The sequence below is a fragment of the Apis laboriosa genome, unplaced genomic scaffold, assembly GCF_014066325.1.
Source record: "Apis laboriosa isolate Shangri-la unplaced genomic scaffold, ASM1406632v1 scaffold42_cov153, whole genome shotgun sequence".
Taxonomy (NCBI): domain Eukaryota; kingdom Metazoa; phylum Arthropoda; class Insecta; order Hymenoptera; family Apidae; genus Apis; species Apis laboriosa.
The window spans coordinates 3,217,241-3,361,419 of record NW_025223257.1 but is presented as its reverse complement, the minus strand read 5'-3'; the positions used below and the strand labels follow the sequence as shown (position 1 = coordinate 3,361,419).

The 144,179-nt window shown below is 30.7% G+C and overlaps 12 protein-coding genes and 1 long non-coding RNA gene across 23 annotated transcripts in view; 7 read left to right on the top strand and 6 right to left on the bottom strand.

Moving 5' to 3' along the window:
* LOC122716059 (arf-GAP with coiled-coil, ANK repeat and PH domain-containing protein 2) overlaps positions 1–2,121 on the top strand; it is a 4,896-nt gene extending 2,775 nt beyond the window's left edge. The window contains exons 8-12 of the mRNA XM_043938765.1: positions 1–147; positions 229–1,117; positions 1,179–1,278; positions 1,360–1,480; positions 1,550–2,121. The exon at positions 1–147 is cut by the window's left edge and continues 37 nt beyond it. Of these exons, the coding sequence (XP_043794700.1) occupies positions 1–147; positions 229–1,117; positions 1,179–1,278; positions 1,360–1,480; positions 1,550–1,718 (1,426 nt within the window). The 3' untranslated portion in view covers positions 1,719–2,121. The remainder of the gene's footprint in view (positions 148–228; positions 1,118–1,178; positions 1,279–1,359; positions 1,481–1,549) is intronic.
* A 22,223-nt stretch (positions 2,122–24,344) lies between these two features.
* On the top strand, positions 24,345–30,226 carry LOC122716065. The gene is made up of 3 exons (XM_043938776.1): positions 24,345–24,863; positions 25,932–26,110; positions 27,559–30,226. The coding sequence occupies exons 1-3, from the start codon at positions 24,783–24,785 to the stop codon at positions 27,701–27,703; spliced, it is 405 nt and encodes a 134-aa protein (XP_043794711.1). The 5' UTR covers positions 24,345–24,782; the 3' UTR covers positions 27,704–30,226.
* Positions 30,227–32,361: 2,135 nt separating this feature from the next.
* Positions 32,362–49,013, bottom strand: LOC122716194 (paired amphipathic helix protein Sin3a). 7 transcript variants are annotated; one of them, XM_043939052.1, is made up of 19 exons: positions 47,974–49,013; positions 46,582–47,628; positions 44,372–44,664; positions 43,623–43,796; positions 43,180–43,332; positions 42,773–43,104; positions 42,446–42,683; positions 42,127–42,381; positions 41,636–42,037; positions 41,095–41,546; positions 40,530–41,004; positions 40,205–40,451; positions 39,737–40,108; positions 39,485–39,654; positions 39,191–39,385; positions 38,640–38,918; positions 33,179–33,330; positions 32,865–33,075; positions 32,362–32,770 (listed from the first exon to the last, which is right to left on the bottom strand). In XM_043939052.1, exons 3-19 carry the CDS (start codon positions 44,642–44,644, stop codon positions 32,519–32,521), a joined length of 4,632 nt encoding a protein of 1,543 aa, XP_043794987.1. In that variant the 5' UTR covers positions 44,645–44,664; positions 46,582–47,628; positions 47,974–49,013; the 3' UTR covers positions 32,362–32,518. The 7 variants fall into 7 exon arrangements, 4 of the variants coding, with proteins under 4 accessions (XP_043794987.1, XP_043794986.1, XP_043794988.1 ...); XM_043939051.1 differs by having other exon boundaries at positions 46,582–49,013; XM_043939053.1 differs by having other exon boundaries at positions 38,709–38,918; positions 46,582–49,013.
* Positions 49,014–49,018: 5 nt separating this feature from the next.
* Positions 49,019–51,491, top strand: LOC122716195 (mitochondrial tRNA-specific 2-thiouridylase 1). 2 transcript variants are annotated; one of them, XM_043939056.1, is made up of 8 exons: positions 49,019–49,146; positions 49,726–49,809; positions 49,895–50,060; positions 50,126–50,310; positions 50,399–50,625; positions 50,696–50,863; positions 50,947–51,174; positions 51,246–51,491. In XM_043939056.1, the coding sequence occupies exons 2-8, from the start codon at positions 49,734–49,736 to the stop codon at positions 51,384–51,386; spliced, it is 1,191 nt and encodes a 396-aa protein (XP_043794991.1). In that variant the 5' UTR covers positions 49,019–49,146; positions 49,726–49,733; the 3' UTR covers positions 51,387–51,491. The 2 variants fall into 2 exon arrangements, with proteins under 2 accessions (XP_043794991.1, XP_043794990.1); XM_043939055.1 differs by lacking the exon at positions 49,019–49,146 and having other exon boundaries at positions 49,496–49,809.
* A 172-nt stretch (positions 51,492–51,663) lies between these two features.
* On the top strand, positions 51,664–59,026 carry LOC122716199 (neprilysin-4-like). The gene is made up of 16 exons (XM_043939071.1): positions 51,664–51,974; positions 52,886–52,997; positions 53,099–53,295; positions 53,782–53,927; positions 54,848–54,999; positions 55,120–55,373; positions 55,455–55,712; positions 55,795–55,997; positions 56,188–56,367; positions 56,452–56,663; positions 56,752–56,974; positions 57,040–57,216; positions 57,332–57,494; positions 57,664–57,873; positions 57,947–58,053; positions 58,196–59,026. The coding sequence occupies exons 1-16, from the start codon at positions 51,869–51,871 to the stop codon at positions 58,469–58,471; spliced, it is 2,976 nt and encodes a 991-aa protein (XP_043795006.1). The 5' UTR covers positions 51,664–51,868; the 3' UTR covers positions 58,472–59,026.
* Positions 59,027–59,173: 147 nt separating this feature from the next.
* On the bottom strand, positions 59,174–68,870 carry LOC122716198 (segment polarity protein dishevelled homolog DVL-3). Of its 3 annotated transcripts, none has more exons than XM_043939069.1 (10): positions 68,242–68,869; positions 67,709–67,778; positions 67,116–67,368; positions 66,796–66,978; positions 66,508–66,718; positions 66,236–66,364; positions 65,940–66,154; positions 65,363–65,854; positions 65,044–65,292; positions 59,174–61,419 (listed from the first exon to the last, which is right to left on the bottom strand). In XM_043939069.1, the coding sequence occupies exons 1-10, from the start codon at positions 68,400–68,402 to the stop codon at positions 61,379–61,381; spliced, it is 2,004 nt and encodes a 667-aa protein (XP_043795004.1). In that variant the 5' UTR covers positions 68,403–68,869; the 3' UTR covers positions 59,174–61,378. The 3 variants fall into 3 exon arrangements, with proteins under 3 accessions (XP_043795004.1, XP_043795005.1, XP_043795003.1); XM_043939070.1 differs by lacking the exon at positions 59,174–61,419 and adding an exon at positions 63,339–63,743 and having other exon boundaries at positions 68,242–68,870; XM_043939068.1 differs by lacking the exon at positions 59,174–61,419 and having other exon boundaries at positions 64,833–65,292.
* A 1,402-nt stretch (positions 68,871–70,272) lies between these two features.
* LOC122716069 (adenosine deaminase 2-like) lies at positions 70,273–74,338 on the bottom strand. The gene is made up of 4 exons (XM_043938780.1): positions 73,742–74,338; positions 72,173–72,764; positions 71,177–71,500; positions 70,273–70,699 (listed from the first exon to the last, which is right to left on the bottom strand). Exons 1-4 carry the CDS (start codon positions 73,947–73,949, stop codon positions 70,300–70,302), a joined length of 1,524 nt encoding a protein of 507 aa, XP_043794715.1. The 5' UTR covers positions 73,950–74,338; the 3' UTR covers positions 70,273–70,299.
* A 2,327-nt stretch (positions 74,339–76,665) lies between these two features.
* Positions 76,666–85,161, bottom strand: LOC122716074 (abhydrolase domain-containing protein 2). Its single transcript, XM_043938786.1, has 7 exons — positions 84,617–85,161; positions 80,352–80,524; positions 79,314–79,481; positions 78,541–78,727; positions 78,234–78,432; positions 77,976–78,126; positions 76,666–77,893 (listed from the first exon to the last, which is right to left on the bottom strand). Exons 1-7 carry the CDS (start codon positions 84,769–84,771, stop codon positions 77,724–77,726), a joined length of 1,203 nt encoding a protein of 400 aa, XP_043794721.1. The 5' UTR covers positions 84,772–85,161; the 3' UTR covers positions 76,666–77,723.
* Positions 85,162–86,892: 1,731 nt separating this feature from the next.
* On the bottom strand, positions 86,893–91,344 carry LOC122716068 (structural maintenance of chromosomes protein 5). 2 transcript variants are annotated; one of them, XM_043938779.1, is made up of 14 exons: positions 91,092–91,344; positions 90,686–91,013; positions 90,282–90,620; positions 90,062–90,190; positions 89,770–89,977; positions 89,563–89,691; positions 88,958–89,482; positions 88,745–88,874; positions 88,433–88,679; positions 87,958–88,365; positions 87,644–87,871; positions 87,384–87,563; positions 87,231–87,326; positions 86,893–87,155 (listed from the first exon to the last, which is right to left on the bottom strand). In XM_043938779.1, the coding sequence occupies exons 1-14, from the start codon at positions 91,133–91,135 to the stop codon at positions 87,006–87,008; spliced, it is 3,141 nt and encodes a 1,046-aa protein (XP_043794714.1). In that variant the 5' UTR covers positions 91,136–91,344; the 3' UTR covers positions 86,893–87,005. The 2 variants fall into 2 exon arrangements, with proteins under 2 accessions (XP_043794714.1, XP_043794713.1); XM_043938778.1 differs by having other exon boundaries at positions 86,894–87,155; positions 89,563–89,694.
* A 674-nt stretch (positions 91,345–92,018) lies between these two features.
* On the top strand, positions 92,019–93,759 carry LOC122716193. The gene is given in 4 exon segments (XM_043939050.1): positions 92,019–93,422; positions 93,488–93,618; positions 93,620–93,652; positions 93,750–93,759. Coding segments are annotated over 4 exon segments (1,212 nt in total). The 5' UTR covers positions 92,019–92,384.
* Positions 93,760–94,207: 448 nt separating this feature from the next.
* LOC122716123 lies at positions 94,208–95,563 on the top strand. Its single transcript, XM_043938901.1, has 2 exons — positions 94,208–95,094; positions 95,263–95,563. Exons 1-2 carry the CDS (start codon positions 94,345–94,347, stop codon positions 95,356–95,358), a joined length of 846 nt encoding a protein of 281 aa, XP_043794836.1. The 5' UTR covers positions 94,208–94,344; the 3' UTR covers positions 95,359–95,563.
* Positions 95,564–110,230: 14,667 nt separating this feature from the next.
* On the top strand, positions 110,231–125,241 carry LOC122716208 (receptor-type guanylate cyclase gcy-4-like). Its single transcript, XM_043939084.1, is given in 12 exon segments — positions 110,231–110,505; positions 116,897–117,002; positions 117,124–117,349; positions 117,582–118,073; positions 118,716–119,625; positions 120,534–120,647; positions 121,150–121,545; positions 121,873–122,219; positions 122,359–122,874; positions 122,938–123,050; positions 123,133–123,340; positions 123,411–125,241. Coding segments are annotated over 12 exon segments (4,086 nt in total). The 5' UTR covers positions 110,231–110,418; the 3' UTR covers positions 123,982–125,241.
* LOC122716209 lies at positions 119,667–120,601 on the bottom strand. Its single transcript, XR_006346981.1, has 2 exons — positions 120,537–120,601; positions 119,667–119,775 (listed from the first exon to the last, which is right to left on the bottom strand). It is a non-coding gene; the product is annotated as an uncharacterized LOC122716209 (long non-coding RNA).
* Positions 125,242–144,179: the final 18,938 nt, after the last annotated feature.

The following is a 144,179-nucleotide window of genomic DNA, read 5'->3' as shown; positions in this document are numbered from 1 at the left end:
CAGTAAGGTTCGTTCATTGACGTTAGATGATTGGGAACCTGAAATACTGAAAGTAATGGCAGAGCTTGGAAACACTGTTGTGAACAATGTTTATGAAGCTTTGCCAATCCCTCCTAATATTATTAGAGCTACTCCAAAGTGTAACGGGTAAATAAAATTGATATAGAAGATAACATCTATTCTCCCTTCCCAAAAATAATAAATTTAATATTTTTCTTAAATTAACAGAAATATACGTGAAGCTTGGATAAGAGCAAAATATGTAGAACGCAAATTCGTAAAACCTTTGAGCAATATGATTTCATCCGGACAGCATGCAAGCCGCGATAAGATGCATTTTCGCAAATGGAGTGTCCGTAAATTGCGCCGTCGACCGCGGAGTTGTGACAAAATCGATAATACTAATCGTAACAAAACAACGATGTTATCATCTGTAAAAGAGGGTCATCATTCAACGAGCTCGGACGAGAGTAAACATACGTCAATTGAAAGTTTAAGTTCTGTCGATAAAGCGAAGAAAGTTGAAAGAAGTTCCTTAAGCTCTGACGATAGTACGAATATGGATTTAAAGAATGAATCTACACTTTACGGGAAAATCTTAGCACGTTCTCGTAGCGACGCAAATGAAAGTAATCTTAAGACTATCGATAATAATATGGAATTTAACATCGAAAATGAACATAAACTTTTAATTCCTGAAATCAAGGACAATACAATTGCCATGAATGATTCAGAAAATAATCTATCGATAAAAAATGAAGTGTCCTTAAACACAGAGATTTCTGATGTGAAAGATGCGTTTGAGAATAAAGATGCAGGAACGGAAAAACAATGTAAAATAGAATCCGATGTATTGATGTTCGGATGTGATTTACCAAAGCCAACGATCGATAATAGCTTAGAGTTAAGTTCCGATCAAGATTCGACTGCTGGCGAGGATGAAGAATTCACAGATGAAGAGGATATAGAAAATTTACACCCTGAAATGTTGCTTTATAAAGCTGCTGCTGCGCATAATCTTCCTGTAATGTGCGCAGCTTTAGCAGCTGGTGCTGATAAATCATGGACAAATGTTAATGACAGAGGAAGAAATGCTCTGCATCAAGCAATTATAAGTGTAAGTATAAAAATCATTGTCAAAATTCTTCGGTAATTAATTTTTATTTTTTAAAATACAGGGTTCTGTGATGTCTTGCGAATATCTAATATTAAATGGAGCTCGTATCAATTGCCAAGATGCTGATGGAAAAACACCATTATATTTGGCCACAGAATTAGGTGTGCATTTTTTATAAATTTTATTTTTTAATAAATTTATCATAATTATCAAAATTAATTATTTATTTGGAATACATATAGGTCACACTGCCCAAGTATGTTTGCTACTAAAACATCGCGCGGATCAGCATATCGAGGATGAAAGTGGTATAAAACCTTTATCCATAGCTGTAAAAGAAGCCAATGCGGACATCGTTACATTGTAAGTATAAAGTGGATTTGTTTCATTAAACAAACGATGTTTATCATATCACTTCGATATATATTTCAGATTAAGACTTGGTCTTTTAAACGAAGAAATGAAAGATTCTGAGATTGGAATTAGCGGTGATGAAACTTTCAACGATGTCGTTCGTGATTTTAGCCAACTAGCTTGTTCTCATCCAGAACGATTGCAACGGCGAAATGAAAGTAATAACGCGTCACAACCGCCTGAATGAGGTTTAAGAATGTGCAAAGTTTATTTGCAAAATTTAAAAAGCATGCTACAACGTAAAGAGAATAAGCAGTCTGGTACATCGAAAATGTCGTCTTTCAGTTCCTTGCAGGGTAATAAAATTGATTAACGAAGTAAGTATGAAGTTCGAAGTTTGGCGATATAGTAATTGAAACAAAACAAAGAACCATTATGGAACTTGTACACTTTTTACACTTTCTGATCTCTGTGCGAAAAAAGATTTATTAAAATTTATTAGCATTTTGTATTTCTAATTAAAGATAACACACAAAGCTAAAAAACTTTCACATGTTTTGCGAAAGGAAATAGAAAGAAGAAAGAAGAAAATATTATATTTTGCTTATACGCGAAATTTATGCTGTCTAATGATAAAATATTAAGATGCCGATCTTTTTGTATATTTTTCCTCCTCGTTTCCTCTGAAATTTACAGAAAATAAAGACACGGTAATAATTGTCGTGCATGATCCGTATATATTTTAAAGATGATCTTACAATTTAACGAACTTCACACAGACACTACATAGTTATAAATGCAATATGAAAAATAATTTTGCAAATATCTATGACAAAATATAAGTTATTATTATACATTATTATATAGATATTTGTATATCGTTTATGTGATATCCAGAAAAAAATATGAAAAAATAGTCATAAACTCTATAGTATGAAAATTTGATTAATAATCAACACATTTTCGATATATGATCTAATTCCGTGATGTCCATGGATTAATAATTTTATACATAGATATATCTGTTTTTATATACTTAATATTAACTAGTATTATGTATTGGTATTGAAAAACTCTTTTTTTTTCTTTTTTGTATTTTTTTTCCTTTTTTTTTTTTTTTTTTTTTTTCTTTTTTAGCTAAAAGTAGTAATCGAAATAGTGAATTGTGACATAGATACATAGAATATTACAATATAGTTGATAGAATAGTTACATTTATAAATAGCTGTATACTATATTAGATTACCAAAATAGACTAACAATGATTCTATATAGTTCCGTACAATATATACATATATTATATAGTATATCGAATTTGTTGCCAAAAATTGAATGTTTGTACATACAAACTTGTACATCTGACAACTATTTGACGTTAATTCTTAAAAAAAAATATTTTATTTAAGAGATTGTTTAAAATTAACGATCAAAAGATATACATAAAAATACGTTACAATTTTTTTTGTAATTCAATCTTTCTTTTTTGCTATGTTTTATGCATTTAACACACGTAAATTAGTTTCCTTTCGTGACTTGTACAACGAATAAGTTATACTTCCTTTTTTGTATATTTTACTATTATACTAACACTACGTTGAACAGTATTTATAAAAAATTTGTAGGATAATGCATGATTTTTAGTCTACTTATACGTAATAGAAAAATGAATTTAGATAAGAATTTGAGAGAGAAAAAAAAAAAAAAAAAAATATCAATCATTGTTATTAAATATTTTTCATTGTTTACGTAGAGAGGCTTTATTGATAGTTACGATTAAATGGTACAAAATCGAGATCATTAAGTCATCAGTATAAAATTTCTTTCCGTGAGATTTGTATGAAAAAATTATTTCCACGTGATTTTCAGATTTGATATATTTTTTTATTTGTCAATATTTTGTCATTCGAATCTGGTATTCGATGTTTGATGTAAGAATCTTGTTTAATTAAGCAATGTGATTATAAACGTGACGTAAGCATAATTCTACTAAAACGAGATACTCATTGTTGTATAAATAATTAGCAACAAACAAACTCAATTCCAATCTATTTTTTTAATCTACAACACAGTGGTATTTTATTACTTGCTGTTTTTACGACAAAGTAATTTTAAGATGAAGATCTTTTTTTGTTCATTGTGTGTTCTATTTTGTTACAAAATTTTTTTACGAATCATTTTATTATACGAACTTTTATATAAATAAATTTTATTCCAACGATAAAATTAATCTTGTGCTAGTACTTTTAATATGTACTTAGTCTTTTTTTTTTTTTTTTTTTTTTTTTTTTTACATTTTTTTTTGTACAAAAACAAACAATTGACAAAAAGAAACGTCAAATGAAAAATAATAAAAGACACACAAAGGAATTGTTTTTATATTTATTAACGATAATTGTCTTCCAAAGATGAAAATTCTCTCTTTAAAGGATTCCCGTTGTAATATTATCCTAAATTTATAATTTAATATTATAACGTTATCGGTTACTGTGAAATCGTCACCGGTTACTGCCTAATTGTGAAACGTTGTTAAAATATTCCATGTACGTCTATAGACAAGTTGAGCAAATAATATCGTTTTTCTGTTGCGCGCCATCGCAATAAAAAAGAAAAGAAAAAAGAAAATTGTAAACAGTCTAATTCATGTATCATGTTGTACACACAAACTTTACGTCATAAAGCAGTGATTATGCAAGTACATGTACGTGTTCTTTCAATAATTCTTACCCTTTTACTTTTATATATATATATTAACTCGAGCGAAAAAGACAGAAACAACTAGGGGAGGAGGGAGGGGGGAGAGAAATCCGTATTTTTTTACGTAAAATATTTTTACGAACGTTGCAATTTGAACTGTTATCTATCTTAATAAACGTATTCCGCTTTTTCGTAAAGATGCGGATGAAGAAGTTTGAGCATACGAGAGGAAATTTACGCAACAAATTATTTTGCTATTTGAACTTATTTGATTGAAATTACGGCGCAATTCGTGAAGTGTAGGGATTGATAAATTCCCCACTAATCGAAATAAACACTTATGCATCGCGTGTAATTTACGCGTTACTCTCTCGCTATAAGTTGCGTAAATTAAAGCAAACGGGTCAATACCCTATCGCTGTTATAATTATCTGTGTGTGAGTTCACACAGATGCGTGCACGGATGTCCAAACTAATTTATCAAGAATTTTTCTATCTTACATGTGAATGCTCCACTTTTCGTTACTAGCATTTATTTACGCGCTCTTTAAAGATAAAAGATACAAAATAAGGCGTCGCGCGAGGGGCTCTTTTAAATACCAAAATAAACACTGGACGTCGAAAACAAGCTTCCATTACGAAAAAAATAAAATTAACGAAACGCGAAATATAAAATGAAAAAAAAAAATAAAATAAAATACTTATTTATCTTTCTTCGAGAAATTTCTGTTTCTGATCAATTACTGAAAATTTGTTGTACGTTAAATTTTTTAATTTTGCGATAATAGAAAGCAGATTTAAAATTTGAACTGATGATTAAATTGATTGTATCTTCGAATTTATCGAGTTTTCAAGCACGAAATATCAAAGCAATCCCTTTTAGTTTCTAGATCACGTGAAAATCACGACAAAAATGGACTTATCAAGAACTTTTTTTCCATGGTTTTCGCATGAATACTACAAGGAATAAATATTTTCACAATTATTAATCATAAATATCGTAAATATCTTCTAAAAAGTGTTCCATTCAATTTATTTCAAATTTATACGAGAATTTACTTAAAATTAGAATTGGAAAGCACGGTCTGCCATCGCGGTTCCATAACAATTTTCTGCTTATTCATTGGCTTGAAAACATGAAAATACTCTGCCATTGACGATCGGAAACCGTGGATTGGTTCGAAGTAGATAACAGATAAGAACTAACGCTGCTCGATTGGTCGGGCATACCCTTCTCGTTGCTCGATAAAAGCATTGTTTGTCAAACTATCAATCGTACGCATTGGTACAAGCGTGGATTAATCTCCTGACGCCATTGATCCAACTGCGTGCATGCATTTCTCTTATTTCTCTCATATTTTGTTTACTAACGAACCGCTCGTCAACAACATGATTAATTTCTTTTTTTTCTTCCCTTTTTTTCTTCTTTTCTTTTTAATCGAGTTCTTGATATGATACGATAAGAAATTCCTATTCCTCGAGCGGAGAAAAACGAGAAGTGCACACGATGCAAAGAGATAAATCTTCTTTCAAGAATATTAACTCCCTATATTAACTCAGCTTTCATGTGACCGAGAAGTCACATATCTCATTCGCTTATATTTTTTTCAAATTTCCTTATCAATGCGTCATTAACACCAATCCATCCTATGACGGTAAAGATCGTAATAAAAATTGCGATCAATATCAACGCAACATTCATCTCTCGTAAACAAATCAAACTCTTTTTCCAATCTCTGCCTCGAACTCTAAACATCGTTCGATCGCGTTATTTTTCGACGAATTTCGAAGACAATAAAGTCTAAAATAGTGAAGTGAAATAAAGTCGATCAATGCTGGGAAATCGTTAATAAATTCGTTAATTCGCACGAAGAGATTAACTTAACATCGATAATAACGGATGAAAGACGAAAAGCGAAAACATTAAAAAACGTAAAGCTTGATCGAGCTTAATTGAATTGGCGGGCCGAGCCCACCGGTTCAAAGAGCTCGATAATAATACAAAGATCCCATCTATCCGCAACTATGGCGGCAGGCAGTCTACGACGACGCCTAGAACAGATTCCTATTTCGAACGATTACGGCCTCGAGGTTGCATGTGTCATTCCACGCGCAGCCGGTTCCACTAATTCAACTGACAGATACGAACAAGATCATTAATTCTAGCACGGCCACTTTCATGACCCGTTCTTTGAAGAAAACCACGTCGCCGGAATTACAAATTAGCCCTGAACAAGCGACCAATCCTGCCAAGAGCGCTCCGCGAGACGAGCCGCGAAATGACTTACTCCGATCGTGGACTTCCAAGAAGGGAGACCAACAAGAAATTGATTGCACGGTACAAATGAGCCCCCACTTTGAACGCGAGAATAACTTTGCGAGTTGCGGGCTTTGAACAATAGTTCTAAAATTGGTCAGAAAAATATCTCGTTTTTTTATTTTCTCTCAGCCCGTGGCAAATTGCGGCGTGAGGGGGTAAGTTGCACGACGGAAAGATTTGCATTGATAACCGTGGGGCCCCTTCTCTCCGCCCGTTAAAAGCGCGAGACGGTGATTGAACGAACGGTTGGGTCGGTGAACGTGAAACAAATCCAGTTACCATAACACACCATCGGTGCAATTTATTTTTTACGACACCGAAAGAATGTTTGAATTATAGCATTGATAAGGCCGCGGGGCCCTTTTCGGCTTGACGCCGCGTCGTAAATCAAGGGCTCCCGCAAAAAGTCCCCGCGCGCGACTACAATTGAGATTGGCCATGGGCCACGAACAAATTTCTTGCTTCCTTTTATTTTCCAGTCACGGTTTTGGCTTACTAGCCGGCCTCAAACGGCAATAAAAAACTGAAACGGAGATCCTGCTCGCGTGAAACAACCACTTGGCGAGGAGCAAGTGGTAAACGTTGAACAATCGTTAACGCGAAACTCTTTAATCGGTATGAATCATTTCATTTCGCTCGCTATCGCGTTTCGATTTCTCCGTTATTCCTTTCTTTCCAACAGAAAGATTGAAAGATTGAAAGAATTCCAGTCCAGAATAGAGAAAAATCATCCCCTCTATCGCGCGGGAAATCCTTCCCTTCAATCGAGACCGACACTTTCCCCTTTTTCTCAACCCCTTTTTTTAATCAAAAATCGCGTAAAACAAAATTGGCCGACAAACTTCTTACCTCTCGGCGAATTTTTCGTTCGAGCGAAAGAGAAGTGGGCGTCAAGATACACACGATGTATTTACGTATATACGCGTGTGGACAGTTGTTGCGTTCTCGATATAACGCCAAGTGCGTAGATTCGCCGTCGAATGGAATTGGCTGCGTAGAAGATTAGAATGAACCGTGAAGTCCGACGTCTGGTCGATCGACGAAATTAGTATCGCTTACTCACCCTACTAATCACACACTGTCTGGCTGGCTTACGAAATTCTAGGTTCCTCGTACTCGCCACGTCGGTCGCGAGCGGACAACGTTGTTTTCCTATTCGTCGTTCGTTTCCCTTGATTCGCGTCGCTGGTCCACACCGTTAAGTTCGAGAGGATCCCGAACGATCTTTTAAACTCGCGTGCAAAAACTCACTCATCCGAATACTTAATCGGAGAAATTTTCTTCTCTTTTACAATTTTCGTTTATCCCCAACTTCATTTCGAGTTCATTTGCTTCCCTCTTGCGTTTAATTTATAATTGGAAATGTTCAGATCAAATCGTTTAAGACAGAATCCTGAAATCTTGTCCTTTTTGATCCGTCTGAATTATTTGAAAAGAATAAAAAAGGTATATACTCGCTTAGGTATATAGGATCAATAATTACTAACTTTTTATTAATTTACGTTGTTGAATTTTGTTAACTAAATAAAATCGTTATTTCGAAAGAGAATTTATTAAATATTTTTTTCATCTTCCTTTCCAGATCTTAAAAATTGTACATCTAAGAAATTTTTATAGGAATTTTTTTTTCTTTTTTACCTTTATATCAAATTTTTATAAAACTACTATCAAAATTTAATTGTTAACTTCTAAATAATTACAATTGTATTATTCTAATATATTTTTTGCACCTCGACGAAACGATACGTAAAATCATTTCATTCATATTTCCTCGATAGTATCGCGTTCACCCAATTTTTACGGACATTATATACCCTGTGCTCGGTTCTTAATGAGTTAATGAAAGAGAACTATCGCGGTCCATTGGTGGTCCACGTATGGAACGAAACGCGTTAAGCGGGAAGATGAGGGATACGATAAAAAAAGAGGGAAGGCGGAACGATGGTAAAGGGAAACACGTTCGATGTTTCGCCACCTATAAATTCGATTCTCGTTAGAAGAAGCAACGAAAGAGAAAAGGAGGGAGAGGAGAAAGGGAAGAAGCGAACAGATTTATAACATCCAGAATCCCCAGACGCAACCGTCTTATGAAACTATTTTTAGGCGTTTTTAGGGCCTTTCGAATTTAGGCCAGGTTTCTTAGAAATCGGGGGAACGAACGTGCGACAGTGATAACGATATACACCCACACGCCTCACGATGACCGCGTTCGATCCACCTGTGATTTAATGGAAAATCGTCTCCTTTCAGGCCTTCCAAGTTTTCATCTTTCAGTCTTCATCTTTCTTTCAATATCGTTTATCATCGTTTCGATCCTTCGGAATTTATCTCGTTTCATTTTGATCGTCTCTAAACGATGTAGAATTTATATTTATTATATTTGTGTGCTCGTAAAATACTTTATTTTTTTGTTCAATTTAGAAATCAGTATGGATGGAACAGATACAACGATGACAAGTGTTGTTGATTTATATTTCCTGATAGAATCGATTGAACTGTGAGTTTCGATCTTTAGATACGACGTAATCATTTTCAAGAAAATTATTGATATCAATTCCCGACAAATGTCTAGGAAAACGGAGAGAAACTTATTAATAGGCAACAATTTCACAACATTTCCATGTTCAATTGATTTGAAAGCTAGATTGTCATACATGCTAATACTAAATCGATTTATAATACGTCTGACTGATAAAACCGACATTACTTTCCCATCAACGTTATTTCGGATAATGACTTCGAGAAACTGATAATGAGGAAACAAAATTCAATTCTCTTAATTTACTGATATAAAAGATTGATCGATTCTAATTTTTGCGCAATTCTTAATTTGTCAAATTAATACAATATTATCTATGTAATATTAGAGCAGGAATCGAAAATCACGGTTTACGATTACGATTCGTTACGAAACGTTAGATTCGATCTAACAATTTTAACGTCCTCTCCCAAGACGTTAACCCAACGACGATCGATTGATCCTTATTAAATTGATTCGCGGTTATCTCCGCATAGCGAGCATTCCACGTGTGAACATCTGTTTCCAATCTGTTCGACTGTTGGGTTCATGTACGTCACGCTTTAATGCGAAATCGTCGTCGATTTATTAGAAAGAAATTAGTTTATCGAACAATGGATATAATTCCACTGTACGAACATGATATTTATCTCGAACTTCCCCGATATTATTATCCTCGATGTTTCTCCATTCGTCGCACGTTATTCTTCTCTTCGTAATAAAAATTAAATCAATTTGCACGATGATGATCGAATCTCGAATAACACAATTTCTAAAATTCGCGAAAAAATTTTTTTTTCTATTTTTATTCTTCTCTTCGTAGGAATAAATGAATTTGCACGATCGATCGATCCAGATCTGAAATAACAAAATTTCTAAAATTCGTTCAAAAAAATTCCAACAACTTGCCATCCCATTATTGATTGCGACATTGATTAAACCAAGGTGATTCGAAGAGAAATCGCACGCCTCGCCCCGCGGATCGACTTCCTCCGCGTAGACCAATAAAACGCAGCAGGGATTCGACGTAGTAAATCGTCCCCTTTTTTTTAACGGTAAAATCCGTGCTCGATTCACGTATCGGTGGCTCGCGTCCGTGCACCTGTAGCTGGGAACAGGTTACGTCATTTTCCTCGGGATATGTATGAAAATCGATCCTGTTAGCATCAGATTGATGGATCATCTGCGCGCACCTGTACTGCGGTTTCGCTCCAATTTCCAACGATCAATCGATACGTAGCACATTGATTTATTGCGCGTTTACAACCGCAATTTGGTTGATCCGAGGCGACCAGCCGTGGGAAATCGCGGTGATGCTTTCTGGAACGTTTTATTGCGCGGTGTACGCGATAAACGCGATCCGTCGATAAAAACGTGATATTAAAGATCGGGAGGGGGGGAGAGAGAGAGAGAAAAAAGAATATATTCTTTTCGGAGGATATCGTCGATGAACCGAAAAATAAGATCGAAAGCCTCGTATAAATCGTGGTTCAGTGAACTTCTTCTACGGGGTGATAAAGAGATACGCGAAATCATCAATTATAATTCCATTAGCACGGGGCCATAGTGTGATAAAATGATTTACGCGTAAGCAAATAGGTCAATACTTGCGATGAACTGGTCGATTTCATGACCTAGACAATGCGTTAAGAATATTCTGCATTGCTGACGCAGAAATTAGATTACGTAGTTCCATAACGAAGTCAATAACAAACTGTGCATGACACAATTGTGCCCATTCATAATTGCGTACGCCCTGTGGCGTACGTATAATAGGCAACTGGCTGCAGTTGCGACGAATTCGTGGAAAAATTGATGAGAACGTGCCTTTTCGAACGTGGCTTCTCGGTTGGGAGAGAAAAATAAAACGATAATTCGATATTATTCCTGCCCTATACCAATTGGATGCAATTGATTCGATCATTGATGATGTTTTCGGCTTCTGATGCGCAGCTACGTATCGTCTATCATCATTGTGATAAACAAATTCCTAGCTCGTTCAACCGATTGACTTTTAATTCGATCCACGTAACGTGTCGAGCGTAATCGTTGCAAACAGGAGGAAAAATTGATTACGCTGGCTGCTGGAATACAATGCTTTATAAATAGAACAACGAATAGAAAACGAATGGGGGAAGAGGCGAACGAGCATGTATAAATAAGATTCAAAGTTTTCTTCTTTTTTTTTTTTTTTTTNTTTTTTTTTTTTTTTTTTTATCGATTATTAAAGAGAATAAAATTATTCTCAATGAATGAGCGGTAAGAAATTTCCTTCCTCGAAACATCGAATCGAAAGAAATAATACCGATAGAAAATTTTGTCGTGTCGAATGTTACCTCTTACGAAATTATTATCGCTACGCGATAAGGAAAAATGTAGGCAGTCTGCAGAAACGATCGGAGCATGGTGCACACTCTGGGCACAGGTTGCATCAGCCACGCGGCATGCATGGTATCCGTTCGCGCCACAGCCTATCCAATTCCATCGAAAGCCTGTCTGATTGCACGATTCCGAAAGAGCGAATACTGCGCCGTCTCGTCGTCGACTACCGTCAGTCAAACTCGTCGGTTTCGAAAATCGGATACCAGAGTTTCAGGAGGATCGGCCAACCGACCGGTTCATCGCTTCTCGTTTCACAGCCAATAATTTAACCGGTCTGTCGGCCAGATATACGAGCTTCCTCGATTTAGGAGAATTTCTATCGTCGAACGTATGTAATTCGTAGTAATTGCCCGTTCCATTCATCGTTTTATTATTCCTAGCGGACGATTTCATCGTTTTCTCGAATGATTGGAGTTATAAATATGATCGTCGGTTAAATGAATAATAGAGCGTTTCGACCGATAGAAGGATATTTATAAAAAAAATGTATTAAAAAGATATAATCGTAAATGCGCCGAATTTTTAACAAATTGTTCGTTAAGATTCATTATTTCGATTATTTTTAATAAAACGAAAATAAAAATATATGGAAAATATAACATAGGAGTGGATTGAAGTTCGATATGACGTTGGTATCGCGAACTTCCTGTTTGCTTTCTTACATATCGTATCAATAGATTATGAATTTCTTAATATTATTAATCCCTGACGCGTACAAATTTTTGCCTACATAAATTCCTCGAAAATCCGCGAATAAAAATCGCGGATATTTCAACAAACGTTATCACGTGATTTTTGATAATCTTCAGTGACCAAAAAATAGATCCTCCGCGACCTATCCAACTTGAAATATCTTGAGATTGTTTGTTCGATCATCGCGTTATGACGCATCCATTGATTTGTATTTTTTGTTACGACAATTTAATAAAACCTAACGAATAAATTCGATTCAAAGTATCTAAAATACATCTGTTACGTAACAAATAAACGATAAAAATTGTTCATTCACAGAAATCTGATTCCTTCTAGAAAATTTAATAATGATTAATTTTTAATAAAATCGACTTTCACGCTCGCGAACAAAATCCGTGAAGATAATCGCGAGAATTATAGATTTTCCTATGAAAAGTATGGATTGTGAAGAAAGATATTTACGAAAATGATGTAAAATGCATATGGCGAATTCTATTATTATCATAGATATAAAACTTGGACTTCGAATTACGTATAAATTACGAATCCACGGGGAAGAAAATAAGAATAATAGATCCGAAATTCCTTTCGGATGACTTTTTTCCTCGACACCATCGCGCGCGCAAGCATCTGGACGGTGCAAGCATTTTCAGCAGCGAAACTCGACGACGCTCGACGAGAACGAGCGACGAAATAGTCGTCGTTCCAGCCCGATCGTGCAAACATTCGTCACACCGAAGAAACAGCCGATTTGTTATTTAATTAGAGATTTCGAAAAATGTTGGTGGCGTCTGGCTGGCAGGCAATTTGCGCGTCCAGACGAGTCCCCGTGTTCCCGGGCCTGTCTCCTCACCCGTGTGCGTTGATTCAGCGTAACCGATTTAGCTTAACCCACGCGATGGACACACTTATACCGTCTTCTCGCCCGCCGATACCCATAAATTTCACGGACAGACGAAACATCCCCGAGACGAGATGAGAACTCACAACTCGCGTCGGCACACGGCAAAGGACGCGGATCGGAGAATCGGGGAACGATCTCCTCTTCCTTCACGATCGCGCCATTTGTCAAATTTTCACCCTCCCTCTTCGCTGTCAATCTCTCCACATCCTCGCTCCCCTCGGGCTGTCCCAGTGGATCGGATCGACTACATTTAAGTAAATGTCGAATTCATTTAAGCAAATGTCGAGCAGAATTTTGAAAAACGGAAAGATCGATGAATTTGTACGTGGAATTTGAGAGTATTGGAAAGAAAGGAAGGATCTCGTTTATCTTACGCGAACACCCGTTTCGAGTATCGTAATTATCGTAAAAATCGGTATGTAAATGAAATACGTCCACGTGGCCTTCAACTTGTTGACGATTCGCGGGAACACCGCGCGTGCAAGACACTTGCAGAGTCATCTAAAATGAAAACACAAGCGATTCGAATTTCGTTTCGAATAAAAAGTAAGGATCTACCTGTAGATCGATCTGCAACATCTAGATAGGAATGTTAATCGAAAGAGCAAAGGGAAAAAGGGGGAGGGGGGGGGGGGGGAATGAGAAAGGAGAGATAACGTTAAGATTAAAAATCGAGGGAAGGAAAGGAGCAACGAATAACGAAGGCATAACGAAGAAGTGGATCCTCGAAGGAAAAAGGAGGTGTGTTGGTTCGGATGAAACTGGCGCCACGACGCCCTCGCCCCGGCGATCCGCGGCGGGGGTTAAAGAAAAAAGTCCGCGGATACGAATCGTATTATTTCCAGCGGCGAGGAGGATCGTTTATAAAAAAAGGAGGAGCAACAAGCACGAAAAGAAGACGAGAGAATCTTATGGCGCCGCGACAACTCACGTCGACAGCTTTAAGATTGGCTGGTGGTGGGTCGGAAAGGTATATCTGTTGCCGATATCGTCGCACGGGGCGAGAGAGAGGGAGGCGTTGCGCGTCGTGGTGGTCGTGCACGTCGTCGGCGTCGTCCCTCCGTCTCATCTTTAACTTTGTTTTCACCGAGGCGCCGGCTAGGTAAATATGCGGTAAATTCGGTGGCGATTCAACGCACCGGATTCAACCATCATCAAACGTGTTTCGCCTTTTAATATGTCTCTCCCGCGTGCTTGTTATACACAAATATATAACCGTGGCGTGTACGAGGTACGATCGTAACATAGTCCTCGAACGTCACCTTACATTTTCACCCGTTTCTCCTTTTTCTTCTTCTTTTTCTCTTTTTTTTTTCTTTTTTTTTTTTTTTTTTTTTTTTTTGCATTTTCGAACGAAGCCTGGCGCCGCCTGTATAATAGCCGTTTTTCAGTATTTACTGAAGAGACGCGGAGCGTCGATCGTAGCGGGTTTAACGATAATTATTGCTTTGGCGCGAGAAACGAGAAAGAACAGAGAGGGGGCTGACTGGTTTCGAGTGGAGGATGCGAAAATAGCGTTGGCCCATACCTGGAAAACGAGATACTCTCTCTCTCTCTCTCTCTCTCTCTCTCTCTCTTTCCCTCGTCCGAGTTACACAGTGAACAGAGAGGATACGATAAAGTTCCTCCGAGTTCTAATCATCCTATCAATTTCCTCGTCGTCGTTGATGTTTTCCTACTATGAATCGAGAAGTGAAATAAGAAAGCACGCGTGAAAGAAGAAAATAGCGATATAAATTGATCGAAATGTCGCGTTGACCCTTGAAAATTCGAGTCTCTATCTCGTTCAGATGGACGGATTAATCTTGGAAAGATAGAATATAATTTTCCTCGTCTTATTTGTATTTAATACTTTGCGAAAATTGAATATAGGATTAGAATAAAATTGGCGAATACGAAAAATGGTTTACCTTCCATCTCCTTCCATAAATTTATATTGCAAAAGATGATATTACTCGTCAGTTTCACGAGCAATCATTTGGAAAAACAATTGGCGGATTAAGATCTACATAAGATTGTCGATGATCCCGAGACATATCAATATTTTAACACCCCATAAAAGAATAGTAAAACTGCATTCTCAGACGCGGCTCCTTTATTGGAATTTCAAACGATCCAATAAATAACAAAAGTAACAATAATAAACTTCCAAATGAATTAAATCACCTTTATCGTGGATCTTTATTAAAACGAACTCTTTTTTCATTATTATCACCAAACCCAATTTTAAAAAAAAAGAAATCCAATTTATACTTGTGCCGAAGCCAACCAAAAATCTAACTTTCAACGAGAAACAAGCCGAGAAAACCTTGATCCTAGAAGAAGCTAATACATCAACGAAAACGGATACAAAGCTGAAGTTTGCCATTTTAAAGAGGTTCCTGATTTCGACGTTTCGAGCCCACGATCCGTCTCCTCGTTGCACGACCGTTTAGACATACTTTCAGAGGAAAATCGACTCTACACCACCGCGTATAGACACGTCGACCGTGTTCGGGTGGGACGAATCGTGGCGAATAAGACGCTGTGTGGAGGAACCGTGGGACGCACCTGTGCGGCGACCCGACCGACGTCCCATCACACGGACGCAAATAAACGGCGTCGCGCCGTCTGCGGCTCGGCCGACACTTTGCTCGACCGAATGGCCAAAGGCGACCCCGATCATCGTCACATCATCCTCCTTTTCCAACGCTCGCTCCACCCTAACTCCCCTATCCCCGATCGGACATCGGATCTGCGGGAGAACATTTACTCCGTCCGTGACGATGATTACTCCAATTCGTTACGATTACGCAACACCTAGTCGTCCAAGCACTTCTTTTTCCGCGAACGATTACGCAGTCGAGACGATCTTTAAAACGTTTTTGCTCGATGACGATTTTTGACGATCGCGATGATCGAAGCGAAGAAGAAGAAGAAGAGTGGCGTAACGTCGTGACCAAAGTCACGTTTCTAAAATTTTTCTCTCCTACTCGATATCTCTGTTACTTTTATCGATATAGATTGACTTTTTTTTTTAGATTATAGCGAATGAGGAGTGAAAATAAATCTTTTAATTTTTGTTAATTAATAATATATGTGTAGGTATTGATATTTTGTAACGAAATTCGTGTTTTTATTAAAAGAAAATTCTGTGTATCGAAAGATGCAATAAAATGAAAAGGGAAAGTAGCTCAGGAAGGGAGAAATGATTACGCGTAGAGAATAAGTTCTTCTAAGGAGCGACAGAAAAATACATTCCTTTGTGCGATATAATGATAGCCAGATCTGCTCACGTTGCATTTATAAGTGCGTCCGCGTCACACGTTCGTCTGCGTTTCATGACCTGGATAACCAAGACTCTCGATGATCGTGACCACGGATAATAGAGATCCCATCACTTAAGATCACAATTTTGTCAAACGATGAAGAAGTTTGAGCAAAGTCCACTCTCTAGATAATCATCGAGCATCGTCGGTTTGACGCGATCGTAACGCAAGAATCGTTGATTGATCGTCGGAAAAGGAATTAACGCGTGTGACTATTCCTCGCGAGGAATTACGTCAATTTCTTTGTATCTAACCGAAACGAAGGAACTAGTGGAAGGGCAACGTCTGACACGACATGACTCGTTGGAATGATGAATGAAGAGCGTTCAATGGAGATATGCTAGGTCTGACTGCGACTTTTGAGGAATCGTTTTACGAATGAACAGCTGTTGCGAAATCGTTGTTAGCGGTGTCGTAATAAGAAGCTTTCAATGAATGAATTTATTATGAAAAAGATATCGTATGCCGCTTAAAAATTACATTGCCTTTATGCATTTGATACTTTTTTCTTTTTTTTTAAATTTATTTATCGCTGATTTATCGCTGTATGAGAAATCAGCAGCCTCGTCGTTTCGACGCCTTTCATTCCCGAAATTACGATTAATCACGATCGATCACGACTTTGATCTTTCGTGTCGCAAAGAATTAGAAAAAAAAAAAAAAAAAGAAAAAAGAAAAAGAAAAATGAACGAAGAATAACACCGAAGAAATTCAATCGCATCGTTACGAGGGAAAATGGATGAGTCATTAACCATTATCTCAGTGAAGAATTTCTGAATGTTGTGTTACGATGACCGATGAAAGAAGCGACTTGCGTCAGCCACCAGTTTTAAAGCTCGTCGTACGAGAAGGATAACCGAGGGATACCTACTTCGTTTATACGCGAAGCAACAGATCCATTGACACCGATCTTTGTCTCGAACGTGTGAGGAGCGGGGAGGAGCGTGTCAATCTTTTGACTCGTGTTACCCGCGTGCCCCTTTATCGCCAATTTATCGAGCCGAGCTTTTTTTTCTTTCTTTCTTTCTTTCTTTCTTTTTTTTTTTTTTTCTTTGCCACCGACATGGCACACGCACTGTTTCGACGTTTAATTAATGTCCGCGTGTCGAAATTAATCACTTGTTATCTAACAGATAACTGCTGCAGGCTATAGTGCGTAGTAATTCTCCATCGTATTCTTCTACCCCCGAGCCGAGTTTTTTCGTGGAAGTCGTGTGCGTCACAAAGTTGTACAAAGTGTACCGTGATCGAGAAAACTTTCAAACCTGGTATACATACATGCGTACTTTTCTCTTGTGTCCACTTGCGAGAGAGAGAGAGAGAGAGAGAGACGGAGAAGAAGGAAGTCGGACGATAGATATTTATTTAAGAGAAAGAGAGAGAGAGAGAAAAAAGACGTAAGATAACCTAAATGTTTCCCTAAGAAAGAGCTCGTAAATCGTTCCAATGCGTTCGCTTGCCGGAAATGATGAAAAAGAGAGGGGAAAAAAAGAGTCATTAAGCGGAGATTTTTCTCTTCTTTCATTCATCGAGACGCATTGTGTAATTTTCGTTCATTCATGAAAGTTTTGGTGAATATTTAAAAGAAATTCTTCTTCCCGAGTTAAGTTTGCTCGCGTGAAATATTATTTTTTCGAATTTGACAATTTTTTTTTTTTTTTTTTTTTTTTCCTTCTTCGAGTATGGGATGACTTTCAACTGTCGTACTATAAATAATTGCTTCCGAGAAAACCGAAAATATATTTCCTTCCCTCTGAGAAACCGTCTGACGATCAGGTTTTGTTGAAAAGCAAAGACAGCCACTGAAATAGGTTATGATTGACTTTCCCTAAATTTTCTACATTTTCTCAAGTTTTGCGGAGAAAGGTTCTTGCAAATTTTTGCATATTAAAATAACAGCTATGTTTTGCTAAAAATAATATCTTTCGAGTAAACTCATGATTAACACGTATCTTAGATTGTTGTGTGTGAAATTTCATAAATATCTAGAATCGGAATAATCAATATAATAAAAATTCAAATAGAATCTTCAAATAGAATTGAATTAATCAAACGTAAATATAAATGAATAGTCTCGTTAAAAATTCGGACATTTTCATTTCATGCATTCAACAAACTTAATACTTTTTCATCAAACATGTCGAATAAAATAAATTATATTCGAAAATTTCAAGCCTTAATTAATTGCCTTCGAGCAATTTAAAAATTACAAAGACATTATATCATCGGCGGTAATAATTTCGATGATGACGTTTCATCCCTGCATCTAGGTGGAAGCATCGAAAAGTTTCCTCTCCCTAATCACCTACGGACAGCCGGTGATTTTTTTTTTTTTTTTTCTTTTTCCAAGAATTTCTTTCCTCTTCGTGGATGATGCTGACGTCATTAAAGACCTACGATAAACCAGCCAAGTTCCCCGTAGCGAGAGGTCCACTACGTGATGACTGTCATGCAGCGAGTTTTGGTGAATGTGTCCTTTATGGCTCGACATGTGTTTCATATTTCTTCCATGCACTTTTAATGAGCGAACGGAACGCTAGGACAAGACGTTTAGTTCCCGATATAATATTTGGTCGTTTGCGTGGAATTAATTTGATCGTACGCGAATCGATTTTGAAAAAAAAATAAAATAGAATAAAAGCAATCTGATATCTCAGCGATGTATCCAATTTTAATTCAAACAACTTGTTTGTAGGGAACGGATGATTTCTGATACACGAGAGAAAATTCGCTTTTGCACTGGGACAATTAATCATATGATTCAGTGAAAATTGATTCTAATATAATTACTTAGAAATTCTTATGCAACAATGATCTTTTTTTACAAGGATATTGCGAGCAGAAGAATACAATATGTAATCGAGGAAAATACTGGATACTTCTAGATAACACAAGTTTAAATAAAACGTAGGGATCACATCGTATCGTTACATCTGTTGATACAATTATATTTAATTCAAGTGATAAAAATTCCGTGAGGAATCTCACGGCTCGATTACGTGACCAGTGGTACGAACTCGCCTGATTTACTTCTCGGAATACGCAACCTCTTAAACTGCAAAACTGAAACGTCACACACGTGCACCGGCGAAATTACAGCGTTAAATCAGCAAATGATCATTATCCCGCGAGATGGCCGGGGAAAAATAGCGGAGAAAATGGAAAATTAATTGAGAGGACGTTGTAATAGCGCGTGTAATAGTTGCAACGACGATAGAGAAACTTGAGATCGAGCCCGTCCGACATTAGGTTGTTGGAAAAAAACTGTATGCTTTATTTCTCGTAGAGTATAAATAGAGGAATACGACATTAGAGATACCAATATTCGCGAACACAGTGTGATTTATTAGGTTACATTATACATTTAGACGGCGGCAGGCAGCCAGCCAAAAGAATATTATACACGCTTATTTTCAATGGAAAATATCCTCGGTACGGGTTACCAACCTCCAAGATGTCATCTTTGACAAAAATATAAATTAAACTTCTGGCAGAATGAAGATCACAGGAGAAAAAAAGTTGACGAGTCACAATTTTTTCTTTTTTCTCTCTTTTTTTCTTTTTTTTTTTTTTTTTTTGAACCAGAGCCGTTCTAAATTTGAAGCTTACCTACTAAACGACAGGACAAAATTTAAAATACTTTTTTCCCAATATTTTTAATTGTTACACGAACATCGATCAAATTCTACAATGAAAATTTTCCTTTCCAAACAACTTTAAATACAACTTTTTAACACATCAATTTGAAATCGAAATCGCGCGAATTGAAAATTCTCGGATCATCGAACGTAAAAATTAAAAATCGTAGGGGCGACGAACAAAGCGTACGACATAATGAACACTAGAAAAAAAATGATGGGGATAAATCTCGAGATGGACTAATCTGTTCGAGTTATTTGTCGGTGAAAGGGTTAAGATGGATTCCTGGAAGGATATATGTATTAACATCCCGAGGACATTTGTCTTCCATCACGAAGAAGAAATATGCGCGAACCGTTCCACTAAATCATCCTAACTAATTGGTTGCAAGAAACGTCCTTTCGAGACTTAAGATTTCGGGCGGCAAGACGAGGGGTGCACAAGGGTGCGGAACGTGACGAAATGGCATTAATTAGCTTTGCACGCATGGAGCCGGAATGACGCAGCGTTATTCGAGTCGCAAAAGCATTTTGGCATTTGTCAGGGACCCTTCTCGTGTGTCTTGTTAAAGGTGTTCAGTTTTGCTGAGGACTGATACGGACATGTGACATCCCCACGCGTAACTCTATTCAGCCGAATCGCCAGCTGGAACACACGAGCGATTATATTACCCAAGGCCGATCAAATCGATTACGAATCAAGTATAAATCGTTAGCACGCGAGCACGCGGCCTTGTCCAACCCGGTTCAATGCCAAGCAACTCGATCGAGTTTTCGAGTCAGCGTCGTAACGATGTTTCGAAAATGACGAAAGAGGATGATCGTACGCCTAATGGGACTTTAATGAATTAACGTGAAAAATTTTTCCGGAAAAATTCGAACGGTTGAATGTGTGCCCGCTTTGCTCAACTCGTCTTCTCTCCTTAATGGAATTTTTCTTTTCAAACTCGATCTTTTACCAGGAAACGTGATATTGCAGGAAATTTGGACAGATAAATCTTGCTGCGTTAAGATTATCTATAAATTCAAACACATTGATTTATCGTTGACAACGATCGATTTCTTGAGTTTGAGAATAATAAGTGAAAAAATATCTTTAACAAATTAGTTTTTAAAATATACTTTTCACGCATTGATTCAATCCAAAATCATTCAAATTTCCAAATTTTCCAACCTCAGAATCGATCTTCAGTCGTGATCAGCTGTTTCCATTGAGTATTGGAATATTGCGAAGTTTAATCGAGATGTGTCCTTCCAAAGTCGCAACATTGAATTCCACATGTTTCTGAAAAACACGTAATCAGCCCTGCGATCACGAAATTCGATATCGAAACGCGGAGTTTCGAGTATTGTAAAAATATGCGCTCACCGAATTTCTTACGTCTTACGTTACGCGAATGATGCAACCCATCGTTGACATAGAGAGACCACCGAAAGAGGAACAGAACAGGCGCGTATTGCATCGTATATCAAGCCGTTTTATCACGAGTCTCGCGCCTTATACCGCGCAAGCTAGGATTTCCTATCTGCAAATGCCGCTTTTGCGATCTTTCTTATGGAAACGGGTGCTTTTCTTTTTCCTATCGTCGCTTTACAATTTTATTAACCGCATCTAAAAGCGATTAAACTGCAAATGCAAATCGATCGTGGAAGATTTTATTTTCGATTGTCACTTGTTTCTTTTTATCCGTCTTTTGATCCTTTTATTTCCTCTTTGGATAGGATAAAGGATAAAGGAATTTCGTTCATCGCGTTGTTCTTTCGATGAAAGTTATAAGTCATCTAAAATTTCTTTTTTTTTTTAGATTCTTTGAGTAGAGAGATGCCTATTCCACGAGCCCAAAATAAAAAGGCCCAAACTGAAGATTCCCTCGCACGATACAATCCATATAGATCCATCATAGATCTTTGATTATTAATATTAGCAATTTGTGATTTATGACTCGTCAAATTTCACTATCGATCAATTCTACGAAAGGATTTAGAATTTCAAATTAAATAGGCGAATCATATATTCATCGATTGTGTTCATCGATTATTTATGATTCTCATTATACGATTCGATTATACAATCGATCTGAACTATTCATCTGACCGATAGATCCGATCGAAAGATTTACCTGTGATTTTTAACAAATAAAATAATATTCTAATAAATCGAAACATCAAATCATTCGTAAATAATAATATTCACTAATTTTTACATCATTATTTTTAACATCAGGCTCGAAGTGGATTCAAATATAAGTTTAATTCATTTTTTAGATTACATAAAACGTTACTACTACTTACAAATATTTATATTATTGTGATGACATTTCGCTATTAAGTGTTCAAATAATCGAACGAATTTTGAAAATTTCGTTGTAAAAATTCCATTGCATTTAGAAAAATAATCGAAAAATCTTGAAATCAACCGAATACTGATAAATCACGACATTGAATTGATAAGATCTTAACAACTATACTCGGAAAATTAATTAAAAAATCGATAATAAATCGAGCGATAATTAAGGTAAGAATTATATATTTTCAAAAAATGAAAAATCGAAAAATCTTCCAACTATGAAAACGATGTTGAACAAGAAAAGAAATCGCAACTCTCCGTCTCATTGACACGAGAATCCCGTGTGAAAGAAACACGAGATTCGTTCGCTTCGATTCACGCTCGATGTCCAATGCGAAATCGACGGTGCGATCACGGAGCAAGTCAATGAGGCACGATAGATCGTGTCCTCCGCACATGATGCTACCAGGCGTCACGTTTAAGGCCGTGTGCCATTGGTCGAGATGCTGACAAGCCCCCGTCAAGCCTCTGCACTTCTGACTCACGTGCGTTTATCTGTCGTCCAACTAAAATGCCGGTGCCGAATAAACAACGCTATCATCGATCGATGTGCTTCGATCATCGTGGCAGAAGCCACGTCCGACATGCTGATCAATCGGACTACCGTATTCGAAGCCGATCGAAAGCGGTTCGAAGCGGTTTCATCGCGGGGATTTTCAATCGTGGAATTATTAAAAATGACCGTGACTCATATTCGAGAGATGGAATCGATGGAAAATAAGAGGAAACTTTTTAAATCGGAGCAACGAGATCAATGGTAGAAATTCGATTGTATAGGAAATTTATCTATGAGAATCGTAATTAAACAAAGGAATGGATGCTTAATCTTGGGATTTTTTTTTTTTCTCTTTTTTTTTTGGAAATTCGTAGTCGAAGAAAATATGATAAAACGTGATAAATTTGTTTCGATAATGGATTTAATTTTTTTTTTTTTCCGATCGATGGAAAAGATCAAGGTTACATAATCGAGATTAGCCTCGAATCGTACGACTTTTCGTTTCACTAAATCCAATCCGACAGCGCGATGCGTTTGATCTTTTCTTTATGAGTACACAAATGATCTATCGACGTCATCATTTTTCTGGCTTGCAATCAGTGTTTGACTAATGCTTTGCAGTTTAAATGATTAATAGAAACGTACATTGGAAAATATCTATATTGGAATGAACGAGATATAAATATATATAAGATAAATTCAATTTAACAAAATATTCAAATTTTTAAATTGAAAGTGTAAATAAAGTATAAATCTAATCTAAATGATATTTAAATCTGGAAAAAAAACGAAAATTTAAAATAACGGAATACCAAGATATATTTTATGATATAATTTTGTATAGTCAGTGAGTAATAAGTTGGTTCAGGTAACAATAAACTCTAAACGATAACCGAAAGCTAAGAACAAGCAAAATATTTTTGCAACGTGACATTCGAATACATGATCGAATCGTTACAACCATTCAGTGAATATGATCCAATAATTCCACAGACATAACAACAAAATGATTTATAATAAAAAATGGCACAACAAGTGTTGACGTAGAAAATTTGTTTACTCAATAGAAAAATGGAACGAGAAATGTCACAAAACAAATGAAATCGCAAAAACCAATCAGAAAAAATGTTTTATAAATCTCTTCCTAATTCTTCCAGATTTATTAAATCCATCCACTCGCAAGGATTTAAACTTTACTTAATCCAACTAAAAATAATTTCCAAAACGAAGAAAGTAACATCCCTTCGATTTTTTACCAAATTTTTTAAAATAAAAATCACAACGAATTTCTTTCCCAATCTCGCACATATGAAAATCTTCAGCTCTCCAACTTACCAACTTTATCAATCGGCATAATCATGAATATCCATCTTTCCACCATTGTCATATATGTAACGCATATTTTTTTTTTTTTTTCCTCGAAATTGATCAACTGGTAGCTCGAAATTAACCCCATGAAACGATCTTCGAATCGGCCGACGAAACAGAAGAAACGCGAACCCCCACTCCGCCAACTCAGCCTATATAAACCCGCGGCATCTCGCAAGTCTCTTCATTCTATACGAGGCGACAGTCTATGTATACGGTCAGTAGTATCGCGGATTTGGTACACAACCATCACTGAACGAAGAACGAGAGATAGCACGCGTGTATTTTATTACAATTACGAAAAATTGGCAAACTCTAGCAAACGCGAATAAAATCGCTTCACGAGAACGACCAGCGTTATATCGAGCAACCATAGCCGCGAATCATAACCACATCCTTTGCTATCTAGTAGTTTGAATCAAGAATCAGTGCGCGGGTCTATCCCGCGTCGAAGTTCGTCTCTCAGAAGATTATTGCCTAATTCGAGAATAACAGAGGTTTCTATAAATTGAAATTGGAAGGAAAAACGAAAAGGATCTATCAACAAGAGAAGAAATTTGATACCATCTTCGTTCGTCTTCTCGAGCGATAACTTTCACGTGCTTCGTTTTTGGAAAGAAGAATTGATTATCTACACAACAGGATGAAGCTAGTACTTTTAGTGACTTTGCTGGCGGTTCTATACACCGTCCAATATTCCAATAGTGCGGCAGTTAGATCGGAGGTAAGATATATATCAACTGTTTATCATAATCGATGCACTTGTTGAAATAAAAATCGATGATCGAGATGACTTTTTGATCGCGAATTTGCATGAATAACTTGTTTTTTTTTTTTTTTTTTTTTTTTTTGTATTTCTGATCTGAGCACGAAGAATTCGTATTATATTGAAGAAATTTTATTAATACGTGATATTTGAATCCCGTTTGGGATTTGAAATAATTTCACGTGTACAAGATTTGAATTTATTGCATTAATTAAATTGCAAGAGAAAAATAGGAAATATAATAATAATAAGGAATATTTTATTTAATAAAAATTCTTTCTATTTTTATTCTAATTCTTCTAATTTTTATTTAATAAAAATTAAAGAATATTTAAAGTCAAAATTAAAGAATATTTAAATTGCATGATTTCTAAAATGATATAAAGTAACAGATATATTATCAAAATTTTGTAACTTGTGTCATCAATGATATTTCAAATCGAATATATTATATCAGTCTTTAAAAAAATATTCATATTTTATATATTTGAAAATTTGTAAATCACGAATTTAGCGATACTATATCTTTACGTTCATTAAATGGAACTTGAACATTATCGTATGCGATATGATTGCAATTCGTCCGATTCATGATTTCACACTTCAAATACACGATAACATAACGCGTACAAGACTCAACATTTTTTTTTTTTTTTCGAAATGCGAAATCGATAGCATTGATGATCTTATTGCGTCGATAATTTAATGCGTAATATGTAAAAGATAATCTCTAAAAATATTTCAATATCTTTCAAAATATTTCTAATGTGTACCAATTATTTTATCAAATTTGATCTATCACAATATTCTATTCCCTAATCTTTGTGTATAGCAAATATAAATTATTTTTTCTTTTTTTTTTTTTTTGAAATTTTCTAAAATTCAAAATTATGTCAATTATATTTCAATTATTACTATTACTATATTTAATTATTACTATATTTCTCTAAACATATTTTTAATTGAATTTTATGCAAAAAAAAAAATATAAATTTTTAACATTTGATGTAATTTTTTTCTTGTTAGGAATTTGCCGAACAATTACGCAGGATTGTTCACGAAATGCATCCCGATAACCTGAGAACGCAAAGAGCAACTGAAAGCGGAAATGACGATCGTCCGAAACGGAATTGTTATGATACACCCTGCGGATGGAATACATACAATCCTGTCACTCGGCGAAGCACGATTTTCATGCCGAATACGTAAGTTGGAATTATGCATGCATAATGATCAAAATAATTATGAGCACTACAGCATAAAGCAAATATTTTTATGAAAATTATATCTGATATAATTATATATTTCTCTTTTAAATAATAATTTTAATTTATCTTTTGATTGAATTTTTATATTTATATTTAAATATTATTATTATATATAAATGTATATATAAATGTGTATGTAATACAATATGTATGTATATTTTTTTATTTAACATTAACATATATAATTTAAATAGAATACATTATATAATTTAAATAGAATTATGTAATAATTTTATTATTGCATTAATATATGATATATATGTATAATATTGTATAATTATATATAATTTTCATTAACATATTTGCTTATTTATATTATTGTTTGTAATTATTTATTTAATATATTAATATACTTACCGTGAAATATTACTTATCACAAAATATTACAATAAATTAATTATGAATAATCATAAATAATTAGCATTCGTCTATTCTCATAAATTAGCAAAAACTTTAACTTTGATATTGTAGATATCAATTGACATCTTTCAATTTTCAAATATCGTTGACGAAAAATACTAATTAGCATTTTTTTCTTCTCAAATATTGATGATTGGAAATATCAAATGGCGTTTTTCATTTCTCAGATATTGATAGAAATTAATAAGCATATATTTCAAATAATAATTTTAACAGCAATAATCATAAATTATATTAATGATGAATCAAATTCATCATCATTGTTATTAAAATTATTATTTAACTAGTAATTTTGAATTCCAATGATAAACGATTGATTCCTTGCATTTTACGTGCTTATTTATAATTTTGATAAAAACATATAAGCCTTCTGTTATGACACTTGATACTCGCTGAAATCTGATATTCGGAATGGACTTGGAAGTTCCATACTTATTGCCATTTTTCATTCGTTACTCGAGTTTCATGTAAAGTCAAATATGAAGATTTATTCTGAAAATCGCCACTTGAATATAAAAAGTTCAATTCATACAACTAATTAAGATATTTTATAGGATCTTAATTTAATTTTGAACAATTGTTCGAAATGAACCATTATATTTTGCATAATTTCTAAAAATATCCAAGAACTAAGATTCAATCCATTTTATATATCCATATATTCCATTTTATATACCGTACAATGTATTAAACAATGTATTAAAATTATATATTTATGAATGAATTAATATGTAATTTTTTCAAGATAAAAAGGAACGATAAATATTCTTTATTAAATATTCATTTGTCATAATGAATACTTAATTTATTCCATTATTTTCTTCTATACAAATAATAATGATATGCATGAACTTATTATTCAAATTAATATCAAAATAAACTTTGCTAAATTAAAAATTTGACTTTTTTATATCTATATTATATAGATATTTTATTACAATAAATTGTTTCTTTTTATGTATTAGATGCAAGTGTCCTGATGAAACGTATAAGTGTGTACGCACTGGAGAAAATGTATCTATGAGTGCATACGTATATCATTGCCGTCAAAATACGACAGCGGATGACATCGAAGGCGAGACAGCCGAAGATATGGATTATCTTAGTTAAGAAACATGATAAACAAACATACCTGAATGACAAACATCTTCTCAAACAACCGTGGTCATGGTGGCATCATCGTCCTTATTGCTGTCTCATGCATGGCTCCATTGAACGAAGTGAATTTTCCGTTTTTCAAAAAACACTTTGACACTCTGTTTTAATATTATGTCAACTATTATACTCGCGTATATAAATCTATAACAAAAAACATGTCACAATATCACAATTTATATATATTAAATAATTTTATGCGGCCTGTCTAAGTGCTATTAATATTTGAACGAACACTGCGGAAACGAAATCAAATATCGGTTAGATATTTAAAATCAAATATGGCCGCGATATATTTCGATATATTTCGATAATCGAGATTAGAGACAGACAGAATATCGGAAATTTTTTATTCGAAATTTATTAAATTTAGAGCATAAGTCAAAAATTAATTGATTGTATTTAAAGATTTTTAACGAATTATTAATATTTATAGATGAATAAGATGAAAATCGAAACAAATTATTTGAACGTATAATATGGGAATACTGGTCTACCGGCGTAAGAATATTAGAATATATTTTAACTATAAAAAGTATTTATTTATATATATTCTTATTATATTCTTATATAAAAAGCTTCTTGAGATTATTATTTACAATTTTTTCATAGTTTTAGCAAAAAAAAGTGTTTAAAATTATTAATTTTACCTTTAACTACACGAGACGAATTGGGTCTTCGAATGATGCACCACCTATGACTGGTAACGAAAGACTGCGTATAAATTTCGCGCTGCTATTAAGCAAGTCTCGTGCAGTGGCGCTATTTTCAAATTCGTTTAGTTTGTAAATTATTTTAAATTTTAATTTCGTTAAAAATCGATAAAAAAAAATTATGAATATCGCAGTGTCACGTTAATTTTAATGTAAATTGAGAGTAGAAACGGAAATTAAGTTACTATCGTTCGGAATACACAAGACGCACGGAATATGAAGCCGTAAGTTGCAGTTTTTCTTCAAATTATTCATATAGAAAATTCATCATAAAGTAATTAAGCAATAACTAATATGCATTAATATTTTTTGAATTGTAATCATAAGTTTCATTTTACTTTCTCTTGATATGAAATAGAAGGAAGTATGAAATGAAATCTTTTCAGACCTGATTGATTTTATTAAACTAAATTATCACAAATGAATTGTACTTGTCTCATCAAAAATATCTAAGTTATAAAAAATTTATTAAATATTATTAAATATTTCAAGAATGAATAAGATCAGGTCTAAGAAGATTCGAGTTTGTATCAAACTTTAATAAGATTTGAAAATTTGTAATTTTATTCTTAAGTTATAGCTCGTTTATTACACTTGAAGTAAGCGAACTATCATTTAAAATTCGAATCATTTAAATTTCATCTCGATCATTATTTTTTTCAATTTTTCATAAAACTTTTATTACCAATATAAAATTTATTATTGAAATTTACGAGAAATGTATCTTTTGTTTAAAAAGAAGACAAATGTAAAATTTTTTTAATATTTCATCAATAATAATGATGCAATTGAATCATTCGACTTTCAAATACGAGTTAGCAATCGATTCTTACAATCGATGACAAACTTCGACGAATGGTTCGATATATCGATTTATATTTGAATTTAAAAATATCAGTTACGTAAACGAATTTATTTTTTATCGAAGTTTATCAGCGATTAACATTTAACTATTCTTAAGTTAATATGCACCTTAAGAGTACTCAAGGTGGTGTAAAATTAGCAAGTATAGGTTACAGTATTTTGATAAGGCACGATTCACAATTTTGTACTTAACAGGGAAAATTGTTTTGAATCTTTTTTGTATATCATTATCGATTATTTATAGCGTGCAATAGTAATATAATTGATGGATGAAATAGTAGTTTAATTTACAATCTAATTATATTTCTTTCATCAATTATAATTATCATTCATTCATTATAAATGCCATGTTCGAATTTTTATTCAAAGACCAAAGAGGTTCTTGCCCCAACAATTATTTTTCAACATTTTTCACATTTCATTGATATTACACCGTCTTGCAGTTGCTTTGCAACTATATTAACACAAAACAAGAGTTAATGAAAGATAAGAATGATAAATCATCTTATTCTTTGTTTGTTCTTTTCCAATTACATTGCAATAGATATACATGAAAAGATAAAACAGAAAAATAATTATATAGAACCATTTTTCTACACGTTTATAATATCAAAAATATTTCAAAATTTATGAATTTAATAATATGTTAAATGTAATGTGTGTGTTTAATTATTTAGAAAATTTTTATTATTAGAAAAACCACTTAAACATTACTTAAATGAATTAATAGTTTAGAATATTTTTACTATTTCAAGAAAGCGTGTAGAAAATAGTACAGGCAATGTATTCATATGCAGTATTTCACTTAATATTTAATACACAGGAAGATTAAATTATCTATAGTTGTACAATGATTATCAATGTTATCATTTTTAATAAAAATAAGTAATGTTGCTGGAAATATTATATTGTATTTTATATCCTTCTTTCATCATTTCTATCACTTACCTCAATTTTTAATTATTAATAAATATAGATGAATTAATTGCGAATTGTCCTGAAAATAATTTAATAAATCAAATAAAACAGCTATAATATTAATGATTTATTAATATTAATAATGATTTGTGCAAAATATATCAACATTAAATTATTATCTCGAGTAATAAAATTGCCTGTACATTCACTTTTGATACATGGACATACACTTTTAAAATTAGCAATTTCTCGATAAAATACACTATCATCATTCATCATCAATAGTCACAAGTAGTCGAGCATCGGAAGACCGCGTCTCTCTTTTCTTTGTTCATCTTTAATAAGATATACAGTTTAATGTACAAGGGATGAGGGGATGGGGGGCAGTATTATTGCATAACTGAATAGCACGGTGTATCTGTATTTATATGTCTAAATGAATGTAAAATGGCATCTTTTGAAAATTAATCAGAAAAATAGAGACGTCAAGACTTCAATTAAATTAAATAAGGATAAAAATGTATTCAATTAAAAATTTATGTATACATTATTATCCATCAGTATTTTTTAAATGTTATTTTTTACTTGAATGTCTTGAAAATCACAGAAAATCCATATAATGAAAGCCATTCATTTTTTTGTATTATTATAAAGATTTAAATTTTATATAGAAATTATATGCTATTTTTTTTCACCACGCACGAATTCCTTCATCTAATTATTTTATTTTTTCTTTTTTGTGAATGTTTCAAATCTAATGCAAATCTTAAACACTGTAATCGATATTAACAGTATAAAAAATAATTTATAAATGTTTAATCAGTTCATAGTTTGTATCTCATGCATAGACTTACAAAGTAAAAGAACTAATAAAAAGATATATACTTAATAATAACATAAAATAATATCAACCATATATCTCGTGCGTGATGAGATAATGTCTTTCCCAATGAACACCGCATTCTAACGTTGTCAACAGCTTTGCACTGTACAGGAACACCGCCACATTTAAATATTTTACAGTTTTTATCGAATAGCCTAAAGATCAGGTAAAAAATAAGGCCTAGTTTTTTTTCATTTTATATGTGTATATACGTATATATGTCTTCAATTATTATATATCCACATATATACACATACATATATATATATACAAGCATGTATTTATTTATACATGTAATTATATGTATACCGAATTTAAGAGAACGAAAATTCTAATTACCATATTCGTAAGAAAATAAGAGAAGTAAGTTATTAAAAACTTCGAATGAAAGATATTTTACATACATGTATATACAATTTATATTATTAAAAAAAAAAGTATACAATTTTGGCCAATTTATTATAATCCAATATTCTATTACGTTTTAGTTATATATAAATAGAAAGTGTTTAAATAATAGAACATATGTAAATCGAAATTTTAATAGATTTTTAATTACTAACAATATTTAATGTTTCAATTACAATCGTGTAAGTCTCTCTCTCTATAAAAATAAAATACTTAATAAAATAAAATTGACTGAATCTGCAATACGCTTATAAACGACAATTACATGACGATAGAATATTCTTTCTAAATCTTTTAAGATATTACATAAAGTATCAAAAGTTTTACCGTAACTTTACTCTCTTATGTAAAACCTTACCTGGAAAATCTATATCTAATTATATCGGAAAGTATTCGATCTTCGGAAATGAAACATTACGTTTAGATATCTTATATTACCTGATCACAAGCTTGATCTTCAATACAACTGGAAATATCGCTCGTTACAACTGTTTCTCTTTCTTCTAATATTCGATTCGATAGTTTATTTAATATTTTAAATTGAAGAGACTCTTTACATTAAACTTTTAGACAAACAACAACAAATCAGCGATATTTCCATTTGCATCAGATTATTTATAACCTGTACAGTTAAAGAATCAAATTTAGTAAAAATTGAATGAATAAGTGTAGTACACACAATGTAAAGACGATTCGTTATAGTCTTCGATACTTTCTTTTCTAATGACCATTTCTGCACCTTCTTCGTTCCCGATGAACTTCGTTGGCAAAATAAAACATGCGTCTCGTTGTACGTGCACGCAATATAATTCAAGAATAATCAAATAATTCAAGAATCATCTTTAATTTTGCCTTGATAATTTTCTCTTAACTATTAATTTGTTTTAAACAGAAAATATGAATGTGAGATTACCGAAACGAGTTCTCAATAAAGAAATGATAAGAGAGATCTCTCGTGGTAAAGAAATGATAAAAGACATATGATTATACACAGGATTCTGTCAGAAGATCAGGTTGCAAACGTTCCACTCTATAACGATTGTATTGTCTATAAGGCGATCTCGTTTGGTCATTGTCTGTGATCACTCGTGTCTTATGAGGAATTAAGTTTTCGTAACGTCCCATCAACCAATCTTGACATAATCGATGCTGAACGTCCGCAACATTTTTAGATGCCCAAGATGCCAACCATTGATGGAATTTTGAATTCAAATGTTTTGTCACAGCTGGATGACACTGTTGATGTTGAAAAAGCAAATAAGTAATATCGCAAATATAGAAGATCGTTAACAAATAAAATATATATTTAAACTTTAATTATTAAACATACCTCTCTGGCACGACTGAATGAATTTTGTTTATATAGGAATGCTTCCTTACTAGCAATATAGAGCATTTGGTAACTATTAGGATTAAATCTGCATTGTGTTTCATCAGAATTGATGATATCAGATGTATCCCCAGAATCTGCTAATCTTAAACTAGGAGGCCGTTTTAGAAGTGCATCTACAGAATCCAATGATTTTTCTTTATCTGTTGTCCTAAAAAAAAAAAAAAAAAAAAAAAATTAAAATTTATCTTATAAAAAAATTATTATATAGATTGAATTAGAAAAATTACTATAGAAATTGAAAAAATACTTACTCTGCACTTTTCTCGGGATGAGGCATAGTATTAGGCATAGATGCCGACATCATTCTCGCAGTTCTTTTCCTCCATTGCCTAACATTACGGTAAAGAAATACAGGCTTACGTCCTGCCAAGATTCTGCCTAAACTCCAACCATTCCCATCCATCTACAACAATCGATTTATGTTAACTTTTTTAACAAGTTACACCATGATATGTGAATATAGATTTCTTATGATAATGTTCATTACACTATCGTGGGTAATTACTACTAAGTTCAATATACTTCAGAGCTCTTATTACAGTACAATTACAAAATAATTTATTACAATATTTTACACATTGTACCAAGTTACAAACATTCCTTTTATATATTTTACGCTTTTTTAAAATAATAATAATAAAAGAATTTAAGTAAAAAAAAAAAAAAATTATAAAACAAACTACGATCAAATACAAAAATAAATAAAAAGTATATTCAAAAATAATATTCAACTTTTCTACATAAAAACAGAATTTTCATAAAAGTTTTTCACTTATTTAAAAGGAACTTATTTTTTTTTTATCCTATCTTTCTTCTTTTCATTTTCGAACAAATTATTTGTCATTATGTGATTGTCATTATACACTGACACATTTAATCGCTTACATATCTGTAAATAATTGTATTCTAGAAATAAAAATTATTGATTTGAAAAAACATGGATAGGTAAAAGGATATTTTTTAAAGAATATAATAAAAAAAAATTAATATTTTATAAGGAGATGTTTTATATACGAAAATAATAAATGAAATTCAAACACATTAAAAAAATGATATGTTGCAATCTGTTGTTTTACTATTTTTTAACATATTATCGGCACTTCATAAATAATTAGTAAGTAAATAACAATTTCTTAATTTAAACAATAATATATTAATTATAAATTTTCATAAATTGAATAATTATACGATATATATTACTATTTAGTACCAATAATATCTGAAAATAATAAAACAAATTTTTTTTAATAATTTTGCATGGACAAAGTAAGTGAACATAAGATGAAATGAAAAATGAGTTTAAAACAATATTTTTAGTTCAATTTTCGATCTATGTAAGTACATTCATAGACGACGAGTGAACTATTTAAATCGAAAGCACAACAAAAAAAGACGACGTATTAACATGATTTGGATGAAACTGTTTAACAATTTCAATTTATGACAGTTTTACTATTTTTAAATACAAATGTGTTAGAAAAGAGATATATTACTCTTAATATACATATATTTATCAACGTTTAATATTCAAAACACACATGACATAATATTGAAATGATAAAGCAGAATAAATCGAAGCTAAGCGAGAGAAAATATCTAAAATAAAAATTAGATGAGGATAAAAACATAAAAATTTCAACATCTGAATTAAATGTTTGTATGATTACGAAGTATTTAAATATAGTGTTAAAAAATATTTGGTTTACATTGTTTTTTGTCTTGTTTCATTCGTAAAAGCAGAGGCAAAGAATTCTTCTTCTTTTCTTTTCTTTCTTGTTACAAAAAATTAATATTATCGGAGAATCAAAGTAATAAATTTAGTGGTACAAAATGATGTTAGACAATAATGTTTAAAAGCATTGTTCATGTATTTCAATATCTCTCTTCTATACAATATTATTGTTTATCTATTATTATATGTATATTCATTTCATATACAGATTACAGTTACAAAATATATATATATGTCTTATATATATATAGAGTTTAAAATTCACTGCATAAAGTGAAAACGGAGATATGAGCTTATAACAATCACATAAAATCTGTCTGCACGTACGATCTCATAGTCTCAATGAAACTATATTACAAATGTCACAGTAACGTTTAAATCAGATTATTTGTGGCAATAATTACATATATATAAATATATATATTTAGGTATATACATATATATGTATATATATATATATATGTATATAGTTTAAATTAATTTAAATTTGTGCCACGTTATCTAATAAAAACGTATTGAACCGTTAAATAAACGAAAAATATATATATATATATATACACGTACATAATACGTGTAGTTTTTCTCTCTCTCTATATATATAATAGCGCTTAAAATTCCATGATGCAGAGCCTTGTCAGGAAATGCATTTTGTTTTACATTTTGTACAAAATACGAAGATATTATTCAATGAGGAAACAACGTTGCGAACACTGCATCTGAAAATCCACTTGCGTCATAAACGTGTTTCTATAACTGTACAGAATATACTATGGCAAAGAAAACTAAGAAGTAGTACCTGTTATCCATAAAATATACAAAACGTAGATTTTTCTTTATCTCGACGTCAAACAATAAAACTAGCAATCGTCAACAGTATTTCTTAATGTTGTTTAATTTAAAAAAAGAAGTCCTAAACGACACAAATTAAAAAGCACATTTTCAATTATAAAGTTGGTTAACTCGTTCGTCAAACCTGCGGAGGATACGACATTAAAACCGATACTCTTGAGTTAAAGTTTAATAAGCAACAATTTATATAATTTGCACCGTAAAAAATTATTAACACCTTTGACAGAATTGTGTCATTTGCAAGAGAAGAATGTAGTTACGAGTGAAATTACAAAAAATTTAAAATTGAAGTATCAAACAAAAAAAAAAAAAAAAAGAAACAAGAAAAAAAAGAAAAAAATGAAAAAAAAAATTAATGGACCTTATCTCAATGCAAAAACCAACAACAACAATCGAGAGAGCTAAAACTGTGAAACCTTTGGCAGATTATTCCAAGTCAATTGAAGGGATATCAACACTTCGTACTGTTACGTTTCAATTAGAGCTATGAATTAATTAAAAGATACAAGTGATTTTCTATTTACATGCTACACCATATAATCTTTGCTTTACTACTTATATATTAATATATATACACAGCAAAGAATTATCATACACGTGTATTTCACAGTGGCGCAACAGTTAAGCCAGGAACACACTTGGTCCACGCCATTGATAACGCTACTTCCAGTTTTCATTTAACTTCAAGCTAGAACCAATGCATACTATAATTTTACATATCACACTACTTCTAAGTCGAACAAATTTGATTCGAAGAATGTAATATATAACACGTCGAATCGACAAGTGTTCGTCGTAATTAAAAATCTTTTAAATAAGGCTGGTATCCTAGCCTAATGTCTAAAAAATATACAATTTCAATGTATCGTTAACATACCCTAATTTAATAGTACGGACGAGAAATTTCCCAAGTTTCTTTCGTTAATTTCCGTAAGGAACCATAACACACAACCTTTGGAAGTGTTTGAAAAATCTTCAAAATGGTACTTTATCGTATTCTGCACCTTTTTTTCCAGCACTGGTTTTCTTTTTTCTTTTCTATTTTCTTTTCTGGACTCAATAGTTACTCCGGCATACTAGAAGTTTCATAGTGACAAATTTAAAGTTGGAACGATCAGAAGATAGAAAAAGCCACGATTACCCTGCACGGCGTGATGTGGCGTGGAAGTAATGTGTTCACGAGTCAATATCCATAATTCCTTCCCAAAGGCTTCACTAATGTTCGAATGTATGATAGCGAAATGATGAAATTTCAGATTTAGATTCAGTAGATGCACACTACCAGTCAACCTATGTTGCGTATCAAAACATATATACAAATTTATATCAAATATTTACATTTTTTTTTTAATTCTATGCGTTAATAAATTCTAGAAATTATTATCTTATCTAATTTATAATAATAGTACGATGAAAATGAACTAAATATTAAGAATTGACCAATATCAAATGTTATGTTCTTTTTCTCTTTTATGCTAACATTTTACATTCATTTATGGCACTGCTCGGATTTTATTTTATGTATGCCGTGTCCCCTTGATACTTTTTTTTGTACATTTGTAAAATGCGATTAGATGCTGATTAATATCCTTCATTTCGTAACTATAGTTTTGTTCTAATTAGTTAACTTTCTTTTCTCTCCTCTAAGAAACGCGAAGTAGGCAATGGAGGCAACACGATGAAACAGCATGTTGTAATTATATGTACGAAAATTTTCCTTGTTTGTTTCGTTGAACCGATTCTTTTTTGTGTCAAGTGACAAATGACAGATTTACAGGAAAACTATGTTTTCAATATAAAAATAAAATAATAAATTTAAAAATACTCTTATCTTTTATAAGCTTTTAAAGCTTTTGTAAATGTATACAATCATCACTTTTAACATATTTTTATTTCAAATAAAAACAAAAAAAAACAAAACAAAAAGAAGTTATTAGATAATCGATTGCAAAATATAAAATATAATTTAAAAAAAATAACAATAACTTGGAATTTTATACGGGATTCTTAACATCGCGCATTTCCTTCCCTCTTATTAAACTACTTTTAATACGAACTATCTCTTTCAATCCTAAATAAAAATCGCGAATAAAAAAGATATCACCGGATGAAAGAATAAATCGTCGCGTAAATGATTGCATGGACAGACAAGAATTATTCACGGCATAAAAAACGAGGAAGCAAAGCAGTGAATCGTATTCTTTTGAACAGTATTCTTCTGAATGCCTTTGATAAATATTTGCATTTGAAAATTTAAAAAAATTGCTATTGAGATATCGTTGTTTTATTATGAATCGATATTTAAAATATAGAAATATAATTTATAGTTATGTAATATTTAATGGTGTTGCAACACACCAATAGTACGAATATATAGAATAAAGAATGGGGATTCGCGTTGTGCACTATATTCTTTTTTCTATTTTTTCTTTCTTTTTTCTTTACTTAATTTACAGCACCACAATGGACGCACTGAGATGAAAATCATATCTCTCTTATCTCTTTAAACATTATGAAAATAAATATATGACTTTCCATTCTTTTTCTTTCTTCTTCTTCTTCTTCTTTTTTTTTTTTTTTTTTTTTTTTTTTTTTTTTTTTTTTTTTTTTTTTTTTTTTTTTTTTTTTTTTTCTAGCATTTAAAAGAATATTAGTTCATTCTGGTTATGTATACAAAGTTCTGCAACTTCTATATAATGACAAGCATGAACCAGTGCTCTGACCCCATTCGCATGATAAAGCATTGGTGATAGCAGATCGTATATGGCTACATAGCTTCCTCGTATTAGCAAACAACCGATATTATATGCAGCAATATTCGTTCCTAAAATATTTTCTACTTCTTTTTTGGTATTTTTCTTTAAGGAAGTCAACAAAGATTTTCTTGAAGACCGAATTTCTTTTGGAAAGGCGCCTGATTACGAGATCAAACGTTTCACACACGAATATCTCTGGCATATTTTCATAATACGATCACACGAAATAATTAGAAGAAAGTAAATTTTCGTTCTTTGGGACACTAGTTGTACACTGAATGGCAACGGTACAACTTCCAATCACAGACATCAAATACGAATGAATGTAAACTTCAACGTTGGCAATGATTATGAAAAGGGATGTGGATCCTATACCTTCTTGCTAGTGTCAGTGTTCTTGCGCTTTCTGCCCCTCCCCCCCCTTGCTGCCTGGTCGTTACTCACAGGATGATTGGTTGTTGGCTCATTGTCTGTTAAGGTAGGGGTGTCTTTCGGGCTAGTCTGACCAGCTGGAGCAGAAAACCTCTCAACATATGTAGACCATTTTTCAGATACAGTAACTCCTTCCCTTTCTCTTTCCCTACAATTGTTGTCCATCGCCTCATCACCTTCCGTATCCAACAATTCCATTGTCATTTTACAGTCTTTTTTATACTGTAACAATAAAAAATTTTACATATAAAATATCCTTTTTTTAAATGATTAAAAAATAACATTTTTTAATATTTATTTTTTTACATCTATAAATTATATAAATATTAATAATATTGCCAGCTGAAATTAAAAAATAAAATACTTAAGAATGAAAATATATTATTATTATATATAAATTGAAAAATAACAAAAAAAATTTTTATTTTTTAACAATAAATTATAAGAAAATAATATATTATGTGTAAAAAATTAAATTATCATTAAATACTTACAATGTATATCTTAAAACAATTCTCGTCCGCCATAGCTTTTTCAGCTTTACGTTGATACGACATTTCTGCACCAAGTCTCATGTATGCTGTAGCACATAAACCACCTGCACCACTACTTTCTTTTGGTTGACGTTGTTCTCGCTGGAATAATTCCATGCATTGCTGGCATATAGGATCTGAGACCAAATGCTGCAACTGAGAATTTTATATTTTTATTCTAAAGTTCATTTCGAGTATAAAATTATAATGGAAATATTTTAAAATACTGATATATATATATATATATATGCTTACTTGTCTTACGGCATACGTCACAACCTTATCTAACGTAAAAGCGATATATGCATGAATACCAAACATTTCTCGCAAAGTATCCTCATACGCAGTACTTTCCATATTACCGTCTAAGACATTCTTAACCATATCCAAAAATGCAGGATAATAGTCCTCAATTTCAATTTCATCTAAATACATTAAAAATATTAAATTATAAAATATAATTTAAAAAATATCTTCTATGCAAATAAAATTACGATTTATACTCACTTTTGGGTTTTAATCGTAATGCGACCGCTGTACTCTCCTTGCGTTGTTGTTTATATCGCGATTCCTCTTCAGCAAGAGCCACAGCTCGATCGTACATTTTTGTTAATCTTTCGCATAAAATGTGATGTAACCTTAAAAAAAGGTACCAATTGTTGCTGCCCATGAAAAGCGTGTACGCTTCTTCAGGATCATTCGACATGGCATGAATTGGTACTTTAATATCAGGTTCAGTTTTAATCGATGTGGAAGACGGAATCGGAGATACAGGGGCCTTATTTCTATTTGCTTGGAGACCACCACTCAATGGAGAAATATTCATCGTTGCCGATTGAGAATTACTACATGCTGCTACATTGAGATCTTCCTTCTCATCTATAATTGCGAATGTGTAAAATAAATTGTTTTAAAATTGTTTTATATAAAAATATTCAGCTATATAATAATATATTTATCAAATTATGATATTACCATCTTCATCTCGTTCATCATCGCTCAATTCCTGACGTGGATGGAAAAAAAGATCAGGTATAAAATGCTTTAATAAAAGCTTTATTCGTTGCTTGTCTTCTTTGTGGATGGCTGTTTGACGTTTTACATGATGAATAAGAAGATTAGCTGCGTCATCTAGGACAGATTTATCTTTATAAGGTAATACAAGATGTGGACCACTATTATTTTGACCATCTCCGCTGCCATCATCTACTTGTTCATGTCTCTACAAAATAAATTATTAAAAAAATAAATTAAATAACAAGAAATATATAAATATTAAAGAAAAAACAGAATTACGAACCTCATCATATAATGTTTCAATTTCATTAAATAGACTTTTAGATCTTAAAGCTTTCACATCATTTTGCTTGAAATTGATACCTTGATGATCTAGAGATTTCAAGTAGTACTTTTCATTCTGTTCTCTCCAAATTTTATTGAAACCCTTTTGCGCTTCCCGCCATTCTTCTTCTTTACTCTTTAATCGACGAAGAACCACTGGTACTGCTACGACAGGATTTTTCTTAAGACCATCTATAATATCAGCAGCCTTATCACCATATATCCTCTTCAAGGCTCTTTGATGAATTGTAGGAGAACAACCACCGAGACAATCGTCTAACTTAAATTTTTGAAGTTCTTCTTGGCTCATTCTACTCATTTTTTTATGAACACCCTCTAGAACTCTAATCGTTGATGCATTAGTTTCTATTACACCATCTAACTCGAATCGTTCATCCTCGCAACGATAAATGAATTCCTCATATTGAGTTTTCCTAAACATTCCAAACCAACAAAAAATTTTCTATTGTTCGATATTTTATATAATAAATATTATATAAAAATAATTTAAACAAAATACATACCTGGATGTTACAAATGTACTATCTTCTGACCAAGTTGGAAATGAAACCCATGTATCGTTAAGAACTTCTTTACACAACTGCGTTCTTCCTGTACACTTTGGTTGAACGTAAGACTTTGGTAATGCGCAATATGATGCTCCTAAGCGCTTGCATGCCGTATAGTCAATTTCCATCGCCAAATCACCTTGCGGTCTCTCCTGATGACTTCGTACAACATTATTTGGTAGCGCTTCGACATTTAAATTGCTACTCGCATTTGTTGTATTGGTGTTAGAAGATTCAGGCAAATGGCCCAGGAAATCTTTAAACCAACGCAAAAGTTCAGGAAAGCGACCAAGAAATGGCGTTACTAATTGCACCAGTTCAGATTTGGAAACTATTTCTTGATTAAACAAAACCAAACATCTGAGGAAATTTTCATATACTTCTTGAGATCTTAATGCTTTACGAACCTAAAAATATAATAAGAAATATTTTCTTTATGATGTATTTATTTTATTTTCCTTTCGTTATAATTATAAAAATTAAAAATCAAAAATACCTTATCGAAGAAAGCATAATCGTTCAAACTACCATATTTTCCAGCTTCCGCTATGGTAACACATTCACGCATGGATGATACTTTATGCTTTTTTAAAGGAGGTGGACCATGTTGTATATGATGAGAGTTTCCAGCTGTTACCGAAGGTGAAAACGACGGACTTCTTTTTAATTGTCCCGTATTGTGGCCAAGTTTTTGTACACTATTAATATCTCGTATACCAGATCTATCTCTTTCCCGTTCACGATCTCTATGATCACGAGTTTCTCGTTCTATTGTATTAATACCGCTTGATTCTCGAAGATCTCTCGAAATATTTCCTGAATTATTATAAGGTGCTTTAGGTCCCAATGGTTTTTTAACGATTGTTGTATGATCGTTAACTGTAGCAGTCTTGTTACTCTGAAATATTATAAAAATGATGTTATAAAAAAAAATAGTAATTATTTTTAATCTTTTTTCGTATTCATTTTAACAATATGTCAATTTACCAATGCACTTTGTTGATTAGTGGCATCTGGTAAAAATTGTCCAAATTCAGCGAGTAAATCTTCTTGGTTTTCGAATAATTTAGCAACTTGACTGTAAACTTCTGCTTCTGTTAAATGTTTTGCTCCGCCAGATGCACCAGATCCACTTGTGCCACCCATATGTCCAGATTCTTTTAAATTTCGTTGTTCTTTCTGATAAGTGTGTAGAATTTCTAAAAATCTTTTATATTTGTCTGGTTGACCTTGGAACCGATTCTAAAATTAAACAAAATTAGATATCTTCAATATTGTATTTTATATTCTTTAACAGAATACAAACCTTAATTTTGTTAACATAATTAATTGCATGATTAAATTCAACTGGTTGGCTCTGTTGAGTTTGCCCACTGGTCGGAATACCATCTTGCGCTTGACTTAATGCTTGACTCACAGCCTGTGCTTGAGCTGCACTAACATGTGAATTATTGTATGCCTGTACTGGTGGTGGTGAAGGTGCATGTACAGTTAAACTGTTATTCGAAATATTATTTGCCAATGAATGATGTATATTTCCGGATCTGATTTTAAATAACATGTAAAATATTATTTATTAACTTATTCTATAAAAATAATGACGAAAATATATATAATATTAATAGCATCTTACCCTTGCATTATTTGTAAAACTGGTGGAGCTTTTGCTGGTTGTGTTGGTGGACTTGCAACAGGAGGCGAACCAACATTTACAGTGCAATGATGTTGTGACAAGGTAGCAGTATGTGTTGCTGTTGGACTTGGCATACTAACTGATACTTGAAATGCATATCCTTGTTCATTTGCCTGTACCTCTATTTTATATCCAGGTGGAAGAAAGGTATTAAAACCAACAATAAGTTCAGGATGTCCTTTAAATAAATGGCTCACTCTTGTTATTACTCCTGGTGTATCTATGCTTTGTGACTTAAATTCTTTCATAATATCCAAAAAATCATTATACACCTGAAATTAAACATAATTGAAACTATAATTATCATAAATTTTTTTCAAAATCAATAATCATCATATTTTATTTACCTGAGGCTGATCACTAAATTTGTACTTTACTTGATCTAAATAAGACAATGCATCTTCTACTTTTAATCTCTGGAACTGTTGGGATCCACTGCCACTACCTAGGCTACTGCCTGGTGGAGTAGAAGCTAATGGTGCTACATTGCTAGAATGAACCTATATGAAATGAATAACATTACAATGAAATTTGTAAACTAAATTGTTAGTTAAAAAAATCTATTTTATTAATAATCAAAATTATTTTTAATGTTTTATTCTATCTTTATATAATTATAAAAATATAATTATTATATATTATAATTATAATTATATTATAAATAATTCATAATAATATATATATAATATATATAATAATAAAATATATAATATATATTATATATTTATGAAGATATAATTTATAAGTCTCGATATTTCTAATTTATTATGATTTATTATATAATATGAACCTTATGCCTTATTGTTGGTTGCTGTTGGCTATGAACTTGATTTTGAGTTCCTGGTGCAGGCTGTTGGGAACCCATACTATGATTACTCCCACCACCTATTCCACCATGTAACCCTCCACTAGTGTTTACATTGCTACTACTACATGTAGAAGTAAGTCCTCCAGATCCACTTCCCTGCAAAAATAATTGATAATAATTACACAATTTGCATCTAATTCTTAAAAACTTGATTGTATATATGAACTTAAAATATAAAAAAATTTTTTTGGTATTAAAAAAAAGATTGTATACACAAATATAATTGATTATTCTTTCATTAATAATACGAAGCATAAAGATTATTTTATTTTATTAAAATTATTAAAATTAATTAATTTTTTTATTTTATAACTTTATCAAATATAAAAATAAAAACAATAATATAATATATTCATGCAAAAAAAATATTTCATAATATCATATAAATTTATTAATGTAGTAATTTAAAAAAACATAATAAATTAATATTTAATTTAATTTAAACTACTCTTAAGCAGATTAATCTCATTTTACATCATTTTATTATACATATTTTTAATACATGAAGAACGATTATGAATGATGAACTTTATACAAGAAAAAAAATTAAAATATGAAAAAAAAATTTAAAACAATGAGATAACTAAAAAAAATAGTAAAAATTTTAAAAAATTTTAAAAAACCACATAGTTATTTACTAATATTATTATTATAATGTAGATAATACATACCTTAATAGGGGACGGAGCCGCAGTCGGCACTACAATTGCTCCAGTATATTGCTGTTGAGTTTGGGCAGTTCCAAATTGTATGCTTCCCGGCATTTCTTTCGAAGCAACTGATCGAACTGCTTGGCCAGGTACAACAACGCCTATTCCACTGCTTGAATGGTACTCCAAACCACCTCCTCCGCCACCTAAGCCACTTCCTGCACTCACTGATGAGTGCTTTAATGTTGCTGCTGCTGGTGATGCTACCTCGTCCAGCCCGCGAACACGTTTCATCGCAGATCACATTGGAAATACTACGGATCGAAGAACGATTATTGTTTAGTGACGTTGTAATTCACCAGAAAACTAATCGTATGTTATTTAATGTCGGATTTAATAGAAATAATTATCGTATTCCCATTAAAACTGTCATAAAACGCGACGCAACTCTTTCGCGCGTATTGTATGCTTAGCGCGCCACGAACGGACGGAAAAGGTGTAGTAGACTTTGAAAGTATTCGGTGGTGGTATTGTTTCGTTTAAGGTGATAAATGACGTGATCGACGATGCATCCGTACTACGCTAGCTAATATCGTGCGTGAATACATTGATACAGTAGAAAAAAACATTCATTAAATTTCGATATTTCTTTCCTAAATCGATTTGAATTTACATCGTAGTATTCGTAATTTTGAAAGCACCGCGCGCTCGGGCACCGTATGACAGAACTTCCGAAGAATCTAAAACAGCGGGAGTATTTTCCTATAACTTCGAACAACACAAAACTTTTTCATTGTAGAATAGAATAAAATATAAAATTCAATAAAGATTTTATTATTATTTCAATAAAGAAAACATTTTACAATAATAACTTAAGAAAATTTTTAGTATTTATGTTAAATTTAAACACGCTATGTGACCATGTTTAAAAATATTTTTGTACGTTAATATATACAATGATTAGTATATATTAATAAATAGTATATTATTTATAATATATTATTTAATTTTATAATTCAATTTTGAGTAATTCGAAACGATTGTGACTTCAATTTCTTAGTCAATTTAAAGTTAAAAATAATTGAATTACTCATACTCGCAACTGTTATATATATTGCATAATATTAAATAATTAAAATGCACGTGGTTACATTTTCATGATATTATTTGTGATAATATTAGAAAATAAATCATGTGAAAATATGATTCTATCTTCTAAAAAATCAAATCTAAAAGACATATTTAGGTAATATAACCTCACACAAAAAGTGCTATATAAATCATTTAGAATTAAATCTCTAATTTGGAACAAAAGAAATTTTTCTTTCAATAAATACTAACATTCATTATTAATAATAATTATATTTATAAATTATTTCATTTATTGGTTTTGTAATCATTTGTTATTATTGCATATACTATCATATATATTCCTTTTTATTTCATGCTTTTCAATTAATTATCTATTAGATACGTAAAAATTTAATGAATACAATAATGAGTATAATGAGCGAAAGATAGAATACGTTAATAATATATTTAATAAAAAGTAAAGATTATATTTGATATATTATTTATGTAAAATTTAAATTTCACTATATACACAATAAAAGAAATGTCCCTATAAGATCATTTAATATTACACAAAAATATTTTCTATTGCTATTATATTATTATTATATTCTATACATTGTTTAAATTTATGAACACATTGATTGGTTTTTTATAGATAAGCAAAAAACTATAAAAGATATATTCTCTTTACATTTACTTTTATACATGAAGTTTTATAAGCGCAACTGCAATTCTCCCAATATTATTTACAGTTTATCAATAATAAAAAAATATCTTTTCATAATTCCCATCTTTTTGGAATGAAAATAAGAAATGAATTGTAATAACAAACAAGTAAATAAACAAATTTTAATATGCATTGATAATATATTGGAAAACATATTAATATAAATTTCTTGCATGTAATTAAGAACAAAAGTATAATATTATTTTCAATATTATAATCAAAATGATTTATAAACTAAAACTTAAATTGTATAACACAAAGAAAATTATACTAAAACTTAAATGTGTGTTATAAAAATAATTATAACCTAATACTTCTATAAGACAATCTACATTCACATAGTAGTTTATAATGACCTTGCATGAATATAGAAATGTCAGTGACTTAGAAGAAAGTAAAAATCTTATGAAAATATCAAAGATGTACATACCAATTTCCATTTGAAAAGAAGTTGAACGTCCTTGCACCAGGGAATTTCGAGAGAAGTTATCCAGAAGCAAGTGGTCGAGGTTGAAATCAAGTTGATCGCGAGGAAAGTTTGTGCTGTTCCACGAGAAGATACGAGCGTCGGTGGAGTTTCTTCCTTTGGAAAATTTCGATCGCGGTATCGCGAGGGGAATTTCGCTGGGATAGAAGAGACGAAATAGAGCCGGTAAAGCCAGCTGCACGGACGCGTAGAGCTCGTGCTGCCCGTGCTGCAAAGTCGTCGAAGCGAGGTTTGTCAGTGTTGCACGTTTCCAAACACTTCCCGGCCCTCGACGTTACGCAATATTCCACGTAAATACATAACACATTTTCTCGAGAACTCCAGTGAAAATATTCGTCCTGCGGTGCTCCTTTTACACAGGAGTCACCTCGAGTATTTGTACGCGCACTTAGATACACTGGTTTTCGTCGTATCGGTCTTTTTCAATCGTCCAACTGACTTTCTGCACAAAAGCTTCGGCTCCGTTGTTTTTTCACGACCAAAAAATCGACGAAGCCTTAACGGGCCGGTCGGTCTGGTCTCAGACAGGAATTCACTATGCTTTCTGGGATCTCCTTCTCAAAACCATCGAAATCTTGTTGTGTGAGTGAATAAACTTAGTAAAATGCACATTTTCGCGAGTACTTTGATGAATTACCGCACTTTTTAAAAAAAAAGGCAAATGGAAAAGACATACTCGCACTCTCTCGAGGTACAAGGCAAACTATTGGATTTTGTATGGCAAACAAGGAACTGACTGGTCGTATAGCGGGATGAGGAAAGTGGAGGGGATCGCGCAGGACCGTATTCATCTACTAAGCGTCTCTGTTACCAACCACTCGGGTACCTCCTGCAAAGCGTACGTGCCGCAGACCTCACGAGACTTCTCTTCGAACTTTCATTAATTGTGCATCGATTATTCTTCGGTACTTTTTTCACTATTTCCACGATAAAGATATTCCACTCACTTTAATTACTTTAATATGTCCGGAATCACATGGAATGTAATTGCTACGAAAAATCATTTTTGAACATAATTAATGACAATTACAATTGTAAATTTCTTGAAATTTTATTTTTCTACAGTTATCGTTCAACTACGCTTTCTAGTCATTCAATGACAATTTAAATTTCACAAAATTTTAGAATTGAAATATAAATTTCAATTTGTGTTTTTATATCTGTTATATATTGATACATTTTCAAAAAAATATTGTCGTGATATATATTAGATTGTATATATTATGCGTAGTACGTTAATACTTCAGATATAAAATGTTTGTTACAAAACAGCTAATATCTATAGATATAAATACATTGAAAAAAAGAGTATACGAATACTCTCGAACAACATACCGCCAAAGTTTCATTCGAGCACTTCTTCACAATATGAACTTCTCATAAGTCACATTAGAAAAAATAGTTAACAACAATAAAACTTCACACTTTGAAACTTCTGTTTGATCAAATACTATTGTGATGTTTAAAGCATATGGAATTTTAATTACGCTATGTAAGAATGGTAATTTAACACAATTGATGGGATATGTATAACTTTTTATAAATTAGGATAATAGCGCGAGGCATTTTATGCGAATGCCATACTACGTAAAAAAAAAACATAGCAACCAAATAGCATGATACGTACAAAATCGCGTACACTATTTTTAACAAGATGTTTTCATAATAATTTCATTCCTTTGGTTTCCGGTTAATATACTTTCATCATGTAAATTCAGCTATTGTGATAAATTACACAAGAAAGTTTAAATGAGATATCTTCAGAAAAAGTTGCATCGCGTCCCGATGAAATTGAAGAATTGTAAGGTGCCTAATATGTTGTAAGTAGATACAGCCCTGAAAATTGTAGCGGCGAAGCCGCCAAGAGGCGCGCGCAATCCACGAAATATCCAAGCGTTTCCCCGCGGCCGACATCTTCGCGCGGCCAACAGCTGTTCCGAAAGGCGAGCGAACTCCCCATCATAATCTGGGTCATGGAAACTGCGCAAAATGGGTTGCACTTGCACCAAAATCGCGCATTTCTTCGAAAACCGGTGTATCGTTTCGAGAATTTCGTCTAATCCAATAGACTGAACTAGCACGCGATACGTTGTTATCCACACTATAAAATGCCATTCGAAATATGCAAGCTCTTACGACCAGCCGTTGCATATCTGTCAACGTGCTTGACTGGTTCTCGACGAGAGAGCCGTGCGTCGATTGGCCAACGATTTTCGGACATCGACCTACGCGCGAGCCTCGAAACGTGCTAATCACAGGAAGTGTACAAACGATATTTCATCAAATATACACTACATGCACGTGAAAAATCACGTTCTATCCTTTATTCAGATTCAATCCCGCAAAATATTTTTCTATTAAACCATTCGATATCGTTTAACGCGTCAGAACCTGAGCACAGTCGCTCATTCGTTGCGCACGTAAAACGTAATCGGAAACTATTGAACACGTATATGTATACCACGTGATAGATTCAGTACTTCTTTAACCTTTATTATTTGTAAATTTGTAAGTTCTTTTCAAAATAATAATATATACTTGTGCACATATAATCAATATATACGCAATTAAAATTATATAAATGATTGAGTGAAAATGAAATACAATATATATTATCTTAATTTTATTATACAATCTTCATATATATTTTTCATCTCATTCTAATGTCCTTTAGCATATCGTATCGATTAAGAAAAGATCTTTGTTTAAAAATTCTCTTTTATAAAAATTTTTTATTATATATTGTGTAAAAATAAAACCTATTTTCAATCATTTTTTTATATATTATTGTTTCAAAAAATTTTTAATATCAATATAATTATATTATATTTGAAGAAATTAACACGTAAATTCATGTTTGATATTATCAATCGTATATTTAAATATATATAAAGAAGAAAAATACTTTATTCTGTAAAGAATTTTTTATATAATATTTTATGCATCATTTTAATAGCTTCCTTAATAATTGAGATAAATTAACATGATGTAAAATAAAATTGAGAGAAATAAAAACTAAAATATTTGAATTATTTATATATTTATATATTATTTATATATTTATATATTTATGTTATAATAAAATAGAATTTAAAATGTTCAAAAAAATAATTGTGGGTATATCTGGTGGAGTTGATAGTGCTGTAGCAGCTTTTCTTTTAAAAAATAAAGGTATTTTAAAAAAATAAAAATTTGAGATTATATATTAATTTACAAATATAAAATAAAATTATTGATAAAATTAATATTTTTAAAGGATATGATGTCACGGGAGTATTTATGAAAAATTGGGATATTAAAGATGAAACAGGAAAATGTCAAACTGATGAGGATAAAGAACATGCAGAATGGATATGCAAAAAATTAAAAATCCCTTTTGTTGAAGTCAATTTTGTAAAAGAATATTGGAATAATATTTTTTGGTATGTATACTTCTAAATGTTGATTATATTTGTAAAAATTAATACTTTGCTTATTTAACTTTTAGCTATTTAACAGAACAATATGAAAATGGATGTACACCAAATCCTGATATTTTATGTAATAAATATATTAAATTTGATCAATTTTTCAATTTTGCTCGTACGAAATTTCAAGCAGATGCTATTGCAACAGGACATTATGTTAGGACTAGTTTTGGTCCTTATCTTGAATATTTTAAATTAAATACTAGTAAGTATAATTTTCTTCTTATTAATTTTAAATAGTTATTTTAATATATCCAATAACATCTAAACAATTATTCTAAATATTTTGGTAGATGTCAAATTACTTCAAGCACAAGATCCAGAAAAAGACCAAACATTTTTTTTGTGTCAAGTACCTCAAGAAACATTAAGATATTTCATGTTTCCTCTTGGAAATTATTTAAAAAAAGATGTTAAAAAAATTGCTGAAAAAATTGGTTTGGATAAAATCGTACATAAAAAGGAAAGCACAGGGATATGCTTTATAGGAAAACGAAATTTCCAAAATTTTATATCTGAAGTAAGATATAATAAATATAGAATATTTTACATTAATTAATTTTATATTAATAACAAAATAATATGTATAGTATATATCTGACAAACCTGGAGATTTTATAGATTTGGATAGTGGTGAAGTAGTGGGAAAGCATAAAGGCTTTCATTATTGGACTGTAGGTCAAAATGTGAAACTTGGAGGTTACCCAATTGCATACTTTATATATAAGAAAGATACTGAATCAAATAATATTATTGTAGTATGTACAAAATAGATCTTATATATATATAAATTACTTTTTTTCTAGATTATATGTTCATATATATTAATATATATTAATAGGTGAGAGGTACAAATCATCCAGCACTTTATTCAGATTTTATAATAACAGAAACTCCTCATTGGATATCATCAGAACCCAGTGAACTTAATAGTCACTATAGAATGATGCATTGCAATTTTCGCTTTCAACATAGAGATGCTTTAGTATCTTGCATAGTTCACAAAAATTTAAGGAATGAATTAATGATTCATATTAATCAACCTTTAAGATCACTTACAGAAGGACAGGTATGACTTCTTTATGTTCTTAATTTTTTTTTTTTTATATAATATTATTTAATAATATTTGTTTGTTTCAGTTTGTAGTTTTATATAAAGGAGAAGAATGTTTAGGTAGTGCCGCAATTTCATTCTGTGGTCCATCGTATTTCTTTCTAGAGCAAGAAATAATGAATTATAATGAATTGAACAAGAAACAAATCGCGAACGTGAGTGTGTAACATTTATTCGTATTTTCTAATGATATAATGTATATTGTAATTTATTAAAATAAAAATAATATATAATAATATTATAATAAAATAAACTATGTTTTAATATTTTAACATAGTTTTATTAATTGAATATTCCTAATTTAATTTTATAATTTTTAATTTATACATCTAAATTAAAATAATCTTTTTTTCTTTTCTCTTTTACGTAACGGTAAATTATCATTGATCGATTTTGATCCTTGACTTTTCAAATATAATAACAAATTTATTTTTTGTGCAATTATTAAACAAAAGAAAATCATTTATAGAAGTAATCTGAAATGAGAAGTAAAAGAAATTTTTTCATACATCCACACAGAATCTTTGGTTAATCCATCTTGTTATCGAAAAAATGACGAAATAATATCATTCTAGTGATTAAACCACAGACATTAGTAATTTCTCTTTAATTTTCTTTTTAAAATATTACACATCAAAACTCGCGAGAAATGATGACCGCTGAAGAAAATGAAATTTATGGCTGTAACATAGTATATTGGAATTTCTTATCAAATCATGAAGATTGTATTAATAGAAGGAAACCACAAATTTACAGTAAGTTAATTCGAAGTTAATAATATTGAAAAAAAAAAAAATATTCCATAATATTGTTAACATTTTTCATTAAAATATTTTCCATTTCACAAAGTTGTGCAAATTGCAAACAGAGATTCTCCACTCGCAAGTATATCTCGAGTGTCCTTGCGGAAGAAAACTTGAAAACGCGTTTGCATATGGCAATGGTAATTGGCGCGCTACATAACGGATGAAAAATCGGAACTACCTCCTGCTCCGTTAGCCTTTTGAAGTTCCATCTTAAAACGGCAATCAGTATTGGCGATGAGAAAAGACTTAATAACGTTCAGGTCACGTGTAGAATGTAAAACAGCGCGACGCGTTATTGAACGATAACTGCAAGTTATTAGGGTCGATTGACGAGTAACTGGACGTAAGGAGTGCGTAAAATGCCTCTCGCGGTGTGCGTGTACGTATAGAGCACCGTCTCGATTGTTGTTGCCATCGCCATTGGCGTTGACTGCCGACGTTACATATGGAAATTACTCTCGTACAAATGTTGCTAGGACTAATTTGGCTGTACGTGCAATGTTACATTAACATTCGTGCCGAGATCAGAGCTGCACAATAGCTTCAGTCTGTTCTCTTCATCACGAGCGCACGGTGTCAATATTCCGAAAACGGTTCACTCGATTCTTTCGAAATTTTGAAAATTTCTTCTATTCCATCTCGGTTCGAATGTCTTTCCTTCGATTCGACCAAATGGAAATGTAAAATCGTAAAAGAATCAAGAGCACGGTCATTGTGAGTGTCTTAAAGATAGATAGATTCGATTTCGTTTGTGATACGCGAGTGATTCGCAAGTGTGATTCATAACTGCGCGATGTGTTACGATGAAATAGAATAGGTAGAATAATCAGATTGAGAAGAAGGGGTCGACTTGCTTTCAGACAAGATGAGAAGCGCGAACAGTTTGGACCAATATAACGACGATGACTTCTTCAGCGGTGGTCCCTGCCCTTCTTGTCGGTTAGCCATTAACAAGGAAACTGGTCGACTCAAGTTCGTAAGATGTTTAAAATTAGCTACTTATCGTTAAGATAACGAAAAGATATAGATAAAATCAGAATATTGGAAGTTTTTTTTTTGTTTTGATATCGCAGGTGGTGTATGGGCGGAAACGATACTTGGCGCTTCCGAGTGAAATTAATGCTTCTGATTCCCGCCGTGTTATTGCCGATCACTATAATTTTCATCGCCCTCTCGAGGTCACAGGTGATTGGCAAAACTCCTTATCATCGTACGCATTTGGTTCACGCGACTAAAAGACAGGACGAGAGAACCGAGGAGACTTTTCCGCGTAAGTCTATTGCCAGATATACATAACGATGTGGTCATAAAATGAACTTGATATTAACGACGTCCGGTTCGTTGGTTGCTCGTAGAGATTTGAATAGCAGAATAAAGTGCGAGATACGTGGCGTGATTTATCGATTATTGTCAGAAAAAAATAATTCAAATAACACTCGGAAGATGGTATAGCTAAAATTGTTCTTGAGACTTCTTGGTGTAAGTTGTTTCAAGTTTGCCATTGAAGGAAGGAGTTTTTAAATTTAATTGTTTTCCTGCCTTACTATTTTAAATATTTTAAATAGCTTATTTTAAGATTTCAAAAATATATTGATAATTCTGAATGAAAGATATTAAATGTAAGTCAAGAACAGGAAAATGAATAAATATATATAAATCGTAAAATTATATACGATAAAAAAATAAATTTTTTTGTCAAAATTTTATAAAAATTAATGGAACAAAGAGGAAGTATATTATTCTTAGAAATTGTTAGCAGCGACCAGCCGCAGCGAGATAGAGCGGGTAGAAGAAGAGGAAGAAGATAGAATCCTTATACCTGAAATGAAAACTTACTACGCGCCGATGGAATCTCTACTTTCGCCACGACAGCTTCAACGACGCAAGAGAGACCTGGATGGGGTACATTATCCAAAACAAGCAAATTCAAAGCGATTCTACAATGCGATTCTACAGAACGCTCTAGCTAACTGATACCATTTTTTCTTCCTCCGCTTCTTATTCCTTCTTCGCCCTTTTTCCATTTTTTCCAAAAAAAAAAAAAAAGAAAAAAAAAAATTACACACATACACATAAAAAATTAAAAATCATCCTTCCTTCTTGAATCTACGATCGTTAGCTTCGAACAAAACATAGCAACGAACACACACCACAGTGGCCCGTCAATTGGCGAAAAACAGTCCCGAAGAATAATTAATTTAGAGTACTTATTACGAAAGGGTAATTATATAATATTAGATTAATTATAAGTAATTATTTTATGGTTGAATATTTCTATAGAAATGTAGGTATATACAAAATATTAATATGTGAAGTAGAAGACTGCAAGGACTTGGCGTCTTTTTACCATGGAGCGCCATTGTGGTCATATTAAAATGTACCGAATGAGAATTAGTGGTCAGACGATCGTGTATCGCTGTATTTTTATAAATTTATTAAATTTTCTATCTTTTAGATATTTTTGAAGAATTAATAATAGAGATGTCTTCGATGATAAAAAATATTTCAAAAGGAAATGAGCCACTTCGGATAACAAGTGTCGTGCGCAACGACGTTAATTAGAGTTAATCAACATTAAATTAGTGTTACTGGTGTACTGTATAAATATCGATCGCCTCACTACCAATCGTCTCTTTTCGTGCAAGGTCAATTTTTTGACATATCTTTTTATCCCTTGCCAAAATAACTTCGAAATAAAAAACGCATTATTTATAAAAATACACAATCTATTCATCTTTCAATTTCTATGTTCTCATTTAACTTTTTATTTTAAAAAATAATATCGCAAAAATATTATTTCTGTATCGAATAACCCAATATAGGATCAAGCGATAGAAGTAGACTACAACACTGAAAAGTCAGATGATCAAAATTCCGATGAAAATTTGAACAATTTCTTGGATGATTACTACTCTGAGATGGATGCCGATGAGATTAAAGGAAAATCTGATATACAAACTAACGATTATCGAGAGTAATTATCAATTTTCATAAATTATTATATTTTCGTAGTTTCTTTTTAAATTGAAAAAAAAAACATATTTTACCAATTCCGATATAAATTCGAACCTTTTTCAAAAATTTTCTTTCACAGATATGGCGAGTACACCCATGACTCTCATAAAAATGAAGAACTACGTTCCAAATTCTTCAAATACGATAATATTGAAGAACGTTCTCAAGACGAGTCGGACGAGGGCGAACAAGGTGGAAGACGTCAAATTTCCATCGATGACTCGGACTCTAGTTTGCCAATTGATGATTATCAACAGGAAGACGATACTCATACAGATTTCCATGCGTTTTGGAAAGGCGAAGGAAACGAGTGGGCCATCAGAGAGGCTCAAGGTACATTTTCGATGTTGTCCTATTAATTACTCTGCGTAATTGCTGCTCATACGCTTTTTAAGAAACAGATATTCGCCGCAGCAAAAATCATGCTCAAGTACATGGACAAGAGTACTGATCCTTGCGAAGATTTCTATCAATTTGCCTGTGGCAATTGGGCGAGACACAATCCTATCCCTAAAGACAAAGCTGCCTATGATACGTTCGAAATGATTAGAGAATCATTAGATTCTGTGTTGAAAGAGCTTCTTGAAGAACCTATATTGAAAGAAGTTATGTTGAATACGGATGATGCTATAGTCAAGGCTAAACATTTGTTTCAAAGTTGTATGAATTACGGTAAATTTTTTTTCAATCAGGTATTTTTGTTTATTAATTTTTATTAAATGAATATCAATTTTAACACGAGACATGTGGCTAGAGATCTTGGAGCAACGCATGGAACGGCCGCTTATACAACTTTTAGATGAACTCGGTGGATGGCCTATATTGAGACCTAACTGGGATCCAGAAAAATTCGATTGGCTTCTTTTGGTTGCACAATTGAGGCTTTATAATAACGATATTCTTATTTCGGAATGGGTTGCACCAGATATTAAGAACAGCGATCAATATGTTATACAGGTAGAAATTTGAATTTTTCAAATTTTTTAGATAAGAAATTATTTAATTTTTATAAAGTAGTGACAATCGATATTTTATACAATATTCGAATGTTATATATTTTCAATTATATTATTTATTGTTAACTATTATACTTTTATTATTATTTTATTATTTTTACTTATTAAATTTAAGAAAAGTTGAATTACAGTTCGATCAGACATCATTGGGTTTACCTACAAGAGATTATTTTCTCCAACCATCGAATATGATTTATCTGAAAGCTTACAAAAATTATTTAATAAAAATTTCTACTCTTCTGGGCGCATCTTTGCAGAATGCTACTATGGATGCTGACGAATTAATAGAATTTGAAACGAAACTTGCCAAAGTATGTACATAAATTTCAATTCTTCTAATTTTTTTTATCTAATTTGATTATTTACCATTCAACAATTGACTTCGTATTTCATAGATCACATCATCTCCTGATGAAAGAAGAAATCTTTCAGAATTATATCAAAGAATGAGTATTGGAGAACTGAGAACTCTGATACCTCAAATTAATTGGCATCGATATTTAACCATCGTTTTAGCTCGACCAACTAATATTTCTGAACCTGTTGTTGTTTATGCGATGCAATATATCCAAGACTTGGTAAATCTTCTTTCAAAAACTAGTCCGCGGTAAGATTTTTTAATGTGAAATATGAACTAAGCATTGTTAATTAAAAAATTTAATTTTAAATAATTTTTGTGTATATTTTATTTGCAGAACTATCGCAAACTATCTTCTTTGGCGATTCGTTAGGCATAGGGTAAATAATCTAGATGATCGATTTCAAGAGGCTAAGCAAAAATTTTATTATATTCTTTTTGGAAGAGAACAAGCACCCCCCAGATGGAAAAATTGTGTAGCACAAGTAAATTCTAATATGGGCATGGCTGTAGGATCAATGTTCGTGAAGAAATATTTCGACGAAAAAAGCAAAAACGATGTAAGAAAAATTTTTTCTCTTTAATTGATTAAATATTTGTCAATTTGAAAAATTTTTCTATGTAGACATTGTCTATGACTCGAGAGATACAACAATCATTTAAAGAGCTTTTGAATCAAACTTCCTGGATCGATGACGAAACGAAAGAATTGGCCACCGAGAAAGTGAACGCAATGCTGTTAAGAATAGGCTATCCTGATTTCATTTTACAACCTGAATTGTTGAATGAACGTTATAAGGATGTAAGAACAATAAAGTTGATTTTTTTTTAGATTAGGTAACTAATCTAAAAAAGGTAATTAGGTAATTAGTAGACTCGTTGTTACAAATATATTTAAATATCTGGTCAACTTTTAGATCGTGATCCGTCCAGATAAGTATTTCGAGAATACATTAAATATTTTACAACATTTGACCAGAGTGGAACAAGATCGGCTTGGCAGCCCTGTTAACAAGACCCTCTGGAATACCGCACCAGCAGTGGTCAATGCTTATTACAGTCGTAGCAAGAATAGGATAAGTCAGTATAATTTCTTTAATAAAAACAAAATAAAAAAGAATCTATTCCAGAATTTTATACTATCATTTTTTTCATTTCATTTCTACCAAATAAAGCAAAGAAAATTACCAATTAATTGACTTTTTAAATTAATGACTGATTTAATTATTAAATCATTTTTCATTCTCAGTGTTTCCAGCTGGCATATTACAGCCGCCCTTTTATCACAGATATTTCCCACGGTGTTTAAATTACGGTGGAATAGGAGTTGTAATTGGCCATGAAATTACGCATGGCTTCGATGATAAAGGTCGATTATTCGATAAGGATGGTAATCTACACAGATGGTGGAAAGATGAAGCTATTTACGGATTTCATCAACGTGCCCAATGTCTTATCGGTAATAGGATATTGATCTTTTTAACTTTCTTTTGAACATACTGTTCGAATATTATTTAATCTTAATCTTTCAGACCAGTATAGTCATTATATTGTGCCCGAAGTTGGAATGAAAATTGATGGAATGAATACGCAGGGAGAAAATATCGCGGACAATGGTGGCATTAAACAAGCTTTTCGAGTAAGCAATTTCTTTCTAATTCAATCTGTTTGTTTTTTCTTCTATAATTATATTTAACAAAGAAATTTATGAAAATTCTTTAAGAATTATAATTATTTTTTATGCTAAAATATTAATATTTCTTAAATAATATCCTTTTAAGGCTTACGAAAGATGGTTACGCTTAAACGAGGATGCTGACGAAACTCTGCCTGGTTTGAACGCGACCGGAAAGCAATTGTTCTTTCTCAATTTCGCTCAAGTATGGTGTGGCTCGATGAGACCGGAAGCTACTAGGAATAAATTAAAAACCGCGGTGCATTCACCTGGCAAATTTCGCGTGATTGGTACTTTGTCAAATTCGAAGGATTTCGCGGAAGTATTTCATTGTCCTCTAGGCGCACCCATGAACCCAATTAAGAAATGTTCCGTTTGGTGATGAACAATGTGCTTGCTATTCTGTTAGTTTCATCGTCATATCGATCGTTAGTCGATTTAAATTAATCCGAGCAACATGATTAAGAAAAAAAGAAAAGTAAAGGAATGGATTGTTCGTTGCTCGATTAAGCGAAGGAATTTACATCACGATGAAAGTTTCATCGTTGAAAGAATATTATAAAACGAAACTGTAGTATCGTGCTTTTAATTGTTGTTGATACTATATACGGTTAGCATTAAAATTAGTAAAATAAAATATAGAATGAAGGAAATGAAGAACCGGAGGAAATAATGAAGATAACCATTGTTGAATAATTATAAGTTATCATTTAACGAATAAGGAGCATGCAACGTAATCGAGAAATACGATTCGTATTGCCAAAATATGTTGTGCAGTAATAAAATAATTCTTTTGCGCTACTGAGGTTTGATCTGAAGTATCGCGTAATGGAAAAGCTTCGTAGATGTTGAAAACAGCTGCGCTGTTTAGTTGTGTTAAGAATGAAATTGTAAGACAAATACCAAAGACAATAATAATTTCAGACAATCATAAAAATCTTTACAATCTATTTCCCTGTATATCCACACACTACTACATGTATTGAATTCTTTCATCGTTCTATTTTAGCTTATACTTCCTGCAGATCTTTACCTGATCTTGCGGAATAATCTGAGCTTCGTGATTATTCGTTATCATCCACGTAATCGTACATACTATGGATACAAACTCGTTTCACGTTATATCATTTTTTCCCCCTTTTTCGCAATAAATTTCGCGGAAGAAAAAAAGGGGTAGAGAAATTTTTCTCAATATTCATAATCTGACATACCAATGTCTCGCAATGTTTCCACGAAACACACACACGAAGAAATCGTTTATTCAATTTAGTGAATACGTCGCTCTCTTTCTTTTTTTTAACGTTTCACTTTTTTCTTCCTTTCTTTTCTTTTTCTTTTTTTTTTTTTTTTTTTTTTACAAATTTCTTAATCTCACATAATTATAATAAATAGTGTAAAAATCGTTGAACATCGCAAATAGGGTATCGACGACACCATGTACGTGGTCATAGCTTTAATAAAAAAGTTCGCAAACATTTGTCTCGCAAAGGGATAAAAAATACAAGGAATGAACTATCTGTCTGTAAATGCGATATCGATTGACTATCTTGTCGCCTTGTACTATGGTACTCTAAGTGACATTAAAATACTTCAGTCAGAATAGCATTCGAATGCATCTCAATGAGTTTTATTCGATTCATATTGACTCGTTGAGGTTTACTTCTTTCTTTCTTCCTTTAAATTTTTATAGTGAGGGAGAAGACTCGTGATTGCACACGATAATGCAATATTATCACACTTATTCGTATAAACTTGCACACAAAAAAGGAGAAAAAGGTGTTTCACCAATTATACAATCCTATATTTATAATTTATTTACGTATTGCCTTCCCTTAACGAGTAATTGATTAAAGTAGTATGGAAAAATAAAATCGTACATATATATAATGTTCTCAATTATTTAGTATAAAGCAAATTCAACGAAGCATAGTGTTAAATTAGAAGAATAACGTAAAAATATTGTTAATTATATTTTGTATATTCTGTAATTATTTATTTGAGAATTAACGCGAAAACTCGAATATAATATTTTTATATAAAGTGTTCTGTATTATTTATAATTACAAAAATTTAAAATTTTCTTTTTTCCTTCATTTAAGCGTAAAATTCAAGTAAAACAATAATACTTGCAACATTTGTATAATATGCTTCATACTAATTAATTTTCATAGCATGAATTAACACTTGATTACAGACATACTTGCAGTCATAAGTTGTACTAATAAATCAGGAATTTAGCGAATATCATCTTTTATTACTGACACTTTTTGCTCCTTTACCTCATTTCTTTTCTTTTTTTTCATTTTAATCAATATATGCAAAATCTTCATTTCGATTTTGCATTTTATAAATTTGATGTTTATATACCCGTATAATTAAAAGTACAGCCATATTATGACATGAGAATGAATATTCAAGAAGGAAAAATCTAAAATATATAAAAAACAAAATTTCAATACTGTAAGTAAAAATTATCAATTCAAAAAATCTATTATTTTTTGCATTAACAAATAAAGTAAAAAAATACATGTCAAATATAAGAGAATATAGAGAATATACTCATGATTATTTTAAGTTAAGGAAGAAAAAGTAGGACAAGAATATTATCGATAAAACACATATATGGAGTTAAGAAGGATTTTTTTCAATCTACATGCACCCTGCGTTAAAAAAGCACGCTTTTTCGCCATCGTATTTTCTTTTTCTTATCCAGAATATTAATATATCTATGAGATACTTTTGATTGGTCGATTCTAGAAATTAAAACAAAAATGTTGATTAAGATTTATTTATTAAGAAGTTGAAGTTTTTATTAGATGAAGCGAAATATAGATAAATTTCATTCTATCTAATCCAAACTTTAATTACTTTCTTAATAAATGAACCTCAACCGACAATTTTGTATATCAATTATAGTGTCTTTTTTCTTTAGAATTGACTTTCTGAAATCTCATGAATATATTAATATTCTATATAGATTGCATTATACATATTTTCGAATGATATTAAATATCAATGGAAATTCGATGGCCTTAAATCTATCTTCTTCTTTTATGTATAGCCATTACAAATTATATGATAGTTTAGATTTTTTATTTTCTATGACGCTTTATCAAAATTCGTCTATTAAATATATATATAAATATATATATATATATATATATGTGTGTCTCGCGTTTGCTACTTCCATCCACTTAATTCAAGATCAAGTGGAAATATATCTTAATTTCCTTTTTTTTTTAACTTCTATTACCATTGTTACGTATACATATTGCATTAACAAGTATCTTCACTTGTGCAGAAACTGGTACTCCAAAATGTCTTCTTCATCTGTAAAAGAGAAACGTGCATCTTATGTTTTAAGTCTCAAGAATGTTTATTTTCTAGCTGCACTAAAAGGACATACTATAATATATTTTGGAGGAATATATAGACAACGATATGTAACGAAAAAATGATTAAAATAAAGGAAATATACAAGATATAAAAAAAATAATATTTGTCTTGTATATGTAAATTTATGCAAGAATAATTGCAAACTATTGGCAATACAGATACGAGACAATATATTCTACTATTGCAAATAAACGTTAAATTCGTAGATTTTTGTTACAAATACTCGTACGATGCTGTATTTATTTGAACAAGCAGTGGAGTGCAAAAATTTCAAGACAAGTTTAAAGATGCGTTGTGTTAATTTTATTATTAAAATTATCGATAAATATTTTATTCATTAATAGAAACTTAAACAATAAGAGAAAAATTTAACTAAACGTAAAATGAAGCAAGAGAATAGAAATTTTAAAGATTAATTAAAATAAAAAGAAAATTACTTGTAAAACTTTCAGATACAGATGATTTTCTAATGTTTTAGCTCGAAAGATAAAGATATACGGAAAGAAAGGAATCAGTGATGAGTCACTCGATGTGACAAAATAAAATACACTCACAGATATTGTCTCTGCTATTGTTGTCCAAATCGCTAGTCTGTGTACGAGTTTCCTCGTGCATACGCCGCTCTGCATCAATCGCCAGCGCAGCACAAGGCACAAAAATGACTCGATTACGTCTTTGACACGGTGTAATCCACATGCGCACAACGTAAGTTGCAAAGGAAATTGAGTCATTTGTTAGACAGAAAGCAGCACGTCCTTTTAGAGCGGCACAATAAATAGAAAATAAAATAAACCAAGTTAAAAGTATGTCTGTGAATTGCAAAATTCATATTTTCATTTTTTTTTTATAATTTTTTAAAATTTGCATTTCTTATCATTCAGATGATGGTGAAATTGCGTCATCTTGTAAATATTAATTTTGCATTTCTCAAACATACTGTACAACCTGTCTGCAACATAAAATATGTATATATTTTACAGAATAATATATAATAATTGATACCGTAATGATATCGGTAAACCAGTTTTGTAAACTACCTTCTTAAATATTGAATTACATAATTATTTGCAGCAAAATGAAAACGTTCATTGAAATTAATGATTAAATGCCAGTGCGCAATTTTCCAATGAAATCTTTGCTATACAATATATTATGTGCTTTATCAAACTGGTAAAAAATTTTTTGCGATATATAATACCGTTATATTATTCTCTAGAGACAGTACATATATAAAAAGTGGATCTATTTATGAATAATTATAAGATGCCGAAGAAAAAGAAAAGTAAAAAAATTTTAATTGTTATTTTTGGAAAATTGCACGAATGATTAATCAACGAAATTTTCAAACATGGTTCCTGTTATATAAAAAACATCAATAATATTTTATAATATATGTTTTATAAATATTAATAAAGCAATGTAAATATAAAAAGTAGTAAAATCGATACAAAAAAATAATAAAAATTATTAAATTGTTCTTTTTCTTTTTTTTCAATGTGAAATGTTCAAAAGAAACATTGCACCATATTTGAAATTATTCTTATAATGTTATAACGCCAATGCATTTATGTGCATCGAATGCAAATATTTTCTAGCGGCATTTTATAAAAAGAATATTATTTCGATACAACGTGATATACTAAATAAAAATTTATATAATAATAACGCAACGGCAAGACGCAATTAAATGTAACAAACGTTTGTTGAAATTAAATAAGCTTGTGTGTGTGAGATGCAGAAGATAATTCATAATAATTTGTAATAATTCGTAAGATAAAATGACATCAATGAACATAAACAATAAAGAAATGCATACACCTGGGAAGCTCGTATATATAAATTATAAGTCGCAATTTCTTCAGTATTTTCTAACACTGATAAGATGGCACATTTAATATGAGCATAATTCGATCTATTTACATATTGTCGAACCTGTGATGCAATACCACATAACACAATTGTGAACAATTTTTTTGTCATCATCAAATAACTTGAATTAGTAGGAATACAATAAAAATTTGTCCTTTACGCATGGACAATGTTTTTTAAATGATTCACTAATAATTACTCAATATACAATAATATTTGTATTGCATGTATTCTTTGTATATATACATATGTTTTGTTTTCCTTTTTTTTTAAAACAAATTATTCTTAAAAAATGAATTTGAAAAGTAATAATTAGTGAATCTTTTAACATTTCGAAACAATATCCTCTCGATTTTAAAGAAATAGCTGCCCCATTGTCGTAGACAATCCTAGAACGCAAGCAATGGAAAAATATTAATAAAAATACATACCTTTTTTTTTTTTTTTTTTTTTTTATAAAATAAGTATAATTTACATGCATTACATAGCAAATTGCAATGTTCATTACATAAATTCATCGACATAAATCGTGTTATTTACATGACCATGCTTGTGCTCTACTTCATGTGCGATCGTGCTTTACATCAACAAGTACACCATAATATATTTATAGTAAAGCGTGCAGTATAGTGTATGTATAATAATAATAATGAATTATCGATATTAAATACTGAGTTTCTCGTACATAATAGTTGTACTAGTCTCGTTATTGCTATATATATGCTAAACTTCAACACAGCAGTTGCATATCTCATGCATAAAATTGGAAATGTACTTGTTCATTATTTTTTATCTTTTTTTTTTCTTTAGCAAAACTTAATAATACGATTTTATATTTACTTTGTATAATTTACATAAAAATGTCTTACATAAAAATTTAACTGTATTTTATGATAATTTTATGATGTACATTACTATGTGTAAATTTTCAAATTTTACTTAAATAAAATCGATTAAATAATAAAGATAAAAGGAATTATAATCAACGGCTACAAAAACTAATAAAAATAAAATTCTAAAAATGATTCATTATTGATTATAAAAATTTATAATTGAAATAATTAATAAAAATTTATTATTGATATGGCATAAAAAATACCTGCTTTACTCTTGTTGAATTTAGATTTTACATTTTGATGCAACTTCTTTGAACCACATTAGTATATACATTTACATGTTACATGCAAATATTTTAATAATTATTTAATAAATTTATATTTATAGAGACGAACTTTGAGGAATAACTGTCAAATACATAATATAAAGTGGAATGCAAAATTGAGACGACACATATAAACAAATTATTAAAATCTCAAATATGAATTATATGAACCTGAAAATAAATTGAATAGGGCAGCGAATAAATACTTTGAAATATAAAATTGATGTTAAATATATATTATCATCAATATACAATTTTTATTAAAAGATTTGTATTGGAAGATATATTATGAAAATAGCATTAAAAAAAAGAAAAAGAGAAAGAATATACTAAGAACATTTCTAGTATAAGATTTTATTTAATTTGATAAATAAAATCTTTCAAAGTATTCATTCGAAAATATTCAATTATATGCTGCTTTCTTTTCTAAATTTATAACTCATCTATTTACAACACCGGCATCTACATAACATCAACAAAGAATTCACAAGGATTTCCCATCGCAATGCGAAATGACTGTCTACTACCAGATAAGTCTTGTTGGTTCTGTTGATTCCCTGAACCAGTTCCTGTCTGCACAGATTGTTCAGAACCACTGGAACGACTGCGACTACCATTAGATCTCTTTCCATTTGAACCATTTCCATTGCCAGAATTCTTATTTGGCATAGTTGGCACTGATGGAATATGTAATTCAGATTCAGATGCTGAAGAACAGGATTTCAAATCGTGAATAGGTTCTTTGCAAATGTGTTCACTACCTGCACTACTGCCGCCTAATAAAATATATTACTTTAAAATATTGAATTTTTAATTACATAGTTATGACATTATTGCGTTTCTCACCTGATCCACTATGAACACTTTCTTCTCGGTGATAACCATATACAGTTGGTTCATTAGTGAAATTAAATGGCATTGGACTATAACCAGTTGCAGAATGAGGTGCATATGTTCCTGAATAAGGCATGTCCCAGGCATTCGGCGGAGGCAATGGTCCGACTGTATCGCAATCTAGTTTCATGCTACTCATAGCTGAACACAAATCACCAAATATATAGTAACATTGCTCGGAAAATGTTATCTTATTTACTGTATGCCTAATAAAACCAGCTTTTAGCATAAGAGATGCGTATTTTCTTGCATCGCGTCGATCAATAAATCCTTCTACGTGAGTATTAAGCCAATCCACAACATCTGCTCCAATAAATGCATTTGGTATTATTATTTTAAGCCACATACGATCACGAATTTCCAATCCTGAATCAGGTCGAGCCATTGCTCGCACTATTGTTGGCATATCCGTATTCACCGTAAGATGAAGTTCTTCTAATGGTCCTAATAAAAATAAATTTTTTATGTAATATTTGTTTATCTAATAAATCTAAATTTAAAATTTATTTAATAATGGTCTTTGACTCACGTTCTGTATCTGGCAGTGTACTTGCAAGACTGCTTGATGTTGATGTTAATGTTGTAGCACTTGGCGGGCGTGGAGGAAAACCTTCCCCCCTTATAGCAGCTGTATGTGCTACCCAAGCACCAGGATCTATAGGCCGTACAGGTTCTGTACGTGGTATTGTAAAATAGCCTTTAGGATTAGGATCCCAGCACTTTGCAACAACTAATTTGATTGGTCTGTAATATATTTGTAGTTCTGTTATAATTCATTTTTAATTCATTTATTAAAATTTTAATATATTATTTTTATAAACATACCCTGGTTTCTGAACTACTTCACGTAGTACTTTAACTGCTTCATCATTAGACATATTTTCAAAATTAATGTCATTTACTTGAAGGATCATATCACCAGGTTCTATTCGCCCATCTAAAGCAACTGCACCCCTATACATTTGAAATTAATTAAATGAAAGATTTAATATTAGAAACATATTAAAAATATTTTATTGAATACTCTGTTCTAACAATTCATTATACAGAGCTTTATGTAAAATATAATCGAAATTTCATTGAAATTTAACACATACCCTTTCATTATTGAACCTACATAAATGCCACCATCTCCACCTTTGTTACTTTGTCCAACAATACTAATCCCAAGGAAATTAACAGTATCCATATTCAATGAAACTGTTATGATGTTTAAGGACATTGTACTGTCTGTGATACTGCTAAAAGATGATGTTCTAGACATAGGTGGCAATCTATGACGCCTTCTTCTCTGTGGTCTACGCCGCTCTAATATTTAAATACATAAAATTCATTTTCTAGTTTGAATCTCAGATTTATTTTTATCTTTTTTAAAATGTATTTACCTAAAGTTGCTCTGTCAACTGTACTACTCATATTGGTATGTCTGCCTGTAGTTGATGTTATACGGCTACTGGCATCATCATCTGATTCTAAAAATGTTGTTGTCTCTAAATCTGAACTTAAAATAGAAGCAGTCTCATAACCATGGCCTGATCTGTGCTTTGAATGACCATTTATACGAAGTCCTAGAGATAAATAAACAAATAAGAATAATATAAACATCTTTTATCTTTATTATTTTTATTATTTTTATCAAAGAATATCTTAAAAGTTATATTTAAAAAATTAGACATTATGGATTAATTCATAATTAATAACATACCATTATATTTATTATATTTCTCATATTTATCTGAATGATGTCTTGAACTTTTATGTAAATGATGCCCTTGTCGACTACTTGTAATACTTTCAGTTTCAGTTAAAGTATCATCATGTGATAAAGGAGGTGGACCACGATTTGTGTGACCAGGTGTCACATGATCAACACGATCATGTTTTGCCTCACTATGTGCTACTGAATCTGTGCATTGTGAAGCACCATCTGACACATTACTGCCTTCAGCAGAAACCAACTATTTATAAATAAATAAATTTTTTTTATTAAAAACTTATATTTTAATAATTCATATTTTATTAAACATTTTTAATAGAAAAAAAGATTTGTCAATATAAAAAATTATATGAATCTTTGAAATAATTTTTTTACTTTGATAATATACTAAATTGATTAGATTTCATATATTTTTATATTAATTTTTTAGAGTTAGCTCTAAAAATTTATTGATAATTCTAAAAGTTAACATTATATTTTCATTATATTATTTTTTATTAAATTATATATGATTGACATGAATCTTTAAAAAAAAATTAAATTATAAAATTTATCAATTAGAATTTATTTAAAAATCTTACCCAAGAAACAACTCGTCCATTAAAACACGGAAGATGGGCATCATCATCTACAATCTCTTCTTTCACCACACTATTGAGCAAACAAAATTTGTTAATATACCAATTATTTGGTTTAATAAAACTATTCATGTATCTAATTCAATCTACTCATAAACAAATAAAGATTTACTATAAGATTTACTAAAAAACTATAATAAGTATAATATAGATGATATAAAAAGTAAAATAAAAATATAAAATTAAGTACTGTTTATAACAAATTATTTAATATAAAAATATAATATTTTGATTGCATTCGTATACTTCAAAAAAAAAAAAAGAAAATAAAAATAATCGTCACAAATCAAACTCAAAACAAGAATATTGTCAAAATGTAACTCTATCCCATGAAGCGGATACTGTTTAAATCGTAGGGCATTGACTCGAGTTGAAGATGAAAGATAATGTCTTGCCACGGTAATAATCATTAATCTGTACTATATAAGAATAAAAATGAAACATTCAAGAAACATGTGTATTAGTATGACACTTACCCAAAATCATCGTCCATAGATTTGAAGAAATACTTATAATTCGGTCGATTCAAGACATTTTTGAAGTCGGCAAGAGTGACCCTTTCCGGTGAGATGGTAAGCTTCACTAAATAAGGAGTTTCTTCGTCGTCAATGTGATATATGATTTTAGTCTCTTCCATTGTTGGAACTTTATTATACTATGTGCATTTGCAATAAAATTGATTCACCCAAAGCTCACTAATATGAACAATTCTCTTAAACCAATATGGCGCGTCACAGTTCGAGCCAAAGCCCTCGCGCGTACAATGATTGTTCGTTCATGAAGTCTACGAGTTTACTGTGAACTCCACAGTGCGTAACATTATTACGACTGCGTGCAATAAGTTACGAGGAATCCATTGACATTATTCACGAGGCTACCACGGCGCGTATTCGTTGCTTCCGACGAGCTGAATTAAACGTCAACATTCTTGTCGACATTACACACACTCACGACAGTCGGCTCAACACTCGACAGTACGCTCGAAGATTGGAAACGAACGAAGATAGAAAGACAATCTTGGGTCTCATTTTTACACCCTTTCAGCTATTCACTGCCTCTATCGTCAGATGGCATTGCTGCACCATTGTCAAAATGGCGAAGAATTCCGAATCCAATATGTGTGATATTTTTATTTTTGAAGTTTATATGAATTTTGTGCAATTGTAATTATTAAATTATTTCATTAAATTCATTATTATTTTTTATACTTTTTTGGAAAAAATATGTGGAAATTTTTTTCATTATCGTTTTCAATTTAAATCGTCAAAGAAGAATTACATCAAATAATTTTAACCATTTACTAAAATTTTAATTAATTTTTTCAAGTAAAAAATTATTAGAATAAAATTTAAATAATGAATCTTGTGTTAGTTATATTAAAATCAAATAACACACATAACAGAAATCAAACAAAAAAGAAAAAAAATGTCATATTTATGTGTAATGTCATATTTTTCTTATTTGAATAAGCTGAAATAAATGATTTTTTAATTATAAGATCATTTTACATAATTACTTTACATCTTTTTTATTTACAAGTAATATAATATAATGATAATATATTCCAATATATATTTTCACATAAGTTATTGATTATATTTTATTCTTAAATCTAAAAATTTTATTTAATTTTATTGATTATATTATAGAAAAAAAAATTATTGTTCTATGTTCACACATAGATATATTTTTCTTAGCAGGACATATCTTTTGATCCCATTCAACTTCCGATTATTTTGGAAGCGACAGGTAATGTTTGCATTCGATAGTCGTGTATACAATGTGATCACACCTTTTTAACTGTTGGATAATTTCTACGCAGACTCATACCGCGTCATTAAGCGTAATTCTATTCATTTTTTTCCGGACAACAAAAAAAAGACACTATGCCGCATGGCTTTCAATGTAGCAGCCGACTTAATTATACGGTTGCACGAGCAGAAGAAAAGAGATTTTAAATGAAATTAAATCATGCATCCGTGCAAAGGATCCACAGAAACAGTTATATAGCATAAATCACGTTGTCTCTTTGAATAAAAAGAATTACGATGAATTGGTTTCATATTTCAAAATTTATCATTGATCGATATTAAATATCTTTCATGATAATTTTATTTTTTCAACGCGATTAAGTATAAAGTGTGAATGTAATAACATCTGATGGTATGATAATAATCACAATATACATATGAATATATTTTTCTGACACACACACGCACTTCGAATATAAATTAAATGAATAAAAAAAAATTTATTTATTACAAATTTTATTTAAAAATATAATCATTTGATTAAATTAATTTTTCAACTATCATTAGATATAATAATATAATTATTAAAAACAAGTATGACTTTCAAAAAGTTTCATTTATAAATTTTTTGAAGTAAAACTATATTTTAAAGAAATTAATCAAAATGATTCAATTCTAGCAAATAAAAGATAAAATAATAAGAAGAAAAACAAATAATTAAGTATTATTTAAATTTTAAATACATAATTATTTGCAAATAATTAATCAAATTGTCATTTTTATTCATTTATAGTTATGAAAATTATTATACGCTATATTTTTGATAAAGATATGCCATTTCTTTTCCCAAATATTCAGGGCTTCTTTTTTTTCACAATTACTTAAACTGCTATAAGAAAGAGAATTACGGGCTAATTGTTTGAGACTTCTAAGATCGGCATGTGTTGACATAAGTGCCATAAAAGCTTCGTAAAAATCATAGCTAAGAGCTCTTGAGCCCCACAAACCGGGATCGTCGTTAGATATTACTAATGGATATCCTTTGGAAAACAATGTTTTTGCCTGATGATTTCTAAGATCATCAACAAGTTTTAAAACTTGATTTGAGATCGGATTTATTTCGATAGCGATGTCCATTTTTCTAGCAAGTTCCAGAAGAAAGGGATGAGATGCCAGCGCATATCTAAATAGAAATTATTTAAAAGAAAAATGATGAAGAAAATTTCATATAGTTGTATTAATTGATTATTAATATTTGAGAACTATTATAATTTTTAATTTTAATTATGATTTTCTATCTTTATTTCTATTCTTTATAATCTGTATGAAACGATAAGACAAACGATAAGATAATCTTTTAAAGTAAATAGTTTCATCAATACTTGAATAATCTTGAATAATCTTGAATAATCTTCAGTACAATTCCAAAAGATTTTTATAACTTATAATATTATATAAAACAATTTATTTTATAAAAAATTTATATAATCACGTCATATATCTAATATGTATTTAATACTTACTTAAGATATTTAAATATTTTAATATTTTATTCAGATATTTTAATATTTATCAATTCAATAAATTTCATTAAATTATTAAATTTCATTATTTTATTAAATTATAGGAAAATTTTTTTCATTTCATTTTTTTTACTCACCCATGGCCAATACGTCGAGTATTTAGTAAGATAGCATCAACAAGATTTTCGTCAGTAGAAGCACCCAACCAATTTGTTTCACCAGCGTGAAAAAAGAAACTAATATTATATTGTCCAATATTTTTCAGCAAGTCTGCGAAATATTCAAGTGTATGTCCTAAATCTTCCTGGCCAACCAAATCGAATCCTGCTACGAAATTGGGATATATTTTTTTCAATTTTTTCAAAGTTTTTATATAATATTCCACCTCTTTATGCTCAACAGATCGTGCAGGAGCGTAAATTAATTTGGCTCCTACAAAGTCTGGATGATCTTCTTTAAACCTACATATAGAAAATTGATATTATTATATATACTGTTAATATTATAATCTTCAATAGTGAAACAAATTACAAGTGAATGACAAGAAATTTAATAATAATAGAACAAGATTATTATCATAACAATATTAAACAATTAAGTTTCATATATATAGTAATTTAAAATAAACTTATTAAAAAGCATATCAATATATATTTGTATATTTGTATTTTAATTATTACAAACTTTAAAATATTATATTAATTCTTCGACGAATAATTAATATGTAATATTATAATTAGTATTGCAAATACAATACAAAATATTAAAAAAAAATAATTTATTAATATAATAGTCTATCTATATCAATTAAAAAAAATTAATCTATATATATAATATATTTTTAAATTCTATATAATAAACTAAAAATTTTAAATCACATATAAAATAAAAATTATATCAAGGGAAGTTTAATTTTAATAAATAAACATATTAGAAATATCTCATTTTGAAAACTATAAAAATTTTACAACATGAATACAAAAATGAGTATGTATTACTAATGAATGTTTAAGTATCGGTCGAGGATCGATCTAATTTATTCAGATTAAAAAATTTAACGTATTCCACCGAGTATTAAAAATATATAATCTGAAATAATTAACATGCAAAAAAAAAAANAAAAAAAAAAATACCTTCGAGTAAGTGTCTCATAAATATTAACCACATCTTCCGGTTTGTATTCGATTCCATTTAAGTCGTATAAAGTTGGTAAGGTTGATCTTAATTCGAGGTACATAACATTATCCTCGTACAACTCTTTTAGAGCTTGAAGATAATAATCCTCGTAAACGGGTTTATACGTAAGCAAAGAATTTATGAATGTGAAGATATCTGTGAATTTATTCCAAGCTTTATTAATATCTGAATAGGCAATTGTAGGATCATTACATTCCATCGTCATTCTTGCTTTGATCATGTTGTTCACCATCTCTCCACGTACCGGATCTTCACGTACTTTTTTCAGAAGTTCCCAGTTACATGATTTGTCAGGTAGTCGAAAAAAACGCAAATGAACAACACCTTTATCAATACAGACATATAAATTGTCACGAAACGTGATATTGTGATATGTATAATTGCTGCTAACGAGAGATGTATCATGAACATGAAGTATCGCTCCTTTTGGCATACCGCGGAGTAATTGAAAGACCTTTGATCTCTCGATATTTTTCTTTACTTCGAGGAAATTTCGTGAAGGAGCAAATTGATGAGGATCCTTGAAACCTGAAAAATTGGAATTTACTAAGTTTTAAACAAAAATAAAAATAAGAGGATTTTGAATTCTTGTTATTTTGTTCTAATGACAATAGAAATGGAAATAGAAATAGAAAAAATTGATGAAGAAACGATTTCCATTGTTCATGATGAAAAACAATTCTCTGTTGATCAGATATAAAGTCAATATAAGTAAGAATGCATAGAAATGATAATAAGAACAGATATTACAGTCAGATATAAAATGATAATATAGCCACCATATAATTTTCATATAATTGTTTTTTGAATTTAATATATAACTTTAAACTTTATATATATATATATGATTGAATTGCAGTTAATAACATTTCTTTCTACAAATTTGAATCGTTTTTGTGGAAAATGATTGATTATTAAAATAATTAAAGTGTGAAATGTAATTTATACTTTATTTCGTATTTATACTCTAATTCATTCTATTGAATATAAAATTATGAAAAAAAAAAATCGGAGATTTTATCCTTTTATTATAGAGATACATGTCTCTTTCATATTGATGAGGAAATTACAAAATGTTCATCGATAATTGTCCTAATGGAAGTATTAGCAATAAGTTTTCTTTAAAAGATCGATTATCAATTTTAATTTTATTTGAAAGCATTTTTATCATACTTATATGGTTGTATCTTTTAGATATGTTGGAATAGTCTTAAAAAAATCATATCATTTTATTCCTGATTGTATGTATTAAACAGATTTTTGGCTTTTTACATAGAATTACATTTATTTCAATTCTATTCAATACAATTGATTGAATTCATTCATCTAAGCTTGAATTATTTGAATGATAAATAGTAAGGAAATCGTAAATTCTCATTATATGAACTTCAGTTATTTGAAATTGTTTATTCCTTTGTTTAAATAAGTGAAGTTTTATTGTATTCTATCGACTGAATGCGCAATTTTTCAAGATATTATTAAAATTTTAAAGAATAAAAACAAACCAATGTATAATTCTTCTTTCTTCGCCTTCATTAAAACTTCATTGGCGACTTTTTCAACGTCGTTCAAAATTAGATTAGCACCTATCATCAACTGCAGATCGTGCTCCAATATTTTGTTTCGAAGGGATGTATAATTAGTAAGTGGAATAGCAATATTCACAGTTGTATGACTAAGCAATATCATAAATGAAAGAATAAATTTCTTCATGATTAGTGATTTTATTTAGTGAATACTCTATGTTCAATGTAGCCGTACGAGAATAGCAAGAGATCCGAACGCTTTGACTGTTTATACTCTACTGACTAATCATTTCTACTAAGATGGTTCTAGCAGCACTAACAACTTTGAACAGATGGGTTGAATGCATAAAGCTGATGCTTGTTTAAGTATCAACGTTCATCAATCAAATGTCTCAGTTTTTTGTCTAAAAAAGAGGAAGACCTCAAGCTGAGTATAACTGATATAGTTTTTATCTCAATTAAGAATCAGTGCATATTATCAAAAATCTTGAACGAGATTTCTCTTAGATTTTATATGATTGTAAGATGAAAATATTTTTTTTTTAAAAATTCTATTTAATTATCAAAAAAATATGGTTTCTATAAGAATATAAAAATTAATTAGTTCAACATCATATTGAGAAATGAAAATTTATTTAGAATTTTGTTTTTATATTGCAAATTAATGAAATAAAAAATATATTTACTATTTATTATTTACTATTTTTATTATTTATTAATTATAATATTCCATTAGAATATTGCAAAAATGTAATTACACAAAAATATGTTCAAATCATTATTAATGCTTTATAAAATAAATATTAAGACTGAAAAAAATTTGTATCAAATAATGTTAATATAATTGTTTTGTGATTTTTAAAAAAAATATTGTATAGCATTCCATATTTTTTTTATATCTTATATAAAAATATAAAATAAATAATATTTTAACTGATACGCATACGTCGCATACGCTCCACGGTAAACTTTCCGTTCAAGCTATTTGAAATTTTCATAAAATAGAAATCTTTAAAAAAATTTATTATAAAATCATATATCTTTTTTTTTTTGCATCTTAAACTGCACATCTTTTTTTTTGATAATTATGATTTTTGATAATATTTTAAATATTATCTTCAGAAAAAAATTATTAATCATAATAGGACACATAAGATTCACAGTGGCTTGATCAAAAAGTCACCAAAAATTGATCCAGTTAAGTATTAAGTTAAAATTAAGTTAAAATTTTTGTTCATCATTGTACGTTATTATTTCTACTTTCTTACTGCTACTAATTTATAAATATCCCATAAAGAATATTTTTATGTGCAAATATTGTTCAATATACATGTACAATATATGTATATAAATATATATCTAAGAAATTAATTATTGCTTTTGTCTGTACATTTTACTAAACTTTACATAAATGACAAACAAAATTTTCCTTTCAATTCAATATCTTCAAAATTACAATGAAATGATAATAAAAGGTTCATAATTTCGTTATAAAAATATACAAATTATTAGATATACATCCATCCGTGGAAAAAATTTATTTTCAGTGCAGACATCTTATTTTGTTACAAATTATAATCGATTGGTTGGAAATGTTTAAATTGTCGAGAAAAAAAAATATAGAACGCAAAATTATTTTAATAGGATTTAGAATTCCCTTTCTTGTTATTTTATTAATTTATAACACTAAATAAATTTAAGCAAAAAAAATATTCTTTTTTTATGTAGGGATCTATTAAAAATTATTGTAATGTGACGGCCGAAGAGAAAGCTTCACTGTTAGATTTGTTAGATTTCTAGTGAATAATAGCAGAACATAATTTAAGGCACTTTTTACTATAAGCACCTTAGATTTATATAAATATTCATTTATTAATCACATTTTAAAATATGTGTAATATTTATCAGCCTTTCACTATAAGGAGTCATTTGCTTTTCAATAATGACAATAACGTGTTACGTAAATAAGCATTTGTCAAAATGATGATGGTATTGCAAATAAAATATTATTAATAAAATTGTCGTAATTTTGCAAAATTAATGTACACGCATATTAATCAATTTTGCAATCATTTCCGACAATCTATTTAATCCCCATTAGCTTGTTATATCATATGTTATAAATATCCGTTCAACTACATATATAAATTTTCATTATTTTCACAATTTCATTGGTACTAATATATGTACAATGATAATATATAATTCCAAAATATACTGATGATATTAAAATAATTATTAGAAATCTAATAACTATCTGTTGCACCCACGATGAATTTCTATCTAGAAATAAATAACTTAAAATTTAAGATTTTAATTAAACTATTTAAGTAATCGTACCTAGTACTTCAATGCACAAACGTGTGTGCATCAGTAACATTATTGTCTTATTGTATTACTTTATAAAGATGTTCATAAATGATATTTGTAAAAAATTATATTATGTGTTCAAATTGTTCCAGCCCGATATTTCGATGATTATTTATAATATTTTATTATTATTTTTAACATATGTTTATGAAGAATATTTGGACCAATATTTTTTCGTCATAAATATTAAAAAATAAAATTAATATTTTTTTTTTTATGTTTCAAAAATGTTAGCAATTTTATATACGTTTCTATATATATAATATAATTATTTATAAATCATCATATAACTATGATATAACTTGACTTAATATAACATAAATCAGTTAACAAAAAAAAAAAAAAAAAAAGATTAATATTTAATAAAAGCTATGATTTTTATCAGTTTTAAATGCAATATATAATATAAAAGTTGTATAAACTTCATTAACATGAAAATATATATTGCATAAATTCTGAAGAAAAAATCTTATTTAAGTAAATAACTATTTTCTAAACAATATTATTATAGAAAAGATATTTTTTGACGTAAATATTCTTATTAATGAAGTTTATTAATAATAAGTATATAAGTAATAAATTAATATTTGTCCCACATCATTGAAAGCAGATATGTAAACATAAGTTTTCTTGACCAATCAGATATCTCTTGCAGTTTTATATTTTTACATTAAATTCTTCATATATCAATTCATTATTTAATTATTATATTCACTCTGTCCCACGCACTTATAATATTTTTAATTGTAATATGTAGAACATTTCACTTAAATTATTTATCTTCCATATTTATGTTGCTATTAACGATATAAAAAAATATTTCAAACAAGTTTTAATTCTTAAAAGTAAAGCATTTCTTTCTATCGTTAATACTAATGAAAATATTTCAGATGTGTAAATTATATGAAACATTCTACATTTTATTAATTGAAAGTTCTATTATTAAGAGGTCAGAGTTATCTTTATTATGCATATTTTATAAATATTGCGCTCAGTATCTTTGATAAAATTTTTAATTTTAAACTCTATAAGAAAATAAAAAAAAAGGAAAAGAAAAAATTCGTCAGTTTTTACAACTTTTAAGAATTTAAATTGAAGTATAAAGGAGGATTTCTATTTTTTGCATTAATTGAACTTTCATCTTTCTAACGTGATTCTATAGTCAACTATCATTAGCATATGATTTTTTGATAATATCTTTTCATCAAATCACCTTATCAAAGATCCCTGAGTATGAAGCGTCAATGACCAGGACATCGAAAAAATATAAATCGTCATCAAAATGTTGTGCTATCGTTTTAAAAATTTTGTTAATAATTCCTTCCAATCAAAAAGTATTTTTAAAACAGTCTTAAGAAATATAATATACCATTTAAACTCAATCGCTTGTTTGAATTTACAATTATAGCGATTTCAAAAATCTTGAAATATATCAGATTTTTTATGTTTAATATTTAGTTATTATAATTCCTTAAGGCTCGAATCAAGTTCGAATATAAAATCTTTAAACAAGATTGTAAATGATGCCGATTGACGGCTAAAAATGCATTATTCACAAGATAATGATGATAGTGATTATTATTAAATTACGTTAAGAAGCTTTCAGTGATTTATCTGCGTGTGCTAATGTGAGAGATCCTATGAGAGATACTAATGTACGGTCCAGCCATGTTATGGGGTTTGGATATAAAAGACCACCTTCATAAAATCCCAAATGTCCGCCATGAGCAAGTTCTACATATAATGTATTTGAATGATTTTCTAAAAAATTATAAAAAATTATATATATTAAATTCTTATATATGACAAGTATATATATAATGATTACTTAATAATTACTTACTAGCATATTCTTTAATAGGTTCCAATAATTTATCAGGTACAATAGGATCATCTAACGCGTTAATAAATACCATAGGTGTCGCAATGTTATCCAAATAGAACAAAGAACTACTCCATTTATACATTTCCTTTACTGATCTAAAGTTATGAACCTGTTCAGTAATAAATATTCAGAAACAACATTGTTATTATATATAATTTATAATATATTATAAAATTTATGATTTTATATATTAATTATATAAAAAAAATATTTTACCTTTCTAGTATAAGCTTCATCAAGTTCTGGTAAAGTTGCAGCAGAAATAATATCCCATTCGTTTAAATTACATCTTTGTTTAATTTCTTCAGATAATAATATATTTTTATGTTTAAGTATAATATTCTTTACCGATTCAGTCATTATATACAGATAGAAACGTCGAAAGTTTTGCCAGTTAAGTAGGAACTTTGTACCTCTACATATTACATAGAAAAAACATTTTATAATAATTATTATTTGTAAAAAATTTATATTTATTATACGTAATACAATATTCATATTATATATAAAAATATATGCTTACTCAATAGCATTATATCCTTGACAAATAGATATGCCACCAATTATATTGGATAATTTATTTGATCCTCGTTCCCCTAAGTACTTAGTCACAAGATTACCACCCAAGCTAAAGCCAATGCAAATTATTCTTGTATTTGAATGCTTTTCTATCAAACTTTGTAGCATCATATGATAATCATCAGTGTGTCCTATAATATATAAATCAAGCTAAAAATCAATTGCAAATTCAATTATAATATCATGTTGACTATTTAAACTACATACAAGATCCTTAGACTTTCATGACCTAATAAATTATACTAGTTAATAACTAATAATACAATAATTAATAATATTTAAGGTTTCTATTATAAATAAATATATTTTTAGAATTTTTAAAAAAGTTAGATTCGAAATATACTCTCAAAAAGTAAAAGAAGAATATAAAAATTTGTTAAAAATATCTAAAGAGTATTATATAAAAATCTTTAGTAAATTATTTTCATTTTATAATATTTTTATCAATTGATTTATCAAACGTTTTAATTTGCAGTCTCAAAGAAGAAAAAATACAAAAAATAGAAATAAAAATAGAAATAACACATATATTAGAGATTATTTATATTCTTTGCGTAATATTATCTAACATTAAATAAAAATAATATGGAAGATTTGAATTTCGGAAAAAGTATTAATAACGAAGTAACAGAGATATATTGATCATATATAATAATCTGTAACAATATGATTAATATTTTTATGTGATAATTGCATAAGAATCTTATTTTTACGTACCATAAGTAAATATTCTTGGAGCGGTGACTTTTACACTGGAAAGAACTCCAACATGATTAAGTACTGCACATCGATACCCATGGCACTGTGCAAAGTGCACGAAAGTTCTAATATAAACACTTTCGGAACTATTGCAGATCCCAGGGCAGATGGCAATTGTTATGTCATCTGTAATGAAATAAAATATAAAAAATTATATCGAATTTATAAATATATTAAAATTCATTCTTGTTTTTAAAATAGATTCTTCTTTATAATTTTTTAATGAATTCATCATTTATTATTATTTTTAATTAATATTCATTTTTATCAAACATTTAAATTATTCATTATTTATCAGTTATCATTGTTTTTATCGAATATGACATTTTATCTACATTTTTATCTACATTTATCTACATTTTTATATATACGATATATTTTATCTATATCTTTATATATATTATATATTTTATCTATTTTTTTATTTTTTGTTTTTTTATTTTACAATTTTATTATTTCATTACTTCATTATTTTTATAATTATTATTAATCTTAAAATATAACAAGAAGCAATAACTTCAATTAAATTTATTAATTATGATATAAATTCAGAATGATATTCAGAACAATTTTATTTATATTATAATATTGCACTGTAATTTTTAATTTTCTTAATCTTAGTTTGATAGAGTCAGAAAATGATTTATACTGTTACTTTAAAGCATTGTATTGATTCGTGAACTATATTATTCGCTTTAGAACCTAGAATGTTCAATCTTTAATCTTTATTGAACTTTAAGCAACATGTGTAATAGTTGAATTCGAATTCGAAACCATTATAATTTTTGCATTTAATTTAATTTATCCAATTTTTCTCATATTATTAAGTATTAACAAGTGATAGATTCTTGCTCTACTATTTTAGTATGTTAGCTTATCTTTTCAAAACCTATTTTCAATATGATCAGATAAATAAGAAATTACTTAATAATATTTTTTTTAGACATTATTTATATATTTCAAAAAAATCTCATGAACTAAAATTATGAAACAAACCTTCGTAATCATTGCTCAATGGTTGATAAAGATCGTAGGTGAGTGTAGTTTCATCCGCAAGTCCGATATATACTCGTTCTCCAATCGGCCAAGGGCAACGTACGCGTCCAATAATACTGTGAACAATGGTTTGTACATGGCCACTGAAACCCCATAATCTTGTTGGTTTATATCTGAAATACAAAAATATAATTATAAATAAATGAATAATTTACATTTCAAAGATCTTAGCAAAATCATAAACGAAAAATGTGTTATTTTTCTCGAAACATTATTGAGTAATTTTATGATTACGCTTTTTAATGATATCATGAAATTAGCGTATATTTTGGAATGCATAAACAATTGTGCTTTTAGTTGTAAAAAAAAAAAAAAAAATAAAAAAATAAAAATGAAGAAAATTATAATTCCATATAAAAAAATGAAAAACAGAACAGGTTGATAGTTTGAAAACGGTCGTAAACTATTTTAAGAATGGGCATACACACAGCTAACAACTATAAATTTCTTTTCAACACTTACATCTTTTCCTTAACCCGCAATTTCTTATTGGATTCGTTGATCTAGTTCTAAATATTATACAATATATATTGTGCTTAATTTATTTTAAAATATGGGAATAACTGTTCAACGTTGTGAAAGTTTCTTCTTTCTCGTTAATTCTATGGAATTTTTGTTCAGAAGAAAAGTGAAGTTGAATGTAGTAGCAAACCATTAAACCTTTTTTCTTCTTGCAATGTATAAAGAATAGTAGATCAGTGGAGCATATACGAAGCCGTAAAAATCATTGGTATTAAAGTACTTGTAAAAAATGTAATCTGCCCCTTAAATGGGATGACAAATAAAATCGTTGAATTATTTCTATGGAAATACTTCTTTATATAACTTAATCCAAAAATGTTTACATATCTTTTATAGTTTTTAACGTCTTATTAGTTATTAAATAAACTGTACAAAATTATACAAACGAGGTCGGCAATAGAAAGATTATCAGTTTCTTTTTCGGTCAAAGTAGGCCAGAAGTAAAATTTTATTATAATTTCTAGCTATGTCAATATACTATAAAGTCTTCGAAGAACGACACCTTTTTACTCATCGCACGGTCTGATCACAAAAAAATATTCAATGAGTTATACATTCCTATTGGATTATGCATGTCTAGAATCTCTTAGTGATTAAAATTTATATGAGAGAATTTTTCGATCTATGTTATAAAATTTTATCATATTGTATTTTTTCTATCTCTATATGATTAGATATATATAGATATAGAACAGATATAGAATCTATATAACATATAGATTATAAGATAAATTTAAGTATAGCATTTAATTAATAAATCGTATCATTTAATATCACATGAGATATTTAAAAATAATTCTTACAAGCAAGATAATCTTGAAACGTTGATAATTGAAAATAAAATAAAAAATTGTTCTTTTGATTAAATTAAATTAATTAAATAATGAAATTTTGTATGATATGTTAAAAAAAAGTTTATAATATCACGCAGCAAATGAAATTTGCTTTTGTAACAATTGATCAACAAAGAGGTACAATTCTTTTTGCTTCGATCGTGAAGTGTCAATTCACATTCGTTTAATGGAGAAATATTTCTCACGATTAAATAAAGAGAATACATACAATTTAATGAATTTGCTTTCAAAATAATTTCTTTCTTAGAAATTTCTTTGCGTGTAATATCAAATAAACTTTGATAATGATAAGAAAAATCTTAATAACATAAATATAATTAATAATATTGGATTGTTAATTTTTAATTAAATATACAGTTTTTAATGGAAAGAAAGTGCATGTTTCTTATCATTCCTTCTATATACGGGAATTTAAAGAAATGACATGTTTCTTGTGTGTTTTTATACTTACTCGAAGTCATGGTCAGTAATGTAATCGATCTAAGGTCAACAAGCTAATTTTTTCATGTTCAGTATTACGTTAAAAAACTTTAAAACTCTTCTTTTATAAAAGAAAACTTTAACATAACAATGATCGATAAGCAGAAATAAATTGTGAGTCAGTATGTACGATTCAATTTGCAGTAAAATTAACCATTTCTTTTCAACCGGAAAATAATTCGTTTAATTAAAGTTCTATCATTGGTACGACTTTCGATTATCGCCACATGAAGATTATTGCCTTTGAAGATGATTCTATGGTATTATGCCATTACGAAAAAGGATTTCATATTACAGAAGTAAAAGCGAAAGCAAAAATTACTAGGAAACGCGATCATTCGATAAAATACAGAAAATCTTTTTATGGAAATGTATTGGTTGAATAATTCTTAATTATGAGTTAATATTGATTTGTCTGGCATTTAAACGAAAAATATTTACATTCAATCAACAAAATAAATTATTGAATATAATGAAGATTTTAAAATACATGAAATCTTTAGTAGAGAATTAGAAATTAAAATTAATATTAGAATTATCAAATCAATTATATGAACTATTTATTTTCATATTATATATTATTTTAATTATAATTAATTATTAATTATGCATTTAAACGTTATAGATTAAATCGTTATAGATTAAATCTAGTAAATATTTATAAATATATATTGATATACTATTTTTTAAAGCTTTCTAAGAATTAATAAAATCACGATTAATTTTATGACATTTTATGTTGCAAGCTCACAATCATTTGTTTAAATTTTTCATGGGATATGAAAACAAAAAATCTTTTAATATATAATTACGATTTCAAATAATAAATAAATAATATATATATAAAAAAAAAATATATGATATAATTTTTATTTTCCAGTCCTTTGAAGTGAATTTTTTAAATTATTTATTCTTACTTATTTCATGTTATTCATGTTAATCATATTATTTCATGTTCTATTATAAATAATTTTTTTAAAGAAAAATTTACGAAGTGCATTCTTTTATAGAAACGATTTAAAATAAAATACGAAAAAAATATAATTTAATCATACTTGTAAAAAATTTACAACAATAATTCATCGAATTTTATTTTTCTTGTCCATTTTGTCTTATATAATATTAACTTATTTATCTAAAAAAAAAATTTTATTTTTTTACAATGAATTCATATTTAAACATTATACAAATACTCAGTTTTTTATTTCATATCATAACATATTTATATTAATATAAAAAATGAACATGAGTCAGTTTGTGATAAGTTTATAATATAGTCATAATCTTTTGATAAATGTGATGAATGCATATTGAAGTTTCTAAAGTTGTTTAGTGAGGTCATAGCCAAGATCAGAACAAATCATTATGCAATATTCAAAATGGAAGAACAATGCTAACAGTTATATTTTCTATATTGTTATACAGATTATATTGTTTTCACTCTGTCAGTTTCATTTTTTCTTTCAATAATTTGCGTTTAAAAGTGCAATTATATTTATTGAAGATAAAATCATATAAATACGAAATTGTAGATATTATGAGATATATCGTCTAATGAATAATGTTAATAATGTTAAAAATTAATGTTTTTCATTTTTGAAAAATTGATTAATTAAAGTAAGCTTTTAAAGAATAATTAACAAAGTTTTTTTTCTTTATATTTGCATATAATTATTTAAATATCTTTTGTTAATTGTTTAGAAATTTAAAAGTAATATTATTATAATATTTAATTAATTATGATTTTTTTAAAAGTATATATTGTTACTTATAATTTAATATCATTTTCATTTATTTTTTTAATGAGTATTAAACTATTATCAATATACACTAGAGCAATTATATTTATTATTTAGGTGCATTATATAAGTATATATATATATATATATATAATATATAAATAGTAATAATAAAGTTTATTGACAGTTACTACGTAATGAGATAATATTACATTTTTTATAACGTATACTTTGTACGTAATTAAAAAGATTGATAAACTCATTGTCTATTAGTGAAAACTAAATCACACCCGTGCTAAATAACCAAAATAAAATTCTATCTATCAATTGTATCTGGTAATTTTCGCGAATTTTCGATCTTATCGATCGTTAAATCATTTTCAAGATTTCATTATCGATTTATCAGATATAAACCTAAATTAAAAATAAATGATCATCTTAGAAAATTTTCCACATGTGGTTCTTAACGATGTTAAGAAAAATGTCCGGCATATTTAGAACTGATCTAACCTCACTTTCTCTCTATGGACACCATAGAGCGAAAGATTTAGAATTTTATTGCAAAATACATGATATAATTTATTAAATGAAAAATCGTTAGAAAACTTACGGTTCTGTGATAACAGGTGCAATTTTAAGGATCGTCGTAAGGAATGATTGATCTTGACAGATGACCAATGGTTTTTGCGGTGCACTGTTTACGTTTAATATCCTAAACAGGATACATAGGATTACAGCAAACACGGCCAACAATGCCGTGGACATGTTATTCTTTTGCTTTGTTACGCCACAAAAATTATATTTCCTGTTATCGTACAGGTATCGACGTATGAAAAGGAACGCTTGAACTGATTGTTCCACACTCAGCAATATATGCTGGAGGGTTATGAAGGAACGGCTGCTGTTGCGTTGACGATGCTCAACAACGTGATACTCGTATCAAGGATTGTATCCGACTATTTCGCGTTTGTTTTACCGGCACTTCTTGACGGTCGATTTGCGCGTGTCTATCAATAGTTAAGTTTGCGAAACCTCCATCTGTCCGTGTCAATTGAAACTTCAATATAGACAGGCTATGTTAAATCAAATCAGGCAGACAACAGAGCTGAAATTTTCAGATGATGCTGTCTTAAATATAAATAGTCGGAAAGCCGTATTTCTAATGCCATAAATTTTAGTTCGTGAGTCTATTTTGCTATTCCGTTAGCATTATCGGTATCGCTAACATACTTTTCTTTCCTCCATTTCTTCTATTAGTTCTACAGTATGGCCGACTTAACCGTAAATACATAGTAATTTCTTTAGCTATATTACAATTCCAAAATTAATTTTAAAATTCTCTCTGAAATTAATACTTGAATAGATTTCAATATAAATTTATTGAATGGAACATTATATTAATTTTACAAAAATATTTCAAAAGTAAAACTAATATATTTAATGATATTTAACATGATATATTTAATGATGAAAAAACTCATATTCATCATTATAATTTTTCTATAAATTGATTATTTTTGTTTTATTCATTAATAAAATTTATATTATATATGTTTAGACATATTAATTAACATAATAAACCTTATAATGATTAAATATTATCATGAATTTACCCTTATTCTGTAATTTTTATTTTAAAATATTTCACAGCACAAAATAAAATAATAATATTGAAATAATAATGTTTTCACAATTGTAACAATTAAATTTTAATATTTTTTACATTGTTAATAAACGCAATTTATATGTATGTAAAAATATGTATCTAAAAATATTCATATATCTTTTTCTCTTATAGCAAAATAATTTTATCCTCGTTTAAAAATCAAATATCTTTTTTAAGATTATGAATATTTTACGAAAGAAATCAAATATCATGTTACTGATCTATTATTTTATTGGAATTTCTATAAAAATATGAAACACTGAGATAAGGTCAAGGTCGTTCACTTCGATCTACTTACTGTATCGATACTTCGATAATTAATCGATGTAAAAACGATATTTATCTCATGGCTCGATATTTAAAAATACGATTATCGTGCAGTTTTAAAAATCGCATCATATATGTTATTCATACATATAATTATTTTTTTCGTTTTCGTGCATCATAATAAAAAATAATTAAATTGTTCAAGAGTGTTATATAGATAAAAATATTGTTTGTTTAAAATATTGTTTGTTGATATATAAAATGTTCTCTCTGAAAAATAAGTATAATATAATTGAATGAATATGTGATTTGAAATGAGTGCTCCTTCATAATTGAAAAAAAAATTAAATATTAATTAGATTTGAATGAAATTATATGATATTATTAAACATACTCTTTTTTCTTGATATTATAAAATACACAATTGCAAGAAAATTAAAATCATTAGTATAATCAATGTACATATGTGTTCCTTGGAAACCACTATTGAAATAACCATGCACTTAGTAACGATTTCCACATAGACGTGATATAAAAGTGATTAATATTTTTTTTCATTATTGAATTCTTTATTTTGAGAATATATAAAAAATGCAAGGAAAGAATAAAAAGAAAATGGCCAAAAATTACAGTAAAAATTTAAAAAAAATGAAAAATAATAAAAACGGCAAAAATAACAACAATAGAAAAAATAAAGAAGCAAAGAAATCAAGAAGAAGTGGAGGAAAAACAAAATTCACCATGGATATTTTCAATGAAGAAGTCATGGAAAATGCTTATTATACTTGTCATAATATTATGGATGTAATAAAGTGTAGAGGTTTCCCTTGGCCTGAAACTCAAAAGAAGAAAAAAAAGAAAAGAAAGAAATGAATACTGTAAATCTGCAATAAGGTATTGAAAAAAAAAATTTTTTTTCATTTAAGATTACTTGCATTTCAAATATTGTAGAAAAGTACATAAAAATAACAATAATATAAACTATATTTCTTATATAAATATGTCTATATCATAAGTATTCTGATATTGTGTAATACAATATCAATATAACAAAATATCTTAATAATTAATCATTATTCTCAATTTCTTTTTCCATTGTCTTAGTAATGAAATTGCAATATTGTTTTGTATCAAATTCTGTATGATTAATCATAAATGGCCCATTGAATACACAATGTACCGTAACTGTCTCTGAATATTGTAAATCAGGTAACAACTAAATAGAAATAGATAGAGAATTATTAATCAGATATTCTTATACTTAGATATATAAATAATTAATATAGAATACCTTTGGTGTAAGTAAAAAATATTGAGAACTATTTAATCTTCCAGTCATTTTTACGAGCAAATTAAATACTCTTCTTTCATTTACTGCATCCATACCCTATAATAAAATTAAATATAAAAAAAAATAATAATTATATAAATTTCATTATAATACCTGATTAATTTCATCTACACAACGGAAAGGCACTTTTGATAATTCCTGAAGTGAAATCATATAAATAGCAGTAGTCACAGCTCTTTCTCCACCACTTTGATGATGTCGCGTTAATTCTTGTAATTGATCAGTATCTCTAAATTTTACTTTAATTTTTAGACCATATTGATCAAACTCCATCTAAATATTAAATTTTTTATAAATTTTTAAATAATAAATGTAATATCTTTTATATTTAATTTTATTTCAAAATAACTCACATTATTCTCTGGTTGCGCCAAAATAACTTCACCAGCACAACCCATTGCTGAGAAATACATACTAAAATTAGAATTAATTTTTTCAATGGTTTGTGACAAAGGTGTTAACCATTCTTTTCGTAATGTTTCTATGTTTTGTGTAATTGTTTCTAACTCATGCGTTTTTTTTTTAATGATATCTTTTAATTGATGTATATCTTGCTCTACTTGTTCATATTCATGTAATACCTGAAATTAAAATAGTTAATAATTACATTAGTTATTAATTATTTTTTTGACAAATTTATATTTATATGAAATTTTTCGAAATTCACATTTTCACCATCTATATTATTTCCCATACAGAATACTTTCGCTTGTGCAATGTTCAATTCATTATTAATCTCTTCTATAGTTGGCGGTAATTTATTAAATACTTTATTTATAGCCGCAAATGCATCATCTTGAGGGCTAATACCATCGGTAGTTTCTAGTGCTTCATTATATATTCTCTCAACTTCTTTTCTCAATGGTTGCAATTCAGAAATAAATTGTTTTATTTTATCTTCGGCTTCTTTAAGTTTTTCTCTCAAATCTTGAGAATCGTTTATTTTTACTCTTAAGGATTTATTATGTAATTTTAATGCTAATTCAGTTTCTTCACTGGCTGTAATGCATTTAAAACAATCTTCTAATTCAGTATTGTATGCCTTATAAATTTTTAATTGTTTATCCATAGTTATCTACAAAATTTATATAAATTTATATATTTTTTAATACGAAAAATAATTATTTAATATTTAATAGAACCTTTATTTCATTAGCAGAAGATTCTTGTATTTTTTCAATACTAGTTCGCTCATTTTGCAGATCTACAATTTTTTTTTGTATCATAGATATTCTAGATTTTAGAGTTTGTATTTGTTGGAAATCCTGCTGATATTTGTTTCTGTTAATCCTGTATTCATCTAATTCCTTATTTTGTTCATGTACTTGCTCATCAATTTGTTTAATTTTATTAAATACATTGCTTTTCCTTTCTTTTAATATTCTCAATCTAAAAAAAAATTTCAATAACAACACATTTAATTTACATTCTATTATGTTAAATTATTAACAAACTTTTCTTCAACGTTTAATAGTCTTGATTTATCTAATACAATAGATAACATTCCTGTACTTGATACTGGTTGCATTCCAATAGATTTTTCTCCCGTATATTTAGATCTATTTACCATATACATATTGTTTACTAAAAAATAAAATATCAAATATTATTAATTTTATTTATGCAAAATATCTGCTTAATGTTCATTTTTATCTTAATTTACTTACCACTAAAATAGTAACGTATACTATTAGGTATATGATCAATGTTATCATCAACTTGATTTGTTCCTACAGGTATGTTGTTTAGATTATACATAGTTACTAAATATTTCATTATGATATTCGGAGCTTCAATTAACGATACTAGATAATGGGTAAAACCAAATTGTTTAATATGGTGTAACGGAACTGCTGGATTCATGGAAACATTTCTCATAGGGTCAGAATGTACAACATTTACTTGTAATTTTTGCTCGTCTCTTAAGTAATGCAATAACATATTCATATCTCGTTTATTTTCACAGACAAATGCTATCAAATCCCTAAATGGAATAACATTTTCCAAATATCTTGCATATGAAGCATCTTTTACATTTATATTAAGCAATATCGGTTCGTGTACTGTACTAGAAAATTTATTTTGATTTTCTCTCAACCATTGTACTGCTCTATATGTATCAATACTTCTCTCCCTTAGTAATTCTAATCGTTTTGTTTCAATGTTAAGAACTTGTAACTCTGTTTCTTGAGCTGAAAATTTTATTTTATTATTAAAATAATAATAAAATACATATGAAAACAAAATAGTAAAAATAAAATAAATAATTCACCTCTAATTTCAAGACTTAAGCGTTCTTCTTCTTGTTTTAATCCTGAATTTTTATTTGTTAACATGTTAATTATGTTTCTCTTATTTTCTATATTGGATAATATTTCTTGTCGTTTTTTAATTAAATTTTCTTCTGTAAAACATAACATATTTTAAAAGTGTCATAATATATTGATTTAGATATAAATACAATTAAAATAAAACAAACCAGATCCAATATCTTTTAATATTAATAATAAATCGTTATCAAGTTTGTTTTTCTGTTGTTGTGCAATATCAATATCGTGATCTCGAGCTTCTTCCATTTGAATTCTATGCTTACACGTATTTTCATAATCTTTAATATTATTTTCACAATCTAGAATATCATCTATCATTTTTTTTAATTTTGTATTTTTAATCTTGATTTTATTATTCTAAAATTATAAGAATAAATTAGATTATATAATCATTAGATTATATAATTAATTACTATCTTACAACTCAAAATATGATCTTACATGATCTGAAACAGAATTTTGTAGCTGTCCAATTTCTGATTTTAGTTTTTCTATTGTATCATCAATAGGTTTTATGTCTTCTTCTAATGATTTTAATACAGATACTGCAGTTTCCTTTTTTTTTCTTAACTATAATAATTAGCAAAATATATGTAGTAATTAATTACAAAATTATTATAGGAAAATTATGATCATAACTATTATAATTTTTTATTTTTACCTTGAGCAATTCTCTACGTTTTTGATCATATAATATCCATGCTTTTTTTTGTTTTAAGCTAATAATTTTCTTCTTTATTAATTTCTTTTCTTTTATACTACTAACATTTTCTTTTAAACCTTCATATATTTGAGATTTTGCTTCTAATATTTTTTTCTTGCTATCAATCTGTTTTTCTAAATCTTTATGATCTATTCTATATTGTATTAAGTTTTTGTGATGTTCTAATATTATGGGATCACCAACTGATCTTTCTGTATTTTCTAATAATTCTTGTGCATTCATTTTTGAAAAATCTTGTACTTTATCTTGTGGGAGAAATTGACAAAGATTATCCACCTGAAATTCAAAATAAATTAGAAATAATGAAAAGATTAATTTAAATAAAAATCTTTTTTAAGTACTTGAATGTTAAAAGTTTTTATTAATTCTTGTATTTCTTTGATATTTGATGGTCTTTCATCAAGAAACCATAAAGATTTCCCATTTATATTAAATATTCTTTGAATAATAACATCACTTTTTTTGCCATTTTTGAGGTGAATTTCAACTTTTGCTTCCTCACACCCTCTTTTTACATAATCAGCGACATGAATGGCACGACCAATGGTACTAGGTTTACCTCCTAATCCAAGTACAATAGCACAAACAATTGTTGATTTACCAGTACCATTAGGACCAATAATAACATTCAAATTTCTCCCAGGTTTTATACAAACTTTATTATAAGTTCTGTAAAAATATAAGAAATTTTTCACATTTACCTTTCTTATTACAATTAAAAACTGAAAAAAATTAATTGATACTTACACAAAATTTTCTAAATAAATATAGGTAATTATACCTTTATCCATAATGCCACTTTAAATAAGTTAAATTAATTCATTGATGAGAAACTGAGATTATTTAAGTAATCATTATCAAATATTTATTATAATATTGAAATAATACAATTAGTAAATATAAATAAAATTAAAACGAAGAATTTTACTAATTTATTTATTTGTACTTTAGATTATATGATCCATTTTATATGGATGGATAGCATTCACATAACCTATTCAAAACAAATGCACTCCGTTTCAAGAAATATAGTATATATTTATATAGTGTGACTACTTTAAAGACATTCTGAATTATTTAAAAATAAATAAATTATATATAGAAATTTATTTAAAATGTTAAAAAAAATATGTAAATTTTTTGTTTAAATTTATAATGATTAATATATTATGCAATAATCTTATAAGATTATAATAGATATGAATAAAATTATAAAATTATCATGTTGTAATTATGTTATAATCGTTGTATATATGTAATTATTTTAATTATATTATAACTAATCTTATTAAATTTATTATTTATTAATTAAAATATATAGTTTTTTTTATTATTAATTTGTATCAATAATATTTATTTAATATTGCTCGAAATTTTCGAACAAATCATATAATTTTTTCTGGAATAAAAAAAAAATTTTATAACAAACTATATGCTGATAAAAAATATATCTAATAACAACAATAAGCACAGGAAGTTGATAAAATAAACGACGTACATATAGAGCAATGACGTCAAGAGATACGTTCTTAATTGAGAAAATAACGATAATATATAATTTAAATGAATTTTTTTACTCTTATTGTATTTTTCACAAATAATAAAAATATTATTATAAATCAATTTGTTAATAATTGTATACATTTAATAATTAAAGTTTTGTATCAAATATAAATTTCTAGAGAAGAGAAATGGATAAATAAATTTCATCGATTTAATCAAGATAATGTTCTTATTATTGCATTTTTTATGTTTTTTCTAATGTTACGAAACTCTTTTCGCTAATGGATTTTACTTTCTTTCGGTTTTAGATGTTCGATGTTAGATTCGCATAAAAATGATTAAATTCACTTATCGCATAATAAACTATGACATTCATAATTTTCTCACAATGCGAAATATCTTTTAGTGTAGAATACGATCTCGAAAGAAAATGTAATTTTCGTTCTTCAATGCAAAATAAAGTTTTGTTTTTTCAAAGTGAAATTTCGTGAAAAATTACTTAAAATTTGTGATATTGTTTTAATTTAAGCTCTTCAAATGATTCATCGATTAACAAAATGTAATAGAAAACGAGTTAAAAATTGTAAAAAACAATCATCGCCTCTACGCTTTGGAAATTATGCATCATTAATATATTATATTGCATTCATTAATCGTTTCATGGGTTTTTTACCTTACAAACTCGAATCGTCGAAATTTATGTACTCGAAATTACACTCCGTTTTCTCTACAATTGTAATTATCATTTATTTATTTCTCGCAATTATCTCCTTATATGAAATTAACTTTTATATTATAATATATGACGGAATACCTAGACTGTTACATCGTAATTCTATTGCGTTATTTGGTCCTGCAGTATTCATTTGTAGTTATATCTCAAATCGATCAACAGTTCAGGCGATTCAACGTGTTCAGCATGTTTCTTACGCACTATCTGCAGAAATTTTTAACAAATTGATCAAAATATTTCTTATAAAAGATATATTATTTTTTATGCCATTAGGACTTCTTGTACCATTTCTTATAATCAATCATGAATTTTGTGTTTTTCTTTTTATTTGTTGGTATTCATTTTTTGGACTTCTCATAATAAGTACTTTATACTTGAACAATGTGTACATATTAAATGCTTGTTTCAAATTTATAAATAATTCTTTAATAAAAATTAAGAAAATTCTAATCAACGATGAGCCTCATCTTCTCAGAAGAGAGTATCATATGAAAAAAAATCCCATTTTGCTTATGGAATTGAGGATTCTTAAGAAACAATATACGGAATTGATAGAAGTTGTTCAGTTATTAAATCATTCATATAGCTTGAAAAATGAAATGATATTATTGATGTTATTCTTCGATATTACGTTCAACTTATACATTTATCTAATATTATACAATACAGAAGTAGGCAAGATCACAAAGATAAACAGTACTCTTGGATTTGCAATTTTCTATGTCGTATATATTGTTATTTCTGTTTCAATCATTGAAATTATTAGAGTCCAAATGAAAAAAATTGGCTCAAATATTCATAAAATTCTCGTGAATACTTTTGATGATCAAATTATAACGGAGGTAAGATTATTTGATTTCCATTATATAGATTTTAATGGACGGATTCATCGATTTGATAATTTTAGTTGGAGTTATTTTCTTTAGAAGTGCTGCAAAAAGACAATATATTTGTGATGTTTGGACTCGAAATAGACTTGACTCTTGTGACAGAGGTAAGTAAAGAGAAAATTTTATCGAGGAAATCCATCAATTTTTTTTTCATCAATTCTATTTTATTTTATAGATGACATGCAAAATTACTACCTTTTTATTAATGTTGATACAATTTTTATTTGTTCCACCTTGTTAAAGAAAAATTTCGATCAATTATGTTAATGTGTATTGAAGAAATAATTGATTTGAATGAAAAACTGATTCATAAAAAATTTAGCTTTTTTGTAATAAAATTATATTATTTCCAATCATGTTAAAAGCATTTCCATTTTATGAAAAATAATCAATTTTGTATTATATATTTATAATTTTCATTATTGAATTGCATTTTTTCCTACTTTGGTAATCGAATATCATTATCCTAAGTGCTTCGTCTTAAAAACGATACTTGTTCGTGAGGAATACTATTCCATTTATATGAATAGATAACTTTTATACGTAACATTTTCGAAATCTAATTCACGATTTGATATTTACAATAATATTTGAATAAGTAATGTGGCTCGAAAAATTGAAAAAGCATAAAATATGGAAAATATTTAACGCGACAGATTTTAATTCATTGATGTTTCCTTGTTTCTTTATATGTGGAATAATTGGATATTTTCCTTACAAATGGAAACGTCCAGTATATTTATTTTCGAAAACTCGTTTCGTTATTAGTATATTTATACTAATACTTTCCATTTTTATATGGTTTAACTTGTTTTACCAACTGAATTTTACTAATATAATAAAAAAAAACACAGTAGAAGTAATTCATGAGAACATGTACGCGCTTTTGGTTGGAATTGGTATTATAACGATGCATATTTTATCCGGTACACGATTATACATGATTCAAAACTTATTAAAGATTTCTTCCATATTATCTGAAAAAGATTTCAACGATTTAGCGAGACGGATTCACAAAAAGGACATTCTTGGTTTCTTATACATCCTTATTCATTTACCAAATTGTTTCAAGAGCAACATCCATGTGACTCTACGAAATGTTACACATCTGTATATATTATTGATTAATTTTTCAGTAGATATGTTTTACATAAACTGTGTCTGGGTATTAAAAGTTTGTTTTAAAAAATTGAATAAATCAATTCATGAATTAAAAAAGTTTCAATTCGACAATGATCCACGAGTAGAGACAATTGTGCACCATGGGCAGAAAAATTCTTTGTTGCTAATAAAATTAAAGCGTTTAGAGGAAAAACATTTAGAGATCAGCGATGTCGTTGAATTGGTGAACGATACATTTATGATACATATTATAGTTTTGGTTATCACGACGTTTACCACAATCACTTTCAATCTGTATTTCTTCTTACTTAAAATATATTCACCTGAAACTGAAAACATTAAGTTTTGGTTCATACCGAATATTGCTCCAGCATTTTATTTTTTCATTAAATTTGCGATGATAATTTGGATCTGCGAGTCAACAACGAACGAGGCGAAGAAGATTAAATGGACCCTTTATGATACTTTTAGCGATACGACTGATCCAATGGTGAGACGCGAGGTAAGAATTTATATATATATCAGTGATATATCGTGGATCTATTATTAAGATCAATTATAATCGACATCAATAAAGATCTAAGACTACTTCTAAGAATTTTAAGAAACAATATTTATTTTCCTTAAATGATGTTTTTATTATTAAATTGTATTAATTATAAAATTACAGGTACACCTTTTTTCTTTGCAAATAATGCACAGGAATAACAAATTCACAGCAAAAACATTCGATATGAACAGTGTGCTGTTGGGACAGGTAAAATGAACATCAGTTATAAAAGATCAATTTATTAAACGCAATATCAAAATCATACGTATTTTTGTAGATTGCGAAGGGAATTCTAATATACATTTTGATTTTGTTTCAATTTTTATTAAATTATCGTCTGTGTTCTTAATCGAAAGAGCAAGATGTTCGAAAGAACGTTATTCTGGGTAATATGTGTGTTCTTTTCATCGATCTTTTGGCAATTTTCTCAAATACAAAATAGTATTATCTGTAATAATTTTTAAATGCACTGAATTATTTATATATATTATTTATAAGCAATAACATGCGTATATATAATGTCAATAAATTTATCAATATGAATTAGAAATATTTTTTTTGAATAAACTAGTTGAGAATTTCTTTTTAAACATTTTATATATAAATTTTTCATATTTATCGAACACTATAATTAAAATTTAATCTTACCCTTTTGAATTCGTTATTATAGATAGATAGAAGAATATTCGAGATTTGATCTCAGCTCAAAAATGGAAATACAATGGATAATCATTATGGAAACGATAAAAACATTTCAGTAATATTAAAATATCAACGATATGAGCGTTCTCAATCTAAATGTCTCTAAATTTATTTTTGACGTTTGCTTCTGACAATGGATCGTTTGAACGAATTTTCACTCATTCAAGTTTCACTCATTCACTCGTCCAATTTTAAGCAAATCATCTGTTATCATTGCAACAAAATGATCGATAATTGCACTCGTGATAAAGGATTGCAATCTATGGAAATTAGAATTATTTTTCTTTCGTTTCTTTCAATTCGTCTATACAGAATAAATAATTATAATTGGATATTTCATTTCGTTGTTTTTCATTTTGCAACCGCGCGTGTAAATGTTAAAATATCTTGTTTTCGTGGTCGAGGTTCATGGCGCGGATGATTTCAATTTTAATCATAAAAGAACAAGGAACGCGGTGATTTCTCGAAGGAGAAATCAGAAATGTCATTCTTATTTGTTGTATGGGGTGGAGTCGAATCAATCTATTCTTCTCAAGGTTAATGTCGAGATCAGAGATAATGCACAGAGGTAGTAAGAGTTATTTTCTGTTAAATACTATCACGTATCGACGACATTAATACCGCGAAATATGTTTGCGATGATAATTCAACGTTGTTATTCTACGCTAAGAATTCTCGCGTCGAGTTAAACGGATCACCCAAACGTACCTCCTTTTATAAAATGCATAACAAAAAAATATTGGATGTCAAGAAATAAAGTTTTTATATTTTCTCTATTTAGATATTATTATTAAATTCATGGTATAACGGAAAGTTTTGTAAAAAATACGAATACTTGAAAATCTAAATCTTTGTTTTTATAAGATATTTAAACGCTTTGTATATCGTAAGATTTTGATATCGAAGGTCATTATAAAATCAGATCGTTTGAATAAATTAATAACACTTATTTTGAGATGCAAAAGTTGAAAAAAATATATTAAAAGAGTATTGAACGATCTTCAAAAAGTGAAAATAAAACGATTTAAGAAAAATATTTTCAAAGTCATTTAATTTTAAAAGTCTTTATCATTAGAAAATAAAGAGAATACAAAAGTATTCGAGAATTATTATTTCTTTAATAATGAACGAGATATATCTATGTCTACCGGTATAACGCGAATTCATTCTGTTTATTTTCCAATCGTAGCTCCACCCTTTCACCCTTTCACCCGGATCGAACAGCATAAGTTGCACAAACAACACGTGATGAACTCTTCAAATTTACCATTCCATACTTTACCACTCGTTATGAAAACAATCGATGAAACGCAAAAAAAACGCGTCTTCTCTCGATTCATCATCAACTTTCATAAATCACGGCTAAAGATAAATGCATTAGCTTAGCCAAACACTTTCACCCATCAACAATAACTACGCAAAAAAGTTTGCCAATATTCCCAAGTAAACTCTCAACGCAATTCCTCCGATATATCAATGTCAATACTTGTTTCCGGAAACCACGTGTCGTCACCGTGTGCCCATCGCCGAGCGAAACATCTCGAAAACGAGGAGACACGGGGTAAATGTGGCACGACCCTTAAACGAATTGAACCCCTGATTAACCCAATCGGCCTTTTAAACGATCAAGCTTCGTTCTTTTGTCTAATTCTGGCGGTAAACAAGCGGCCGATTTGTCGTGTAGGCGATCACGCGACTGCGCGAGTCATCGCGCGCTCTGAGGCGCCGTCATTTATGACCGACACGCAGTTGTTCAGTATTGCGCCAACAGTCGCGCTGTGAACGTGCGTGTGGGATGTCGTTTGTCCTCTTGATGCGCCGAGCGTTGCTTTTTATCAGTTAATCGAACGCGGCAAATCGATTAAACTCTTGTCACACGTGTTGTAAGAAATGTCTACGTTGCGGTATCCAAGTTACACCGTAAACTCGAGATTAAGTTTGGAAAAGGGGGAAATGTAAGGGGAATCGTTAAATTTTCCATCCCCCGGTTATCGTTCCTCGAATTCGAATCGTGCAAAGACACGGTCATAGACGAGTGTGTAGTTTTATGTAATGTGTGACCTAGAAAAAGCACTACTGACCGGTTCTGGAGCGATTAGATAAGAGGGGAATACAGAAAAGCTGGAATTGTATGGTGGTATATGAAATACCGCGAAACGGCCACTGGGAAATCTGACGTTTCATTGATACGTATATACAAGCTTCTATTATGCGATGTACATTCCATTTGCACGAGGTGAATAAAGCGAGAAGTGTATAAATACATATATATATATATATATATATATATATATAACGGATATATATACATATATATATAACGGTTTCACGCGCGTAAACGCGGTACAATGTGTTTTTAACCGTTTGATGGGATTCCTCGAGCAAAGCTAAATTGTGGAGTTTCGTTTCTACGTGATGAAGTAAGTATCATGGCAAGACGATTTAATTCATTCAAATATAGCTACTTCTTGTTTTAAAGCGGGAAGAGCTCGACCACGTTGCGAGTCGTTTATATCGGAAACTATATCTTACAATAGATTGTAAGCGAATGAAAGATAATTCTGTATTTATAGAACTATACTTTGGATTCATTGTTCGAGCACGAAAAGTTAACGAGAATTTATGGCTCGCGAATTAATCTATTAGACCACGATTCTTAATCATCAAACGACACTCTCGTCCCTCTTGGTTCTCGTGATTTCATCCACGTTCATTTTGGTTGCGCAAAGTATGCGCAAAGCGGTATGCGATTGTGTTATTCCCTCTAACGTTGAGCCGTTTAGCCGTAAACAGAACAAGTTCACAGGCGGATTGCAAAACAAAGCGTTATCATAACATGAATTCCATCCGTTTCGCAGATGATCGATAAGATTTCGCGTCGACAACAAGTCGATGAACAATGCACCAAGCTTTGTTTCTTACATCGTTCAAGACAAAGATATTTTGAAAGTTAGCGTGAATCGTCTCTATCTCTCGCGCGAGCAAATATTTTCGTCCATTACCCGTGACGTAGTAGAATCCACGGAGATAGATCGTTTCCAATGTGTTTCCATTTTTTTTTTTCGCGGAATACTTTTTATACCTATGTATCTCTAAATCTCGGTTCAAAGCTCATCTTTCTATTATGAAAATACAATTAACTTTCCGGTTCTCAGGAAATCGTTCGTCGAAGAATAAGAAAGGGAAAAAAAAAAAAAAGAAAAAAAAAAGGAAGAAGAAGAAGAAGAAGAAGAAGAAGAAAAACGTGAGAACGTTGGAAGGAATAAATAATAATTAAAGATGGAAAGAGAAAAAAAGGATCGTTTCACGGTTACACTTTCACATTGGGTTCGGCCCAAGCAGCTCGTTTAACCGTAAAAATGAGCCGTATTTTTCGGTTGACGACTTCCTACCGGGTAATGCGGACTCGTTGTGTCGCGAATAATAAATTATATATTCCCCGTCTGGGAATCGGTCATTACTTTTTCTTACCTTCTATCAATCTCGCGACCTTGCCACGACTGTACCTCCCCTCTTCTTTCACGAGGTTTCTCGGCCGGCTCTCCGGCTCTACTTGGGAAACAACCGACCTTGCCTATCATAGTCATTGTCACGGTGCACCGCTACGATACGAATCAAGTTGCAATAGTGCATTGAATGATTTGCAAAAAACTTGTTTGCTCGCGAGCCAATTGCACACCACGTCGTGTGCGTCGTTTTGTTTGCAATTATCATAAAGAAATCTTGGGACTTGTCGTTGATATCGAGTCTTGTCGCTCTAATGGCCGCCACGCTTCTTTCTTTCTTTCCTTCTTTCTTTCTTTCTTTTTTTTTTTTTTCAATTACCGTTAAACCGGTTGTCTCGTCTCGTTCTTTTTTGGTTTTATTTGCGATATTCGTTTCTTCGTTATTGCTCGATAATTATTAATTGTTTCATTGACCGATCCCCTCGATATCGTTAAGGACTGGTTAGATAAGATTTATTCTAACGATACTTAATTCGATAGTTATGTAAGTTCTCTCGCAATATTTACAAAACAACTCACGAATATAAGAGTCACGAATACTTTTTATATCTGTACCGGATTGTGTGTTCTCCAGTTTGTTTTGACGTTACATTACATCTCTTCGCGAAGATTCGTATGATAAGTTTTGGTAGATCTTTGTCCAAAAAGTTTTCACGATTCGTCGATTTCGTCGATTTGGAATTTTGTTGGAAAATAATCTTGATGCTAGTTTTGCCAGGCACAATATCAGCATGTTTTCAAGTCGCTAAGGCCGAAGGATGTTGCAATATAGGGGATTTATTGATTACGATATCAATGGATTCGCGGAATTTTGATGAATCATTTTTCGAAAGAACGATTTATAGCTGGAACTAAGTTTCTGTCCGCAAAGATTACGATCTTTCCTATTTCTCGTGAAAAATAGATTTTTATCTCAATTTATAAGGAAAAGAAAAATTTTCCGTTTAAAATTAATTTTCCAATTTACATCGATTGACGAGCTCGAGCGAATTATCCTATATTTCCTGGCTATTATATCTTCTCATTGAATAACAAATGCAATTGGATCGTCATGTAGCTTTTCAAGTCCAAGAAGTCAGGGTCTCCGTCACACCATTGCATCGCAAAGATAAAATCGAATCTGGGTCGCAAGACTGTGCGGTGCCTCTATCGGAAACGACAAATAGAAAAGTCTTGTTCGTTCTATCGGATCTGTTCCTGTACGAAAATTCCGTTTCAATAAAAAACTGATTATTGTTTAATCCAATTCTTTACTTGATAAACCATTACATCTTTGACGATAATAAAATTAATCAACTTTTAATCGAGAAAAAATTAATTAAACTTATCGTGTAAAAAGTTGTGAATTATCTTGTAATAATCGAATAATTTGCTGATCTTCGTTTTTCGTATTTGCATAAAAATTAGCATGAAAAATCTTCGTGGCAGGAAACTTTTCGTAAAAATAATTTCAATTAAAAATAATGCCAGATCTTCTTTGGAAAATCTTACAAATCACGAATCCAGATACTCGAATAGGATTAGAATCAGTTTACCTATAAAAAAAAAAAGAAAACATAAAATCTATAGATCGAAATTCATATTATTAATTCTTTCTTATTACACGTTAAGAAGATCGACACGTAAACAGGTTCTTATTATTCCAATCGAGTAAAGAAATAAATTAGTAAAACTGGTAAACAGAATTTCGAAAAAACTGGACTCGGATAGTTATTACGACCGGATACAAGTTTATCACAATGTTCCATCGGTCGTATGGCCAGTTACGTCACAACTGGATTTTCCAAACAGCTTCTTGTTTACACGTCTTATATTTACACAGATCCCTTGATCCATGAAACTTTGTCGTCCGTAATCTCGTTCGTAAATCCTTTCCATCATCACGACGTATCATCGTCGATCCTTTCCGTTCCCATTCGAATCTCGCGCCAATTCCCGCGCCTCGAGCTCACGTATCGAGCAACGTAATCGAAGCTCTATATATCGAAAGCGATCAGTACGTTCCTTGATCTCACCCAGCGCACACAAGGTTCGTTGCTATTCTCGTGAACAACTCGAGATGACGACTTGCTCGGCCGAGTTACCCACCGTGTCCTCCTTCTGTGGCGTTCACTGTGACTCACCGGTCGATGACGGTGACGCTAACTATGACGGAGCTATTTTTTGACAAGGAATCTTCTCCCTCCTAGGAAGAGGGAGAAAGATGCGGCCGGATATGAATCGAGACGCGCTTGTGAGAATTTACTCGTAGGCGCCAAGGCAATGCACGTCTTGCGGCTAAATTGGATGTGCATACATCTTCCCTCGAAATTACGCATGATGAATTAACCTCGTGGAACGTGTGGTGTGGGGGAATATTCTTTGTACGTCCAGTTAATAAGAATATTTATTGGTACGAATCGCGAGAAGTCGGTGAAAAATAGATGCGGCTCTTTTGTGAACCGCATAACCGATTGCGTAATCGGCCAATTTATTCCACGCTTTCACCATGCCTGAAAACATTTTCGAAGTCATTCAAGTATCGAGGCTATCAAGTCGTTGAGTAAAACGGCGACTTGGTTGATTCTCCGTAACGGTTGAGCAACGATAATAGGAAAATTTATGAAGTGGCTGTTATGGCTTGTTGTTGGCTTGCGTTCACCATAGATAAATAGAACATCGTCGTTTATTTATCCGGATTGGCAAATAGAGTTGATTAAATTATGCGAGTCATTTTTTTTCTCAATCATTTCCGGGGAAGCCAGTTTCTAGAATCGAAATATCTAAGCGAAAAGTCTCGATTGTGTAAACAATTCGATAGAGCGATAAAAGAAATGAATAAAAATAGAGCGAGGGCATAACGTTTTGCTTATGATGGAAAGTGGCTGATGAAACTAGTAGAAATGGACGCGTCATGATCAGACGCTGTACTCCTACTATCTGTGGGCGAACGACCCCTCCTTTCAACTCTCATCTATTTTTACAGCTTACCTTTACTACGAAATTTAGAAGACAGAGCTTAAAATTGCCAAACGAAGCAAATATATTAAACTTTTGTCTTTCGACAGTTTCAATTATAATTTGCATAGTTTGTACAAAAGTCATTTGTTATATATATAGCATTTGTAAGATAGTTGCCAAGATACGTTAAAAGTGATAAATATTCCGTCAAATTTTTATTCTGTATAAATTTATTTTTTCAAGCAGAATTCGTTTATTTTGAGATGAACTGACGTTATTCGACTTAAAGATTATTTTAATTTAATAAGCTATATATCGTGATCGATTCAAATTTATTCGATATATATATATATATATATTATAACTATATATTATACTTTTGTAAATACGCAAAGATATTTGAAAGACGTATGTATACGCTTGTTATAGCTAAAAGATTAATCAATTCGAGATTAATGACCCCTAACAAACGTCCAACGCTACGAACAGCTAATGACGCAGCACATTCGTATTAAAAAAAGAATAGCGCTGAATACAGAAAATCCAAAAGTTTGAAATCAATCGAAATCTAAATTGTATAAAATAATTATAAACCAAGCCTTTATACAATTGGTTACAAGGATTTTGCAATCTAACGATAATTGGTCGCGTTCATGAGATGAACATTCCTGGATCAATCCGATTAGATTAGAACACGATTAGACGAACGAATCTTGCGACGAACGGCCACCACTTTGCATCATGTTAACGAGCTACGATTAATAAACGATTTCTTTTTAACCTCTAAACTCGGAGAAAAGCATCGTGACCAATGATGACGTCGCGGAGATCAGCTGCTGCCCACGTCGTATTTCGTTTAGTCGACGAAAGCGCAAGCTGCGTCTCGATGGTGCAACCAACTGCCCGAGTTACAGGTCATAGATCCGTCTTATATACACGCTGTATGTGTATATATATATATACACGTACACACGCAGTTTTCGCGTTGAATAGTGTATGCGAGAGAGACTCGCGTGTCAGGGACAGTGCTCACGTTTTCTCTGGCTGATTACAACGGCGAAGAAACGTACTTTTTATAGGTTCGTTACTATAGTTGGCGCGGGCTATGGTTAGAGTTGTTCATTAATGTGACGGCGGCCGGGCGCGAAACGATGATCGTTAAATTGATACCGACAACCGCAATTATATTGTTCCGTTTGACGCCGCAGTTTTGCGGCTGATTAACAGAGAATTTTGTAACGAACGATTCTTCGATTCAGGACTGAATGGAGGATTACGGCGTAAATCGTCGCCGACTTCGATATAACTTGCGAGAGGGGGAACAAGATAGAGATCTTGTAATTCTTTTGTTTTTCCTTCTATAGTCCACATTACTCCGCATTACTTTCATGTTAAGTGTGATCTCGATGATAAAAACAATTTTGTAAATTCGTAGATACAATTGGCGTATTTTTTAGCAAAGTTGTTTCGACGTTTAGAGAAAAGTTAGCTTTTCAAACGATGATTGACTCGTTTAACAATCATCAAGATCGAGGCCTGCAGATGTAAACAGTGTTCCCTTGGGGAATATTTCATCAGCTGTTCGCTGATATCATTCGATTTCTCTTCTTCCTCTTAGCAACCAAGAAATTTCTTTAGAAGAGTGCCTGGATTCTCGATCCCGAGAAATGGCCTTCATCGAAATTAAATACCAAGGATATAGATCTACTTACATCAGCGAGAACCTTAAATATTAAACGAAATTAAATTGACCATTTGATTCCACGATATTATCTGCAATGTTTTTTTTTTTTTTTCAAAATATATTATAATTTACATTTGGAAGTCTCAACATTGATCGTTGCACGTACCCCATAGACATATAGACAGAATCTATTAAAAAAAAAAAAAAAAAGAACCTGAAATTTTTAATCAAATAATTCGACGATGCGCAAATATTCCTTTTCATGTCGGACGAATTACGAATCATGCGCGTCCTTCGTCGCGATTTCGACGCAAATAATGCTCGTCTGCACGTGCGTTGCCGTTGCAGGGCGTCGTCGTGGTGCGCTATTCATTTATTTATCTCGTACCTCCGCATCGGTGCCACGCGCCGAGATTTCCGCGTCGCGTGCCAAATATTTTCGTGGATGTTGCGTCACACGCAAGATTTCGAGAATGCATATACAGGCCATAAACGAGCACGTTAGCTTCGAGCAACGGACGTTTACCTCGTTAGTTGTCGTTGGTCGATCGAAAGTGTTCCGCCTTTCCTCGCACGCGTGCCGATATACGGAGCGCGCGAGCCGAGACGCCATTGCAGACGTTTGCACAAAGCGGGTCGATGACTTCCACCCACCTGCCCATCGGGTACACTGTACAGTCCGTGCTTGGCCTTGGCACCTCGCGATCGGTCAGCTCGCCTGGCACGCGTGTCCACGTGGTTACCAATCCTGAAACATGTTCGTGCTTCTCTTTATTGGCTTTGCGGCACTTTGACCGCGTTCGAGAGGAATTCGAATAGATGGGATGACGGGAGTGGGGTTAGTTTCGAACGGATCGAACATTTGCTCGAGCAACTAATTCTTTTTGCAGAGTTTTTTTTCTTTTCTCTTTTTTCTTTTTTCTTTTCTTTTTTTTTTTTTCTTTGATACAGAGAAGGATGCCACGAGTTTTTGATCGACGAATCGTTTATACCTGCGCTGTTATTTCGGTGTAAAATTATTTTCAGCCGTTGCTTTGGCGAACCACGTTCTTACTATACCATCGTTCTTGCTATAAACTTGTAAACAAGAGTCGCATACAACTGTAAAAGAAAGCGCTTCAGAATGCACGTTCGCGTTTGAAACTTCCCGTACAAATACCTCTCTCATCTTCTTTCGAGAGATTTAACAATTTAACTTTCACTAAATAGTTGGAAAATCTAACGAAGCGAACGATGATTGACTAGTTTCGATTCTCAAACGCTTTCGACGAATTTTTACTCGAAAGAACCTTCGAAGGAGAAATTCACAATGGAGTGTTCCATCATCGTTATCCGCATACCAACTCCGTCATTAGCATAAACGTAAAAGAATAGACGCGTCTCGGTTCGAAGCGTGCCGCGACTTCGCAGCAACGAATTCTAATTATACGTTTACGCGGTTGAAATTAGGGGCTAGGTGAGTTGGCCGGATTCAAGGATACTTTTCGTAAACGGGCTGGAAATATCTCTACTACGCATCATCGATATCGAGCATAATCGTGTGTAACGATGATGCGTCTTGCCTTTCGACATTCACGCTCGAAAATCCAGTTTTCGCGATTCGATATAGTTGCTTTCGCGCGAAAATGAATTGCTCCTTGTCCGCGTGCAACGATCCAACCATCGTTTTTCTCCGTTTCCTGGTAACTGTTGTTGAAAATCAAACGTTGCACATTGCAGATGGATATGTACGATACGTTGGATTGGACCACGTGATAGCTAGCATGAATATAAAACTTGTTTACGAGCTCGTCGATGCAATTCCGTGGAACAAGTTGTTGTTGTACGAAGAGCCTTGATTTCATTGCCGTAGACGAGCGTGTAATGCGTGCACGCCAATGCTTTGGTCTTGGCATTCCGTGTTCGAGGGTCGTGATCGTGCTCGACAAACACGGAGGATTAATTAACAGGAATTTATACGAAAAAATTCCTTCTCTCTCTCTCTCTCTCTCCCTCTCAACTCTCTTTCGATTCTCTTCGTTTGAAACGAAGGCGGGAAATTTCTTCGAAGCGCAAACTCACGTGAACCGCGAATGATTTTCATAGATTTCAGCTAATTCTTGTTTAACCTCGGATCAAGCGATTCCCGGAAATTCATCTATTCGCGAAACGATGATGAAGTTGTGATCTATTCTACTCTAAGTTCTTTGAGACTCGATACGTGGAAAAGAAGTAACTCGATTGGAATTTATTATTCTTAGCTCTTGATATTTCCCTTTTTGTAGATATGTTGGTAAAAAAAAAGTCTTCTATTATGAGTGGAATGCAGTAATGCTCTAAGGCATTCGTTAATCGTTGTTTTAATTCCTCGTGTTTTCTTTTCCGTTTAAATTCTTCATCGTTGACACGTATATCTTGCATATTCCACGATATAAGTCTCAATGGAAACTAATCTCTCTTCGCTTGACTCGAAGCCAACTCAGCTTATCTATAAACTCAAATACAACGGTTGACTATTTCATAAATGTTTATTATTTCATAAATTCTTTTTTTTTTATTCTTTATAACCGATCAATTTTCGAATTGAAAGTTTTCTCAATTTTTAAAAAAAATAATTCTCAATTTTTAAAAAAAATAATTAGCAAAAAAAAAGAAAAACAAAAAAAAAAGAAAGAAACAGAGAAAGAAAAAAAATTGTTTGATAAAACTGCTCTGTCGGATCGCAGAATAAAATAAATTTCAGAGGTTGTAGACTAAATATCGATCGTGACAAGATCCACGCCAATACGATTTAATCTTTCTCGAAACGATGATATTCTGGATTTGTTAAAACGTTGTTTATTACGGATCTGGCATTCCGTAACGTCTGTGTACGTCATAAGTAGCCATTATCTGGTGCGTCAGAAAGAAAGAACGAAAGGGTTAATCGTAATGTCACAACGACACGTTACCAGAATATATAATGATTTACAAGAAACGAGATAAAGGCAGTGGTAACCCGGCAGTGAAAAATATCGATCCCATCTTATCTTTGTTTTTGGTTTTATCTGGTGGCGTGGGTGGCTCAAATCAATAAATCGAAACGCAACGTGTTCCCCCGCGAACAGTTAGCTGTGGATACAGAAGGTGCGTGCACATTTCATTTCACTTCAGACCGTCTGAAAATATTTAGAACAAAGAGACATGTGTGGAACAACGTTGTGGATATTGATCGTTTGATATATAAATAACTGATAATTTTGTTGAAATGAGTATCGTTTCTTTCACGCGAAATGTTAAATTGTAGAAGATCGATGATGTATTCAAGAATTTAGGAATTTAGATTATAGCTTTTTATAGGTGTTACAAGTTTAGTTAGAAGAGATATAGTTAGATATGTAGAAACTTTATTTACTCGAAAATTGAAGGAACAATTTTATGATCCAAGTAACATTGGATATTTTATGCCAACTAGTTCAGAGTCAAATAAATTAAATGTATTTTTATATTTTCGTAACTAGTCAAGTTTATATATTTTTATCAAAGTATATAAAATAATATACTTTATACAGATTGATTTTTCAGATTTATAGATGAATTTATATTTATCTAACATTTTTTTCTTATTTTCATTCAATATAAAATATTCTTGCATCCAGGATAAATTGGATAAAATTGAAAAGAAAAAAAAAAAAAAAAAAATCAAACGAAACGGAATAATCTAATTCGACGTAGGTAACCTCCGAGGGTTAAAATTAACTTTAACGAAAGATAAAAAAAAAGAAAAATTGCAGACACATTTTTCGAATTCTCAAAATCACAACAACACATCGCATATTTAAATATGTATTTTCTTAGAATCCACAAAAACTATCTGAATATTTATGCACAAGCGGTAGATTTCTCTTTATACATATTTTTTGTGGAACAAATTCTGAATCGAACATCCAGACAATTACGGGGAATTCTGCGTCATTTGTAAAAAAAAAAAAAAAAAAAAAAAAAAAAAACACCAGTTTATCGCAAACACTATAATAAGTTTCTGTTAAAATGTGTTAACACGTATTTTAAACATCGTACGATTTCGATTTGGGGGAGTAGAAACTTGTTTACCGACTTGGTCTCGTAAAAACAATTCGGAAACGATTACGTCGATTCTCGATGTAAGAAGACGTTCATTATTATTCGAGAGACGAGCGACAGAACGTATCTGAGACAAAATACCGACTGGTTTTCACGACCACCGGCCAAGATTTTCGAGACGACCCCGTTACTTGCGCGATTCCACGGTTTTCTTGATCGCGGGCAAGGTTAACCGGTCAGTGAGCTCATGAGCAAATTCCCTAGGTCAAAAGATTTTAAAAGATTGTAATTTTTCTTTCTAACTTTCCTCTTCTTTCGAAGAATTCGATCTCTATAGTTTTTCAAAAATAGGATATCGTGAAATCACAATAATACGTAAATCGATGTAAAATATAATTTCTATTCAAAGAATAAGATGGGATATTTAGTTGTCCATATAAAAAAAGTTTTGGAAAATTTTTAATTTTAGAGATTTACGCGTAATAGTGTTTGAAAATAATCAGATATTGTAAATATTAGATATTATATTAAAGTTATTATATTCTTGAAATTTTTTGAAAAAAAATTTCTTGAAATTTTGCTTGCCGGATATTATACGTAAAATAAGTACAATTTTTTCGATTAATGATTCTTTTTCATTTTTCAATAAATAATATTTAACTATGATGTCGTAAAAATGTTGGTTGCAAACAAGTTTTTGCTTATTAAACAAGAAAAATAATATCTATGAGATGAAATACCGATAATTACAATAATAATTACTGTCATTGAAAAAGATTCTTTGTTCTTTCGAAAAGTTTTTTTTTCATAAATCTGATATTGGATCGATTCTATCAGAAATCAATGACTTTATTCATTAACTTTTTAACGATTTCTTTAATTCTTTAATTCACATTTTTCATATTATTCAACATATATAATATATTGAATGAGCGATATTTTTCTTAAATTGTCTTTTATAAATGCCAAATAACGAGTCATTGTCCTATATTTACATAAAAATCAGTATTACATAAAAATCAATAGTAAAATTTTGAAATGTAATTACATTAAAATGAAGAAACGCCGAGGAATGATCTGAATTTAAGTCTTTATAAAATTAATTTTAATATTAAAACGAATCGTACAAATCCTTTGGGATTTTACAATCTATAAGTAGAAAATTTCAATCATTCGTCAATTATGGAAATTTTATCATTCCCACAATGTAATAATTTTACTTTTTTATTTCATAATTCGTCACATATCATTACACTTGTTATTTTCCTCATTTTTTTTTTTATGTCAATCTCTTAAATTGCTTGAATTTTACGTAAGAAAGATGTATTGATGAAATATTTGCATATTTTGCAATCGCTCGATTCTTGTAAATTTCAACATCGTCAATATCCATAACATACCATGATTGACGTTAAACTTTGTGTACTTCCATTTTCTTGGTACTACGTTATACTCCTCCTATGATTATTATTATCCAAACGCGGGCTCCACCTTCCACTAGCAGAGCTCTGTCATTATCATCGAATGCAAATAAAAAACTGCCCGTTTGCTCGACTCTGTGACGTCTCTCGAATCGATTTATCGCTCCTAACCTTGGCTACTCGATATCGCGTTCTCGTGCAGAGGATAGATAATAGAAATAGGGGGATATTGACAATGCCTCGTTCCGTTCCGTTGAAAATTGAATAAATTCGCGCATGCGTCTCAAAATTCTAGAATCGATCGAAACGTATAAATTGAACGTATAAATCGGATGGGATCGATGGAGCAAAAATCTCTGTAGACAGAAAAAGAAGAAAGGAGGAGAAGAAAGGGAATTAATTTTGAGAAAAATTGCAGATTCTCGATATGAAAAATAAATTGATAAGGAAATTATCATATTTCATATTATTATATGTTGTTTACACTTATTGTACGAAAAATACGATCGGAAACATCTTCTGGAATAACAAAGTAGAACGTAACATCATTTTATACGATCATCTGTATTTCTTGATTCAACTCACTAATATTATTAATAGATATATTATTGAGCCAAGATGGTCTCAACGAATGTCTCTTCCGGTGTCTCAATTTCTTTATATCAAGTGCGTGTGATCGATCATTGATCAAACACGTGCCCATCATCTTTTTCCATTGAGAAATCGCCGCCACTATTTTCAGGCCGCCTGCGTTCATTATTTATCGTTATCGATTAGCGTGCACATGCATACACACATGTATATATTATATGTACTTCAGTCGCCCAGGCAAACAAGTGTCATCATGACGTCAATCCACAACGACAACGGCGTAGCTATGTTTCGTGCGTAGTTTTATCAAGATAATTAAATATCTATATCTACGATATACAAATATGCATTTTGGAGTAATTACATTACGCCATGTATTTTAACGGCATGCATGAGTATGCTGTTATCTAGTCGAACCATTGTTACTCGATCGTGGTGAACTGCATCCGGTTCGTTGACTTCCTCTCGTTCATTGATCGTAAGTATAGATAAAGAACGCTTGTCTCGTTCCATCCAATCGATCATTTCACGATTTTAGATGTCGATCGTGTTAATAATTATTAGCAAAAAAAAAAAAAGTGCATTCGATAGTAGGAAATTAATACAATTACTAATTTATAATAAATGTATTAATACATTGTGAAAATTTTTAAAATATTGTGTTATTCAATAACGAGAATATTATGTTAATTTTTAATTGTTTTATGTGTTAATTTTATTATCAAGCTACTTATTATATTGTTTATTATATTACGTTTTTAATAATATGTTAAATAACAAGAAATTATATTTTTATATTGTTGTACGGCTTTATTAACTTATAACTTTATTAACTTAATGCGATATATGTGATTAATTTTAGATTTTATTCTATTAATTTTTTAATTATTGTAATCTAACTAATATAATTTCTCTTCTAATGTCTTTTTCTCTTTCTCTGTTTTATCTGTTACATTTATATCTGTTATTCTGACTTTTACGAGTTTTTCTCCAGATGTTTAATGAATTTATCTATGAATCAGATTTTCCATTCAAAATATATTCATTATTACATTACGTAATAATAGTTTATTTTTTCATTGTCAAGGAAATTCAATTTCTTTAATTTACATTAGAAAGAAAAACTATCATCTCCATAGATATCTCGTTGATGCAAAGCATAAATTAAAAAAGCAAACAATCAGCATTACGTAGCATTAAATGAAAAATTGGCTCAACTCTTCGACAAATGGAATAATAATGTCAAAATATTTCGTGAAAATCTTATAAATTTTTAGTAAAAAGAATTTCAAATTTACAATATTTAATAGATCCTTGACAAAGAAACACGATCCCATTGAGAATAGTTAATTAATTAGGTGACTAATGTTCAACCCTTAAGCGTTGATGTAACCTTGCACACTTGGATGACTCGTAATTGGATTAGCGATTGAATCGAAACGGGCTCGTTCCCATGGAAGAGATTGCCATTATCGTGTCATTGTGTCCATGTCGATATCAGTGAACGTCAACAACGACTCTTTTAACATTGTCCGCGATAGAAACGGTAGCGGCCACCGAGAACCATGTTTGTGGACGAGGATCGGCACGAAAATAATTTCGTCATCGTGTACTAATCGATTTGTTTATCAGTTGTACACAAACATACAAGCGAGGCGTTGCATTTCCGTTAGGAAAAAACAATTGATAAGAAGGTTGTCTCGTATTAACTTACCTCCTATTAGCCTCTCGCCTCCCTTATCACGCTTCAGTCTACTGATTTCGCACGGTATTTGAAGAATGACGTCGCGTCGACGAACGATTAGCCTCGATGCTTTCGAAACTTCTGTTTTTCATCGAAGAACTCGCAATTGATAGGCTTGAACAGATAAAATGATCGTTTCGGAGAAAACAATGCCACGATTAAATATATATATATATATATATAAATGTCAACGTATTATTCGATTTCTTCGAATAAAAAAATTTTGTTTCCGAGTATTATACGATAAATAGTAATAAGATAATTGTAATTTTTTAAATTTTTCAATTGAATTTTTCTAAATAGACTTTTCCTTCTTTCAAATAATTTATTTTGTTCTTTAAGACTGTCTATCGAAGTTGATTAGTTGGATCTGGAAAGAATAAATGCGATTTGTTTGCATAAAAAAAAAAAGAGGCAATGAATCGTATCATTATTTTGCTTTCTTTACCAGTTTTCTTTAGTAAATATATAATTGATCAATTTGAATAGTTCGATCAATAAGTCAAATTGCTATTTATTGACATTATTATATTTAATCTTGTCTATTTAAAACCTCATTTAAAAAGCTAAGTAGAACGTATATCTAACTAAATATGTATCTTACGTCAATGGTACAGCGATTCTATTTAATTTACAAGCTGCAAAATATACGTAAAAAATTGCCAATGAATATAGTAATATTGAGAAATTTCAACGAAAATCCTCGTGTACGTACGAAAAAGATTCTATTATATATTCCAAAAATTAATGGAAATTTATATTATATTAAATTACGTTATATTTCACTTTAACATACAAATTGCGAATATTTTATTAATACGATCGTATTTACGATTTATTATTATACAAAAGAAAATATTATATATATATATAAAAAAAAAAAACTGGTTCTACATCATTAAATGGAATAATAACATGATTCATTTGAATCACACCCAAGATTTAAATTAAATTGTTGATTTCAAAGAATTCTTTGTAATTTATCGAGAAATATGTATTTCGCAATTTTATATCTGTCCAAGGCAAGAAAATTTTTAAAATAATAAAATAATTCGAATACGTATATTAATCACGAGTTCATTCGCACTTTTTTCTTTTTTTGCTAAAGTAACGTTTTTCCACGTTATCAACGATGTAGTAAGGTCGCACAAGTGCTCTAGTTTAGTCTTCGACGTCGTCAGAATCTATAGAAAGCCAATGACACATATTTCACATATTCCTTCACTCCGTTTCCGTGAATTTTCGTAATGAATTTTAAAAATGATTTATTGCACAAAATTTGTCGAGTCGATCTTCTTGATAACATCGCGAGTAATAAGGATGACATTTGTGACGTTTCTGAGAACAAGCATTTTATGCATACGAGTCATTGTGACGCGAGCATATATCGAAAGTTCCGCTATTTTTTTTCCGAAATGGAAAATCCATGCTCGTCAGAAATGAAGATTTTTTTTTTTAATTTTTTCTTCTCTCTCTCTCTCTCTCTCTCTCTCTCTCTCTCTCTTTCTCTCGTTTTTGTCTCTTTTACTTTAATTTTTTATGAGTAGATAGGAACACGTGGAGAAACGAATGAATGTTCCCGCCTCTTTTCTTTGTTCGTCTTCTCTTTCGCTTGTTCAATTAACTCGGCATATCGCACAGTTGTATACTAATCTTAATGAACGCGTTTATCTATTCGTTTGCATATGTGCGTATATTATTCGATAAGTATCGTCAATGTATTTTCACATTTTTCTCGAGACCTGTTTTTGCTCTAGAAATAAACGAAATTCAACTTAAATATTCAAGAATCAATTTTGTTTTTCTGCGATATCGTATTACGAATTTTTCGAAAATGTTCCATTTGATAAAATTTGATGACATTTTGAAAAGAGTTCTTAATTTCAGATTACAAATACACGTAAAATATTATCTCTGAAAATGCATTTATAAAAAAAGTATTAAATTTTAAGAAAGGAAGGAGAAAATCGTGACATTTAAAAAAATAATATATTTCACGAAATTTATTTAAAAGCTTGAAAAAAATAAAAAAAAAAAAATATCTAAAATTACATTACTTCGTATTTTTATCGCACAATATTATCACTCTATTATTTTTCTTTTAATTCACTATCTATTTTTTCATTCGACTATTAAACTTCTCGGCCAATCGGACTTTTTTCTTTTTTTTTTTTTTTGCTTTTATTTCTTTACAATCGTCTTAACGAAAACATCCAAAGTAAATATGTTTACGTTTAATGTTACATCGTTCAAGATAAATGAGCAATATACTTCATATCGAGTGGCTACTCGATCCAGAACTTCTTTTTCGTATTATGCATTATAGACATTATAGACAATGATATAGAGAATGAGAGAGAGAGAATAAAAAAAGAAACAAGAAAGAACGAAGAATCAGTATTTCACGATGAAAAGGTTAATCGAATTATTTCTACCGGTCTTCCATAATGTTTTATTCATTGATAATAAAAACTGGGCCATAGGTTAAGCTTGGTTTAATTTTTTATTCAATAGTAAATTGCAAACGAGTATCGCCACGTGCGTGCATCATCCTGTGTCATGCATCGCCCACCACGAAATGCTGTCGATACATTGATATTTTCCTCCTTCGTTTCTTCATAGATGTCTGACGTAATGCAGATGAAAATATCTGCGCTAGTTCCGATAAATTGCGGTATTGTTGTCAAGTACGCAGTCTGATTATCGAGGGTGTTCAAGGTATTCGATCAGGATGGTGTCATTCGATCGACTTGACATGATTAATCGGTTGCCTACCCTGAATCATAATTTCCAATGAATTTCGAATTTCAATGAATCGCGTTATTTCTATTTTTCAATGGAAACAATTTTTCAGTGGAAATATAAAAGATTCGATGACGCATAGAGTGGAACAGTTTGATATTTTGAATCATGAATGAGAATACAGACGAGATTTTTTATTATTTTCAGTTTCGAAATTTGTGAGCATACAAAAATAATTATGATTCGTTTTTTATTTATCGTTTATTATTCGTTTTGTGCGAATGAATATTTAGGTATTGCGAGTCACAATTTTCATAGAATTTAGACGAAAAAAGTAGACTATTCTCATTTTAATAAGTGCAAATTATTGGCAATATAAATTATATGTGGGATTTCTCGTTTATCCGATATAGCGAATCTTCGAATATCCAAATAATAATTTTCAAAAGATTTTTTCTACGAAGAAGAGCGTTGTTTTTATCTTCACAGTAGATTATTATTAATAAAGATTATTAAATGGATGATAGCGGTTTATATCAGGATACAATAATAATTTCTTTGAACGAAATAAAATTAATTTGTAACATGTCACGTGTATTTTCAAGAAATCGTTCGAGTAATAATAACAAATCAATAAATGCACGCAGTTAGAACTAGGATAAGTAAGACAGAAATACCTCAAGTAGTTGAGCATGATTTATTGTCACAGATGTATATAATTAGTATTTGTATACGTGACACGAATGTCTCGATGATTTCTTTGAAGAATTCGAAATGGCATCGCCTAATAGTAAAACAGAGTTACAAATTATTCATCAAATTGCCAATAACATCATTCCGATTGATTTATTGACTTCGGGACTCGTAAGAACCGACTTATTGACTTGTACGACGTTTTACGAGCGCAAAAATTCTCCTCTCGTAATCACGTATATAATTTAATCTCCAATATTTTTATTCATTAGTTCTCGACTTTCGATTATTCGCGTATTAATTTCAACCATCGAATTTCGACCGAATATTTTCTTTTCTCGCGTATTAAAACGCGATATTTAACCGCGTTTCTACAAGAGTATCTTAAGTGTTCGGATGAACACGCATCCAATTATTCGTAACACGTAAATGATTCGATTATCTAAACGATATCGCAATTTGATGACGCACAAAGTGGAAGAAACTAGCGTCATCTTTGTTTTCGAGTTTGACCGTGCAAAGACAGGTGAATATCTAAAACAGTTGCTAATTGTAAGTAATCGTTCAGACGCGAGTGACCTCAACATTCGACCAAATATCCTGACGCGTTTTCTCAACTTGGAAATCGATCATTGGCATCAATGAACAAGGTCCAAAAACATCGATATTATATCAACCCGTTCCAAGAAAAATTACGTTCTTGAAATTACGTTTCAAAGAATTTGTTTTTAACCGACCGTGTTATATATATATATACATACATATACGTTCTATTCGAACAAACTTAGTCAGAGTTTCACGTGGTTTCTCACGTGGAAGAATGCAATCGACCTAATTCTCGGTGGAGGATTCGATTAAGGAGAAGAAGAAAACGGCGCAGTTCATTCGCCCACGGGTTAAAAAGTCAAAGCGGCCGCGCTGCCCGTGGCTAAGAATAGCAGCGTGGTGATTATTGCTTCTCTTGTCACCTTCGACGACGTGTGCTCGTGCTTTCAGTTCGTCGTTGTAAACAAACGACACACCTACGACAAGCGACGGAGAAAGAAAAAGAGTTTGTGGCGTTTGTCGACGCCGATTTCTCTCCTCGATCTCTCCTATTTTGATTGGTGCCCCACCTGTCCAAACTTACCTGAGAGAATCCGTTTCTCTCTGTTTCTCTGTGAGAAAGAAGCGCGTTCCTAAGTTCGTTTAAATTTACTGTTGGTCGTTTAAAGTCGAATCACTCTCTATGTCGTGGCTATTTATACACGGACTGGTGCATTGTTAGCTGGACTGTAACCTAAGTCTTACTTCGTGAATCTTAATATATCCTATAGAGAACGTCCATTGAAATGCGGAACGTGCTAGTATTCTTCGCTGGTATTTTTCTCCTCCTTCGATGGAATACTATTTTTCATGTTTCAGATGGATCTGTTGATAGAGTCTCTGAAATCATTAATATGATGATTTAGAATCGATATAGTCATAGTTTAGATTGATTTTATATTTGTAACGTAGGAATTTTAGCATGTTTGGGAGGATGTCAAATAAAATTCATTCAAATATTTATCTGGATTAGAATCCTCTTTATGTTTCTAATAATAATAATCGTTTCATCCACTTGCGATAAATTGCGATAATTTTTCCTTATGTAAAATAATTTAAATTTATAAAATTTGTAAATAACGACAGAATATTCGTTTTCTTATAGGAGGAGAAAATCAGGATGTTGAGATTTGGATCCATACTGAGCGTGTTGGTCTTTCTGACCATCGCGAAAATCGTCATCTCAAATCGATGTCTGACCATGCTCGAAGGTAAATTACTGCTCCAACGCAACGTCTGATCTTATACGAACTTTTTCTCCTTGCTCAATTAAAGCAAGAGCCAATTTGTAATCGTTTTAAAAAATTAATCGAAGAATTAATGTTTTGACAGATGTGAATCCAAAGAGGGTAATCCAATTGGACGGGCAACCATTGAACATAAATTTCGAGGTGTCACGTAGAGTGACTCAGAGGCTGGCTACTATAATCATGAAAATATTCTTGACAGAGGTGCTCGGTTATTCGAAAGTGTTTATCTATGAAGTGGAGGATGCGTTCAACGTGGAGAAAACTTTCAGTAGATTGTCCGACGACATAATGTTTAACAATAACGGAAAGTAAGATGCAAACTATTTTACATTCTCGATACTCTTTATCGAGTTCTTATGAATTAAAATTTATTTAAAATTAAGCTTCACAAAAGAGAACTTTAATTTTTAACTTTAAATTTTAAAATAAATTCCTAAAGATATTGTAAATAATATTTTTACCGAAATAATATTTTTACTCTTTAATTAGATCGTTTTATAATAGTAAAAAAGTATTTATGTCAAATAATTTTTCGAACAGACTTCCAATGGTGAATATGGAGGTGTGGATCCCGCCACAGCTAGACACGATGCCACTGTTAAATTCGCATGACGTGAAAGAATGCGGATCCATCGCTCCTCCGGGCCATTTCGGTTGGTTCGTTCCGATTGCGTTATCCAGGCGCGACGACAGTTGGATAATCTTCACGGAGCTTGAAAAAGCTTCCCGCTTCGAAATGGACGAATCCACGTTGGAGAGCATTCGGAATTTTACCATAGACCCGAAAACCAAAACCTATTACTGCCAGGAATCGTATTGCCAACAGGGAATGTACATTCCGGAATGGTGCCAAGGGAAACCGTGCGCTTTATTGTTGACCAGTTACATCGACGTTACCAATTTTGTCAAGGATCACATAGATCAAATGAAACTGTACGTGAAAGTAATCTGGTTCGGGTCGAATTTGAAACACGTGATCAAACTTGCCGAGAAGCTGATGTTTGATCGAAACTCGTCTACTTCGAACGATAGGTATTATATATATATATATATACGTTTCTTGATTCTTAAATCGTCTTATAACCGTTGCTTCTGGTTTTAATTCTTTTTTATGGATTTACAATATGGATATTTACATCATCGAAGAGTTCATCTAAGAAACGATTCTTGTCAATTTTCTTGTCTTCTTTCAGAGGAGCAGAAAAACATTTAAACGTTTCTATCCGTTAATTATATCTTTAATTACATTTCAGAAGAATTATATTTAATTAAACAAGAATCGTCTTTTTTTATGAATGCTTCGATTCCTCCTCGATGCGCAAATATTCGTGTATTTTTTCAACTCTCGCGTATCGAAAAACGTATCAATAGAAATGGATTTACGAAGGCGTGGAACAAAAGAGCAGGAAAAAATTCGCATTGCCCGAGGTCCGTGTTATTAGCTCGTTGATCGTGTCGCGCAATAAACGTCTCCTCGAAATAGAATTCACGGCAAAAACAAATTTCGTACGAACGAACATTTTACCGGTCGAACGGTTTCTTTTTCTTTTTTTATTACTCACCATCCATTCCAGACTAGCCTGTTTTTCTCGCGCCGTCTCGAAAAACATTCGTCGCCTTTTTATATCTTATTATTGCGCGCGAAAACAAATTTGCGTTCTCAATTCTCCTCAGATCGTTGGTATTTCTGCATTGGACTCCCAGCACCGTGATACCGAACGAGAGGGAATTCGTCAGCATCGATTTCCCCCGATGCAGCGCCACGAGCTCGGACATCGGTTGCAAATACGAATCCAATAGATTGACCAAACTTGTCTGGGCTAAGCTCGAATACGCCGCCAAGTTAGCCTACGAAGCGATCAATCACGCGAAATTCACCCGCGAGATGTACGAGGATCTAATCAACCGGCGCAACAACGATTTATCCAGGAACGAAGAAGAAATCGCGTGCGACTGGTTGAGAGAGAATCTCAACTACACTCTCGATTTATGGATGCCGAATACCATCGACAAGAACATTCTTTACGTGGGTGGGATATTTCCTATGAGCGAGACGTTTTATTCGGGGAAAGCGATACTGGTCGCGGCCATGATGGCAAAGGAGGCGATCAACGTGAACAATACCATCCTCAGGGATTACAATTTCACCCTGTTGGTGAATGACGGCCAATGTAAATCGGATATGGTGATGAGATCGTTCATCGATTATATAGTGCACAATCAATACGAGAAGCTTGTCGGCGTTTTGGGACCAGCTTGTTCCGAGACCGTGGAGCCTTTGGTCGGTGTTTCGAAGCATTATAAGACAGTGGTCATTAGTTACAGCGCCGAAGGATCCAGCTTTAACGATCGCACTAAATATCCTTACTTCTTTCGGACTATTGGTGAGAACAAGCAGTACAAGCACGTTTATTTGCAATTGTTGAAGAAACTGGGATGGAAGAGGGTGGCTTCGTTGACGGAGGATGGACAGAAATACACCGAGTACATATCTTACATGCAAGATTTGTTCAGAGACAATGGAATCGTGTTCGTGGCGAATGCAAAGTTTCCAAGGGAACGGGAACCCATTGTGATGACTAAGGTGATGATCCTTGTTGGATGCTAAATGTTTTCTTTGCTTTGTAAATAGTCCAAGAGAAGAGTCCAAGAGATCGTTGAACAGACTTCAAATTGACCAGTTATTCTCAACGCAATGACGTAAAATAATTTTCGAGAATATTTTTTTTTTTTTCTGAAATAAATATATATTTGTTTCTTAAACTGTGATCTATACAAATCTATATAAAAATGATTGCTTAATTTTATTATATATATTTTTATAAATTCCGAAGAAAATAGCGATTAAATAATTTGCATATTGTTTATAAAGGAGTTTTTGAAATCCGATGATAAATTTTACGAATCGTTGCGTAAGGCTCGATTCCTCGAATTATGGTTTTCTTCTAACAGAAAATTATATAAATATCGATGAATAAATCGAACAAATGAAATATTAGAGATTAAACATGTAAAAATTATGAAAAATGATTGCATATGCATTTAACGTATATTATTTAACGTATTTATTATGATAATACTGACTAACATTATTTACACGAATGAGATAGAAATTTAGCTTTGAACGATGTTGCATAATACTTGTCAATTTATTACAATATTTCTTCTTTGAGTTCAATTTCTGAGTTCAATTTTCTTGTCGAAAATATACTTTATTATCGCTTACCACTTGAAGAAAATTCATGAAAACTTTTTAATCAAATATTAATCAATATTAATCAGTTTATAAATTCTTGAGTAATAAAATCACGTATAGATCTGGTTTTTTATTCTAAAATTTCTAAAAATCTTTTTTCAAAAAAAAAAAAAAAAGATATTGCATATATTAAATATTAATATGCAGGTTTTTGAAGAAACGTCATTAACTTGATAGATATATAATGTGCAATGAGTCACATGCGATAAATTTAATAAAAATATTTTAATTTATAGTACTTGCAAGATTTCAAACAGAAGAAGGCAAAGATCATCATCGCTGATGTATACGATCAAGCAGCCCGGCAAGTGATGTGCAACGCGTACAAATTAGAAATGACAGCGGTTCAGGTAATTTTTATCATAGAATATCATAGATAAAGTTGAGAAAAATTCAACTCGATAATTTATAAAATTCATTTATTTTTTTTTATATAAAATGTATATTATTTGTATCACTAGTCTTTGAAATTAGAGATAAGAGTCTCAATACAATATTAGTTGTATAGAAAAAGTTTGAAGTTTAGTCTAATAGACTATCTCCTTTTTTATCCATTTTATCCAAGACTTAATAAGCACGTGATTGTGCAATAAAAAGATGGTAAAGAATAGCGATAAAGTTTCATTAAAGTCATTCGATGTGAAAAAAATTAATATAGAAAATGTCGTAATCAATGTGATATATGGTCATTCATGGACTCATTCTTTAAACGTTTCAATTTATAAACGACTATACCTGTTTATTACTCGTCGTGTTATTTTCTTTTCCACAAAGTTTTTTCACACTTTTTTTCGATCGATTTGTCTACGATCGCGTTAATAAAATAATTCCACGAATTTTTCGCGATTGAAGGGTTACGTGTGGTTCTTACCTCTTTGGCTTCGACCAGAATGGTACGATACGGATCGATACAATCAGAAAGGAGAACAGGTTCCATGTACCACGGCAGAAATGAGTAAAGCGATAAACGGATACCTCGGTTTATCTCACGCGTATTTTGCACCGGATAACGACATCATGCAAGAAGGGATAACGGTGCGTCAATGGCGCGATCGTTACGAGCTTCATTGCCAAAAGAAGAAGCAACCACCGTCTAATTACGCTGGTTACGCGTATGACGCTATGTGGACTTATGCCTATGCGATGGACAGGCTGCTTCGTGAAAATCAGAGTTACGTTTTCGATCTGCATAGCAATCATACTATTAATCGATTAACGGACATCATCGGTGAAATGGATTTTTACGGGGTACGTAATGAATAAAATTTTAATCGATCGTTCGTCGATTCTGCAATGGTTTTCGACTCATCCAATGATATATTGACGTTTATCATTGTTTATATCGTGAGAAAAATTATTAAAAAATTCATTACGCCTGCTTTGGATTGCGTAGAATTAGACTTTCAAAAAAAAATTACACAATTTTTATATTTGCAATAATTTTGATTGATACAATGAATGAACGAAAATTAATAATATTATTTTATACCATTGCGGAGTTAACACGTATTTAATTTTTATATAGAAAAATTATAAATACGAAAATAAAATGAAAAAATTAATAAATCCGTTTAGGTGTCTGGGAGAATAAAATTCTTTGGTGGCCCTTCGAGATATTCCGTTATCAATATTGTTCAGCATATTAATAACGAAACTCGATTGGTCGGTAATTTTTACCCTAACGTGTCAGAAAAGCAACACGAAGTGGCGGGTGGTAAATTGGATTTGAACGTCTCTTCTTTGGTCTGGCTATCGAAAACCATGCCAGACGATGGCTCCGAACCACCCCAACGATGTGTCATCGGTGGATTTGCAGATTTCATGAATGTGTCTTGCGAAGTAGCCTTCGTGATCGTCAATATCTTTGGTTTTAGTTTACTGGGGATATTTTTGATCATTGGCTTCATCATCATGAAACGAAGGTGAACGATCGAAACGAACGAAATTATTATTTATTTAATTTTCACCATTAAATATCCCTAATTATAACTATATAATAATTCAATCATCGAACATTCATTAAATGTTTCAAATGTTTTATAATATATCTTTTTCTATCAGATACGAAAGAAAAGTACGCGAACAGAGAGAGTATTTGAAGTCTATGGGTATATCCTATGCTTGTGACGACTCGTCTGATCTGGACAAATGGGAGATACCCCGACACAGGGTGGTTATTAACCGAAAATTAGGGGAGGGTGCTTTTGGAACGGTTTACGGTGGTGAGGCGTTCTTCCCTGAAAAGGGTTGGCTAGCCGTGGCCGTGAAAACTCTGAAAATTGGAAGTTCCACCGAGGAAAAATTAGACTTTCTAAGCGAGGTGGAAGTGATGAAACAATTCGAGCACAAGAATATAATCAAACTGTTAGGGGTGTGCATCAAGAGTGAACCAGTCTTAACTGTGATGGAATTCATGCTTTATGGCGATCTGAAGACGTACCTTCTCGCCAGAAGACATCTCGTGAACGACAATAGTTACGAAGATTCGGATGAGATTTCTAATAGAAAGTTAACCGCAATGGCGTTAGATGTAGCTAGGGCGCTCAGCTATTTGGCTCAGTCAAAATATGTTCATAGGTAAGTCAAATAAATTCGGCTCGTTTGTTTCAACTTGCTTCATCGTTAAGTTCACTTTTTCAGGGATATTGCCTCGCGTAATTGTCTGGTGAACGCGCAACGTGTAGTGAAGCTTGGAGATTTTGGTATGACGAGGTTGATGTACGAGAACGATTACTACAAGTTCAATCGAAGAGGTATGATGGCACGACTTCAACAAAATTTATATATTTGTTTTTTTTTTGGTTGATAAATAAAATAATTTTCTCTTTCTTCCAGGTATGCTACCGGTAAGATGGATGGCACCAGAGTCTTTGGGACTAGGTATCTTCACTCCAGCTTCGGATGTCTGGTCCTATGGCGTTCTTTTGTACGAGATTATCACGTTCGGTAGTTTCCCTTTCCAGGGTATGAGCAACACCGAAGTACTGAACCATGTTAAGAGTGGAAATTCGTTGATGGTTCCCAAAGGAGTGAAGTTACAATTGTGAGAATCGATCATCTTGTCGCAATTGATATTATACGTAACCATTATTCTAACAATTATCTTTTCACAGAGAAAACTTGATGTACTCTTGTTGGAGACCAGATCACGTAAAGAGGCCAACTGCTCCGGAGATCGTCGAGTTTCTAGCGACGAATCCTCGAATTTTATCTCCTTGTTTAGACGTTCCTTTGGCCAGTGTGCAAATCGAGCATACTGGACAATTAGACATAGAGTTACCAGAGAATTTGAGGAAGTTTTCATTGTCGTGGCCACCTCAGAATTCCACGACTCGATCCACGTCTACGTCCAGCCCTTTCGGTATACCGTATCCTCCTTTGCTAGACATCAACGATCACGACGATAAGCCGATTCAAAACTCGATTGTAGGCAATGGAATCGCCGATATAGAGAGTTCCAGGCCACTTTTGTTGAAGGCTAACGAATCTTTGTCGGGTTTACCTATGATTCTTCAAAGTTTCAAGCAGAAAGAGGACTCACCGCATAAATACGTGAACATACAGCCGGGAATATCGAATAATTGCGATTATTCGAGCGATCAGAACGGTGGTGGCATTCAAATGGAGGAAAGAAGGGCTATATTGCCGGAAAATAGAAAGTCGGAGGACGTGTCGATTCTTTGACAGCAAAACAAACATGCGATTTCGCGGCAAAAATCAATGGTGCATTTCTATAAGCACGCCGAAGGCATATTTGGAAAATATGCAAAAAGATCTTACAGAAAGACCAGCGTTTAGATCACTTTGTGATCTAATTTTGCTGGTCGGATTCACGTGTTTCCGGACGTTGAAAACGGACGTTTTTACAAGCGTGGATTCTTCGCTATATGTTTGCGAAGTGAGGAGATATGCAACGCGTTTAATTGATACATTGGGAATTAAAATCTTATCGATTTAACTATGATGAAGAGAGATTTACAATAGATATCAGCAATGAAAACGGAAAACAATATCAGTTGCAACGAGCGGAAATGACTTTTCGAATGCAGATAAGCGAAATGATTCCCTTGAGATTTTCGCTCAAACCATTTTTGAGACTGATAAATGTAAAAAAAAAAAAAAATTAATTTACCGATTAATCGACGCGACGGTGCTGGATATTTCACGTTAAAAGGAAAGTAAATTAAAAGGAAAGTATTTTCCTTGAGAAAAATTTGATATTTTAATAAGTTATATCGAATGGAGTATTTTATCGTCGCAAGTAGAAATTTCCATTGTTTTCGCGTCGAGAAAGAAGTAAACAGAAAAGAAAAGGCTGCTTCGGTTAGATACGCAGTAGATAATCGAAAGGAGAATGACTGATAAAATTTCACGGCATTTCTCTGTCCAAATAGATCAATCTTGGGATTGAGATATATGAAACTTCATAAAATTTCCAGGCAATTATATCGACACGAAACTTTATGAAAAAGTTTGCAGCATTTTTTAAAGATAAAACTGAATACTGAAAAATTGAAGCAATATTTTACACAAAAGAACTGGTCAAGTATCGACGTTCATGTGTAACCATGACATTTATATAAAAGAGTATATTTTATGCGTACACGTTTAACATCACGGATCGAGGGAAAATAAAAATATAGAAATAAAAAAAAAAAAAAAAATACACGTCCTTCAGTTCCAAGTATATATAGTATATTTTTTGACTCGTTTTTTGCGAAATATATTTATCGATTTGAAGAGAAAAAAGCGACTGTGGCATAGTTACTAGCTATTATGGAAAACGCTCCATCCTCGCTAAAAACTATAATGAAGCGTAATAAATCGAATAGTTACTATTATTATATACGATATCTAGTGATTGTCCATCAATTTAATCAAAGAAATTTTGATCGAAATTTCTTTTTGTAAAATATATATTTAATACATATTAAATTCCTCTGATTGCGTGCTTCATTATGAAAGCAAACATTTTTTTTATTCGTAGATAGAAATACAATTCGTGACAGGATTCATTACTTATTATTAATTACTTAGGTGCAATAACATTCTCTATGTCTTGTAGAAACAAGCTGTTAAAAAATACATAATGAGGACACATACATTGAGGAGATTGATTATTGTTGAATTCAAAAGAAGAGGAATATGAAATATTAAAGATATAAATATAATATTAAAGATTTAAAAGAAGTAAAATTTTGCAAAATTTCAGTCTAATTTTCTTCAAGAACTACAAATCAGCTCAATGTATATTACACACGTATACAAGTTGCTTGAATTTTAATAATAGCAACCAAAAATGATATTACTATTTGTTTCATTTAACGAGACACATTATTTATTTTCATATTCATTACGAAACAAAATATTTTTATTATTTCGTTTTGTTCATTTTACAAACATCTCATTAATTGAAGCATCATATTATATATAGTTTATTTTTGATACAAACTTTCTTTGACGAAGCATTTTCTTTTTCTTACATTATCCAAAGAATATGTTCCTAATCGATTAAAATCCAGACATCCTGTGGTACGTACATAAACTATTATTATCGTCGAGTAATTTTGTTACGAGAGACGGTTGATAAAAACAAAGTATTTTTAATTTCCACACTGATTCCAATTCAGTTAGTTACTTTATTCGTTCGAATATTGAACAGAGATTATACGCGAGAAATCTTTCATCATTAATCCATTTCTTACATCTTAAAAAAGAATAAAAAGATATTGATTATATTTTACATTATATCATGTCGATCACGTTTATCGTAGTATCTATTTAGCGATAATAAATTTCTTCTCTTTTCAATTTTCAATTTTCTTTCTCTCTTTTTTTATACCGGATTTAGATTAGATGATTATAATTGAACGTTCATTTATTTAATTCATTTAATGGACGTTACGGGTCTTGTTCTACGTCACATGTAGAGAATAAAGTAAGAAAACTTTTAGTCTGATACACGACGTAAGTATATTAGGTTTGGACGATACAATCCTTCCTTAAATAGCTTTACACGAGAGAAATTGTTAATGTAATATTTATTCTCGAATTGTACAGTTGTAATTTTATATTCGTTGCAGATAATGAGAAATTGATAAAATGTTGAGTACTGTTTCATACAGATACTATTGTTATTCCTTGAAAAAATATTTATTATACATTCTCGAATTAAATTATATAAAAAACAAACTTCTGAGTTATGATTTTTTACCTGTATATATCTGTATAAATCTTACTTAATATATATTATATTAATACATGTATATACTATATACTATATACTATATAAAATAGATTACGTAATATTGAATCATACATGGATTCAGTTACTTTTGTTATTAATATATGAATTAAAATTTTTTTATGCTAGAGATATTATTGTCAATTATCATATTTTTAAAATTTACATTAGGTTAAATTTTTAAAAAAGAAATTTCGAATCAAATGTGCAATTTTTTGCAATTCTCTAAACATTATTTTTTTGAAAAACAATATCAATCTTTCTAAAATTATTCAAAATATCATCAGCGTTCAAGAGATGGCACTAATGGTTATTTTTTATTTTATCTTTATTTTTTCCAATTCTTGCTTCTATATAGTTTCATCTGCAATTCCTAGAGATGGCATTAAATGCAAAATTTTTAACCTATTATCATCATTAAAAATTAAAAAAAAATTAAAAACTTATGTAAAAAAAAATCGAACATAATGAGAAAAGTATAAAAAAATTATAAGAAAAACGAAAAATAATAAAAAAAAAATCAGAAGAAATTAGGAAAATAGTAAAAATTTAATGAATTATCAGATTTTAGAAAAGAATGTGATTATGCATCGAAGCCTATATATATAATAAAAATATATTATAAAAATTTATCTAAATTACATTATAGAAGAATAAATAAATTTAATAATAATTTATTAATAATTAAAAGTAACTAAATGAATAAATATAGAAATAAATAAAATGTATAAATAATTAAAAGAATAAATAAATTTATAAATAAATATATAATTAAAATAATTAATAAATTATAAATTAGTAAAGGAATGAATAAAAAATAAATAAATGAAAATATAAGTTAATATATAAATAAATAAAAAGAAAAATATAAATTAATAAATAAAAGAATAAATAAATAAATAAATGAGATAATAAAAATTAACAAATAAATATTTAAATAATAATTAAAATAAATATTTAAATAAATTTTATAATATTATATAAATTAAATAAATTATATAAAATTATATAAATTAAATAAATTATATAAAAATTAATTAAATAAGTATGAGAGTAAATAAATATTATAAAATAAAATAAAAAAATAATATATAATATGTATCAGCAATATTCGATGTTAATTCAGAATAAATTTTATAAAAATGAATGATGGAAAGTTTTTTATGTTATAAAAATTTGATTAAATTTGATTATAATATCAATGTTTTCAACAGAAAAGTTCATTGAATAATGAAAGTGCTCGCGCGACTCGTCCCATATTTATAAACGCTCGCGTAACCGAAGTGTGCCGAAGATATACGTTGTTTTCCGATCATATTAAAATCGATTTTTCGATTACAGTGATCAATAATTTAACAATTTTCAGATTTTTATTGTTAATTTATAAATATTACAATTCATTACATTATTATATATAATAATTAATATATATTTTTACGAATTAAAGCTAGATTTATTGTTTTATAATTTTAATTTTTAATTCATATCTATATTAAAATATTTTCACTGTTATTTTGCGCAAAAATATGTATCTAAAAATTCATTGCAATATAAAATGTAATAATTAATATATATTTTTATAAACTATAGGTAAATTTATTATTTTAAAGTATTTATTTATATATATTTTATATTTATTGTATATAATAAATTAAATATAATATAATTATAAATTAATAAAGAAATGAATAATAAATTATATTATATAAAATAAATATATATATATTTATTATATATAATTATATAATTTTCGATTTATAGTTGTATATTATACTTCAATTTTCGCGCCGATTTGAAATAGGGAAATAGGGAATTTATAATTTTAACCAATTAAAAAACTGTTAAGATTTAGCCGCGAATTGAATCAGTGCGCATCATTGTACGCATCATAGTGCGCATCATAGTGCGCATGACGTCAGTGTACAGTTGAAAATCATAGTGTGAGGCTGCGTTTCATCGGTTCAAGAATATAATTATATAAAATTTTGTGGATAAACTATTGTGTTATGGTTATTAAGTTTAATTATGAGTAACTAAATCTTTTTTAATAAATATGTGTTTGTTTAATTATTATTATATTCAAGAATTGAACAGTGAAGCTTCATCATCTTTGTGCAGGTTATTGTTAGATTCAAGCATCGAAGGCGGGATGGATTCGGAAATATAATCATTTTTTCGTATACCATGGTGATTAAAAAATAATCTAATGAATAACTTCATACACAAACAAATCTGAACATCAAATGGTAAGATTTTCTGATATATTTCTTTCCTAAATACCTCTATTTGTATCAACTCATGTATTATTTCTTCGACACGTTCCGACTTGAATTATCGAATATATATCCCCCCTCTTTTTTTACCTCTCAATTTATAATTCGATATATCGAAATTGCTATACGAGATATCATTCTGTTGTCGATAGTTTAGACAATTGGACGCTTTGTTTCAGGTACGTGTTCTATCTATTTTATAATATTTATTTGACAATTATTCTTTCACTTTTTATACTAGTATTTCATCAATACGCATTTGTTCAATTATTTATTGAATATTATTATAATTGATAATAATAATTTGTTGTGGAATAATTTTTTATTCATTTATTTAATCATTAGAGTTATTACTAGTTCATTATCATTCTTCTAATTTTTCTTCTGGGCTTCTAAAATAGTATTTAAATTAGTTTTTTTGTTTCATTTTGATACAATTAATTTAATTTTTATATATTTATTTTGAAAATTCTATTTTTTTTGCGCAGATAAGTAATTGATTATTGAGATTGCTTTAGATGGGAAAAAGGATTTTCAATATAGACGCCATGATGGTATTTTGGATAAGAAATAAAATTTAAATTTCTGTAAAAGAAAAATGTATGTAAGTACTTTTGTATTTTGTTTTTATTAAATTAGTATATATAACTTTTATATAATTTTATATAACTTTATATTTTATATAACTTTTATATAATTCATATTATTATGTAAATTACTCAAAATATTGAAATGATAATAGTAATAATTTTGTAATCATTAAACAGATTTTGTTTTTTGAATGAATGCTTTAAAAAGAAAAAATATAAAAAAACATTTTATTTTTTTATCTTCTTTTCTCTATTAATATTGTTTATGATTTTGTTTCCAGATTATTGTGACCGCGTGCAATGCGGTTATTAGATTCAGTGTTTGTTTCGTAATAGTATTTTTAATGTTTTTTTAGAGCACAATAGCTCCAAGTAATATAATCATACGTGAAATTAGAGTCAGTTTGTTCTGATTAATATAAACGAACGTGTTAATGATTTTCTATTTTTATCTTTTTATATAAATTTTCGGTATAAAATAGAATCAGTGCTTCTCTCAAGATAATAAAGCAATCATCCATCACGTGAAGAGGTAATTATCTTTGTTTTTATTTAAATTTTTATTTGAAAACTTCAATTTTTAATATTATTAGAATCTTTATTATTATGATTTTTTATTATAGATATTTCCCAGACGATGACTTCTTATGAGCCACAACATCGCTGATGGCAACGCAGATTCTTCGCATCTAATGGTGAGTTGCATGCATTTATGTTCCTCTGGTCATTCAATCATGTCGTAGGATGAAAGATCCGAATCGACACGGGTGACTAGTTGTATATGTAGAATTTTGTATGAGCACAGTGACCACAATATTTTTCTTTTTTTGTGTTTTATTTTATTAGATCAGGATAGGTCTTTTTGCATAAGAATTTTTTAATAAAATGATATTGATAATTGAATTTGTAATGAAATTTTAATATGTTAATAATTAGTATAATAATATAAATTTAAATATAACTTGAAATATAAATACATTAATTCTATTTCTTAAATATTAAATTTTATGTGCAAAAAGACATTTCGCGACAGATAAATTTTTGAATCAAAGCAAAAGTTGTAAATATTGTTTTTATATTTTCGAAAATATGCTTTGATGAAAAAATTGCCTGAGGTTATTTTTATTGAATATTTATTTAGAATCATTACATTGATATTTTTCTATATTTAATATTAATATCAGTATCTATCTAAATAATAATATCTAAATAATTCATTAATTTTTAGAATAAATTTATTAAAATAGATTTGAAATAAAATAAACAAACTTTAAATAAAGAAATATTAGTCCGTTAGTTAAGAAATAAATTAATACTTTTTTTAGCTCAGGATTTTCAGATTTAACCCTTTCCATATTCATTGCCAGGATCTCATTCACGTGCTCAGATGCTACTTGGATGAGAGAGAGGCGATGAGTATGATGACCATAGTTTATAAATTTATAACAATTTTTTAGCGATTGACGATGCGTTAGTGTATCGTGCACGACGTATTTTCTACATTATGTGTGTGTATGTGTGGTTAGGCTGTAGAATTGCGTCGTTTTATTTATTATTCCATGTAGTATAACTTGAAATAGTAAAAATATTCACAATTATTAATCTAATATCTCACAATATCTCACAATAAATATATCTCACAATATAATATCTATATCTAATATCTATAATATCTCACAATAAATATGCAGTATTATTAATTTTATTTTTAAATTACAATGATATTAAATTTTGTATTATTGTTTAGTAAAATTTAATTGCTTTAAAAAGTATATTATATATTTTTATAAATATTTATGATTAAGATTATATTTTTATATATCATATTTTTATTTTATACGCAATGATCGCTAGCCATCGTCAATCGATTTCAGGAAAATGGTACGTAAAGTTAGAGTATGAAAGTAGTATGCCAAGCTCGGGTGTCGGAGGCGTCCCGGGACGCTTTCCCTAGTGTAGGCTTTTGCGCCCGAGTATTATGAGTGAGAATCGTGGAATGAATGTGTTGGTGTGCCTGTTTTGTCATTTTTTAAATATAGGATTAGGTAGGATAGGTAGTATACTTCTGGTGTGCTTGTTAATTATAAGTAGGTAGGGCCGGGCAGATTGTCACAGTCTCTGATCGGGTAGGCGCGTTTTCGCGTGACAATCTGTTTCAGGAAATATAATTCGAAAAATCGAGGCTGAAGTTGGAACGAATGAAATATATATCATTGTTGCCCATCGATTTTTCGAATTTCTGCGGTCGCGGTCGCGAATAATCTCGAAACGAACGTTGAGCTCGAGATCCTGTACATATACGATCTTCACGATCATCGATCGTACATATGTACCTAACTTCCGCGCTTTTTTTTTTTTTTGCTTTACAATTAGTGAATCTCGAGCCTAGTTTTAAGTTTCAGCGGGCATTGCGCCCGAAGGAGGAAGACCGAAGAGGCCCGACAAACTGTCACGAAGAGGGCTGCAACGAATGGTTTCTCATTTTTTGGATCTTCTTTGGGTCCAAAGAATGGGAAATCATTGTCACTGTGCTCATTTGATATGTAGTTTTTATTATTATATTATTTGGCCAATTTGCATGCTGGCCTATCATTCAGATCTAGTCATGAACATCGCGATTTTTTATTAGTGTTGCGATTGATTAATAACGGGTTGAATTAGAATTGCGATAAATTATTGCGAAAAATTAATTACGGTTTGAATTAGTGTTGCGTTAAAATGAAATTCGCGTTTGTATTAATTTTGCGAATCACAAATATCGCGTTTTTTTTTATTATAAATTATTATATTTTTTTAATTCAATTTTTTTAAATTTTTACTCATTATTGCATGTATAATATATTTTTTTTTTAGTTACCAATTTTTTAAATTACTAATCCAGTAAATTTCAGTTTCAAATTAATTTGGGAAAAATATTCATCAAGTCAATTATTAATTGGTAAGTAATTATATTATATAAAATTTTACTAATTTTTTATAGTTTGATTTGTTTCAACGATTATGATGGAAAACAGAGAAGATTCATATTTCAAATAACATCTGTTTTCTTTTTTCTAATTAGATTTTTGGGATACTTGGAAACCTAAAACAAATTTTTAAATTTTATATAGGTTATATTTTATTTTATATAATATTTTTATATATACTTCTAAATTATATAAAGAAAAAAAATTTATTTTAGATAGGTTTTCCATAATTTTTAAAATTTTCTATATGTGTAAATTTTCTATAGTGCTTTTAAATTTCTTTAAGATACAGCTTAAAAAAATTTAGCTTGGCTTATATAGGCAAGAATTATATTTGAGACCAATTGAGAAGTTATTATAATTTATGGAATTTTACAAATTCTTTATAGTTTCATTCATTTCAGAAACTTTTATTGTGGAATAAATGTAGAATTAAGCATTAAATAAAAAAATTTACATCTTATGTATTATTCTTTTTCTTTTGATTGTATTCAGCTTCTCTTGTAGATAGATTTCCTAAACAAATATTAAACATAAATTATTAGATAGATATATAAACATTATCTTTTTTATTAGGCAAGCATTTAAAATATTTAGTTTGTATATAAACATATAGATAGGAAATATAAAGAATATAAGTTTAGATGAAATTATTGTTCATTTCAAATTTAAAATCTATAAAGACTAATAGTAAAAAGCATAATATTTCTAAGAGTATAATGCATGCAAGATTTTAAAAAATTATATTCATTTCATATAAAAATCTTCTTTCTAAATAAATCTATTAGAATTAATTATTAATTTAAAAATTGATAAGTTATTTTTTTACTAAAAAAATTAAGAATTTTAAGATACAAGTAGATTTGTAGAAAAACATTAGTTACTACTGCTCTAAAATACATTTGTAAATAATAAATGCATGTACAATTAATAAAATAATAGTGATGATAGTAATTGTAATAGAATTTAAATCATTAAAGTAAGTATAACTTTTTTTTAAAATATATTTCATTTATTTATTTTTATCATTATTATTAACAATATTTTACATTTTCATTGCAATGAATGTAAAATATTGATATGTGTATCTGTATCTTAACATGTGTATATCTTATATAGTTATATAATTAAATTAAGAAGTAATGTAATTTTTTATTTTCAGGTTTAATTTATTGCAGTTCTATTGGTTCTCCTTGATCTTTTTGTTTGTTTTGCACAACAATTAAATATTTGAACGTTTTGCAAACGCATTAAAAGGACAATTTATATGAAAATAAATAAATTTTTGCATGAAAGGTGGATAGGATATGGATAAAATAGATCTCCAATCCGTAGTAATATCCAGATAGTAAAAGATGGAAATTTTTATTTACAATTATATATATTATAATTTGTAATCATATCATGTATAATGTCTAATATCATGATATAATTATAAATTGTATAACAAATAGAATGATTTAATTAACTGTGCACATAAAAGATTTATTTTTATCATTTATTCCTAAATTTCTGTAAATTTCTAATGTAGATGCATGTATATATAAATATTTAGCATGATTGTAAATACTTATATCATAGTACGGTAGATGGCGCAAATAGTATTGATTGAAGTCGGTATGTTAGAACAAGTTCCGTAAGATGTCGTGTGTATTCTGTTTCTTGTAATTCTAATCTTATTTTTTACTTAATCGATAGTGGTGGAAATGATATTAACATAGAATAGCAGAATTTTTGAAATTTTAAGATGTGATAGAAAAGATTAGGTAATAAATTCATTTCATTGTTCATTTATCTCTACTTTTTCATGATTTCCAAAATGAAATTTAATCGAAAACTAATTATAGTTTATTGAATTCAAAAACAGTCGCTCCATAGAAAATGGGGATATTAGTTTAGACAATTTTCAATAGATAGCGCCACTATGATGTTACATCGAATTATTCATTAAAATAATAATAAATATTTCAGAATAATATAATGAAAACAGATATATCATAAATTTAAAAATAACAATCTTCGAAATTAAAGCGAAATTATTTTCCTCCTTTATATAATTTGTTCTCAAATATAATATTTTTAAAATCATCCTTCTATTTTTTCTTATCAATTAAAATTAAGAGATTTCTCATATTATTAATTCTCAAAAATTTCGTCAATGATATATCATATAGAAATCAGCAATTTTTGTCGATCTAAGATCATCGAAATTAAACACAGTTAACGCTTAGATCTAAGAGATTCCGATGATTAAATTCGAACGACTAAATTCACCTATCATCTTAATCCACCAAATATACTCTTCTCCACCAAAGAGTCGAAAGTAAATCGAAAAAGGCGGCGAGGAATAAAAAAAAGAGTCTCAAAAGTACCGTAAATTGCGAAGGGTACAAGAATTCCAGAATGTCCGTGTAAGAGAGGCAAAAAAAAAAAAAAAAAAAGAAAAAAAAAGAAAATGTCCACCACCAACGGGGCCATTAATTCCTCCAAAAAACGCAGGATACAACGCACATGCGGGCTCCTCTTGTGGCCACGACGCTTCCAAGATCGGCGCGATAAGAACGGCGGAGCCGGCTCGCGATATTTTCGCGTAGATCACGAACGAGAGAAGATGAAAATATCGATCTAACTTGCTTCTCTAGGCCCTCGATAGATGAAGATAACATCTGACGTTGGTGAACGCAGGCTGCGGGGGGTCGGTTCTCTCTCGCAACAGGTCTCGCAACGTGGTATGTTCCTACCTGTTACGAGTGTTCTCGGAGGCCACGTCATTATAATGTTAAACGATTCGGGAGAGGATCGAGAGATCGATGCTTGCATCAGCTCCCAGATACAATTCTATCTCGAAGTAGAACGGAATTTCTTTCTTTCTTCTTCTTTATCTTTCTCTCTCTACTCCCATTTTTCGCTCGTGGAGATTCGTGGTCTCTTGTCCGGCGTGGACACTTCTCCACATATGTGCTTCTTGCACAATGATCCTCGTTCGATTATCGATTCGTTTCGTAAGATTGTTCGACGTGTTCGTTTGAAAAATTGCTTGCCTTCGTTTCGTTATTTTTTTTTTTTTGTACTATTTAATCTTACGAAGTGAATGATTTTAATAGCAATCAATACGAATTTTTAATATTTCAATAAGAAAAAATCTAATATCTCGATCGGTTTTCGAGATTGATTAAAAATAATTAATCTCATATAGACGTGATCTTATATCGTTAGAGAATTTTTTATTCAAATATCGGATAAACAAAAGTCGATATATATATTTTAATAATCAGTGTGTGATAAATTGATAAGCGTGATACGATCGAGTGATTCATCCACGACGTATTGTTTTCATTGTTTTATTCCACCGTGACAATATCACGAGATACCACGAGAGTCGCGCTTTCCCTATCGCGGAAGGTTCGCATTGCTCGAATAATTACATTTCAAGGGGCGTGTTTCACGATCGATTAAGCAGGTTCTCCACCGCGGCGACACGCCGAAATTAATTCCACGGCGTGTGTTTACCCGATTTCGCGAGGGCCGACATTTATTTCTTTTTCACCGCCGGTGGATATCATTAATTATTCAGCGTGCGTGCGTGACGCAAGTCGATCGCGGCACAACGTTGTCGTCCAGTGTCTAGCAAGCCTTAGCATGCCATTATCATCGAGCATGATCATTGTGTCACGAGCAAGCGGCAATTACCCCCGCGTATCCGATTGTCACGCCGTGATAATCTCTTAATCCGATGACATTTTGTCAATACGAAATTCAATGGATTTTACAGGATGATAATTATTCGTTTGAAACCATTGCCATTTTTACAATTTTCAACCCGATCTCTGTATTTTTCCGATGATAAAATGTATACTCGCGATATTAGCAGATACGTTTTCAATTTGTATGTAGATTTATTTTAATTGGTATTTGCCGTATATTAGTATTTTTTTATAGAACGAGACACGATGAATTGAATTAATCTTATTTTTACCTTCGATGCATTTTATTTTATTCAGATATTTCAATTATTTGTGTTCGTATTTTCTTTAAAAATTGTTGAAATATTTTGCACATTATATATCCAAGTTTTAGATGTAGTAACTGGTTATCAACGTTTATTCATTTTCCATTCTTTCCGCTCTTCTTTCTTTTCGACATCAAAGAAGAAGTTCTCTTCACTTTGAATTTATTTTCTTCCAAACACATCGATATATTCTTATTTATATATCTCTTTATATCATTATATTCTTATTTATATCATCATCTTTTGATTGCGAACGCGTTGTTTATTCAACAGAAGCGAGTACACACCGTCTTCCCATCACGATCCCCAAACTCGCCAAAGAGAAACCAGCAAGAACAAACTCGGCAACGGGATCGAAAAGAGTATAATACCCACACGATCGCAATTCGTGGCGAGTCACACGCACGTTGTAACGCGTGCACGGTTACATAAGATCGCGCGGGTGTTCGCCGTTATCTGATTGTCTCCGTGGATCTGGCCAGAAGTCGTTTCACGAGAGTTATGCGAGCGTCATTACGACGTGGCATGGAAGGGAATGAAACGAAAAAAAAAAAAAAAAAAAAAAAAAAAAAAAAAAAAAAAAAAAAAAAAAAAAGAGAAGAAAAAGAAAAAGAGAAAGAGGAAGAAGGAAGGAATAAAGAATAAAAGAAAGAGAAACGAGAACAGAAAGAAGAGAAACAAGCGAAAGAATCGGTGTAATTGCAATTGTAAAAGGGGACGCCTCGAGAGACCTTCCCTTCTCAATTTTTTTCTTCGCGTTTAAAAAACAAAATGAAGACCGAAACATTCCACCTTAATTACCGCCCCTGTTAAAAATCAAGCTATTTAATATTGTCACGCGAACGCGACGCCTCCGTAGTCGAACATACCCTTCTTATTGCGCAACCTATAAAATTAATAACAGAAAGTCTCGGCCGTTCGCATTTGCGTCACGTTATAAATCCTCACGAGCTGTTTCGAATGTGCTGTCGAGGATCTGCACGCTGGTTCGCCTTGTTCAATCGAAGCGCCAGTTCAGATTTGCCGTAAATTTTTGACGAACGAAGTATTGCTCTTTGTTATTTTTTTACTTCTAAATCGGATATAATGTTTAAAGTTTAAATGGATAAATTCTTGGCGGAAGAATTTCTTTATTCGCGCAGAAACCAGCAAGATTAGTTATTTAATTTTTTGAAAATGTAAATATCACTTATCGTTAATTTGATTAATTGGGAAGATTGAAGATCATTTAGAAAATGGAATTTAATTTACATCAATGAATTTACATCAATGTTTGTTTGTAGGAAATTTAAGTGATCAAGAATATACAATACACGTTAATTTGACTGCAACTCTGAAACAATTAAATAATTCATCATAAAATGTATAATACGAGAGAAACATTTCGAAATATTGCAAATTTTATTCTATTTCGATTCGAAATAAATCTTTTCGGTTCTTTAATCGGAGATATATTGGAAGAGAACAGGTAACGAGCTCGTAGATCCGTCAACTTTATGAATAGCAAATATTCTTCAAGTACTTATCTAATCAGGACGTGTTCTATTAGCCGAAAATGCGTGTGTAAATTGTTAATAAAACAGCTGCGTGTTTCGTGGTTGATAAAAATCTCAGAGATCTGGCAACGAGAGCCTCGTAATTTCAGCTTAATGAAATTCATTCCTAGGCCGTCGAGCTGTTTAAGATAAATAAATTTCGTTTATGCAGCAGTTAGGGGAGGGAAAATGGCGCGATTGTGCTGCTCGCTGGACGTGTCGTTCAAACATAGTAGATTTCTTAACCTGGCTTCCCTAGAATTTGTAAATCAACGCGAAGTGGACAGTATTTGTGTGTGTGTGTGTGTGTGTGTGTGTGTGTGTGTGATTCACGCCCACATTCACGACCGTAGCTGCCAACTATAATTGACTTCGTATTGAGATTTATTCGGTTCGCGGTGATCCCTTAACAAAGATTTCTTCAGGGTTTATTGGCTCGTGTTGCGACATAAACGCTCGTGGTGACCACCGTGGTGTGTAATTAAACCAACGTCGTACTTTATTACAATCTTTTCATTTGAATCGTATCGATGATTTGTTGATTTTGATATGATAGGTTTTCCTTGAACGAATTATGAATTATCGTTATAACCTGTTTTTCTTGATAGTTCAATATCGGAATGTTCTTTCATCGTTTAATTGTTTATGATATTTTCTTTTTGTCAATATACGTGTTCACTTTATTTTTTTTCAAAAGAATTTCTTAACCCAGATTCTTGTTCAATTCAAATTTAATTTATGGAAAAATTGGAAGGAAATAACGATAGAATAGAAATTTTTCCAATTTGAAGAATTAGAGTATTCAAAATCCTTTTCGGATAGAGTATGACAAATTCTTCAGAAATCTTCGTGACGAAAATAATTCGAAGAACAGGTTGAAGAAACTCGATGTTCCGCTATCTCTTTGTCAATGCTGCAATATATAAAATAAGAAAAATCGAAGAAAGAAGAACGAAATTAGTTCTGCACGTAAGACAAGGGTAATGCAATGTGAGGAGACGAGGAGGTGAGAACGAAAAGCGAATCGAGCAAAGCGAATAAAGTCAGCATCTACCGACCAGAGGCCGTGGATTTATGGTCGGTTTTATGCCCTGTTTGTACAAGAAACACAGAAGACCCTTTGATTATTTCCTACCTCGCTTTTACGTTTCAATCTAGCTTCTTCGAATACCGTTCTCGCTCGAGTTTCTCCATGTAATCGGTTTACCATTAACATGTTAGAAAATTGAACGATTCATCGTAACTACAATTATAACTTTCTTGACTTCTTCTTTTTCGTGACGATACCATCGAATTTAATCCTTCCATCTTGTATCTTCCCATGAAAATATCACTAATTCATTTTTCAAACTGATCTCGAAGTATTCCTCGAAAACAAATCACAATTCGTTTTCTCAAATCGGTTCACTTTCATACATATTTCTCAGTGTAAATTTTTTTTTAAGAACGCTAATTTTTTTTAATAATATAATAAATCTCACGCGTGCCGCTGTTGATTGTCATCGAATCGAAAGGAAAAAAAAAAAAAAAAAAAAAAAAAGAGCGGATGCACGGGTTGTTCCATCGCTTCCATTTGCTTTCATCTCGCGAGGGGGGGAATTTTTCCAAATTTTTCAACGCCCTCCCCGTGTCGACGCGTGGGCGTCGATGCTTTCTCTTCCGTTTGTAGAACGATCGGGCAGAAGAGGCAGGCGAGAGCGCATGGGTGTGCTCGGCTCGCCGGCACGGCCGATATAAACGGGAGACAAAACTAATTAGCCAGGATTATTAGAGACAATATGGCAAATTGCGCTTACTCACGGCCCCGCAGCACGATCGTGCGCCGCGATAGACAACACTCGGAGCGTCAGCACGATTCAGTTCATTAATTATACCCGGCTTACGATTACAAGATCGCTTTAATTGCAATTACGCAATCGGCCTCTCGATCGATATATATTGCTCCACGTCGAGCCTTGTATCGCTGCAGGCACCTTTTGTGCCGCGTTGCCAACACGTAAATATGGGCGCGCGAACGGGCAAATCCTTTTCTCCCTCCCCCCCCTCCTCTTTCCTCTTCCTTTTTCCCCCTTTCCTTCTTTCTTTTTTTTTCTTCCTTTTTCTTTTTTATCAAATACGCGATCACACGCGATTCTTATTAAAACAACGGGTAAAAGGTTGCGGTGTTATTAACGAATTCTATAGATGAATTCTGCTAAATAATTCATTAAATGATACAGGGAAACCGTGTTCGGTTTCGAGTTTACCGTGTTTTGAATTAATCGCGCGGACCTTTTGGTTTCAGTGGTTTCACTCGTAAATCACACACGTCACGGTGTTTCTTTTGTTAACCGACACGGGATTGATTTCGCGTGAAATGTCGTAAAATGCGTAATGAATATTGACAACGGTATTGTTTAATGATCAAATGCGAATTTGTGTTGATTTGTTGTTGAATCAGGAAGTAAGATTGAAATAATAAATAATTTCGATCGAGCTCGCCAATCTTCAATCGCGATTCCAATCTTTCTAAAGTGTTAATAACTTTCATAACTTTCATGGAATCATCCTACATTCCCATTACGATTTAAATAATCATATTTAAGAGATTTTTATCCCCAAAATGAGGATGAAGATTCACGCTTGCGTAACGTAAATATGATCGAAAGACAATTCGTCAGTTCAGCGTCTCAAATGAGTCAGAATGACCTCTCACTGGTCTCGAGAGATCGAGTGGCGTGGATCGAATGTCCGCCACCCACGGTCGTCGATCGCCGATAGATCACACCTGATCGTAAATAGATCACTCGCGCCTGTTCCAAGCCCGTAGGTGTATTACCTTCCGACCCATGCGTTTCGTCAAAGTGATTTTCAACTTTGTTTCTGAACCAATGCCACCGATCTCATTATAGATATCCCGCGAAGAGCGTTCACTCCTCTCACCCCTTTCTCTCTCTCTCGGTTTCCTCAATGTTTTCCACTCGTGTCTCGAGCAAACTCAGCCACGCGAAAGCCTGAGTTTATTAATCGTCGCGAATGATTTGTCAATAAAAACGATTAATTAACTCATTTCGTCGTTCGTTTAGTTCGATAGATTTCAACGGTAGAAGCCTTGACGTTATCCTTGACGTATCGAAACGCCGAGCAAACTGCTCCAATTAAATCGCAACGAGTACCGATACGATTCGATCGATATTATTCCAACGAAACGAAACGAAACGAAACGAAACGAAACGAAACGAAACGAATCGGTTATTACAGTGCGATTACGAGTTATCATTTCTTTGCAGATAACTTATTAGGACATTGAAAAAGTTTCTATCATCTTGTGGATTTATCAGCGAACTGAGAACGTAAGAAATTGGTTCAATTTTTTTTCAATCAAAGGTAATTAATTTCAATAAAAAATTTCATGTTTTAAATTTTCTTACCTAATGACGTAACGATTATTCGGGGTATTTTATTCGGTATGCCAGGATTCTTATGGATTTTATGGAGGCAGCCATCGAAGATTAGATTTCTAAACGATCGTTGATCACGGATCACCGATCGCTGCTCCCGATCGATCCCTCGGGAAATAGCGTCCAGCGACGCGGTGGGAGTTGGTGAAAATTATTATGCAGCGTTAACGACCTGCGGATAAGGGGATTGTTTACGATCGTCGTAAGTTAGCCATTGTTTGCACAGGAGAGAATATTGTCTCTCTATCGTTTGCTTTATGGCCTTACTCCCGGTTACCCCGTGTGTGCATTGTGGCACGCCACAAGAGGCGACCAAGGGGAAAAAGAGCGTGGAAGGGAATAGGGAAGGAGGGAAGGAGAGGAGGTGAAATCGTGGAGGCAACGATCGAACTCCGTGCTTCTTCGGGATATCGAGAAATCTCTGTATCCAGCAACGTCCAATAATTCTCTCTCTCTTCTTCTTTTTCCATCTTTCTCCCTTTCTTCCTCCCCTTCCCCTCTGGACCCGCCTTCCATCGCTCGAATCAATCCAAAGACTTTACGCGCCAATTTTTACGCAACATTTGCCTTGGCAGCGTTTTCTTGCTCGTATTTTTCTATCGTATCGTGGCTGCCAAACGTAAGGGTGGAATTCAATAGTTGTTCGGATTATTTTGTTGGATTCGTTGGATTAAGGGGAAAAAAGAGGTGATTTTTCAATCGCGATCGAAGGGTATTTAGAAAAGAACTTTGAACTCTCGTGAGTTTTTTAAGCGATGCATTCATACACCTTTGAATTCCTTTAGAGCAGGTAAAAATGATACGTGTATCGATATTTCGAAAGAATTTTAAACTTTTTGACGGTAAGAGAGAGTTATCTTTGATACACGATTTCGTTTCAACAGGATTGAGCAATTAGTACACGTTTGCGTGATAATTCAGGATGTGAAAGAGCGTAGAAATTCGAGACTTGTTCAGCACGGTTTATCTCGTTCGCATGTGCCTTTAAAACTGCTTTAAATTTCACAGACTGCTGATGTTGGACAACTCATGAGAATATTGTAATTCTCACTCAAGATAAAATTTCTGAAACACGAGACTAGTTACCAAGTTCGTAAATTTTTATTAAATATTATACGATGATTCGATTAGATTAGAAAAAAAAAAAAAAAAGAAAAAAAAATTCCTTGCGCTTTCTTTCACACTTCCACCTTACCAATCCACCATCTCTCGTTCTGGTGTGTAAATGTCTATTAACCCCTGGGACAAGTTCACGAGGAGGCAAGCAGCTCATTAAGCTTCCTAATTATAGGACACAATTACGGAAGTGCTCCTCCTCCTGCTCGCAGAATCCGAATTTTTCCGACTGTGGACGAGATCGAAACCTGTAACCGGTCTAGAAACTTGGGTACAACCGTCGTCTTCGCTCGAATCCCGGTTTCACCGGTAGATACAGGCGAAAAATCTTGTCACGAACACAGGGGAGTGCATTAACGACGCATTGTCTTAACGCGCGGGCCATTGTTCGACGTTTGTTCAGTCAGTTTCAAGCGTGTGACGCATTGTCTGGACCAAGTGAGGCGCCAGGAAGCAGTAAAACCGGATTTTTCTATGTTTCGCTTTTTGATTTACGAATTCCTCGCGCGAACGATTCAATCCCGCGCGATACCTCTCTTGTTTCCAAACCAAACATTAATCGTCGTTCAACAAATGCCTTCTGACAGATGTACGTCGCTCGTAAATATCCGTAATGAGATGTTACGTCTAATTGCCTAGATCGTATTTTATGCTTCTTTACAACTTGGAGATAGTCTGTGTTATAACGAGGTTTTTCGCTCGTGTCCATCGTCACGAGTATTCTCAATTTTCTATATTTTACATAGAGGAATAATCGGTCGAATATTGATTAATTTTAATTTAATTGTCAAAAAAATTATTCCGATATTAGATTTTTATTGAAATCAAGATAGAAGATCGAGATCTTGTTAACAGATGTCAAGTCTCGGATAAGCGATACTTTCTATTTTCCTTCTCGTTTATTTGAGCGAAATTAAAGAGAGAGATGGATGTGATTGATCGAAGACTTATTTTTATCAGATGGAACAAATTTTCAGCGACGTTCCGAAGCGAGGCTCGATCAATGGTATCGTTTCGAATGCAACAGGAGAAGTGGCAATGTCGACAGTGCGGCGTATGCCTACCATCGCGGAGGTGGTTTCAAACGTGAAATAATCACGCGTGGTCGAGCAAGAGACGTCGAATGAGTCACGCCTTGCGATATCGTAAGCGAGAGCTCGCGCGCGTTTTGTCATCGCGAGGACTGTTCAACTGGGAAAAGAATGATCGCGGGGGAAAAACAAGATTAATCGATCAAACCTGATACGACAGCGTCGTGAATTTCGTGGTATGCCATTATCGTGACGTTTGAATCGTTGATTAACATTTTTCGCGTCACGACTCTGTTGCGCCTGTATGCATAATTTAATGAGAAAAACTGCCTCCCCTTTGAGATATTGCCTTCGAGATGGCTTCCTCTCGTAATCCTTGCTTTATTTTATATTACGCTTTACGTTTCTCTTAACTCCTCGCCTTAAATTTTCGATACGTTTGAATTCAACTCTGAATTTTCATACACGACGAATATCAAGTTTGGAATTTTTCAGAATAATAATATTCCATGTTTTCATCATCATCTTTGTTGTATCTTTCAAAAGTACATTGTGCTTTTATATTTACCACGAATAAAAACTTTGCACGACTACTAATTCATTTCAGAGATTGAAATACGAGCGGGGATTCCCAAAGCACATTAAACAACCGTATCAATGTCGAATAAAATCCAGCTT

Excerpts from the sequence above, each read along its gene's own strand:
- LOC122716065 (XM_043938776.1), top strand. The coding sequence starts at position 24,783 with ATGAAGCTAGTACTTTTAGTGACTTTGCTGGCGGTTCTATACACCGTC. Across the intron at positions 24,864-25,931 it reads GTGCGGCAGTTAGATCGGAG|GAATTTGCCGAACAATTACG; the intron begins GTAAGATATATA and ends TTTTCTTGTTAG. Across the intron at positions 26,111-27,558 it reads ACGATTTTCATGCCGAATAC|ATGCAAGTGTCCTGATGAAA; the intron begins GTAAGTTGGAAT and ends TTTATGTATTAG.
- LOC122716194 (XM_043939051.1), bottom strand. The coding sequence starts at position 44,644 with ATGAAACGTGTTCGCGGGCTGGACGAGGTAGCATCACCAGCAGCAGCA. Across the intron at positions 43,797-44,371 it reads CGGCTCCGTCCCCTATTAAG|GGAAGTGGATCTGGAGGACT; the intron begins GTATGTATTATC and ends TTATTTTTGCAG. Across the intron at positions 40,109-40,204 it reads TGATGAACGAGATGAAGATG|ATGAGAAGGAAGATCTCAAT; the intron begins GTAATATCATAA and ends TCGCAATTATAG.
- LOC122716195 (XM_043939056.1), top strand. The coding sequence starts at position 49,734 with ATGTTCAAAAAAATAATTGTGGGTATATCTGGTGGAGTTGATAGTGCT. Across the intron at positions 50,311-50,398 it reads ATATTTTAAATTAAATACTA|ATGTCAAATTACTTCAAGCA; the intron begins GTAAGTATAATT and ends ATATTTTGGTAG. Across the intron at positions 50,864-50,946 it reads AATCAAATAATATTATTGTA|GTGAGAGGTACAAATCATCC; the intron begins GTATGTACAAAA and ends ATATATTAATAG.
- LOC122716199 (XM_043939071.1), top strand. The coding sequence starts at position 51,869 with ATGATGACCGCTGAAGAAAATGAAATTTATGGCTGTAACATAGTATAT. Across the intron at positions 52,998-53,098 it reads AAGGAAACTGGTCGACTCAA|GTGGTGTATGGGCGGAAACG; the intron begins GTTCGTAAGATG and ends TTGATATCGCAG. Across the intron at positions 56,368-56,451 it reads TTGAAACGAAACTTGCCAAA|ATCACATCATCTCCTGATGA; the intron begins GTATGTACATAA and ends CGTATTTCATAG.
- LOC122716198 (XM_043939068.1), bottom strand. The coding sequence starts at position 68,402 with ATGGAAGAGACTAAAATCATATATCACATTGACGACGAAGAAACTCCT. Across the intron at positions 65,855-65,939 it reads TACACTGCCAGATACAGAAC|GACCATTAGAAGAACTTCAT; the intron begins GTGAGTCAAAGA and ends TATTTTTATTAG. Across the intron at positions 65,293-65,362 it reads AAGTGTTCATAGTGGATCAG|GCGGCAGTAGTGCAGGTAGT; the intron begins GTGAGAAACGCA and ends ATATTTTATTAG.
- LOC122716069 (XM_043938780.1), bottom strand. The coding sequence starts at position 73,949 with ATGAAGAAATTTATTCTTTCATTTATGATATTGCTTAGTCATACAACT. Across the intron at positions 72,765-73,741 it reads GAAAGAAGAATTATACATTG|GTTTCAAGGATCCTCATCAA; the intron begins GTTTGTTTTTAT and ends CCAATTTTTCAG. Across the intron at positions 71,501-72,172 it reads TATGAGACACTTACTCGAAG|GTTTAAAGAAGATCATCCAG; the intron begins GTATTTTTTTTT and ends TTCTATATGTAG.
- LOC122716074 (XM_043938786.1), bottom strand. The coding sequence starts at position 84,771 with ATGTCCACGGCATTGTTGGCCGTGTTTGCTGTAATCCTATGTATCCTG. Across the intron at positions 79,482-80,351 it reads ATTGAGCAATGATTACGAAG|ATGACATAACAATTGCCATC; the intron begins GTTTGTTTCATA and ends ATTTCATTACAG. Across the intron at positions 78,433-78,540 it reads CAAGGATATAATGCTATTGA|AGGTACAAAGTTCCTACTTA; the intron begins GTAAGCATATAT and ends TGTAATATGTAG.
- LOC122716068 (XM_043938778.1), bottom strand. The coding sequence starts at position 91,135 with ATGGATAAAGGTATAATTACCTATATTTATTTAGAAAATTTTGT. Across the intron at positions 90,621-90,685 it reads TAAAAACTTTTAACATTCAA|GTGGATAATCTTTGTCAATT; the intron begins GTACTTAAAAAA and ends TTTGAATTTCAG. Across the intron at positions 90,191-90,281 it reads AACGTAGAGAATTGCTCAAG|TTAAGAAAAAAAAAGGAAAC; the intron begins GTAAAAATAAAA and ends TAATTATTATAG.
- LOC122716123 (XM_043938901.1), top strand. The coding sequence starts at position 94,345 with ATGTACGCGCTTTTGGTTGGAATTGGTATTATAACGATGCATATTTTA. Across the intron at positions 95,095-95,262 it reads ATCCAATGGTGAGACGCGAG|GTACACCTTTTTTCTTTGCA; the intron begins GTAAGAATTTAT and ends ATAAAATTACAG.